The sequence below is a fragment of the Coregonus clupeaformis genome, chromosome 37 (genome assembly GCF_020615455.1).
Source record: "Coregonus clupeaformis isolate EN_2021a chromosome 37, ASM2061545v1, whole genome shotgun sequence".
NCBI classification, from domain to species: Eukaryota; Metazoa; Chordata; class Actinopteri; order Salmoniformes; family Salmonidae; genus Coregonus; species Coregonus clupeaformis.
The window spans coordinates 20,381,349-20,525,527 of record NC_059228.1 but is presented as its reverse complement, the minus strand read 5'-3'; the positions used below and the strand labels follow the sequence as shown (position 1 = coordinate 20,525,527).

Genomic DNA, 144,179 nt, shown 5'->3' with positions numbered 1-144,179 from the left:
AAATGCAGCGTTTACCGTAAATGCAGTCTCTGCTAACGGGAGAACATTGCCCTTAAATTTCAACGCTGTAATGCTGAACTTCCGCGATACGCATTGAATAGAGCTCCTAGTACGACTGCAAAGTTCTCACGGAGGAGTCACCATAGAGAGTGAGTACAGTCATTCTGTCATGTAAAGATAACCCTGGTTGTGACCCCATTTAGGGAGTGGTCGAAATTTACAAAATGGTTACCCCGTGGAAAATGGGGGATGGTCAGGCTTTTTCAATTTCAGTCAGGGAGGGTTTAGTATTTTTTTATTTAGTCCAGGGGAGGGTCATGTAATTTGTAATATTGCTCAGAGTTGCTTATTATAGCTCGATGTGTGCCCAATGCTATAGGCCAGGTGTATTCAACTCTTACCCTATGAGGTCTGGAGCCTAATGGTTTTCTGTTCTACCTGATAATTAATTGCACCCACCTGATGTCCCAGGTCCACAACCTTCTGGCTACTTTGCGATATAATGCTTAAAAAACAAAAATAGATTATAAAACTGCATATCTAATGCTCTGGTCTGTCCTAGGAGTGAGGGTAAACAGTAGGCATGTTCTCAGCTGTCCAGTTTATGTTTTAATTATTATTTTGGGTATAGGGGAGGGTCACTTTTTTTCAAGTGTTCAGGTGGGTCGGGTAAAAATATATTTTACTGAAGGGAGGGCCATCCATTATTATTTCAGAGCGGTCTTACATTCTCCAGGTATCCCTCATTATAAATAACGTACAGGCTCTTAGGCAATGATTCGATAGTGGAAGAATAGGGTTAGACACTTACCAGCACCCAGAAACAATACCCAACAGTTAGGCTTATTTGATAAGGTTTTGACTTTGGATTGATTTGTATGCACACAATAAAGACCTCCCAACACTGCTGTATGCAGATTACCCAGATTGTACAAATGGTCAAGTCTAAAATATGTTCACTGAATAAAAACACTGATTTCTTGTTTGTTTTCAATGAATGAAATAACGTAAAATACAAAAAACAATCTACCTGCATTGAAATAAAGAATATTAATACATTTCAATATAGAAAATAAAAATTCAACTGCCCACCATTCTAAGCTCAATTCAACCAGGCGTATTACAGTGCATTTGGAAAGTATTCAGTCCTATAGACTTCTTCCACATTTTGTTACGTTACAGCCTTATTCTAAAATTGATTACATTGTTTTTTTCTCTCATCAATCTACACACAATACCCCATAATGACAAAGCAAAAACAGGTTTTTAAATTTTTTGCCAGTGTATAAAATAAAACTGAAATATCCCATTTATATTAGTATTTAGCGATTACAGCCTCGTATCTTCTTGGATAGGACGCTACAAGCTTGCCCTCGCTTTCTGGCTTTGAGTTCACCACTAAGGACACACACACACACAAGTTGAGTTTCAAAAACAATTTTCACATATTATTGGAAACTAGGGCTGAAGGCCAGAAGTATTTCTGTTGAAGTCTTCAACAGGATTATTGTAGATATAAAGAATTGCATATTCTAAGTACATCCTCATTATGTTATGTGTGATGAGTGGATGGTCACGTATCCACTTCTAGCAAATTATTTCAAGTTGCGAATAATTCAGTAGATAGGGGTTGGTCTGAGAACAAGGGAGGCCGCAATGAACTCTTTAAAATATATCTTTACCCGACCCTACCTGAACGCTTGAAAAAAAAAAAGTGACCCTCCCCTATACCCAAAATAATTATTAAAACATAAACTGGACAGCTGAGAACATGCCTACTGTTTACCCTCACTCCTAGGACAGACCAGAGTTGTAGAAACATCTCAAGGATGATCAATGGAAACAGGATGCATCTGAGCTCAATTTCAAGTCTCATAGCAAAGGGTCTGAATACTTATATAAATAAGGTATTTCTGTTTCCATTGATCATCCTTGAGATGTTTCTACAACTTGATTGGAGTCCACCTCTGGTAAATTCAATTGATTGGACATGATTTGGAAAGGCACACACATGACTATATAAGGTCCCACAGTTGACAGTGCACAAGTTTCTAAAAACCTGTTTTCGCTTTGTCATTATGGTGTATTGTGTGTAGATTGAGGATTTCTTTTTATTTCATCCATTTTAGGATAAGGCTGTAACGTAACAAAATGTGGAAAAAGGGAAGGAGTCTGCATACCTTCCGAATGCACTGAATAATCACACCTTTGGAAAACAAAATTGGGTTGATTTTGTCAGCTGTGGACAGTTACACTTGGCTGCCTATCTTTACAAGCATACCCTTTGTTTTACTAACTCAAACAAGTTGTTTTCTATTTCACATGCCTTTGGGGGTAAACTTCTAAGCCATGGCTTTTTTGTTGTCAAAAGGGTAAAAACATTACAAAAAAGTTAAAATACTGTAGAAAATCAGCTGAGCTGAAGTTGAATATATGCTTGTGAATGTTAAACTGTTTCTGTCTCTCCTTCCCTTTACCCATGGAAATGTCAAGTCACATAATTAATTCCAGCATTGGAACTCACAAATCCTGTCCAATATTGAACTTGTGCATTGTATAAACGGTGTACTACGTAATGATACTTTCACAGTCTGTATTAACTTCCTCCAAAGCAGAGGCAGGAACCTTGTTTCTCTCCGACCTCCCCTCCCCATACTTCCTCTCCACCTCTACCCTACTACAATCAGGGATGTTGCTGCTGCATCTGGACCTGACTACAGGTCTGTAGTTCTGGCATATGACGGCCAGCCGGTAGAAGTTCAGAATGACCACCAGGAAGTTTTTAATGGCAAAGAACACCAACATCTGGTGGAAGACATCAAAGTAGGTCATGACGGTGAGCCGGACCACGAGGAAAGGGCCATCCTGGATGAACAGGCTCTCAATGATGCTCCATATGTCTGTGCTGTGCTTGGTCAGGAGGGAATCGCCTTGGCCCTCGCCCTCGCTTTCTGGCTTTGAGTTCACCACTAAGGACACACACACACACAAGTTGAGTTTCAAAAACAATTTTCACATATTATTGGAAACTAGGGCTGAAGGCCAGAAGTATTTCCGTTGAAGTCTTCAACAGGATTATTGTAGATATAAAGAATTGCATATTCTAAGTACATCTTCATTATGTTATGTGTGATGAGTGGATGGTCACGTATCCACTTCTAGCAAATGATTTCAAGTTGCGAATAATTCAGTAGATAGGGGTCGGTCTGAGAACAAGGGAGGCCGCAATGAACTCTTTATGATCCTCAACCCTGAATTGTTTAGCCACACGGCTATAATGGATTTCAGGAGGTCTGGGTTATTGGCAGTTTGCCTGACAATAGCCTACTCCATCAGCCAAGCAATGAAGAACCGAAGAAGAAGTGAGCCTTAACCTGTTTATAAAGCAGTCAGATCAAATCACTGTACGGTACGCAATATAAAAGGGAAATCCATATGTATTGCTGCATCTTCCTATTTTAGCCATACTGATGATAAAACTGCATTTCTGACTGTACTAAATAAAGTTTGCTTTTATCATATGGCGAGATCATTGTAGTTTGTGTGTAGGAAGTGAAAACGGTGATAGCAAACAAATCTGCACACCTGTTTATGTAGCAACATGGCTACGATAGAGCTGGTTTGCCTCCTTTCAAATGTTTAACCAAAGTCTAAACAGATCCCATTTGAGTATATGTAATGCTCCACTGACAAGTATTTTCTGGCCACAGTCATGCTACAAAGAGATAACTTGAGAAAGTAGGTGGGGTCATGGGGGGAGGCTCTCTGCAGTTCTATGTCTACAACAGATAAGGAAAGATTTGCCATCAAAGATGTGACATCCACAATGTTGTCTATGATATGGCTGTACCACTCAAATGAACCCTCAAACCCACCATGAAAGTCTTGGCATCAGCATATAAAATACATCAGATCTGTAATTCACCCTAAAGAATACGAGCCTCAACATTCAGACAGATCCCAATAGCCTTTGTCTGTTGGCCAAAAGTCAAGGATAGTTAAGTTCACTGCTGATATTAATAATATTATGAAATGTAGAGACCCACCGGCCAGATGGAGAGGAAACTGTAACATGCTCCAGGTCCACACCGCTAGGATGATGTACACCAGCTGAGGGCTGTTCTCCCTGGGAGGAATAAGGAACATACAGCTCAACAAGTCAATGCATGTCCACTGTTGTTACCGGTTTTAGTTTTTTAGGTCAATTCTAGGATTTTACATTGATGAATTCTCAGAGTGATTTTGAGTGAATTCCACCCCTGGTTGTTACATTATTTATACTATTTAGTAACTAGTAAGTTAAACGTTATATGCTTACTTAGTAGTAACTTAGTAAGTATGTAACTAGTAAATATTTAAGTAGCACTGCAGTATTGTGGTTCCTTGTGATACAAAAGTCTATATGGAGTCAGATGAGAAGTTGTAATCCAAAAACTCTTAACACACTACTAAAGGCACTTAGGTCAGCAGATTAATGTGAGAACACTGGGATCTAGTAAAGTCTGCTACAGGCTCTGAAAATCCTCTGAGAAGCTTTTAGTCTCAGTAAAGTAAATTGAAAGGTAGGACACTTACTTGACATCAGACAGTGTTTCACTGGTGAACTCCAAGATGTCAGCTGCCGTGCCAACGAAGATGAGCAGGAGCTGGGAGAGTTCCTCCCGTGTGACCCCGCCCCCCAGTGGGAGGAGCCACTTCCCTATGATCAGTAGGATTAGCAGGACCTGATGGAGGGCCAGGATCCAGTCGTTGGGACACACCGTGGACAAGAGTTGGTCAAGACCCTTGAATGTCAAGAGAAGGAACAGAGGGTCAAACCACAGATAATAAGCACTCGAAAATGTACTTTTGGAAAGGCTCAGGGTAGGGAAGAAGAGTCCGCTAATGACCCCTGAGAGCGATGTCACTGCAATAGAAATAACCTTATATGTTAATAATGAAAAGTATACTTAGATGTCACCCTCGTTGACTGTGTATTCCCAAATACATCTGTAAAGAAATCCTGACAAACACGGGGATTCCCCATTATACAGTCAGACTCTGGTCACCTGAGTCATGCTATGATGAAATGATCAGAATATACACTGTATATACAAAACTATGTGGACACCCCTTCAAATTAGTGAATTTGGCTATTTCAGCCACACCCGTTTCTGACATGTGTATAAAATCAAGCACACAGCCATGCAATCTCCATAGACAAACATTGGCAGTAGAATGGCCTTACTGAAGAGCTCAGTGACTTTCAACGTGGCACCGTCATAGGATGCCACCTTTCCAACAAGTCAGTTTCGTCAAATGTCTGCCCTGCTAGAGCTGCCCCGGTCAACTGTAAGTGCTGTTATTGTGAAGTGGAAACGTCTAGGAGTAACACCGGCTCAGCGGCGAAGTGGTAGGCCACACAAGCTCACAGAACGGGACCGCTGTCCTCAGTTGCAACACTCACTATCGAGTTCCAAACTGCCTCTGGCAGCAACGTCAGCACAATAACTGTTAGTCGGGAGCTTCATGAAATGGGTTTCCATGGCCTCGTTTGGAGGTTTGTTAACACAGTGTCCAATGAAGGGCCAGATGTATACAAAATGGTGTCGTCTGCGTAGAGGTGGATCTGAGAGTCACCAGCAGCAAGAGCGACATCATTGATGTACACAGAGAATAGAGTCGGGCCGAGAATTGAACCCTGTGGCACCCCCATAGAGACTGCCAGAGGTCCAGACAACAGGCCCTCCGATTTGACACATTGAACTCTATCTGAGAAGTAGTTGGTGAACCAGGTAAGGCAGTCATTTGAGAAACCAAGGCTATTTAGTCTGCCAATAAGAATGCGGTGATTGACAGAGTCAAAAGCCTTGGCCAGGTCGATGAAGACGGCTGCACAGTACTGTCTTTTATCGATCGCGGTTATTATATTGTTTAGGACCTTGAGCGTGGCTGAGGTGCACCCATGACCAGCTCGGAAACCAGATTGCATAGCGGAGAAGGTACGGTGGGATTCGAAATGGTCAGTGATCTGTTTGTTAAATTGGCTTTCAAATACTTTAGAAAGGCAGGGCAGGATGGATATAGGTCTGTAACAGTTTGGATCTAGAGTGTCACCCCCTTTGAAGAGGGGGATGACCGCGGCAGCTTTCCAATCTCTGGGGATCTCAGACGATATGAAAGAGAGATTGAACAGGCTAGTAATAGGGGTTGCGACAATTTTGGCAGCTAATTTTAGAAAGAAAGGGTCCAGATTGTCTAGCCCAGCTGATTTGTAGGGGTCCAGATTTAGCAGCTCTTTCAGGACATCAGCTATCTGAATTTGGGTGAAGGAGAAGCGTGGGGGGGGCATGGGCAAGTTGCAGCGGAGGGTGCAGAGCTGGTGGCTGGGGTAGGGGTAGCCAGGTGGAAAGCATGGCCAGCCGTAGCAAAATGCTTATTGAAATTCTCGATTATCGTAGATTTATCGGCGTGACAGTGTTTCCTAGCCTCAATGCAGTGGGTAGCTGGGAGGAGGTGCTCTTATTCTCCATGGACTTTACAGTGTTCCAAAACTTTTTGGAGTTAGTGCTACAGGATGCACATTTCTGTTTGAAAAAGCTAGCCTTTGCTTTTCTAACTGATTGTGTATATTGGTTCCTGACTTCCCTGAAAAGTTGCATATCGTGGGGGCTGTTCGATGCTAATGCAGTACGCCACAGGATGTTTTTGTGCTGGTCAAGGGCAGTCAAGTCTGGGGTGAAGCAGGGGCTATATCTGTTCTTAGTTCTGAATTTTTTGAATGGGGCATGCTTATTTAAGATGGAGAGGAAAGCACTTTTGAAGAACATCCAGGCATCCTCTACTGAGGGAATGAGGTCAATATCCATCCAGGATACCCGGGCCAGGTCAATTAGAAAGGCCTGCTCGCTGAAGTGTTTTAGGGAGAGTTTGACAGTGATGAGGGGTTGTCGTTTGACCGCGGACCCATTACGGACGCAGGCAATGAGGCAGTGATCGCTGAGATCCTGGTTGAAGACAGCGGAGGTGTATTTAGAGTGTAAATTAGTCAGGATGATATCTATGAGGGTGCCCATGTTTACTGATTTAGGGATGCCAGGAGAACGCTACCTCCCCGAATGCATAGTGACAACTGTAAAGTTTGGTGGAGGAGGAATAATGGTCTGGGGCTGTTTTTCATGGTTGGGGCTAGGACCCTTAGTTCCAGTGAAGGGAAATCTTAACGCTACAGCATATAATGACATGCTAGACAATTATGTGCTTCCAACTTTGTGGCAACAGTTTGGGGAAGGCCCTTTCCTGTTTCAGCATGACAATGCCCCCGTGCACAAAGCGAGGTCCATACAGAAATGGTTTGTCGAGATCGGTGTGGAAGAACTTGACTGTCCTGCACAGAGCCCTGACCCCAAACCCATCGAACACCTTTGGGATGAATTGGAACTCAGACTGCGAGCCAGGCCTAATCGCCCAACATCAGTGCCCGACCTCACTAATGCTCTTGTGGCTGAATGGAAGCAAGTCCCTTCAGCAATGTAACAACATTTAGTGGAAAGCTCGTACTTTTTGGAGAAATGTCCTCTGGTCTGATGAAACAAAAATATAACTGTTTGACCATTTTTATGTTTGGAGGAAAAATGGACAATGACCCCAAGCATACTTCCAAAGTTGTGGCAAAATGGCTTAAGGACAACAAAGTCAAGGTATTGGAGTGTCCATCACAAAGCCCTGACCTCAATCCTATAGAAAATGTGTGGGCAGAACTGAAAAAGCATGTGCGAGCAAAGAGGCCTACAAACCTGACTCAGTTACACCAGCTCTGTCAGGAGGAATGGGCCAAAATTCACCCAACTTATTGTGGGAAACTTGTGGAAGGCTACCCGAAACGTTTGACCCAAGTTAAACAATTTAAAGGCAATGCTACCAAATACTAATTGAGTGTATGTAAACTTCTGACCCACTGGGAATGTGAAAGAAATAAAAGCTGAAATAAATCATTCTCTGTACTATTATTCTGACATTTCACATTCTTTAAATAAAGTGGTGATCCTAACTGAATTTTTACTAGGATAAAATGTCAGGAATTGTGAAAAACTGAGTTTAAATGTATTTGGCTAAGGTGTATGTAAACTTCCGACTTCAACCGTATATATGAAAGGGTAAAAGGCAAAATAGTCAAGAAATTAAAAAGTTCCAGTATTTACCTTTAGATAGGTTTGAACCGTTAAATTCCCCACCGTTTCGTTCAGAGAAATCATGCTTCTCACATTTTCCCATGAATCCAGTTTCTTGCACTGAAATTAGATAAGTTAAATCAAATCAAATTTTATTTGTCACATACACGTTTAGCAGATGTTATTGCGGGTGTAGCGAAATGCTTGTGTTTCTAGCTCCAACAGTGTAGTATATCTAACAATTCAGTGCAGTATATCTAACATTTGTTGTAAGTAAATGTTTCATAACTGTCATGCATACATTGAACATGGAGCTGTGGGATGTCTCTCCTCTGTTTTCTGTACCTGGGGGTCACTAGATTTGTTACGCTGATGATGTAGTTCCAGAATCCAGATGGATGGAATGATACTGATCAGGAACAACAAGATGGCTGGAGAGAACCTCGGGTTGGAGGAGAAAATGAACTTTATTCATTAACTCTTTATTCCATTCACATACATTTTAGAGATTCACGCACCTATCCAAAGTTATCCACAAATGATGGTCCATTCCCTGTGATTATATATGTTTTATATCTTAAGCCCACAGAATAGCAATCCAGCACAAATGATACAGCAGTGGGAAAACAGAAGACAATACCATTTTTTTTTTTTTTTTACCCAAAGAATAGCCAAAAAACACAATGGTAAAACAAATAGCATCAAATAGAACCAACACATGCAATGATGAACCCAATTCTAACCACTTTATCCTCTTTATGACTTAATCATAACGTTTGACAAAACAATCACATATTATTTTGGGAGCACAGGAAGAGTGTTCTCTCAGAGGGAGACGTGTCAGACAGACATGTCATTCTTCAGTCTAGGGGTTCCACCCTATCCCACTTTGTCCCAGGCCATTTTATTTAGCACAATGGGATAAGCAGCACGATACGGACTCTCTATGGAGGGGGAATGGGGCTGTAGTCAGTTGTACAGTAAAAAGAAAAAGAAAAAAAGAAGCAATGCAAAATCATAATGGATTGGATTCTTCCCCAGAAAAACTTCATTTAGCACTTATCTTGTTAATTTGTTGTCTGTTATGTCTTTAGGATTAAAATAAGTGGATAGCCTGCACATTACAAATTACGCACAGTATGCTGATGTACAAAATAGCGTACGTAGCCTACTCAGAAGACATTAAAAAAATTACAACATCTTACCATTTATAATCTTTTCCCTTTCTTCTTTTCAAAGTTATGATCATTTCGACAACGAGAGGTAGAAAGAGGAACGTCAGAAACCAGTAGATATGGTCATCTTTAACCAATGTTACTCTCCAAACTCCGATGAGTGAGATAAGAATAAATAACAACCTAGTAACAATCGCACATGAAAATTTGACCACAAATGCCATGATACTTAACAGTAAAGATTCGAAAGCTAAAGTGTCCCGTTATTACTGAAGGTTCAAACTCCCACACACAGCCACTTGTACTCTGCCAGCAGCACAAACAATGACTTCATTTTTATATGGTAATGACGAAACCTTCTAAATAAAAGCCTGCATTTCAAAAAATTGCAATGTGGATAACGCATTCAAATTATATTGAATTTTTATCAATGCCCACTTTTATTGTGCCAACAAGAAATTGCTATAGGGAATTTATATATATTTTTTAATGGTTTATAAAAATAGACCAATAATGAAAAAATACAGTGTTGACACTGGTATGTTGAGAATATTGGGCTGTAGAGAGAACACTTGTCTACCTGTCTCAGCTAAAGTGGGGTGGAAATACTCAGTAGGGTCTCTACTAACCAAATATGTGTAGTTTTGGAGGGGGATTGTGTTGCACGGCCTGCTGCTGCCTTTTCACTCTGCCCCCTCTACAGCGCCCAATCCAATACTTAAAGTGGAGCTGACAGCGTTTTAACTACACTGAACCAAAATATAAACGCAACATGTAAAGTGTTGGTCCCATGTTTCATGAGCTGAAATAAAAGATCCCAGACATTTTCCATACGCACAAAAAGCTTATTTCTTTCAAATTATACGCACAAATTTGTTTACATCCCTATTAGTAAGCATTTCTCCTTTGCCAAGATAATACATCCACTTGACAGGTGTGGCATATCAAGAAGCTGATTAAACAGCATGATCATTACACAGGTGCACCTTGTGCTGGGGACAATAAAAGGCCACTCTAAAATGTGCAGTTTTGGAACACAATACAATGCCACAGATGTCTCAAGTTTTGAGGGAGCATGCAATTGGCATGCTGACTGCAGGAATGTCCACCAGAGCTGTTGCCAGATAATTTAATGTTAATTTCTCTACCATAAGCCACCTCCAACATTGTTTTAGAGAATTTGGCAGTACGTCCAACCGGCCTCACAACCGCAGACCACGTGTAACCATGCCAGCCCAGGACCTCCACATCCGGCTTCTTCACCTGCGGGATTGTCTGAGACCAGCCACCTGGGCAGCTGATGAAACTGTGGGTTTGCACAACTGTTTCAGGGAAGCTCATCTGCGTGCTTGTCGTCCTCACCATGGTCTTGACCTGACTGCAGTTTGGCATTGTAACCGACTTCAGTGGGCAAATGCTCACCTTCAATGGCCACTGGCACGCTGGAGAAGTGTGCTCTTCACGGATGAATCCCGGTTTCAACTGTACCGGGCAGATGGCGTCGTGTGGGGGAGCGGTTTGCTGATGTCAACATTGTGAATAGAGTGCCCCATGGTGGCGGTGGGGTTATGGTATGGGCAGGCATAAGCTACGGACAACGAATACAATTTCATTTTATCGATGGCAATTTGAATGCACAGAGATACCGTGACGAGATCCTGAGGCCCATTGTCCTCCACCATCACCTTGTTTCAACATGATAATGCATGGCCTCATGTTGCAAGGATCTGTACACAATTCCTGAAAGCTGAAAATGTCCCAGTTCTTCCTTGACCTGCATACTCACCAGACATGTCACCCATTGAGCATGTTTGGGATGCTCTGGATCAACAAGTACAACAGCGTGTTCCAGTTCCCGCCGATATCCAGCAACTTCACACAGCCATTGAAGAGGAGTGGGACAACATTCCACAGGCCTCAATCAACAGCCTGATCAACTCTATGCGAAGGAGTTGAGGCAAATGGTGGTCACACAAGATACTGACTGGTTTTCTGATCCACGTCCCTATTTTTTAAGGTATCTGTGAGCAACAGATCCATATCTGTACTCCCAGTCATGTGAAATCCATAGATTAGGGCCTAATGAATGTATTTCAATTGGTTGATTTCCTTATATGAACTGCAATTCAGTAAAATCGTAGAAATTGTTGCATGTTGTGTTTATATTTTTGTTCAGTGTACTTTGCAGATATGAAACAGACAATCATAATATCAGTCAAAAATATCAAATTCCCAGTTTATGCTACAAAACAAACTTTGGAAGAGGTTCTAAAAATAGGTTCTATTTTACTCAAAAGTCCATGACGTACAGCAAGTCATTGTTGGCAGAATAGATGGATGCAGTTCAATGCATGATTACTATAATTTACCAATTAATGTATTGGTAGTCTAACAAATATTGCTATCAGGTTGTAAATCGCAGCTGGTGTGGTACATTGTTTGCTTCCTCCAGCCATTCAGTATGCACTTTCAGTTTCACTCAATATTATAGACAAAAACTGACGAATGTAGCTAACTAAGGCTGCGAATGTCAATACAATCAAACTAGCAAGGGCAATGATCACATGTCAGTCATAAAGTGGCTAATATGCTAGCTTATCTATTTATGTAGCTATTTATTTAGCAAGCTAAAAACAGCCTAACATTAGCTGCTGGTACAGCCTGGTCTCATAGGTTAGACGTAACATAGTAAGTGTCAATCCGAGACACTCATATTAGTTAGATAATATGTTACGTTTGGGATGGTTACATAAGACAGATGGTTACTTAAAGCAAAAACGAAAGTAGGGTGGGCGGTAGGGGTGAATGGGTGAATGGGTGGGCGTATAACACAAATGTCTAGCAACCCGAAGGTTGCGAGTTCAAATCTCAAGACTTTAGCAACTTTTCAACTACTCAGCATGTTAGCTAACCCTAACCCTTTTAGCGAACCGTTCCCCTAATGTTAACTTTTTTAGCTAACCCTTCCCCTAACCCTAACCTTAAACCCTTTAACCTAACTGCTAAACTTAACCCTAACCCCTAACCCTAACCCCTAGCCTAGTTAACGTTAGCAAGCTAGCTAATGTTTGCCACCTAGCTAAAATTCATAACATATCATACGTTCAGCAAATTCGTAACAAATGGTATGTTTAGCAAGTTTGAAGCACACTTATGCAATCTTCCATAATCAAAATGACACAGTACACACACACACACTGGGGAGCCAGGCCCAGCCAGTCAGAATTAGTTTTTCCCCACAAAAGGGCTTTATTGCAGACAGAAATACATTTTAGTCATTTAGCAGACACTCTTATCCAGAGCAACTTACAGTTAGTGAGTGCATACATTTTCATACTGGCCCCCCGTGGGAATCAAACCCACAACCCTGGCGTTGCAAATGCTATGCTCTACCAACTGAGCTACAGAGGGCCTCAGTTACTTCTCAGTTTCATCGGCTGTCCAGATGGCTGGTCTCAGACGATCCTACAGGTGAAGAAGCCGAATGTGGAGGTCCTGGGCTGGCGTGGTTACACGTGGTCTGCGGTTGTGGGGCCAGTTGGAAGTACTGCCCCCAAAAAAATGATGTTGGAGGCGGCTTATGGTAGACAAATTAATATTAAATTCTCTGGCAATAGCTCTGGTGGACATTCCTGCAGTCAGCATGCCAATTGCACACTCCCTCAAAACTTGAGACATCTGTGGCATTGTGTTGTGTGACAAAACTGTACATTTTAGAGTGGCCTTTTATTGTCCCCAGCACAAGGTGCACTTGTGTAATGATCATGCTGTTTAATCAGCTTCTTGATATGCTACACCTGTCAGGTGGATGGATTATCTTGGCAAAGGAGAAATGCTTACTAATAGGGATGTAAACAAATGTGTGCGTATAATTTGAAAGAAATAAGCTTTTTGTGTGTATGGAAAATGTCTGGGATCTTTTATTTCAGCTCATGAAACATGGGACCAACACTTTACACAAAATTCTGGGATCTTTAATTTCAGCGTTTATATTTTTGTTCAGTATATATTACAGTGAAGTTTGAGGTAAAGTTATTCAATTTTAACACCGTAAAATTGGATGGTAAACATTTTCTCAAGTCCGCCTCTAGTACATCATTTACTCCATTGTCATTAACAATGCCAGCTTCAACATTGGAAAAACACTAGTTGCCCACAGGAGGCTGCTGAGGGGAGGACAGCTCATAATAATTGCTGGAATGGGGCGAATGGAATGGCATCAAACACATGTAAACCATGTGTTTGATGTATTTGATACCATTCCACTAATTCCGCTCCAGCCATTACCACGAGCTTGTCCTCCCCAATTAAGGTGCCACCAACCTCCTGTGTAGTTGACTGTATATTACAGTGAACTTTGAGGTAATTTAATTCCATTTGAACACAGTAAAAATGGATGGTAAACATTTTCTCACATGTCTGCCACTAGTAGATCACTAATCCATTGGCATTAACATTGCAAAGCATAACATGCCCATATTATGCCAGGTACAAGATAGGAAAAACCCTAGTTTACTGTATATTACAGTGAACTTTGAGTGATTTTAATTCCAATTGAATTTGGGGCTGTGTTATGCAGTATGTACACTGTATGTAGTTGGATGACTGATATGTGTTGTGTACATCACTATGACAAATGTGATGAAATTAGAATTATACATTATAACGCAAGTGTAATTTCGGAATCAATCTCAGTGTAGACAATATTGTGAAATGTTATTCATTTATTGATTTAAATCTCTTCAAACTATTTCACACACAAAGCTCTTGTGTTATAATCAAGAATAAAAGCATGAAGCTCAAAATGGTTTCATTAGGTGAAGGGAAGTGTGAGCTGAGACAAAGACAACATTTAATAGTTTAAACAACATCTTTAATCATATGGTTCAATTGCAACAGCCATTGTCCTACACTCGATCCCTCCGATGTCAACAACTACAGACCAGTATCCCTTCTTTCTTTTCTCTCCAAAACTCTTGAGCGTGCCGTCTTTAGCCAACTCTCTTGCTATCGCTCTCAGAATGACATTCTTGATCCAAACCAGTCAGGTTTCAAGACTGGTCATTCAACTGAGACTGCTCTTCTCTGTGTCACGGAGGCTCTCCGCACTGCTAAAGCTAACTCTCTCTCCTCTGCTCTCGTCCTTCTAGACCTATCTGCTGCCTTTGATACTGTGAACCATCAGATCCTCCTCTCCACCCTCTCCGAGTTGGGCATCTCCGGCGCGGCTCACTCTTGGATTGCGTCCTACCTGACAGGTCGCTCCTACCAGGTGGCGTGGCGAGAATCTGTCTCCGCACCACGTGCTCTCACCACTGGTGTCCCCCAGGGCTCAGTTCTAGGCCCTCTCCTATTCTCACTATACACCAAGTCACTTGGCTCTGTCATATCCTCACATGGCCTCTCCTATCATTGCTACGCAGACGACACACAATTCATCTTCTCCTTTCCCCCTTCTGATAACCAGGTGGCGAATCGCATCTCTGCATGTCTGGCAGACATATCAGTGTGGATGACGGATCACCACCTCAAGCTGAACCTCGGCAAGACAGAGCTGCTCTTCCTCCCGGGGAAGGACTGCCCGTTCCATGATCTCGCCATCACGGTTGACAACTCCGTTGTGTCCTCCTCCCAGAGTGCAAAGAGCCTTGGCGTGACCCCTGGACAACACCCTGTTGTTCTCCGCTAACATCAAGGCGGTGACCCGATCCTGTAGGTTCATGCTCTACAACATTCGCAGAGTACGACCCTGCCTTACACAGGAAGCGGCACAGGTCCTAATCCAGGCACTTGTCATCTCCCGTCTGGATTACTGCAACTCGCTGTTGGCTGGGCTCCCTGCCTGTGCCATTAAACCCCTACAACTCATCCAGAACGCCGCAGCCCGTCTGGTGTTCAACCTTCCCAAGTTCTCTCACGTCACCCCGCTCCTCCGCACACTCCACTGGCTTCCAGTTGAAGCTCGCATCTGCTACAAGACCATGGTGCTTGCCTACGGAGCTGTGAGGGGAACGGCACCTCCGTACCTTCAGGCTCTGATCAGTCCCTACACCCAAACGAGGGCATTGCGTTCATCCACCTCTGGCCTGCTGGCCCCCCTACCTCTGCGGAAGCACAGTTCCGCTCAGCACAGTCAAAACTGTTCGCTGCTCTGGCACCCCAATGGTGGAACAAGCTCCCTCACGACGCCAGGACAGCGGAGTCACTCACCACCTCCCGGAGACACTTGAAACCCCACCTCTTTAAGGAATACCTGGGATAGGATAAAGTAATTATTCTACCCCCCCCCCTTACCCCACCCCAAATAAAAAATATATATATTGTAAAGTGGTTGTCCCACTGGCTATCATAAGGTGAATGCACCAATTTGTAAGTCGCTCTGGATAAGAGCGTCTGCTAAACGACGAAAATGTGAAAATGTAAATGTAAATATTTACATTGTGGGAGGCAACTCGTTATTTCAAACCTAATTATAAACTGGGTGGTTTGAGCCCTGAACTGTCTGACAGCCATGGTATATCAGACCGTATACCATGGGTATGACAAAACATTTATTTTTACTGCTCTAATTAACTTGATAACCAGTTTATAATAGCAATAAGGCACCTCAGGGGGTTGTGTCATATGGCCAATATAACATGGCTAAGGTCTGTATCCAGGCACTCTGCATTGCGTTGCGCATAAGAACAGCCCTTAGCCGTAGTCCATTGGCCATATACCATACCCCCTCGGGCCTTATTGCTTAATATACAATGCTGTTTCTAAGTTGTTATGACTACTGAAAAGTCCAAGTTCAATCCCTCATTGGTCACCATAGCAGCACCCACCCGTAGTCTGCGCTCCAGCAGGTATATCTCACTGGTCATTCCCAAAGCCAACACCTCCTTTGGCCGCCATTCCTTCCAGTTCTCTGCTGCCAATGACTGGAACGAATTGCAAAAATCTCTGAAGCTGGAGACTCTTATCTCCCTCACTAACTTTAAGCATCAGTTGTCAGAGCACCTTACCGATCACTGCACCTGTACACAGCCCATCTGAAATTAGCCCACCCAACTACCTCATCCCTATATTGTTATTTATTTTGCTCTTTTGCACCCCAGTATCTCTATTTGCACATAATCTCTTGCACATCTAGCATTCCAGTGTTAATACTATTGTAATTATTTTGCACTATAGCCTATTTATTGCCTTACCTCCATAATTTGCTACATTTGCACACACTGTATATATATTTTCTGTTGTATTTTTGACTTTATGTTTTTTACCCCATATGTAACTCTGTGTTGTTTTTATCGCACTGCTTTGCTTTATCTTGGCCAGGTCGCAGTTGTAAATGAGAACTTGTTCTCAACTGGCTTACCTGGTTAAATAAAGGTGAAATAAAAATAATAAAAATAAATAAGCTAACCTTTAAAAAAAAAAAAATGAAATATTAAAAGCATTATCAATATTCAAATAAATTCTCAACACAGTAATAACGTTGGTAAATGGCTAGAAAAACAGACTGGTATAAATACATTGGTCCTTTTGATAGTGGTAAATTATTTGTAATACTAGTATTATTAACATAATATAACATTATATTATATAATTCCACCTTTCCAAATGATCGCCTACTACTCTACATATAACACCAGAATTGACATCCACTAGTGAAATAATACAGTAAATAGACTAACTGAATATGTCACTAGGGTGAGTATTGGCAAAGTGGGAGACTTTATGAAAATTGGCTTTCCGGAACTCCTTACAGCATCACACCATTGTCTTAACCCCCAACATTCTAAATAGCTTAAGAACTCTACTACAGTATACAAACAAAATGTAATGAATACTCGGACAGAGTGGTAAGATCCAATCGCAGAATAGCGATGCTTTATTAGAGTACAGACAAGGGAATAGCTTAATCGTAGTCGGGCGGGCTGTGGTCAAAACCGGGCCAGGCAGAGACAGGCAGAGGTACCAAGGGAGCGGGCGTAGTCGTAGTCGAGGGCACAGGCACAGGGTCAGAGTACGGTAATCACTGGGATAAACAAGCAGAGGATTAAGCAATTCGGGGAGTCAAACAACAAGGCACAGGTCGGATACACGGGTAATCAAAAACAACAAACTCTCTCTCTCTCTCTCTCGGAACAAAACGCTTAGCAAGTCACAATGGAACAATACCTCGCACCGACTGAGCTTCTGAGCACACCTTAAATCCTACACTAATTACTGACAGGTGTGCTCAGAACTCAGGTGAACCAGATCGAGTCTGATGACTCCCCCTCTCTGTAGATCGGGGAAGTGTCAGACTCTGTCTAGACCCAGCCAACCCCCGATCCCTTACAGTATCCCCCTCCCCAGGGCCGGCTCCTGACGGCCTTCTACCTCTACTGGGTGGTCTTCCTCTGGGTCGGGGTCCTGGATGATCTGGGTGTTCAGCGTGGAAGGTGGCCTTGAGAGCGGGGTCCAGTATGTCCTTAGCAGGGATCCAGGACCGTTCCTCAGGTCCATATCCCTCCCAGTCCACGAGATATTCGATGCCCCCTCGTCTCCGTCTTGACTCCAGTATCTCGTGGACTGTATAGGTGGTGTCCTGTTCATCCTCCAAAGGTGGTGTAGTAGGTTGTTGAGCAATTGGGGGATACATCGGGCTATAGTGGACAGCTTTCAACAGGGAGACGTGGAACGTAGGGTTTATCCTGTAGTGTCGAGGGAGTAACAGACGGTAGGTGACAGGGTTAATACGTCTCAGTACCTTGAAAGGCCCGATGTACCTGGGTTGGAGCTTCTTGCAGCTCCGTCGGAACCGCAGGTCTCGGGTAGACAGCCACACTCGTTGCCCGGGTTGATAAGTGGGAGTAGGTCTCCGGCGTCGGTCGGCGTAGGTCTTTTGCTGTTGTGAGGCCTGACTGAGATGTTGATGGGCCGTCTCCCAGACCTGCGCACTCCCGACGGAACCACTCGTCCACCGCCGGTACCATCCCGGGTGCGGTATCCCACGGGAACAGGGGTGGTTGATACCCTAGAACACACTGGAAGGGCGTTAGACGTAGGGAGGTGTGAATGAGTGAGTTCTGAGCATACTCTACCCAAGGAAGGAATCGGCTCCACTCTTGCGGCTGCCGCGAACATTGTTGCCGTAGATACTTCCCAATTTCCTGGTTGAGCCGTTCTGTCTGCCCATTGGCCTGGGGATGATATCCGGAGGTGAGGCTCACCGAGATGCCCAAGCGTTCGCAGAAGGCCTTCCATACCCGGGATACGAACTGGGGTCCCCGGGTCGGAAACAATATCCTCCGGAACACCAAACTGCCGGAACACCTGGTTAAACATAGTCTCAGCCATCTGAGTGGCGTTAGGTAAACGGGTCATGGGTACTAACCGGCACATCTTGGAGAATCGATCGATGACCACGAGAATTACAGTATGGCCCTCTGATTCTGGTAGATCGGTAACAAAGTCCATAGCAATGTGCGACCAGGGTCGTTGAGGAGTTGGCAATGGCATCAGCTTACCCTCCGGTAGTGCTCGAGGCACCTTGGACTGAGCACATACTGGGCAGGATAATACGTAGTCTCTGACGTCATCTGTGAGGGAATCCCACCAGTATTTACGACTGATGAGTCGTGTAGTTCGAGTGATTCCGGGATGACCAGATCCCAGCGACGTGTGGCACCATTCCATCAGTTGAGGTCGAAGCGGAGCTGGTACAAACACCTTAGACTCCGGGGTTTCTGGAGGGGCTGGTTCCGCTTGTAGGCTCTCCTGAATAGTGTCATCGATAGCCCACCTCACAGGACCAGCACGACAACTCATGGGGAGGATAGGTTCTGGTTCCATGGGTCTTTCCGCGCGCTCGAACCGTCGGGAAAGCGCGTCCGCCTTACAATTCTTGGACCCGGGAATATAAGAGACAGTGAATTGGAAACGGTTGAAGAATAAAGACCACCTTGCCTGTCGGGAGTTCAGTCGTTTAGCACTGTGAAGATACTCCAGATTGCGGTGGTCCGTGAGCACTTGGAACGGATGATCTGCTCCCTCCAGCCAATGTCTCCACTCCTCCAGTGCTAACTTCACCGCCAGTAATTCACGATTTCCCACGTCGTAGTTCTGCTCGGCCGGATTCAGCTTCTTAGAAAAAAAAGCACAGGGTCGTGATTTAGGCGGCTCACCTTGGTGCTGGGATAGCACGGCTCCAACTCCAACCTCCGAGGCGTCCACCTCCACGATAAACGGCAGGGTAGGATCCGGCTGACATAAAATGGGAGCGGTGGTAAAGCGTTGTTTCAATGTCTCAAAAGCCCGCACTGCCCCCTCCGTCCATTTCAGACCACGACCCTTGTAGCTGGTCATCGCCGACAGGGGAGCTGCGGTTGTGCTGAAATTACGCACGAACCGTCTATAGTAATTGGCAAACCCTAAGAATCTCTGGAGCTCTTTCACCGTCTGGGGTTGAGGCCAGTCTCGTACAGCTTGCACCTTGGATTCATCCAGTTTTACCCCGTCGGGAGTGAGTATGGCCCCAAGGAAGGAAATCGTAGTGACATGGAATTCACTCTTTTCGGCCTTCACGAACAGAGAGTGTTGTCGGAGTCGGTCCAGAACCTGTCGTACATGGGACACATGTTCACTCAGAGAGTTAGAGTAGATTAGGATGTCATCAATGTACACTATAACAAAGCGATCAATCAAGTCCCTGAAAATGTCATTCATGAACGCCTGGAACACAGAGGGCGCGTTAGTAAGTCCATAGGGCATGACACAATATTCATAATGTCCTCGATGGGTGATGAAGGCGGGCTTCCATTCATCCCCTTCTCTAATGCGCACCAGATTGTACGCACTCCTGAGGTCCAGTTTACTGTAGATGGAGGCCTGCCCCACCTGCTCGAGGGCTGCTGGAATCAAAGGAAGAGGGTAACGATTTTTAATGGTAATATCGTTCAAACCTCGATAGTCTATACAAGGACGCAGTCCGCCATCCTTTTTCTTAACAAAGAAAAACTGGATGCGGCGGGAGACGTAGATGGGCGAATGGCCCCTTGCTGTAGTGCCTCATCAATATACTTGCTCATAGATTCTCGTTCCGGCTGTGACAAAGGGTAGATTCTTCCGCGAGGAGGTGTAGCCCCGGATAGCAGATCAATTGCACAGTCCCAGGCCCGATGCGGTGGTAACACGGTAGCCCTCTCCTTGGAGAACACCTGCGCGTAATCCTGGTACTCTGTAGGAACAACAGTAGACACCGCACCCTGCGCATCCTCCACAGTAGACGTTTTGCAAGGTAAATTGAGGCACTCTGCCCTACATACCTCACTCCAAGCCGTGATATCGCCAGATCTCCAGGAGATCATGGGTAACGAGCCAGGGGTGGCCGAGGACTAGCGGCTCCCGTGGAGCGGAGATGACGAACAGAATGATGTTCTCATGGTGCAGGGAGCCCACTTGTAACTTTATTTCCTCGGTACGGTGCGTAATGAACCCAGTGCCCATGGGCTCACCGTCTAGCGCGTTGACTCGCAGGGGAGGTTGAATTGGGATAAGTTGAACTCCCAATTCCTCAGCGAGACCCACATCCATAAAACTGTCAGCCGCCCCGGAATCAATAAGACCTTCCAATCTGCGCACTCTCTCTCCAACAGATAAGGTAACTGGCACATACATTTGTTTAGATGTGATGTTGAAAACGTGAGTCTCACTCACCGGTTTGGCAGGTCCGAGGCGATATTCTGGGGTACGGTTTGGTCGTACCGGACATTGCCGAATGAAATGACCCGACTGACCACAATACAGGCATAGTCCGTCTTGCCGACGTTGTTGTCTCACCGAACCTTGTAGGGGTGACCGTCCCAGTTGCATAGGTTCCTCCTCAGATTCTCTCCTCCGCTCTGTCGATTGCTTAGGACCAGTGATCGAGGGTTCCCGGGCTGTGGATACCTTGTGTTGCACTATCAGATTATCAATAGAGATGGCTATGTTGATAAACTCATGTAGCGCAGTGATATCTCCTCGACAAGCCAACTCAGTCTGTACGTCTTTGCGCAGCCCTCTTCGGAAAACGGTGAGCAAAGCAGTCTCGCTCCATCCGCTACCGGCTGCTATAGTACGGAACTCTAAAGCGTAGTCGGCTACTGTGCGACGGCCCTGCTGAAGTTCGCATAGTTGGTCTCCCACACTACGCCCAGATACTGGGTGGTCGAACACCTCTTGGAACAGTCTTTTGAACTGAACTTCCGCATTCAACTCGGGGACCTCAGCTGCCCAAAGCGCAGTAGCCCAATCCAGTGCTCTTCCCGTTAGCAGAGAAATCATGAAATCCACCCTGCTACGGTCATCGGGAAACATAGTACGATTATACGACATATACAGGGATGTCTGGAGTAGAAACCCCTGACATTTGCCAGGTTCCCCGTCGTACCTTGTCGGTAGAGAAATCGGAGGTGCCTGACGAGGACTGACCGTACTCGGGGTGGTGCCTTCAGCCGCACCAGCGTTGAGTAGCTGCAGGAGTTCATCCATCCGTTTCTCCTGTATCTCCCATCGCCTCTGTAATTCCGCTGGATCCATGGTAATGGCGAGGTATTCTGTAATGAATACTCGGACAGAGTGGTAAGATCCAATCGCAGAATAGCGATGCTTTATTAGAGTACAGACAAGGGAATAGCTTAATCGTAGTCGGGCGGGCTGTGGTCAAAACCGGTTCAGGCAGAGACAGGCAGAGGTACCAAGGGAGCGGGCGTAGTCGTAGTCGAGGGCACAGGCACAGGGTCAGAGTACGGTAATCACTGGGATAAACAAGCAGAGGATTAAGCAATTCGGGGAGTCAAACAACAAGGCACAGGTCGGATACACGGGTAATCAAAAACAACAAACTCTCTCTCTCTCTCTCTCTCTCTCTCTCTCTCTCTCTCTCTCTCTCTCTCTCTCTCTCTCTCTCTCTCTCTCGGAACAAAACACTTAGCAAGTCACAATGGAACAATACCTCGCACCGACTGAGCTTCTGAGCACACCTTAAATCCTACACTAATTACTGACGGGTGTGCTCAGAACTCAGGTGAACCAGATCGAGTCTGATGACTCCCCCTCTCTGTAGATCGGGGAAGTGTCAGACTCTGTCTAGACCCAGCCAACCCCCGATCCCTTACACAAAACAATAAAGAAATATTAAACACAGGACTCTTCTTAAAACACAAATGGTTCTGAGACCAAAGTGGGACACTATTTATTTTAAAGAAGGATACATGTGCAAGTATATGAGTCATTTAAATATTTTACTGATAAACTTGAATTATTCATACAGATGAAATGTATTAAAACATTCTTTAGGTATTGTTGTGGAACATTATTCATGATCAGTTATTAAGATAAGATGTTATATTTTCACATACACCGGAGAGGTGCAGTGAACTGTGTTGTTTTATAAATAAAATAATAATTGTTTTACACAGTAAGCCATTGGTGTAAGGCAGCCCTGGAGCAAATTAGGGTTCTGTCTTGCTCAAGGGCACATTGTTTTTTCACCTTGTCAGCTCTGGTATTTCAATCATTTTTTAAAATGTCCTCATCAATTTACACACAATACTCCATAATGACAAAGCAAAAACAGCTTTTTATAAATTTTTACAACTTTATAAAATAATAATTAAAAAGATATAACATTTACATAAATATTCAGACCCTTTAATCAGCACTTTGTTGAAGAACCTTTGGCAGCGATTACAGCCTCGAGTCTTCTTGGGTATGACGCTACAAGCTTGGTCCACCTGTATTTGGGGAGTTTCTCCCGTTCGTCTCTGCAGATCCTCTCAAGCTCTGTCAGGATAGATGTGGAGCATCGCTGCACAGCTATTTTCAGGTCTCTCCGGAGATGTTCGATCGGGTCTCTCTGTACTTTGCTCCGTTCATCTTTCCCTCGATCCTGACTAGTCTCCCAGTCCCTGCAGCTGAAAAACATCCCGACAGCATGATGCTGCCACCACCATGGTTCACCGAAGAGATGGTATTGGCCAGGTGATAAGCTGCCTGGTTTTCTCCAGACGTGACGCTTTGCATTCAGGCCAAAGAGTTCAAACTTGGTTTCATCAGACCAGAGAATCTTGTTTCTCATGGTCTGAGAGTCCTTTAGGAGCCTTTTGGCAAACTCCAAGCGGGCTGTCATGTGCCTTTTACTGAGGAGTGGCTTCCATCTGGCCACTCTACCATAAAGGCCTGATTGGTGGAGTGCTGCAGAGATGGTTGTCCTCCTGGAAGTTTCTCCCATCTCCACAGAGGAACTCTGGAGCTCTGTCAGAGTGACCATCGGGTTTTTGGTTACCTCCCTGACCAAGGCCCTTCTCCCCCGATTGCTCAGTTTGGCCGGGCGGCCATTTCTAGGAGGAGTCTTGGTGTTTCCTAACTTCTTCCATTTAAGAATGATGGAGTCCATTGTGTTCTTGGGGACCTTCAATGCTGCAGACATTTTCTGGTACCCTTGACACAATCCTGTCTCAGAGCTCTACGGACAATTCCTTCGACCTCATGGCTTGGTTTTTGCTCTGACATGCACTGTCAACTGTGGGACCTTATATAGACAGGTGTGTGCCTTTCCAAATCATGTCCAATCAAATGAATTTTCCACAAGTGGACTCCAATGAAGTTGTAGAAACGTTTCAAGGATGATCAATGGAGACATGATGCACTTGAGCTCAATTTCGAGTCTCACAGCAAAGCGTCTGAATACTTATATAAATAAGATATTTCTGTTTTTTATTTTTAATACATTTGCAAAAATGTTTTTGCTTTGTCATTATGGTGTATTATTTGTAGATTGGGGATGATTTGTATTTATTTAATCCATTTTAGAATAAGGCTGTAACGTAACAATATGTGGAAAAAGTCAAGGGGTCTTGTCACGATCGTCTGAAGGAGCGGACCAATACGCAGCGCGTGGAGTGAACATGATGACTTTATTTAATTAAAGCAACCACGAAAAAACAACAAATGACGATACGTGAAGTCCTCTGTGACACCGACAGAACATACAACACTGGAACAATACCTTAACTTGGAACAATAACCCACCAAACAAAGGTGAAAACTGACAGTTTAAATATGGCTCCCAATCAGAGATAACGAGCCGACAGCTGACACTCGTTACCTCCGATTGGGAGTCATTGACTACAACATACAACCACCTAGAAAAACAACCCACAGACCTGCAAACATAGAAATACACCCGACAGAACTACCAACATAGAAAAACACCCAAATCCCCAACAAAACAACATACACTCTAGCTCACATACAAAAGTCCTAGAGCCAGAGTGTCACAGTACCCCCTAAAGGTGCGAACTCCGGGCGCACCAACATCAGGACTAGGGGAGGGTCTGGGTGGGCGTCTGTCCACGGTGGCGGCTCTGGCCCCGGTCGTGATCCCCACCCCACCACAGTCACAACCTGCTTCGGTAGCCTCCTCCCAATGACCACCCTCCAACTAACCCCACCTGGACTAAGGGGCAACACCGGACTAAGGGGCAGCATCGGCCTAAGGGGCAGCACCGGGATAAGGGGCAGCACCGGTATAAGGGGCAGCACCGGAACAAGGGGCAGCACCGGGCTAAGGGGCAGCACCGGACTACGGGGCAGCACCGGACTACGGGGCAGCACCGGACTACGGGGCAGTACCGGACTAAGGGGCAGCACCGGGCTAAGGGGCAGCACCGGACTAAGGGGCAGCACCGGACTACGGGGCAGTACCGGACTAAGGGGCAGTACCGGACTAAGGGGCAGTACCAGGCTAAGGGACAGCACCAGGATAAGGGACAGCACCAGGATAAGGAGCAACACCGAGCTAAGGGGCAGCACCTGACTAAATGGCGGATCCTGGCTGGCTGGCTCTGGCGGATCCTGGCTGGCTGGCGGATCCTGGCTGGACGGCTCTGGCGGATCCCGGCTGGACGGCTCTGGCGGATCCTGGCTGGACGGCTCATGGCTGGCTGACGGATCTGGCTGCTCATGGCTGACTGACGGATCTGGCTGCTCATGGCTGGCTGACGGATCTGGCTGCTCATGGCTGGCTGACGGATCTGGCTGCTCATGGCTGGCTGACGGATCTGGCTGCTCATGGCTGGCTGACGGATCTGGCTGCTCGCGGCTGGCTGACGGATCTGGCTGCTCATGGCTGGCTGACGGATCTGGCTGCTCGCGGCTGGCTGACGGATCTGGCTGCTCATGGCCGACTGACGGATCTGGCTGATCCTGTCTGGCGGAAGGCTCTGGCTGATCCTGTCTGGCAGAAGGCTCTGGCTGATCCTGTCTGGCAGAAGGCTCTGGCTGATCCTGTCTGGCAGAAGGCTCTGGCTGATCCTGTCTGGCAGAAGGCTCTGGCTGATCCTGTCTGGCGGAAGGCTCTGGCTGATCCTGTCTGACGGAAGGCTCCTAGCGGCTCCGGTCTGGCGGACGGCTCTGATGGCTCATGGCAGACGGGGCGGCTTTGCAGGCTTAGGGCAGACGGGCAGTTCAGGCCCCGTTGGGCAGATGGCAGACTCTGGCCGTCTGAGGCGCATCGTAGGCCTGGTGCATGGTGCCGGAACAGGAGGTACCGGGGCTGAGGACACGCATCTCAGGGCTAGTGCGGGGAGAAGCAACAGGGCATGCTGGACCCTGGGGACGCACCGTAGGCCTGATGCGTGGTGCCGGAACTGGAGGTACCGGGCTGAGGACACGCATCTCAGGGCTAGTGCGGGAAGCAGCAACAGGGCATGCTTGGCCCTGGGGACGCACCGTAGGCCTGATGCGTGGTGCCGGAACTGGAGGTACCGGGCTGAGGACACGCATCTCAGGGCTAGTGCGGGGAGTCGGAACAGGGCATGCTGGACCCTGGGGACTCCCATAACGCCTAGTGCGGGGAGCCGGAACAGGGCATGCTGGACCCTGGGGACTCACCTCACGCCTAGTGCGGAGAGCAGGAACAGGCCGGGCGGGGCTGGCGACGCGCACCGTATCCCTGGTGCGAGTGGCCGGAACAGGCCGGGCCGGGCTGGCGAAGCGCACCGTATCCCTGGTGCGTGGAGTAGGAACAGGCCGGGCTGGGCTGGCGAAGCGCACCGTATCCCTGGTGCGTGGAGTAGGAACAGGCCGGGCTGGGCTGGCGAAGCGCACCGTATCCCTGGTGCGTGGAGTAGGAACAGGCCGGGCTGAGCTGGCGACGCGCACCGCATACTTGGTGCGTATGGCAGGAACAGGCCGAACCGGGCTGGCGACGCGCACCTTACACTTAGTGCGAGGGACCGGAACAGGCCGTACCGCACGGGGAACACACACTACTGGCTGCACCTCGGGACTAGGAACGGGCCGGACCGAACTGGTTACACACCCCAGTACCTCACGCCGTGCCTCAACACCTTCCTTCCCTGCTTTACCCAGTAGCCCCCTTGACCTGGTAGCCCACTGAATCCGTCCCTTCTCTGCCTCCGTCAGCCCCCTTAACCTGGCAGCCCTCTGACTCTGCCTTGTGGCAGCCTCCCTGCTGCTCCGTCGCCCAAGCCATGTGCCCCCCCCAAAAATTTCTTGGGGTTGCCTCTCGTCCTTCCGACGTTGGCTCTGCCGACGCCGTTGCTCCTCTCTCCGTCGCCTCTCCTCTGTTTCGCTCCATGGACGGCGATCCATGCCGTCCAGGATTTCTTCCCACGTCCAGGACCCTTTACCGTCCAACAGTTCCTCCCATGTCCAGACCCTTTGCTCCTGGACGCGCTGCTTGGTCCTTTTTTGGTGGGTTATTCTGTCACGATCGTCTAAAGGAGCGGACCAATGCGCAGCGTTGCGAGTGAACATGATGACTTTATTTAATACAGCAACCACGAAAACAACAAATGACGATACGTGAAGTCCTCTGTGACACCGACAGAACATAGAACACTGGATCAATAACCCACAAAACAAAGGAGAAAACACACAGAATATATATGGCTCCCAATCAGAGATAACGAGCCGACAGCTGACACTCGTTACCTCCGATTGGGAGTCATAGACCAATCACCACTAGACACAAACAAAATGAAACTCACCCATCCCCAACACCACCAAATGAAATACACCCAAACCAATGACAATGAACAACCCTGGCTCAAATATCAAAGTCCATGGAGCCAGAGTGTCACAGGTCTGAATACTTTCCAAATGCACTGTATATGATGTAGCCTATATGTAATTGTATAGCCTACAAATAAAATAAAATGAACTACATTTAGGTCAGGGATGGGTAACTCCTCATGGGCCTGATTGGTGAACCAGCCCCAGCTAACACACCTGACTCCAATAATCAACTAATCATGATCTTCAGTTTAGAATGCAATTAGTTTAATCAGCTGTGTTTGCTAGGGATGGGGGAAAAGTGTGACACCACTCCGGCCCCCGAGGACTGGAGTTGCCCACCCCTGATCTAGATCTATCTGTTCATCATTCTCAACACTACACTCGAGTGGACATTTTGTAGAATGCAACCAGAAAGACCTCTCACCCCCCCCCCAACAATTTCAATTACTGTTTTATTGGCTCCAAAGTCAAATAGAGCAAAATAAAAATGTATAGTCATATACCTCTATGTTTATGAATTTACCTAGCTAGGGTTTTTAATGATGGTGAGGTAATATGTTTTTAATTAAAATGCAGCTGTGCTAGCTTTCGTTAACAAGCTACCTGATAGCAGATTTGTGGAAAATGAAATAGAAAATGTTATCCTATTTAGAAAATGTATTTATGTTCAGAAAACATGTATTTCATAATCACCCAAAATATTTGTTCTCCATTAAAATGAACTAGAGCAGTGTCCCAGTTTGACAGTAACAGGGTGTCCCAGTTTGACATTAGCCAATTGGTATACTGGGACACTGTCAACATGTCTACACTCACCTTCTAAGAAAGTGAGAGTAGTATGAAAACCAATTACAGTCATTTGATTCACAATTCCATCATATTACAAAATATGTTGTAATGACACACTGAATATCTTTATTATTTTTCTAACCTTAACATTATTTACCTAAAAACGCTATGCCATTTTACTTACCATTATGTATTTGGAGACGCATGCAATTATGGATATACTAACAAGATGCTTCTCTTCGCCTTAACAATGGGAGTCGTTATCCACAAAGCGGCACGGCGGGCTGTCAAGCTCCCGCCTATTCCTCTTTTTGGACTGGTGGATACATGTCATTATTATTATTAGATTTTTGTATTATTTGATGAGGGTTTTTGACGTCAACCGCTTGTATTCAATGGAGAGAGATGCTATGCTACTAGCCTCATGTCATGAATATGCATAGACATGTTGAGACAAATCCGATATTAAAACTAATTGATGGTTATGTTATTGTACACATTTAAAGACATCCATTACAAAGCTTAAGTGGCCCACTTTGCTACGTGTGTAGTGGAAGAATGAGAGAAGGTGACACTCGTGAATGGCAACTGGCTGGTGTGGGAGCACAGCGTGATGACTCAATCACGATTTATGACATTGTTTGGATGGCAGACCATCTGTGGGCTATCACAGGGGTCAAACACACCTTATCTGTGGCTTTCTCCAGGGAGGGACGTTCCTACAGAACCCTGGGAGCATGGACACCGTTGGAGGTGGGAAAAACAGATGAAAACGTGAAATCGAAGAAACTAATGTTACTGTGTAAATTAAATTGTCATGTTTGGATTGTTTCAAGAGTTCATGAAGAGCTACGAATGTTGATATGTTTTATTGTACTGTAAGTGCTATGGATGTATTGTTACAGGGAAACTGTGTTATGTTGTTAGTCGGACGGTGGATAGTTCAGAGGGAGCAACACAGGGGTGGACTCCTATCATTTACACTTAGTTGATTAGATTAGAATCTGGGTGTGTTTCCCTGTCTTTAGTTTTTACTAGCAAAGTGCAAAGCAATGCTAATTCAGGTTGGGGGTGAGTTTCTGCTTGAACTTGGTTAAAAGGGCAGTGAATTTGTTCATATTTTAAGAACTTGCTACAAAACTCCTGTGTATCACACATATAGTTTTTTTCTCTTAGAGATTATTCTGAACTACAAATGCTGACAGTATTTATAACTGATGTATTGGAAGCCACACACGGACACTGCGGTCCTTTCTTCTGTTTGGCACAAGCCTACTGCAAATTGTCGGATTTTGCACATGTTTGTTTCTACTCTGGGGTGAATAAACTATTTGAATTTGCATGTGGAAAGTTGATTTACCGTGACCTGCTCACCTTAGATACTGTCAATAGGCCAATAATACTGTAGTTCTGGAAACATAAAGATCCAAAGTTGAACTTTTTCCTATTTGAATTTGTGATGCGTTCCTTATTTTTAATATGAGCATAATATAATTTACAATGAGAGTACAAAACATTAAGGACACCTGCTCTTTCCATGACATAGACTGAATCCAGGTGAAAGCTATGAACCCTTATTGATGTCACTTGTTAAATCCACTTCAATAGATGAAGGGGAGGAGACAGGTTAAAGAAGGATTTTTAAGCCTCGAGACAATTGTGACATGGATTGTGTATTTGTGCCATTCAGAAGGTGAATGGGCAAGACAAAAGATTTACAGTTGAAGTCGGAAGTTTACATACACTTAGGTTGGAGTCATTAAAACTCGTTTTTCAACCACTCCACAAATTTCTTGTTAACAAACTATAGTTTTGGCAAGTCGGTTAGGACATCTACTTTGTGCATGACACAAGTCATTTTTCCAACAATTGTTTACCGACAGATTATTTCACTTATAATTCACTGTATCACAATTCCAGTGGGTTAGAAGTGTACATACACTAAGTTAATTGTGCCTTTAAACAGCTTGGAAAATTCCAGAAAATGATGTCATGGCTTTAGAAGCTTCTGATAGGCTAATTGACATAATTTGAGTCAATTGGAGGTGTACCTGTGGATGTATTTCAAGGCCTACCTTCAAACTCAGTGCCTCTTTGCTTGACATCATGGGAAAATCAAAAGAAATCAGCCAAGACCTCAGAATTTTTTTTGTAGACCTCCACAAGTCTGGTTCATCCTTGGGAGCAATTTCCAAACACCTGGACGTACCACGTTCATCTGTACAAACAATAGTACGCAAGTATAAACACCATGGGTCCACGCAGCCATCATACCGCTCAGGAAGGAGACGTGTTCTGTCTCATAGAGAAGAACGTACTTTGGTGCGAAAAGTGCAAATCAATCCCAGAACAACGGCAAAGGACATTGTGAAGATGCTGGAGGAAACAGGTACAAAAGTATCTATATCCACAGTAAAACGTGTGGAGCCACTGCTCCAAAACCGCCATAAAAAAGCCAGACTACGGTTTGCAATTGCACATGTGGACAAAGATCGTACTTTTTGGAGAAATGTCCTCTGGTCTGATGAAACAAAAATAGAACTGGTTGGTCATAATGACCATCGTAATGTTTGGAGGAAAAAGGGGGTTGCTTGCAAGCTGAAGACCACCATCCCAACCGAGAAGCTCGGGGGTGGCAGCATCATCCCTGTGGGGGTGCTTTTCTGCAGGAGGGACTGGTGCATTTCACAAAATAGATGGCATCATGAGGAAGGAAAAGTATGTGGATATATTGAAGCAACATCTCAAGACATCAGTCAGGAAGTTAAAGCTTGGTCGCAAATGGGTCTTCTAAATGGACAATGACCCCAAGCATACTTCCAAAGTTGTGGCAAAATGGCTTAAGGACAACAAAGTCAAGTATTGGAGTGGCCATCCCAAAGCCCTGACCTCAATCCTATAGAACATTTGTGGGCAGAACTGAAAAAGCGTGTGCGAGCAAGGACGCCTACAAACCTGACTCAGTTACACCAGCTCTGTCAGGAGGAATGGGCCAAAATTCACCCAACGTATTGTGGGAAGCTTGTGGAAGGCTACCCGAAACGTTTGACCCAAGTTAAACAATTTAAAGGCAATGCTACCAAATACTAATTGAGTCTATGTAAACTTCTGACCCACTGGGAATGTGATGAAAGAATAAAAAGCTGAAATAAATCATTCTCTCTACTATTATTCTAACATTTCACATTCTTCAAATAAAGTGGTGATCCTAACTGACCTAATACAGGGAATTTTTACTAGGATTAAATGTCAGGAATTGTGAAAAACTGAGTTTAAATGTCTTTGGCTAAGGTGTATGTAAACTTCTGACTTCAACTGTAGGTGCCTTAGAACAACGTATGGTAGTAGGCGCAGCAGTTTGAGTGTGTCAAGAACTGCAATGCTGCTGGGTTTTTCAAGCTCAACAGTTTCCTGTGTGTATCAGTAATGGTCCACCACCGACATCCAGCCAACTTGACACAACTGTGGGAAGCATTGGCGTCAACATGGGCCAGCATCCCTATGGAACGCTTTTGACACCTTGTAGAGTCCATGCCCTGACAAATTGAGGCTGTTCTGAGTGCATTCTTTTTGCTGCCAATCTAGGCAATAAACACACCCCTCAAGCCCCGTGAATATTCTATGAGGAGCCGTGTACTTCCAGGTATGAACAAAACAAAAAACAAAAATCTAAAAATTTAATATATTTTGTTATTTATTTTCTGTTATTACATGTCCAATTTTGACACAATAAATGAGAAAAAAGGTTGATTTCAGATTTTCTTTTTCAAATTCTGAAACAAAAACGAAAATCTAGCCTTTTTCCATTTTTTTCACGTCATCTTTTTAATCAAATAACCAATGAATGGACGAAACACAGACCGTCCATGATAATGACATTAATGCTTGATTTCGACTGGCTCAGAATAAGTTGTCTCGTCTCATCTGGGCACAATTCGCTCTACACTGAGTGTACAAAACATTAAGAACACCTTCCTAATATTGTATTGTGTCTATGTCAAACGTTTTTGCTATAGTTCAGTCTTCTGTGATGTATATAAAGTGTAATATTGGGATGCAAATGCAAAATTGAATACATTCCAACTCTATATCTGACATGGTACAGGTGTCTTCTTTTTTATGAGCCCATAACCATGTGTGTGAGGTGTATACTTTTGTTTCAAAGGAGATTTGTTTAAGACTACCAAGAAACACTATGTGTGACCCTGATTTAGCCAACTGCAGTAAAAGGTTAACCTGTCTCCTCCCCTTCTACACTGATTGAAGTGGATTTAACAATTGACATCAATAAGGGATCATCGTTTTCACCTGGATTCACCTGGTCAGTCTATGTCATGGAAAGAGCAGGTGTTCCTAAAGTTTTGTACACTCAGTATGGTACTACATAGATCGAAATTCAAAAGGGAAACATTCTTTCCGAGGTCAGACAGGCAGACAGCGAGGCTAATATTAACCCCAGCTGTAATAAAATGCTAGGCTGGAAGCAAGGGGAAATAATGTGCGAGTTGAGATAAATACAAGAGATGATTCGGACAGCAACATGAACATGATATTCTTATGGAGGCATGGTGATGATTTTCAGATGAAACTGTTAGCAGGCTGTGACGTCACGAGAGGCTACACAGCTTTCAGCGGGATTGCTCAAGTAGTGCAAGGAGACAAGGTTCAAACAACACAAGGATTTTATTATAGGTCTTGGGAAGTTAACGAAAATATAACAAAATTCTGTTCTCTTGTGGCTTTTTAAGGGTTAACAGTTCAGGGATGTCTCTTCCACATCCAAAATCATAATTCTCACTCGCTCAGATAACTTTTCCACAGCCTTACTGTAGTCCACGTTGCAGCTAGTGGCCAACCCAGCAAAAAGTCCTTCCAAATGTCTCTCCCGTATTTCCACAGGTGCATATATCCAAAGGTGAGCATTTCCCAAAGGTATCTCCAAATCCTTATATTCCTCATGGAAGTGGACGTGCAGCACTCTTGTCCTCCAGAGAGCCCAGGTTGGAGACTGTGTCTCTTCCCTTCCCAAACCTTCAGCTCATCAGCTCCTCATTTGTTCCAGCTGCGTGGGAAGATTGGCCATAGAGGGGTGGAGTTCCCGACCATACCAGCAGATGGAGCCATAGCTGTCTGGGTTTGCAGCCACCTCAGGGGGATGTAACGTCCCTCCAGGACACAGCCTCTCGTGACATCACACATCCCCCTCCTCGGGACCGACGTCCTCGTCGGGGTAAAGGCAGCGAAGAAGGCATCACGCCGGGAGAGGGCGTCCGCATTGCCGTGGTGCTTGCCAGACTGCTCTCTCTTCAACTCCTCCAACTCTAGGACCAGGGACTCCGCCTCCTGTTGTCTCTCCTTGAGTTTCTTACTGAACGCATCAGCCTTGGTTTTAGCAGAGTTTAGCTTCTGTTGAGCAGCTTTCAGTTCCTTCTCTCTCTCTGCCTCCGCATTCTTCATCTTGTTCTCCAACACCTTGTACTTCTCCTCTGCCTTCTTCTGGACCTCCTTACTACTGCGCAGGGTCTCCTCACACTCCTCGATGGTCCTGCGCAGCCTCTCCAGCTCCTCCTGTTGCTTAGGGAAGGAGCTCTGTTGGAGTTTAGCCTGGAGGATATCTAACTCTTCTGTCTTCATGTCTAACTGTTGCTTTAACAAACGATACCTCTCAGCGGTCCCCTTCAGACCAGACAGTTCTTTGTCCAGATTCTGTAGCTCCGTCTCTGTGTCGGTCTGGGCACCTGCCATCCCTATCAGAGCCCGGGCGGGAGTGAGTAACTCGGAGGATTGCACCGGAGCCTTCCCAGGATGAGTCTTGCCTCTCCGTTTCCGAGGTACTCGGGTTATCCTCTCCTGAGACTCTCTCCAGAGTGGGTAAAAGGCTGGGCAGTCTCGTCCAATTAGGACAGGGACGGGGAGGGAATCAACCACCCCCGCCGTCGTGTGTATGGTTCCCCGTGTGCTGGTCATTGTAAGTTCAGTAATGGGGTATTCTCTGGTGTCCCCATGGACACAGGAAACTGGGAGGACTTTCCCCGGGGTCAGACACGTTGGGCCCACCAAATCCTTACGCACCAGGGTGGCCCGGCTACCAGAATCCAGTAAGGCCTCCACATCATGGTGATTCACAGTTACCGGGCAGGTGGGGGTCGATCTGGGCCGCCATCTACGACTCCCAAGAGCGAGGCAAAACGGTGTGTGGGTGCTGAGCTGGAGGACTCCGCAGTGGGCATAGGTTCATCGGCTGGTTTCCCACACTGCCAGGAGATATGTCCCATCTCCCCACACCGGTAACACTGTCGAGTTTCCCCCTCCTGGTGTACTCTTCTTGGACCCGCCTGGTTTCTGGCTCCCCCTGGAGCCGGGATAAGTCCTGATGTGGCTGGGTTCGAGACCTTGGGGGTCCTTTGGACGGGTTCTTCCCATTTGTGGTGGGGCCGCCCTCCTGGGGTCTTTTCGGGAAGCATTCAGCATCTCCGCTGTGGCCTGGTACTTTTCCACAGCTTCCACGGTCAGATCAGCCGTGGTCAAGGCCTGTTGACTGATGAACCGTTTTGCCTCATAAGGCAGGGGCGCGTAGGTAACGATCCACCACAACGGCCTCCACCACCGCCGCTGCTGTATTCCTCTGCGGATCCAGCCATTTCCTTGCGATTCGGACAAGTTCATGCATCTGCGCCCGAGGAGGTTGGTCTGGTTGGAAGGTCCAGCTGTGAAAGCGCTGGGCCATACCAAACTTTGTGAGTCCATCTCTGCTGAGGATCTCAGACTTCAGGGCATCATAGTCAGTAACCTGGTCAGGGCCCAGGTCCCGGACAGCATTCAGCGATTCCCGGTTAGAAAGGGGGCTAACAGACCAACCCACTGTTGCTTGGGCCAGGCTTCCCTAGTGGCCGTGGCCTCAAATGCATGCAGGTATGCCTCAATGTCATCGGTAGCTCCCATCTTAGATATAAAGTCACTTGCCTTTATTGGGCGGGTATTTTGGACCACCCTCTGTCTCTGCAACTGCAATTCCTCTGCCTTCAGAAGGTTGGCTTTCTTTTGCTCCTCCAAGAGAGCCACGTTTGCTTGCATCTGGGCTTGCTGGCCAGCAACAAGGGCTTTCAATATGTCCTCCATTTCAGTCGGCGGGGAGCCTACGGCCAACTTGGAAAACTGGGTGATCAAACCTTCGGTATCCTCCTCTGACATGCACTATTAACGCTGAGCGTGCCCGTATTCACCACCATCTGTGACGTCACGAGAGGCTACACAGCTTTCAGCGGGATTGCTCAAGTAGTGCAAGGAGACAAGGTTCAAACAACACAAGGATTTTATTATAGGTCTTGGGAAGTTAACGAAAATATAACAAAATTCTGTTCTCTTGTGGCTTTTTAAGGGTTAACAGTTCAGGGATGTCTCTTCCACATCCAAAATCATAATTCTCACTCGCTCAGATAACTTTTCCACAGCCTTACTGTAGTCCACGTTGCAGCTAGTGGCCAACCCAGCAAAAAGTCCTTCCAAATGTCTCTCCCGTATTTCCACAGGTGCATATATCCAAAGGTGAGCATTTCCCAAAGGTAAGTATCTCCAAATCCTTATATTCCTCATGGAAGTGGACGTGCAGCACTCTTGTCCTCCAGAGAGCCCAGGTTGGAGACTGTGTCTCTTCCCTTCCCAAACCTTCAGCTCATCAGCTCCTCATTTGTTCCAGCTGCGTGGGAAGATTGGCCATAGAGGGGTGGAGTTCCCGACCATACCAGCAGATGGAGCCATAGCTGTCTGGGTTTGCAGCCACCTCAGGGGGATGTAACGTCCCTCCAGGACACAGCCTCTCGTGACATCACAAGGCATAGGCGTGTCTGTGACGGTCAATTGAGCCCCAGGGTGAATGCGTCATAATACCCATAAAACCTAGTGGTCAAACACGGAAATGGTTCCAATCGTTTTTTCCACCATTCATTTTATCCATTGTGGATTTTAGAAACACTTAAAATAAGGGCTGTGTTTTGTGTTGGCTTACCCTGGCGTGACTTTTTGATAACCATGTTAATCAATATTTGGTTCTATTTACTCTCAGATTTGGTATTTTGTCTCGTACAGAATATTATCCTAGTAGCAGTCAAATATTTATAATGTGCCATGAATACTACGCTAGTTTCTTTGTTGCAAAGAAGCTATATAGCTAGCTAGCTACCTACCGAGATGATATTAGCAACATACCCTTATTTTACCAGATCCTCTTCTCCTTCAGCCAGTGGAGGTCTTTATTGAATCCCTTAAAATGTCTGCTAACTTTATGAACAAGGTAAAATCTATTTCAATTCATGGCATCAGAATGCTCTGCTGTATTAAAGCAATTCAGAACTAACTTGTTGACATGTTCTGTTGCAGATTCAAAGCCAGATTCACTCATTGCAGAATGTACCCATAATCATGAATGAATAAGCATATTTATTTGACAAGAATGCACCTAGTCACCCATTAATCACGTCAAACACCTAAACTCCAACAATTATATTGTTTTAAATAAATCAAAATAGCAAACAATGCATACATATGCCTTTTATACATAACATAACATACACACTACCAGTCAAAAGTTTGGACACACCTACTCATACAGTGGGGGAAAAAAGTGTTTAGTCAGCCACCAATTGTGCAAGTTCTCCCACTTAAAAAGATGAGAGAGGCCTGTAATTTTCATCATAGGTACACGTCAACTATGACAGACAAATTGAGAAAAAAAAATCCAGAAAATCACATTGTAGGATTTTTAATGAATTTATTTGCAAATTATGGTGGAAAATAAGTATTTGGTCAATAACAAAAGTTTCTCAATACTTTGTTATATACCCTTTGTTAGCAATGACACAGGTCAAAGTTTTCTGTAAGTCTTCACAAGGTTTTCACACACTGTTGCTGGTATTTTGGCCCATTCCTCCATGCAGATCTCCTCTAGAGCAGTGATGTTTTGGGGCTGTCGCTGGGCAACACGGACTTTCAACTCCCTCCAAAGATTTTCTATGGGGTTGAGATCTGGAGACTGGCTAGGCCACTCCAGGACCTTGAAATGAAACTTCTTCTTTAAGAGGCTCCTCTGTCCTCCACTCGTTACCTGTATTAATGGCACCTGTTTTAACTTGTTATCAGTATAAAAGACACCTGTCCCCAACCTCAAACAGTCACACTCCAAACTCCACTATAGCCAAGACCAAAGAGCTGTCAAAGGACACCAGGAACAAAATTGTAGACCTGCACCAGGCTGGGAAGACTGAATCTGCAATAGGTAAGCAGCTTGGTTTGAAGAAATCAACTGTGGGAGCAATTATTAGGAAATGGAAGACATACAAGACCACTGATAATCTCCCTCGATCTGGGGCTCCACGCAAGATCTCACCCCGTGGGGTCAAAATGATCACAAGAACGGTGAGCAAAAATCCCAGAACCAGGACAAAGAATGCTGAGTTGCATCCAAAGAACACCATACCTACTGTGAAGCATGGGGGTGGAAACATCATGCTTTGGGGCTGTTTTTCTGCAAAGGGACCAGGACGACTGATCCGTGTAAAGGAAAGAATGAATGGGGCCATGTATCGTGAGATTTTGAGTGAAAACCTCCTTCCATCAGCAAGGGCATTGAAGATGAAACGTGGCTGGGTCTTTCAGCATGACAATGATCCCAAACACACCGCCCGGGCAACGAAGGAGTGGCTTCGTAAGAAGCATTTCAAGGTCCTGGAGTGGCCTAGCCAGTCTCCAGATCTCAACCCCATAGAAAATCTTTGGAGGGAGTTGAAAGTCCGTGTTGCCCAGCCAAAATACCAGCAACAGTGTGTGAAAACCTTGTGAAGACTTACAGAAAATGTTTGGCCTGTGTCATTGCCAACACAGGGTATATAACAAAGTATTGAGAAACTTTTGTTATTGACCAAATACTTATTTTCCACCATCATTTGCAAATAAATTCATTAAAAATCCTACATTGTGATTTTCTGGATCTTTTTTTTTCATTTTGTCTGTCATAGTTGACGTGTACCTATGATGAAAATTACAGGCCTCTCTCATCTTTTTAAGTGGGAGAACTTGCACAATTGGTGGCTGACTAAATACTTTTTTTCCCCACTGTACAAGGGTTTTTCTTTATTTTTACTATTTTTTTTACATTGTACAATAATAGTGAAGACATCAAAACAATGAAATAACACATATGGTATTATGTAGTAGCCAAAAAAGTGTTAAACAAATCAAAGTATATTTTCTATTTGAGAATCTTCAAATAGCCACCCTTTGCCTTGATGACAGCTTTGCACACTCTTGGCATTCTCTCAACCAGCTTCACCTGGAATGCTTTTCCAACAGTCTTGAAGGAGTTCTCACATATGCTGAGCACTTGTTGGCTGCTTTTCCTTCACTCTGCGGTCCGACTCATCCCAAACCATCTCAATTCGGTTGAGGTCGGGGGATTGTGGAGGCCAGGTCATCTGATGCAGCACTCCATCACTCTCCTTCTTGGTAAAATAGCCCTTACACAGCCTGGAGGTGTGTTGGGTCATTGTCCTGTTGAAAAACAAATGATAGTCCCACTAAGCCCAAACCAGATGGGATGGCGTATCGCTGCAGAATGCTGTGGTATCCATGGTGGTTAAGTGTTCTAAATAAGTCACAGACAGTGTCACCAGCAAAGCAACCCCACACCATAACACCTCCTCCTCCATGCTTTACGGTGGGAAATACACATGCGGAGATCATCCGTTCACCCACACCGCGTCTCACAAAGACACGGCGGTTGGAACCAAAAATCTTCAATTTGGACTCCAGACCAAAGGACAAATTTCCACCGGTCTAATGTCCATTGCTCGTGTTTCTTGGCCCAAGCAGGTCACTTCTTCTTATTGGTATCCTTTAGTAGTGGTTTCTTTGCAGCAATTCGACCATGAAGGCCTGATTCACACAGTCCCCTCTGAACAGTTGATGTTGAGATGTGTCTGTTACTTGAACTCTGTGAAGCATTTTTTTGGACTGCAATTTCTGAGGCTGGTAACTCTAATGAACTAATCCTCTGCAGCAGAGTTAACTCTGGGTCTTTCATTCCTGTGGCGGTCCTCATGAGAGCCAGTTTCATCATAGCCCTTGATGGTTTTTGCGACTGCACTTGAAGAAACTTTCAAAGTTCTTGAAATGTTCCGTATTGACTGACCTTCATGTCTTAAAGTTTCTCTTTGCTTATTTGAGCTGTTCTTGCCATAATATGGACTTGGTATTTTACCAAATAGGGCTATCTTCTGTATACCCCCCTACCTTGTCACAACACAACTGATTGGCTCAAACGCATTAAGAAGGAAATGAATTCCACAAATTAACTTTAAAGAAGGCACACCTGTTAATTGAAATGCATTCCAGGTGACAACCTCATGAAGCTGGTTGAGAGAATGCCAAGAGTGTGCAAAGCTGTCCTCAAGGCAAAGGGTGGCTATTTGAAGAATCTCAAATCTCAAATATATTTTGATTTGTTTAACACTTTTTTGGTTACTACATGATTCCATATGTGTTATTTCATAGTTTTGATGTCTTCCCTTTTATTCTACAATGTAGAAAATAGTAAAAATAAAGAAAAACCCTTGAATGAGTAGGTGTGTCCAAACTTTTGACTGGTACTGTACATCTGAATTTAAGTAAAGATTAAATTATTTATTCATCAATGCCACAAACCTGGGACAAAGAAGAGCACCATATGAACTATTATTACTATCCGAGAGCGCACAGATTCTTCTGCTTTTCCATTTTAGGAATTAGACCAGCACAAATAACACAGGAAAGAATGAAGCCTGTACAGAATAAAAAATATTCCAAAACATGCATCCTGTTTGCAATAAGGCGCTAAAGTAAAACTGCAACAAATGTTGCAAAGAAATGAACTTTATGTCTTGAATTCAAAGCATTATGTTTAGGGCAAATCCAACACAACACATCACTAAGTAGCACTCTTCATATTTTCAAGCATGGTGGTGGCTGCATCATGTTATAGGTATGTTTGTAATTGGCAATGGCTAGGGATTTTATTTTTAGGATCAAAAGAAACGGAATAGAGCCAAGCACAGACACATCCCTAGAGGAACACCTGGTTCAGTCTGCTTTCCAACAGACACTGGGAGACAAATTCACCTTTCAGCAGGACAATAACCTAAAACACAAGGACAAATATACACTGGAGTTGCTTACAAGACGACATTGAATGTTCCTGAGTGGCCTAGTTACAGTTTTGACTTAAATTGGTTTGACAATCATTGGCAAGACTTTAAAATAGCTGTCTAGCAATGATCAACAACCAACTTGACAGAACTTGAATAATTTTAAAAGAATGATGTGCAAATATTGTACAATCCATGAGCTGCAATCGCTGCTAAAGGTGACTCTAACATGTATTGACCCAGGGGTGTGAATACTTATGTACTGGAAATAAGATATTTCTGTATTTAATTTTTAATAAATTTGCCAACATTTCTAAAAACATGTTTTCACTTTGTCATTATGGGGTATTGTGTGTAGATGGATGAGAAAAAACTATATTTAATTAATTTTGAATTGTAACACAACAAAATGTGGAATAAGTCAAGGGGTATGAATACTTTCTGAAGGCACTGTACATGTTGAAATAACATGACATAAATATCTGAATCTGACTCACAGGACTGTACTTGCTCACTGATATCAGAGATTCTGTGAAAGCCCTCATTACATTATTCATAAAAACTCCTGCTGTGTCCTCAATGTTTGTAGATTCTATAGAGATGCGATGGTCATTAGCCCTGTATATGTACGACACAGTCCTCCTCCAAAACTAACGATATTTGGTTAGTAGAGACCCTACTGAGTATTTCCCACCCACTTCAGCTGAGACAGGTAGAAATGTAGACAAGTTTTCTCTCTACAAGCCAATAAGCATTGAAAGGAGTGGGTGGAGTAAGGAGTCACCAGTACTCTGTATTAAACCCGTTGCCCAGCACAAGATACCCATTTAAGTTTTGCAGATTCTATTGAGTATTTCCAATAACATATATTTGTATTTTATTAGTAGTATATTTCTTTAAATATAGCCCACACAATAGCTTTCAACATACCAGTATTTGTGTAAACTTACAGAATAAATGCTGGTATAAATAATACAATATTTTAACAAAAATACGTCAAATTATCCATTTATTTTTTCAAAGGTGGTTGCAGTGCTCTGAAAAACTAGAGTGCAATAAAATATCGATATTTCCTAAGTTTAGCATGTCTTTGAAGTGGGACTCTTATTTTGAGAAATAAATATCAGAGCACCTTACCGATCACTGCACCTGTACACAGCCCATCTGAAATTAGCCCACCCAACTACCTCATCCCTATATTGTTATTTATTTTGCTAATTTGCACCCCAGTATCTCTATTTGCACATAATCTCTTGCACATCTATCATTCCAGTGTTAATACTAATTGTAATTATTTTGCACTATAGCCTATTTATTGCCTTACCTCCATAACTTGCTACATTTGCACACACTGTATATATATTTTCTGTTGTATTTTTTGACTTTATGTTTTGTTTTACCCCATATGTAACTCTGTGTTGTTGTTTTTATCGCACTGCTTTGCTTTATCTTGGCCAGGTCGCAGTTGTAAATGAGAACTTGTTCTCAACTGGCTTACCTGGTTAAATAAAGGTGAAATAAAAATAAAAAATAAAAATGAAATATCCACAGTCGTGCTGCCAGCATAATATCCTGCTGCTAGGAGAACGGTAATCACACAGCCACCAAAATGTACGCTCCTCCCCAAATGTGGTCTCGTTTTTGATTGTCGGGAGTTGCATGACAATAGTGATGTCCAATGCAGCCAGACACGATTAGGTTTGATGTTGTGTACACAACCAAAAGGCTATTTATTTATTTTATCGAATGTTATTGACGTAAAGTGTCAGGGATTTAAATGTGCAACTTTGTACTGAAGAGGGCAGCATTGCAGGGCTTAAAATGTAAAATGCCTACTGTTATATATATATATATTTTTATTAGGCAATAAATTATTTAATTGTGATATATGTATTTCAATTAGGCTATACACAGGCTCAAAGGAAAATACAATAACGCAGAAGATATTCACAGGAATGGCTCATCAGATGATTTAGAAAATGTGCATGCAATAAACAAATAAAATAAAATAAAATCTATATTTACTTGTTTTACCACTTTATAGACATCATATTGAACGTTAATTAACCTTTGGCATCTAAGAGTTTAGTTAAAGATGGCCATGGTATCTGCTCTAGTGAGATAGCCTAGGTCTCCTCAAGGTGACTATGTCTGTGTATTTTGAAATACATTTATGGACAGAGGGAAGAGACGAAATTGAGAAAAACATAATAACCAAATTTAGTATTTATCTGATTACATCTGCAGTATGGTGTTCTTAAGAAATGATTAGGCCTATATTCCATATCTTAGTCACTGATACGTTCAACAATGAAATAGAGATATGCTGATTTCCTGTGACTTAGACTGTTATATAAAGGAAAAGGCATAGGACTACATTAAAGGACATGCTGTTCTGTGAGACATTTGCAATAATTTGATGCCTGAATATTTCTGGACCCTTGGGAGATTGAGGCAGACACATGCTATACACTGCACAGACAATTCAACCCACAAGTAATTGATTCTGGCAGTGAACGTAGGAAGTATTTTGGATATGACCATACATACACATTTTATTGTGCTTTAATACGAAGAATCTAATGAAGAATCTAAGAAGCCTTTTTAGCTCAGGTTGTGTGATTAAGCTTGCCTGTTCCGGTCACCGCCTTTATAAATGAAGATAATAACTGGCCTATTTACTGTCAAATTATGAATTGAAAGACTTAAATGACTGGATCTCGTTGTGACCATCAGTGTGTATTTGCAAGCTGCGCATACTATGTGAAAATAGGGCCCTAATCGACCGCTTATGTTGCTTATGCCTGTAGCCGGCCCAGCCCATGATGTGCAAGAATATTAATGTTTTTCCAGCCTTGAGGGCCTGAAATACAATCATTCATCAAAAGACAACATGCAAGACTGAGACATCCATAAATATATGCACCATACACAGACTTTTGATTCAAATCAACGGCTTGCAATCATTATTTTAAAGTGATGAAGTCCCTTTGGTCCTTTGCATTAATTCCATTTTTTTATGCATGAACATTCTGTATACGGCCTACATATTTAAACCACTTACAAGACAACAAATATACTCTTGGTTAGATGGGTTTTCCTCCAATAACAAAATATGGCTCTATCTGAACCTTTAATATTTTAAGCCAAATTTGAATAATATATACAAATTGATATTTCTGACTGTGATTATTATTTTATATATTCAAACACAAATTCAATATCGGTAGAGCTCCCAAGGGAATTATTCACCACTTTCAATTCAGCGGATGGTAAGACACACAGGATGCAATGTTCTCTTTGCCTATTTGGCTGCAGAGCTGATTCTAATTCAAATCAATTCCCTGCAAACGAAAGAGGAAACAGTAGGAAGGGTAGTGACCTTGGAAACGGGACAGACTTTTCCTGTCTTTGTTCCAAATGGTCTGTCTGCTTGAACTTCCATAATATGACATTACAATGATAATTGCAGCACCACGAGGATGGGCGCATGCAAACTACCCATCTGCTAATATTCTCAACATGGTTGAGAATAAACATTAAATGCTTTGTAAATTAAAATAAATAAATATTAAAGCTCCAATTTGTTTTGCATAAAGGACCTCAGCAGGATTATTTTTGGATTGTGAAATGTACTGTATGTTACAGTTTGGTGAACAAAATCCCCATCTAGCTCTAGTCCAAAGTGACATCCCACCCTGTCTGGTAGCTACTTAGCACTGGTATTTACTTTCCATTGGAATGGACTAGATAATTCATTGGGAGAGATCGTGAGCGGAGCAAGGAAACAAAACCCCTGATATGTAAACAGATATAGATTTCCCAGCTGCCACATTCCCGCCTGCAATAACAAGGCTTCCTCTGTGCTTCATTCAGTAATAATAATGACACTAATGAAGATTGTCATTTGCTGTGTCAGGGGGAAAAATGAATGATCTTGTGTAAAGGAGCAAAGGGCATCTACCTAACTAGTTTTGTGTGCAAGGGCTTTTGCCTCAAAGAGTAAATACTAGGAGATTGCACTTTATTGAGGTCTTGTGGGATACTGTGTGGTTTTAAAACTCTGGGGTATTAACCAGGGTAGTTCAGAAAAATATATTTATTGAGGTTTGAATTACAGTAGAATCTATCAATCTGCACAGATTCTTTTATATTTATGTTATAACTGTGTAACTGTTCAATTATTATATTTTGGTGTATTACAGGGAGAGTTCTGATTACAAATTCTCAATAGCATATCCAATTATAAATGGAGAATGTAACTACATAATTATTCATATAAATAATTGCATAAAATTCTCTTTGTTTTGTGTTTTATTTGTTGTACTTTTTTTAACCTATTTTTCATGATATCCAATTGGTAGTTACAGTCTTATCCCATCGCTGCAACTCCCGTACGGACTCGGGAGAGGCGAAGGTCGAGAGTAATGCATCCTCCGAAACACGACCCTGCCAAGCCGCACTGCTTCTTGATGCACCACTCGCTTAACCCGTAAGCCAGCCGCATCATTGTATCGGAGGAAACACCGTACAACTGGCAACCGAAGTCAGCGTGCATGCGCCAGGCCCGCCACAGGAGTCGCTAGAGTGCGATGGGACAAGGACATCCCAGCCGGCCAAACCCACCCCTAACCCGGATGACGCTGGGCCAATTGTGCGCCGCCTCATGGGTCTCCCGGTCGCGGCCGGCTGCGACACAGCCTGGAATCATACCCGGGTCTGTAGTGACACCTCTAGCACTGTGATGCAGTGCCTTAGACCGCTGCGCCACACGGGAGGCCCCAACTACATGCAATTCTGTTCTGAGTTGCAATTCGACTGTGATCCAACAGCTGGCAATGATTCCCTTGACTTTTAGGAAAGGGGTCTGCAAGGTCAAATCAAATAACAATTTATTTGTCACATGCTTCGTAAACAACAGGTGTAAACTAACAGTGAAATGCTTACGGGCCCTTCCCAATAATGCAGAGAGAAAGAAAATAGAGAAATAACAGAAAAGTAAAACACGTAATATTAAAAGCAATAATAAATACACAATGAGTAACGACAACTTGACTATATACACGGGGTACCAGTACCGTGTTGATGTGCAGAGGTACGAAGTAGATATGTACATATAACTAGGAATAAAGTGACTAGGCAACAGGATATATAATAAACAGTAGCAGCAGCGTATATGATGAGTCAAAAAAGTTTGTGTAAAAAGAGTCAATGCAGTTATGTACTGGGCTGTACGCACTACCCTCTGTAACGCCTTGCGGTCAGATGCCAAGCAGTTGCCATACCAAGCGGTGATGCAGCCAGTCAAGCTGCTCTCAATGGTGCAGCTGTAGAACTTTTCAAGGATCTGAGGGCCCATGCCAAATCTTTTTAGCCTCCTGAGGGGAAGAGGCGTTGTCGTGCCCTCTTCATGACTGTGTTGGTGTGTGTGGACCATGATAGATACTTAGTGATGTGGATACCGAGGAACTTGAAGCTCTTGACCCACTCCACTACAGCCCCATCGATGTGAATGGGGCGTGCTCTGCCTTCCGTTTCCTGTAGTCCACGATCAGCTCCTTGGTCTTGCTGACGTTGAGGGAGAGGTTGTTGTCCTGGCACCACACTGGTGGATGTGTTGTTGCCTACCCTCACCACCTGGGGGCGGCCCGTTAGGAAATCCAGGATCCAGTTGCAGAGGGAGGTGTTTAGTCCCAGGGTCCTTAGCTTAATGATGAGCTTTGAGGGCACTATGGTGTTGAACACTGAGCTGTAGTCAATGAACAGTATTCTCACATAGGTGTTCCTCTTGTCCAGGTGAGAAAGGGCAGTGTGGAGTGCAATAGAGATTGCGTCATCTGTGGATCTGTTGGGGCAGTATGCGAATTGGAGTGGGTCCAGTGTGTCTGAGATGATGGTGTTGATGTGAGCTATGACCAGCCTTTCAAAGCATTTCATGGCTACAGATGTGAGTGCTACAGGGCGATAGTCATTTAGGCAGTTTACCTTGGCGTTCTTGGGCTATGGTGGTCTGCTTGAAACATGTAGATATTGAGTGGTTGGTAAATGGGAGGTATTTCATTTAAATTCTATTGATTGTCATGTAATAGTCAGCAAAGCACTCCACAACACATTTGTCAGTTGGTTTGATGTGAATTACTTGTGCCAGCAATAGGCTCTCTGAGGACATATTTATGAACAACATCCGTTTCTCAGGGAAGTACATCTAGATTAGAGCACACGTTTGAAAAGGATAACAACCCGTAATAATAAATGCCATTTAGCAGACATTTTTATCCAAAGCAAATTACAGTCATGCATGCATTTTTACATAGGGGTGTTCCCAGGAATTGAACCCACAACCCTGGCATTACAAATGCCATGCTCTACCAACTGAGCCACAAAGGACCACATGAAACCTGTCATAATGATGATCCTTACAGTGAACCATATAGCTGTTTGTCTAGCTCTATATGAACTAGGTTCATGATAGATGTCCCGTAAAGATAATAGGCTGCTTCTATATTACCTTTCTTTAAACAGCAGGGTCAAGGGTGAGCAGGTGGCATTAATGGTTTGATTGCACTGGCCTTGATCTTCTGCCTAGTCACAGGGCTGTGTTTAAACGGTATAAAGTCACACATGTCAAGCATTTGCATGGGGGAAGTTGGACATAAATGGTTAACACATGACTCATTCGTCGAGCCCAACAGCTGCATTGGCACCAGAGTTATTGGACAAATATAATTTGCCTCAAAGCTACTCCTCAAAGCTTTTCAAATGTGGGATCTGAAATAAAGAGACAGAGAGGGGATTTGCTGTAAAGAATAGTGTTCCATGTACATTTTTCCTTTACTCCTTGTTGAATCATTATGAACTTGACAACTCTTATATTGTCAGCATTCAAAATCAAAACAAGGCTGAGGGTTGCTACTCGGCTCATATTTCCTCACAGTAAACAGCTCACAGATGTTTTACATTAATATTAACGATCTAAATTTGCCCTCTGTTGAAAAGCCGAAGCATAGCAGGGATTATGTTCTTCTCAACCAATTAGACAGCAGTACTACCATCTAATTTAGCTTGAGTGAAGTTTACAGTGAATGGTTTTTGCATAGGTCATTAGCTGTCTCAAAATACCCTGTCACCATAGCAACTTCAAGTGAGTCCTAAATTGCCATATAAAAATAGATAAATTATTAATGCTGAGCGGTTTGCTTATGTGCTTTGTTCTGAACACTGTTTTCCCCTTTCCTCTGCATTTGGACTACAGCTATTTTTCATAACTTGTTTCCTCATCACTGTCACTCCTTATGAAATGTACCACACCTTCATTAAACCTATTACAAAAGCCTTGATTGATTCTACATAAAGACTTCCTACAGAGGTGTGACATGACTATTGAAGTTGAGGAGGCCCCTCATTTTCATCTTAGTCATTTAGCAGACGCTCTTATCCAGAGCGATTAGGGTTAAGTGCCTTGCTCAAGGGCACATCGACAGATGTTTCACCTAGTCGGCTCGGGGATTAGAACCAGTGACCTTTCAGTTACTGGCACAACGCTCCTAACCACTAAGCTACCTGCCGCCACTCATCACTTGTACTTTATTGAACATATAATATACACTGAGTGTACAAAACATTAAGAACACCTTCCTAATATTCTTGCCCACAGAATAGCCTCAGTTTGTCGGGGCATGGACTCTACAAGGCCCATGTTGACTCCAATGCTTCCCACAGTTGTGTCAAGTTGGCTGGATGTCCTTTGGGTGGTGGACCATTCTTGATACACATGGGAAACTGTTGGGCGTGAAAAACCCAACAGTGTTACAGTTCTTGACACAAACCGGTGAGCCTGGCACCTACTACCATACCCCGTTCAAAGGCACTTAAATATTTTGTCTTGCCCATTCGCCCTCTGAATGGCACACATACACAATCCATGTCTCAATTGTCTCAAGGCTTAAAAATCCTCCTTTAACCTGTCTCCTCCCCTTCATCTACACTGATTGAAGTGGATTTAACAAGTCACATCAATAAGGGATCATAGCTTTCACCTAGATTCACCTGGTCAGTCTATGTCATGGAAAGAGCAAGTGTTCTTAATGTTTTGTACACTCTGTGTAGAATGGAAAAGACATTGAATCTCACCACCAGTGACCCCATTTAAAGTCAAATGCAAATCCCACAACCTCCCAGTTCACCAGACTTTGGTTCTACTACATTTAAATTTTAGCAGACGCTCTTATCCAGAGCGACTTACAGTTATGTGCATACATTTTTATACTGGCCCCCCGTGGTAAACGAACCCACAACCCTGGCGTTGCAAGCGCCATGCTCTACCAACTGAGCTCTACCAACTGAGGACTACTGACGATCTATACACAGTATACTGTATTGTACTAGCTGCCAGAGAGTAGTGAAAATGCAAAATATATACAACTAAGGCAACATTCAGAAATCAACTTTTATGGTTGTACTCCAGCTCCTTTTAATTATGTTTTCACAGTAGAGGTCTTTGAATCATCAGGGTCTTGTAAATTATCAATTTACCAGCAGCTGTAAATCAAGGCAACAACATTCTTCAATCATTCTCCTCTTCTAGAGTTATACACCAGATATTTGCATAATACATTACTCATTATTCCGCTAATCCCTATTTCAGATGGAGAGATGGTTGGGTAGTATTCTGTAGGTAGTTAGCAAGTTCAGATTTACACAGTGCTTTCATTCCTGATGTAATTTGCATTTGATATCGCTGCAATACATCTGCAGTGATGTTCTCTTATATTCACTTGAATATGTGTTTTGTGATGCATGATTATGTTCCTGTGATGCTTAATAAAATGACTCACTTTACATTATCAAACAATTCAGCTGTAATAAGGGTTGTAAATATGAAATTGCATTTTGCAGTCAATTAATTCATTATAATGGCAGCCGTTCAGACCACATTTTAGAATAATTTCCTCCAATGTTTGTGTTATAAATGATGATAAGTTTAATTCATGTAGACATACGACATTGACTACGGCACCTAATGGAGATGCAATGGCCTGTTCGAGACCTTGGGACTATAAGGTTCTATCTGACATTTTTGTCAAAAAAACACTTAGTCACATATAATTTGTCTTCATATGTCTGTGAAGTTAGATTTTTTTTAAAGTACATTTTAAGTAAAAAAATAAAACTAGAAAGTTCTATCTGCATAAACCCATTTGAAATTGGCGCTATAAGGTTCTATCTGCAATCCAATCACAATCCTGAACAAATACAGACGGACCAATCAGAACACGTCTTTGACATCTACCTCTTAAGTATGCACTTAAGCATGCACTCCCGAGTGGCGCAGTGGTCTAAGGCACTGCATCGCAGTGCTAGCTGTGCCACTAGAGATCCTGGTTCGAATCCAGGCTCTGTCGTAGCCGGCCGCGACCGGGAGACCCATGGGGCGGTGCACAATTGGCCCAGGGTAGGGGAGGGAATGGCCAGCAGGGGATGTAGCTCAGTTGGTAGAGCATGGTGTTTGCAACGCCAGGGTTGTGGGTTCGATAAAATAATGTATGTGCTAACTGTAAGTCGCTCTGGATAAGAGCGTCTGCTAAATGACTAAAATGTAAAGTATGGTCTAGGCTAGTCTAGCCAGCAATAACGGCACGCAAGCAAAAAAACAACACCGTCAGAAATCTTAAAGTAAATGATGTTGTCACATCACTGTTCAGTGATGACAGTAATTCATCTAATGATCATAATACATTTGATGATGTGTTCTGACTCTATCCTGGTAAAATAGTGTTATTATATCATTTATGTATTCAAATAGCTACAGTTTTCTTAAAAATGTAACATGTCTAATTCAGAAATGTCAGACAGAACCTTATGGCTGAACCCAAATGGCTCACATCAACAGCATAATCCCAGAAACCCTAGACCCACTCCAATTTGCATACCGCCCCAACAGATCCACAGATGATGCAATCTCTATCGCACTCCACACTGCCCTTTCCCACCTGGACAAGAGGAACACCTACGTGAGAATGCTATTCATTGACTACAGCTCAGCATTCAACACCATAGTGCCCTCTAAGCTCATCACTAAGCTAAGGATCCTGGGACTAAACACCTCCCTCTGCAACTGGATCCTGGACTTCCTGACGGGCCGCCCCCAGGTGGTAAGGGTAGGTAACAACACATCTGCCACACTGATCCTCAACACGGGGGCCCCTCAGGGGTGCGTGCTCAGTCCCCTCCTGTACTCTCTGTTCACCCATGACTGCATGGCCAGGCACGACTCCAACACCATCATTAAGTTTTCCGACGACACAACAGTGGTAGGCCTGATCACCGACAACGATGAGACAGCCTATAGGGAGGAGGTCAGAGATCTGTCCGTGTGGTGCCAGGACAACAACCTCTCCCTCAACGTGACCAAGACAAAGGAGATGATTGTGGACTACAGGAAAAAAAAGAGGACTGAGCACGCCCCCATTCTCATCGACGGGGCTGTAGTGGAACAGGTTGAGAGCTTCAAGTTCCTTGGTGTCCACATCACCAACGAACTATCATGGTCCAAACACACCAAGACAGTCGTGAAGAGGGCACGACAAAGCCTATTCCCCCTCAGGAGACTAAAAATATTTGGCATGGCTCCTCCGATCCTCAAAAAATTCTACAGCTGCACCATCGAGAGCATCCTGACTGGGTGCATCACCGCCTGGTATGGCAACTGCTTGGCCTCTGACCGCAAGGCACTACAGAGGGTAGTGCGTACGGCCCAGTACATCACTGGGGCAAAGCTTCCTGCCATCCAGGACCTCTATACCAGGCGGTGTCAGAGGAAGGCCCTCAAAATTGTCAAAGACTCCAGCCACCCTAGTCATAGACTGTTCTCTCTGCTACCGCACGGCAAGCGGTACCGGAGTGCCAAGTCTAGGTCCAAAAGACTTCTCAACAGCTTCTACCCCCAAGCCATAAGACTCCTGAACAGCTAATCATGGCTACCCGGACTATTTGCACTGCCCCCCACCCCATCCTTTTACGCTGCTGCTACTCTGTTAAGTATTTATGCATAGTCACTTTAACTCTACCCACATGTACATATTACCTCAACTACCTCAACTAGCCGGTGCCCCCGCACATTTACTCTGCAACGGTACCCCCTGTATATATAGCCTCCCTACTGTCACTTTATTTTACTTCTGCTCTTTTTTTCTCAACACTTTTTTGTTGTTGTTGTTTTATTCTTACTTTTTTTGTTTAAAATAAATGCACTGTTGGTTAAGGGCTGTAAGTAAGCATTTCACTGTAATGTCTGCACCTGTTGTATTCGGCGCATGTGACCAATAAAATTTGATTTGATTTGATTTGATTTGAAATAGACATGTCAGAGCCATAAGGTTCTTTCTGCGATTGCACCCCCCTAAAAAACTGATTTACAAATGTTCCAGGATTTTGATACTCTGCACTTAATGGGTTATAAAATAAGAATTCACTAAAGAACAATTCTGAGATCTGGGATGTGAAAACTTTGATTCTCAATATCTCAGGACTATGCTTTGCACAGATAGAACCTTATAGTCCCAAGGTCACATGTTGGTGAAATGTGTCTGGAGCGTGTCCACGTTGACTTCCAAGGCTGGATTTGAACAGAGAAATATAGTGAGCTGAATTTATATGATTAAGAAAAGGAAATGCATCCAGAAGTAGTGTATAATCTTATTGTTTAGGGATGGAAATGGTAGATTGAGTTGTTTAAATCTGTGCAGTGATGTAATGTCAACCAAGGTTAAACGCCTGTACAGGGAGCACAACCTATCTAAAATGGCAAAACATAATTCAACTTGATTGTGAGTGGGTTTGTGTTTGAGTGTTGAAGGACTTGGTAAAAATGGATAACACACTGATGTAGCAATGCACTTTGGTGGTGGATGAGACCATAGAAATATAACTAATTATATTTCTATGGATGAGACCCCCCCCCCATAGAAATATAATTAGTCATGCTGCCCCCAAAGCAAAGGATGGGGAATATGAGACTGTATGCACAAGTCTTATATGATCGAGTAAGAAATGCTAGACCACCTCATAATGAAGCTCTTATGTGCTAAACTTAGCCTGCAACGCCATTCAGGTCTCTTGTTATCTGTTCTGAATGCATCTTGCTGACCCATGCCATTGTCATTTAATTATGCAAGCACAAAGCCAAGTCTATGGTTACAGTTGAAACGTGTGTGGAGGAACAAATTTGCCTGATGGATTTCTAATGACAGTCCTAAACTAAAGCAGGCGCCCATTGTAAAGGGATATCTAATCAGCATTTCTGAATGAGGGAGATACTTAAACACCACACTCCAATACAAACCTATTCTCACAGAGGAGACCTGTCAAATGTTATAATTTGACATTCATCACAATGCATGTAAACACAATATTATCACTATCGAGATTGATGCAAATGTACTGTGTGTTATTTATGTGGTGCTTATTATTGGTATAATAGCAGCTACTAGCTGTCAATGACAAACAATTTAGTGTCATGGGCATGGCCCTAAACTACATCACACATTCATAACTCATGAATGCAAATGTCAGCTTATTCCAACACCCAGCACAGATATAGATGCAGTAGAAGTAGCAATAGCATACTTGCCGTTATTGACATAAGTGATTGTGAAGTTATATTCCGATTCTGTAGGGCCCTTGAATGAAAGAGTTGTTCAATCTAAAATCTATAGGTACTACAAAGACTATACAATAACTTTACAAATGTGTTATAAAGTAGGCTATCAAATCATGTGTCTTTATAAACCACTTATAACCCCCTGTAAACCATATATGTACGGTGCCATCTTATTGTAGTATTACATGATGAAGAAGGTACTGTGGGGTTCGGTAGCTCCCATACTCTATTCTAGAGAAGACATACAGTGCATTCAGAAAGTATTCAGACCCCTTGACTTATTCCACATTTTGTTATGTTACAGCCTTATTCTAAAATGGATTAAATAGTTTTTTCCCCTCATCAATCTACACACAATACCCCATAATGACAAAGCAAAAACAGGTTTCTAGAATCTTTTGCAAATTTATGAAAAATAAACAACTGAAATATCACATTTACATAAGTATTCAGACCCTTTACTCAGTACTTTGTTGAAGCACCTTTGGCAGCGATTTCAGCGTAGAGTCTTCTTGGGTATGACGCTACAAGCTTGGCACACCTGTATTTGGGGAGTTTCTCCCATTCTTCTCTGCAGATCCTATCAAGCTCTATCAGGTTGGATGGGGAGCGTCGCTGCACAGCTATTTTCAGGTCTCTCCAGAGATGTTCGATCGTGTTCAAGTCCGGGATCTGGCTGGGCCACTCAAGGACATTCAGAGACTTGTCCCGAAGCCACTCCTGCGTTGTCTTGGCTGTGTGCTTAGGGTCGGAAGGTGAACCTTCACCCCAGTCTGAGGACCTGAGTGCTCTGGAGCAGGTTTTCATCAAGGATCTCTCTGTATTTTGCTCCATTCATCTTTCCCTCGATACTGACTAGTCTCCCAGTCACTGCCGCTGAAAAACATCCCCACAGCATGATGCTGCCACCACCATGCTTCACTGTAGGGATGGTGCCAGGTTTCCTCCAGACGTGACTCTTGGCATTCAGGCCAAAGAGTTCAATCTTGGTTTCATCAGACTAGAGAATCTTATTTCTCATGGTCTGAGAGTCCTTTAGGTGCCTTTTGGCAAACTCCAAGCGGGCTGTCATGTGCCTTTTACTGAGGAGTGGCTTCCGTCTTGGCCACTCTACCATAAAGGCCTGATTGGTAGAGTGATTTAGAGATGGTTGTCCTTCTGGAAGGTTCTCCCATCTCCACAGAGGAAATCTAGCACTATGTCAGAGTGACCATTGGGTTCTTGGTCATCTCCCTGACCAAGGCCCTTCTCCCCCAATTGCTCAGTTTTGTTGGTACCCTTCCCCAGATTTGTGTCTCGATACAATCCTTTCTCAGAGCTCTACGGACAATTCCTTCGACCTCATGACTTGGACATGCACTGTCAACTGTGGGACCTTATATAGACAGGTGTGTGCCTTTCCAAATCATGTCCAATCAATTTAATTGACCACAGGTAGACTCCAATCAAGTTGTAGAAACATTTCAAGGATGATCAATGGAAACAGGATGCACCTGAGCTCAATTTCGAGTCTCATAGCAAAGGATCTGAATACTTACAGTGGGGAGAACAAGTATTTGATACACTGCCGATTTTGCAGGTTTTCCTACTTACAAACCATGTAGAGGTCTGTCATTTTTATCATAGGTACACTTCAACTGTGAGAGACGGAATCTAAAACAAAAATCCAGAAAATCACATTGTATGATTTTTAAGTAATTAATCTGCATTTTATTGCATGACATAAGTATTTGATCACCTACCAACCAGTAAGAATTCCAGCTCTCACAGACCTGTTAGTTTTTCTTTAAGAAGCCCTCCTGTTCTCCACTCATTACCTGTATTAACTGCATCTGTTTGAACTCATTACCTGTATAAAAGACACCTGTCCACACACTCAATCAAACAAACTCCAACCTCTCCACAATGGCCAAGACCAGTGAGCTGTGTAAGGACATCAGGGATAAAATTGTAGACCTGCACAAGGCTGGGATGGGCTACAGAACAATAGGCAAGCAGCTTGGTGAGAAGGCAACAACTGTTGGCGCAATTATTAGAAAATGGAAGAAGTTCAAGATGACGGTCAATCACCCTCGGTCTGGGGCTCCATGCAAGATCTCACCTTGTGGGGCATCAATGATCATGAGGAAGGTGAGGGATCAGCCCAGAACTACACGGCAGGACCTGGTCAATGACCTGAAGAGAGCTTGGACCACAGTCTCAAAGAAAACCATTAGTAACACACTATGCCGTCATGGATTAAAATCCTGCAGCGCACGCAAGGTCCCCCTGCTCAAGCCAGCGCATGTCCAGGCCCGTCTGAAGTTTGCCAATGACCATCTGGATGATCCAGAGGAGGAATGGGAGAAGGTCATGTGGTCTGATGAGACAAAAATATAGCTTTTTGGTCTAAACTCCACTCGCCGTGTTTGGAGGAAGAAGAAGGATGAGTACAACCCCAAGAACACCATCCCACCGTGAAGCATGGAGGTGGAAACATCATTCTTTGGGGATGCTTTTCTGCAAAGGGGACAGGACGACTGCACCGTATTGAGGGGAGGATGGATGGGACCATGTATCGCGAGATCTTGGCCAACAACCTCCTTTCCTCAGTAAGAGCATTGAAGATGGGTCATGGCTGGGTCTTCCAGCATGACAACGACCCGAAACACACAGCCAGGGCAACTAAGGAGTGGCTCCGTAAGAAACATCTCAAGGTCCTGGAGTGGCCTAGCCAGTCTCCAGACCTGAACCCAATAGAAAATCTTTGGAGGGAGCTGAAAGTCCGTATTGCCCAGCGACAGCCCCGAAACCTGAAGGATCTGGAGAAGGTCTGTATGGAGGAGTGGGCCAAAATCCCTGCTGCAGTGTGTGCAAACCTGGTCAAGGCCTACAGGAAACGTATGATCTCTGTAATTGCAAACAAAGGTTTCTGTACCAAATATTAAGTTCTGCTTTTCTGATGTATCAAATACTTATGTCATGCAATAAAATGCAAATTAATTACTTAAAAATCATACAATGTGATTTTCTGGATTTTTGTTTTAGATTCCGTCTCTCACAGTTGAAGTGTACCTATGATAAAAATGACAGACCTCTACATGGTTTGTAAGTAGGAAAACCTGCAAAATCGGCAGTGTATCAAATACTTGTTCTCCCCACTGTATGTAAATAAGGTATTTCAGTTTTTTATTTTTAATACATTTGCAAAAATTTCTATAAACCTGTTTTTGCTTTTGTCATTATGGGGTATTGTGTGTAGATTGATGAGGATTTTTATTTTATTTAATCCATTTTAGAATAAGGCTGTAACGTAACAAAATGTGGAAAAAGTCAAGGGGTCTGAATAGTTTTTGAATGCACTGTATATACTGTATGATTGCTATCATATGTTTTGCCAGCATGGTAGGAATGTCCCAAAATCAATGTCTCTAATGGTGACTCTAAAATTCAATTTGCCTCTATAACCATTAGTGTTATGTATTTTTTTTTTACATTTACATTAAGTCATTTAGCAGACACTCTTATCCAGAGCGACTTACAGGAGTAATTAGGGTTATGTGCCTTGCTCAAGGGCACATCGAAAGATTTTCCACCTAGTCGGCTCAGGGATTGTCTTAAACGCTAGGCTACCTGGCAACCCTGGGCAGTGTGATTACATTAAGGTTGGAATGTATCCTATTAGTAAGTGTTATAAGGCAGTGTTGTACCCTTCAATGTATCTTGCCTCTCAAGTCATTATTCATAACTACTGTGATTAAAGATTTACATTTATGACTAATTTCATTACAAAGCAAATCAAACTGGGAATTTGTCTTACACTGTGGTGATCACTGTTGTCATCTCTATTGACAACAGGCACATTCAATTACTAGATAAGGGGCAAAGTAGGCTCATTGATTGACCAGGAACTTCATTATGATTTTGTCATTTAAATGGGTTGGGGATTCAGGAAAGATAATAGTAAATAGTGAGACTTAGGGCAGGATTCAATCAAACCTGCACTGCAGTAAACACATACTGTAGAAAACTCACATTATGCCTTCCCGGAGAAGTTGCAACATTTCATTGAAATCAAAAGTAGTCATAAACATGTTTATTATTGTCTATAATAATATAATATGCCATTTAGCAGACGCTTTTATCCAAAGCGACTTACAGTCATGCGTGCATACATTTTTGTGTATGGGTGGTCCCGGGGATCGAACCCACTACCTTGGCGTTACAAGCGCCGTGCTCTACCAGCTGAGCTACAGAGGACTGATTAACAGCAACATCTCTTCCAGGACCTGTGTAAAGATAGCTGGTAACAGCAACACTTAAAAAATGTTTGTTTTTTTGTCACGGGAACAATGTAATTGTGGGTCAACAACAGTACAAGTAGGACTTCATACTGTATAATATCAGTCCTTCTATCTGTTGGTGTCTTTTTATCCACTCACTGACTAAAAGCTTTAAGTCACTTTCCCCAAATCAGTCAAATTCTGAAAAGAAAAAAAGTAATGCTGATAACTGGAATGGCATCAATATGCCCTGCCTCCATAATTTCAAAGAGTTTATTGCATAAAACTGCACTTAAAAATAGCCGTTGTCAGTCATATGTCGCTGTTGCTCTAATCTTATTCCCGGGGAAAGGGAGGGCAAAGGGTGGATAACGAATGAAAAAATAGCTGGCTGCTGGAGTCGATGAATGAATGACCTATTCAATCAGCAATAATCACTTCTCATGATCGTAATTCAAATCACCATTGACAATCGTGTTAATTAACAAACTGTTCTAGTATGAGTGCCTTTAGCTACATTTGTTTGAAGCTTGCACAAATCGAAGGAAATATCTACCTCAAACAGTGTAAAAGAGATGAATCCCAAAAATGGTTATCCCCGGTCTCTCCCCTACAGTTCTCGGTCTAAAGGTTCAACTGATTTTAAAAGCGTAGAAAAATATCAGGAATGTTTTACAAGTATCACATCTCAAACATTGTTCTCAGGCACTTTGACATTAATAGTCCTCCTAATCGATTATTGCATATCGGTCCTCAGCACAATTGAGAGTAGCCTATAGCCTATGCACAGCCTGTAACCTAATAATAGAGGCTATGCTTGTTATTTCAGTAGAATGGCATGCTTCATAAATGTCCGTAGGCTCTCGAGACGGTTGGATTTATCAACTCGGCCAAATTTGTCTTTGAACATTTGTCACTTATTATTTATAGGCTACTTCGTTCGAGAGCACAACCGAATGACTTTGTTCCCACATTAGACTACCTTTGAGAAAACGTTTGATAGCTTTTTTTAACTAGTTCAGAGTGTTTCTTGGAGGAATCCAGAGCGAGCACCCTTGTATCATTACTGTGAGAAATGTTCTTTCATACAAACTATCTTTACACAGGTCCTGGAAGAGATACATTTTCAAATAGATTTCTTTAAAATTATAAGGTAACACAATCTTTTTCCATTGCACATAACTTAAATACACTATTGAGGAATTATCAGACTGATGCACAGTGTTAATATCATAGTTATTTTTGTCGAATTCAAATGATAATAATGGGCATATGTGGTTTTCCTGATTGAAAAGGGACGATTGTATTGGCACAATATCATCTACTGTGGATTTTTATTAGCTTAATTGATGCACAGCAACAAAAGCTATGCATTTTGGTAATTTCGGAGGAACTAAATATTTTTGTAAGTGTTTAATATTAACCACAAAGAGCTTTTAAACTTAAAATAAATATAGGGTCCTTACAGGACCTTCGGCAATCCATTCAAGCCAACAAGTTTGGAGAGCGTGTTGAGTTTAATCAATTCAGAACGTCGAGATGGAGCCTAACTCACTAAAGGTAACATTATAATCATACACAAACATATTCTATTTTGGCGTGATATTAACAATTTGGAGACAAACCTTTGTGTTTGCAGATCATTTACAATCCTTTGATGTTTTTGTTGTTTTTACATCATATTAGAATAACTAAATATATAGTTACATGGTTCTAAATCAGTCCTAAAATCATATGCAGGTGGTATTTTGTGCGTAATTTAAGGATTTGTCATGCCATAGTCATTGCGAATGTCGTCCCATTCAATGTTTCCACATTTATTGAATATGAATAACTCATTTATTAAGTTGCTTATTGCTATTTTCTCCACAGTGGGTAGGCTCGTCTTGCGGTTTACACGGACCATACATATTCTACAAGGCTTTTAAATTTCACCGGGACGGTAAACCAAGGATTCTGTCCCTCGGAGACTTTTTCTTCGTAAGATGTAAACCCGGGGATTCAATTTGCATAGCGGAGCTACAGCTGTTGTGGGAGGAAAGAACTACTAAGCAACTTTTATCAAGCTCAAAACTTTATTTCTTACCCGAAGATACTCCCATGGGAAGGACAGTTAGCCATGGAGAGGTAATAACCTTCAAACATTCTGTGTTGATAAATCGATATGCCATTTTCTGCATTCTTTGGTCATTCATTGTATAACGTGCATGCATTATGTGATACCCACATTGATCCGTCGCAAACTGCATAATGTGTCTGTCTATTACCGTGTTATTGACTGCTTAGCCTATTTGTTCCTCATTGTGTCGACTGCTGAATGTGCAGTTCAATCTTATCCAGCTGTGCGTAATAACGCTCGTGCGGTGTATGAGGTTAATTGTATTAGGGGAAGAAAAATCCAGCGCGTAGGCTATGTCATTTTATTTCTTCATGATGCGTGTCAAAAGGTGATATTGGCAGAAATTGCGAAATGGTAAAGCATATGAGATCAAAACGCCTCGATTCAACAACACCATAAATATAGTATTTCATCATAGCATATGAATGGCTGCTGAATAAGCGCACACAACCTATTGAATACGAGTGCTAACACGTCTAAGTAGTTCATAATTTGCATAATTTCCATGAAATCATTCGCATTCCTAACGATATGATATTGTTGTCAGCTCAAATGTACTGCCCTCTTTTCCAGAGATTAGGACAGGTCGAAATGACAAAGCCTTACAAAAGGACATCTACTGTAGTCTGATATGTTGCCATTGGCAATATGATTAACTGAGGTATTTTGTTAAGTGGCTAAATATGACGCCTGTATCACATTTCATAACTGCATAGAGTGAAAAAGCTTGGTTTAGTTTTGTATATTAATTTATTGTGGGGTATATAAAACAATCAAATATTTGCTATATGCTACTGTAGCCTACCCAAATAGGCAATTCGACCGAAACACATTTCACTATGCTGTTACTTGATTTTGAGGTCACATGAAATATGCCAGCGGTTGCATTTGTCATTTAGGAAGGACAAAGCCTGGTTTGTATTTGATTAGCAATGCAAACAGAAAAACCGACTTTCCCCCTGCTGATGGTCCTCTTGTGTAATACAGTAGCTATCATATTTCCTTATAGTGGACACTGCTATGAATAAATGTCATTTAAACCTTTTTTATTTTCTTCACTAAACCAGGATCATTCAAATCCTTACTTTGCATTAGCCTTTAACACAATTTAATGACTTTGTAATTACTTTGAGTGCACGCACAGTCCATCATTTAGAAACACACTTGTGCAATAAGGGACAAGTCAGCCCCACCCCCTGAGAAGCCTGATTTGCATTGCAAAGTGGTAACATCACACACAATTGGATATCTGGACAATATTATTTGACTCCTTCCAAGATCAAAGGACAGAGTGACTCCAGAGTGTTGGCAGTGGGACATTGATAGTTATAGCAATAGCCTAGAGCACAGCTGAAGTAGAGTATGACACAACATAGGATGACATCTAAAACTGGGATGTTGATGCCGACGACCCCATTAAATGGGATTTCAAACTTGATGTTCTCAGCAAATTGCCCTATAAAGATTACATTGAATTTTACTAAACAAGTAACTGGCAGCAGTTATTACCAGTCAGTTAATGATCTTTACTTTATGGCTGCCCTAATATGCAAATCCGCTTAGCTCGAGACAGCTTTCAATTTGTAAGATATACGTGGTAGTTATAGCCTCTGACTAATGGGTACGTGTAAGACTACTTATCTACAGCACAAATGTGCACATGTCATGAGTACAATAACAAGTCATTTTCTCAGTGGGATAAAAGGAGGTTATAAATCTCTCTGCATATCCCTTCTTGAGTTCAATGCTCAACGTATTATGTCATTTCCCCTCTGGCCTGGGTATTTGTATGCTCTTTGCCCCTCCCAGTGTAGGCAGGGACAAGAGAAACCCATGTCCTACTGTGCTCATTTTGCTTTCGCTGACAACCCTTCTACTCCACCATAAAGACTGACTCCATGCTATGTATAAAGGCATTGTGTTGTGTGGCACACCCATTATGATACAACCTCTGTTTGCGTCTCTGCATTCTCTGGTCTGAGAACCGCTTCTTGCAAAGCAGTGACACAGTATTAAGTCTTGGCCTCAACGCCCCCCTCCGGTACATGTTGGCTCAATACACTGTCTTTTTTTGGCTCTTGTTTCAAGAGAGCTTTTTTAGATAACACTTACTGCTACAACCACTTCAATGCTGCTACAGCTAATTGCTTAGGCTTTATCTTTGTCCTGCTTAAGGTACCCCTCGTTGAAATAGAAAATTGGCAAGTAGTCTGGTATTTCCTGTTCATACGCTAATAATTAGTTATTATCTCTGATGTCACCTCTTGTTCTTTACTCTATTCCTGTAAATGACAAAGCAGTGAGGTAGGAGAGCAGTAGCTGCAGCAGTTGTATTGATTGCAGTGGAAAGAAATGGTGGCATCTGTCCAGAATCAGCTTTGGTTCATGGCAAAAATCCATGCTGGTGGTGTTTGAGTGCTGGGGACCTGTAAGTAGGGAAATCAGATTATATGTTGTTTATTTGCTTCTTCTGTGATTTTCCTGGATGGAATATGTTTGCAAAAGTAATTGTTTTTTTCAGGTATGTTATCCTTTGGTCCAGATATAGAACCAATATAATATTTTATGTAAGATTCATACTGTTCAGTGAGCATGATACCAAATCACCCTATTCACCCAACAATGGCAGGAATTTAGGCCGGGGGGGTGCAAACTATCCCTCCACTGCAGAACAAGCCATTAAGTCGGAAACGTTGCCCTCAAGTGAATTCCTTTAGCGTTTCAAAAATACATGTAAATTATTGTCAGGTTTTTAGGGCAGTACTGGGGATAATTTAAAATGTAATTTAAACTGAATGTCATGCACTTCAAAGTATAAAAAAAAACACATCATTTTGGTTTATGTTATTTCCATACACATAAATGTGTTCTTATATGCCGCTATTCTGTGATATATGTAATGATATACAGTGACTTTTCCCTCAACACGAGGAATTGGTGCTCTTTGGATTGGTTTACACCTTGTCATTGACAAACCACTTTAACATCAAACACATTTCCCATAATGCATGACTCTAAAGCCCCAAGCTATAGTGGATCATTATAACCTTAGAGGACTGAAACCACAGATGAGCTGTTTCCAGAGAATGTACTTAGCATATTTTTATTCTTTAGTGAATGCTCATAGCACTGCTTCAGCCTAATATTGTTTAGTCTGTGGTTATACACCCCATAGTCAAAATAAGTCAAATAGTATTAAGTTCTGTGTGTGTTTTAAGTATTTTTGAAATTGCACACTGTACAAAACAACATGGTAGCTGCTTATAGTTTATGGCAGACATCAGAATGCCAATATCTTGCAGGCATATATATTGTGACAACATATAACAACTATTTAACCAAGTTCTGTTTTAAAACAGTTTCAGTAGAGTACATCAGCCCCTAGCCTCTCCTGTGCTCATTTTTAGATAGTTGAGTTTGTTTTGAGACACTGTAGCCAAGGTTAGTGCTGAGGAGGAAAGATAATGAACTCATATTGCGTTTCACTCTCTCAGCCTAGGCACCAAAGAGCATTGTTCATGTCACCATGTCCATTACTCAATTACTAATCTCCTTTTGGCCCAAGGAATTCCTGGGTTGACCCCCTGAGCCACCAGACTGAAACCTTCTCAGCATGACAGGGGCTGCCTGTGAGACTCTGACTCTTAACTGAAAGGCCTGTCTAACCAATGTACCGCTTTGCCCTACAATGGTGACATTTAGGAATGTCCCTTACTGTTCAAATACTGTGGTGCTCTTTTCACGGAATGATATGGAATAATATGGATTTTATGGACCTTTAGAGATCATGAAATCATAGCACAATTGAATTTTAAGTCATAAAAGCACACCTTTCTTCCAATTACACAGTTGACGTTCCATACATGTTATATAAGCCCTCATGCATTATTTGTTGTAAAGTAAAAAAGGGGTAATATATCTGCTGTACTATTTATCATGAACCTTTGTAATAAATCACATTGTAATATTATTGCTCCATAAACCACTGAGGTTGTTGTAAGCCTAGTCACAATATCAACCTTTATTTGCAGTCTGCCTTTCATGCTCTTATGATAAAGAGCATGAAATTATATAACAACAACCTCTCTTGTGAATTGTTTTATTTGAAGTGTCATGTCTTCCCATTGGTAGCCTACAGAGACCTCTGACCTATATGCAGCTTGGTGGTTTTATCTTCCACTTCCTTCCACTATCAGTACCTTAACTCTTTATGGTAACTCAGTGTGGATGTTTTACTGCATTTAAATGTGTGTTCTGTTCGTGAACTCATAATATAATGGCATGACAGCTGTTGAATGACGGTCACCTGTTGCACACAAGCATTTCGCAACACCCGCAATAATATCTGCTAAATATGTGTATGTGACCAATAAAATTTGATTTGATTTAAAACACTTTACAAAACAGGATAGTTGGTTGCATGCTGACACCCACACGTCACATACAATTGAATGATGTTATGGAAACATGCAGTTTCAAGCTTTTCTTTCTGTGAGGAAACTATACAGCAGGGTTTCCCAAACTAGGGGTCGCCTGATTTGAAAATGGGGTCACGAGACAAAATGTGTGCTTGGTTCATAGAACCTGGGTTACGCCGGTAGCCGCTAGATGCGGTTGAAATAAACAGAGCGGTTTCTGTTTTCTTACTACACATGTGGCTCTATCTTTTGAATGGTTTAAGCTACAAAATATTTTGACCCCATCACTGAAAGATAAGACTCCCAGGAACACTGTTTCCCTCTGCTATGCCCACAAGCCGTTAGAACTGAGTGGACAAGACCAGGCACTAAATCAGACTTCTACACTGAAGATCATACAACATTATTGCCTGATGATCTTCTGAATTTCCCAATACCTTTCTGATGCATTTCAGTCACTTCAAACCAGACTGTCTTCATGTTGAAATACTGTCAAAAATACTGTTGGACTGATTTGTAATAGACTGTCATAGCCCAAAGTAAATATTGGCCATTGATTACATAACTTATTTTTACATGGTGGGGTTGCAGACTTTTTTTCATATCAAAATGGGGTCGCGGGCCAGAAAAGTTTGGGAACCCCAGCTACAGTGGGGAAAAAAAGTATTTAGTCAGCCACCAATTGTGCAAGTTCTCCCACTTAAAAAGATGAGAGAGGCCTGTAATTTTCATCATAGGTACACGTCAACTATGACAGAAAAATTGAGAATTTTTTTCCCAGAAAATCACATTGTAGGATTTTTAATGAATTTATTTGCAAATTATGGTGGAAAATAAGTATTTGGTCACCTACAAACAAGCAAGATTTCTGGCTCTCACAGACCTGTAACTTCTTCTTTAAGAGGCTCCTCTGTCCTCCACTGTTACCTGTATTAATGGCACCTGTTTGAACTTGTTATCAGTATAAAAGACACCTGTCCACAACCTCAAACAGTCACACTCCAAACTCCACTATGGCCAAGACCAAAGAGCTGTCAAAGGACACCAGAAACACAATTGTAGACCTGCACCAGGCTGGGAAGACTGAATCTGCAATAGGTAAGCAGCTTGGTTTGAAGAAATCAACTGTGGGAGCAATTATTAGGAAATGGAAGAAATACAAGACCACTGATAATCTCCCTCGATCTGGGGCTCCACGCAAGATCTCACCCGTGGGGTCAAAATGATCACAAGAACGGTGAGCAAAAATCCCAGAACCACACGGGGGGACCTAGTGAATGACCTGCAGAGAGCTGGGACCAAAGTAACAAAGCCTACCATCAGTAACACACTACGCCGCCAGGGACTCAAATCCTGCAGTGCCAGACGTGTCCCCCTGCTTAAGCCAGTACTTGTCCAGGCCCGTCTGAAGTTTGCTACAGTGCATTTGGATGATCCAGAAGAGGATTGGGAGAATGTCATATGGTCAGATGAAACCAAAATAGAACTTTTTGGTAAAAACTCAACTCGTCGTGTTTGGAGGACAAAGAATGCTGAGCTACTGTGAAGCATGGGGGTGGAAACATCATGCTTTGGGGCTGTTTTTTTGCAAAGGGACCAGGACGACTGATCCGTGTAAAGGAAAGAATGAATGGGGCCATGTATTGTGAGATTTTGAGTGAAAACCTCCTTCCATCAGCAAGGGCATTGAAGATGAAACGTGGCTGGGTCTTTCAGCATGACAATGATCCCAAACACACCGCCCGGGCAACGAAGGAGTGGCTTCGTAAGAAGCATTTCAAGGTCCTGGAGTGGCCTAGCCAGTCTCCAGATCTCAACCCCATAGAAAATCTTTGGAGGGGAGTTGAAAGTCCGTGTTGCCCAGCGACAGCCCCAAAACATCACTGCTCTAGAGGAGATCTGCATGGAGGAATGGGCCAAAATACCAGCAACAGTGTGTGAAAACCTTGTGAAGACTTACAGAAAACGTTTGACCTGTGTCATTGCCAACAAAGGGTATATAACAAAGTATTGAGAAACTTTTGTTATTGACCAAATACTTATTTTCCACCATAATTTGCAAATAAATTCATTAAAAATCCTACAATGTGATTTTCTGGATTTTTTTTCTCATTTTGTCTGTCATAGTTGACGTGTACCTATGATGAAAATTACAGGCCTCTCTCATCTTTTTAAGTGGGAGAACTTGCACAATTGGTGGCTGACTAAATACTTTTCCCCCCCACTGTATATGGTATGTTATGAAGACACTCACTCAACACCTAAGATGTTAACTGTAGAAAATCCATTGAGAAATCTTCTGAGTGACGTAGTATTAAATATAATGTATACTCTATGAGTTACCAGTTTAGTATGTTTATGTAGTCAACTGTATCAAAGCACAAGAAGAATTCCAGAGGATGTTTTTGGCTGCAGGCATCACTGCTTAACAATTTCAGTTGTCTGATGTTGATTGGTACTAAAATTGAGTTCTATGTTATTTAATTGTCTTCCTTTTAAAAAGAAGACAGTCATCATGCCAACCACATTTCAAACAGTTTCAACCACCACTAAAAAAAATAATGTTTGATGTTTGCGTTTACTAAGAAGACACAGATATAGGAAGCAAACCAATGCAGATTTTCTTATTTACAGCTTTGTTTTTTATTAACTCAGTTTTGTTAGCGGTGTGGAACTGGCATTGTGCAAATTTACACTGTATGAAACGTAATAAAGTCACTGTATGTGTGCGTGTGTGCGTGTGAATGCTTAAAGGGATACTTTGGGATTTTGGCAATGAGGCACATTATCTACTTCCCCAGAGTCAAATGAACTCGTGGATACCATTTTTATGTCTCTGCGTGTAGTTTGAATGAAGTTGCTAACTAGCGTTAGCGCAATTGCTAACAATCGTTAATGCAATGACAGGAAGTCTTTGGGATGTAGACTTCCAGTCATTGCGCTACAGCTAGTTATGAATGGCTTGCGAAACTGCCTCTAACTTCCTTCATACTGGACGCAGATACATAAAAATAGTATCCACAAGATTATCTGACTCTGGATAATTAGATAAAGGGATTCATTGCCAAAATCCTGAACTATCCCTTTAAAGGTTGCTTCAGGGGAGAGGTGTACAGACAGATGCAAGGTAAATGTTAAAAAGCGTGTTTCTCCAGATGGACACATCTGTCCTCCAGATTCTGCAGCTTAATAACAATCTCCTACCACTCCGGCCGGATAACAAGCACAGCGCCCATTACTCCTCAAAATGGAACCACATTTCAACATTTCTATGCCACAATTTTTCCATTGGAGTTGCAATTCCTCAAAAGGGAAAGATCAAAAAAGTTATTTTAGTTTGCCTCAAAGGGTTGAAAGAACCAGGAACACAACTTGTTCAAGGGTTGTAGACTCTCTCGAGTATTACATTTGAACAAAAGGTTGCTTAGAAAAGTTCACCCTGGTTACCATGGCAAGCTACAGATGTAGGAACTTAATTTGATCACAGGAGATGTAAAACTTGTAGTGTATTTGAGGTTTAAAAGGCTTTGTAATTTCCACTTTGAAAAATCAGACTTGATTTTCCCTTACGAAAAATGTATCAACCCCCACAAAAAAGTCAATTAATTATAATCCACATAATAATTCACATTTCCTGTTGCTGCAGGATTATTTTCCTGCTGTAGCAAACTGGCTCAAATTAAGATCCTACATCTGTATGACCACATCTCTAATAGTAACACATATAATAGTCTTAAGATGGTGTTAGGAGTTGACATATCCCTGTTATTTTTTCCCTTACTGACCTCACACTCCCTGCCCTCCTTCTCATGTCTCTCTTATAGCACGAGGTCATTGCTGTGTCAGAGAAGGTGATTGTTCGGTTGGAAGACCTGGTGAAGTGGACAGTCCCAGAGCTTTCGGGATGGTCCCACGGACTGCGGGCAGCGCCTCTGAAGCCCTCTGTCCTGAGGGAGCTGGGCGCCAACGGGCGCAGAGAGGCCCTCCACAGATACAGGGAGAGCACCTTCACCAGTGGCCTCAACTTCAGAGACATCCAGAGGGAGAGGGCTCAATTGGGTGAGGACAACTGCTTTCCTGTCTCTCAAGCTATTTTGTTTGTGTATGTGTAGTGGGAATAAGCACTATAATTCTGACTATAACATTTCAGTTATGACTTGATTTACATTATTTATACATGGAATTATAACTATTTGTTAATACTTATAAGCCTCTTACAGATGGAGGCTTTGTATAAAATAGTTACCCGTTTGGATTACACATCACTGTAAGAACCACGTAAATGCACTAACACATTTATGGCCAATCCAAAAATTGTTTCATTATGCATTTATTTTTGCTCATGTTATAGTTGTAATTTCATGTACATTCCTGTATAATTGCCTCAGACCTCTGGCATCCTTCATTTGTACCATTAATGTCGTTGAGGTATTTGATAGCTGCATTGTGGTATTTCACTGCTGCAGTGAAAAGAACATGAATCACAAGATATGAAGGAGGCTGATGAGTCATGCTAATCCTTGCAGATATTAAAACATTTTTGGTTTATTTAACAGAAGAAATGTGAAGGACTTAATATTCCCTTTGAAGAACTGTATGTTTTTCCCCCTTCAGATGATAGTGAAGCAGCATAATTGTCGTTGAATGTTAATGACACATTCAGCATTCTCTTCATATTTTTTCTATTTGGGTTTCTCTTTTTATTCATAGTTAACTGAATCCTGAATCACACATAGTTGTATCAATTTGGGATTGGGCCCAACATCATCACCATATTCCTGGCACTTTCTAGAGATACTGCTGTAATGCTTTGCCAAAAAAAAATCCCATTACCAAAAAATCATTTGACTAGAGAATGACTGAAACAAGAAACTAAATAGAGAAAAGGCCCCTTCAGAATGTGTTATTGATAGTTGTTATTGTTTTGGGGTTGTGGATGATTCATAAATCCTTTAGTAGCTGGAGAGCTTGCTTGTTTTTGCCTTTGAGTGTTATATTGCCCTTGAATACACTCTATATCGTTAGATTCTCAAGAGAAAGTGGATTGGAGAATCAATAATGGCCGCTTTGTCGTTCTACAACATGAGGAATCAATAGTGTGTGTGCGAGTGTGTCAGTGTGTGCGTATGTATGCATGTGTGTCAGTGCTTCTCTATGTGTGTGTGTGTAGTGATTTTGTATGAGTCATAACAGGAAATAACAGGGATAAAAACAGTTGTATAGATTTATTTGATGTCAGTCAGTCTCGTCACCTTCTAATATTCTCTGTGGCTGTGTGATGCTAATGAGTGATGTGGCCGTTAATGACTCCATCAGGCTGTGTGTAAATGCACTTGTCCCTCCAGTGGAGTATCTCCCTGGCTGCCTGCTGAATGTGCCGGGTCAGCAGAACTCCCCTGGCAGGGCACCAGCAGCCCTAGCTCTGTGGCATGTGTTCCCTCTCCTGCCAGCTTGCCGTTGTCTCTCTAACGATAAGAGAGGGATCATTCAACAAGGACATGCTATTCCAATGAGCTTCGGGTTTGGATAGCAATATGGCTGTGATGAACTGATGATTGAAATGAAATATGAATTAAAGAGATATTGCAAGCATTCCTCGAGTGTCCTGCTGCTGTTTTGTTAGAGCTTCTGAATCATTATTCGATTTTTGGGGAAATTATCATTTATAACCCAATGAGATTCTTATTGTCGGAAATAGCGTTTCTGCCTGCTCAGTTCTACTCATAACATGAATGATCTATTAGCTAATTGTTGTTATAAATACGAGGATGTCCTCTCTGGATCTTGAATATCTGAGCCATTTATTCATTTAAAAAAACAGGATACTGCCAGAGATTACATAGAAATCAATTGTGCACTAAAGGGTAGTACAGTGTGCTATTGTTATTAAGGGAAGCATTTTTTATGTGAGTGTATCCTAATATTTCCTGGCAGACAGCCAATGAGAAGTACAGTGCATGGAAAGCATAAAAAATGCTCTCTACAAATGTGTCATGAATAGCAGGATCACAGTGCTATTGTTCTTTATGTGAATTATATGATGTGATATTATAGCAACCAAGCTACGTGCTTTGTTCGCAATGGATAGGGAAACAGAGGTCTCCACTGTCATTAATTAGAGAAAGAGTGCCCTTGCCTTGCCTGCTAGCTATAGCACCGCATCGACCAGTGATTTTTAACAGTCTGAAGCAAGTGGAGATTGCTGTTATAATTCAAGTGCCATCTTGAGGAAGAATGAACTGTTTTCAAGGCTCTCCACATACTAGAGTGCTGAGCAATATTACACTTATCTGGACCTGCAGCTGTAAATAAACCAATTCCACCATGCTGCTTTAGCAGGGAAAGTTTACATTTATTTCCATCCATCCCCAAGAGAACTGTCCCAATTTTTGGCCTGTTGAAATTCGTTGTTCTATTCTAGTGAAATGGACAGGAAACTGAGAGATGTTGTGTAATACAGTGAGGAATACAGAGATTGTAAGAATATAATCTGGTGTTGAACGGACTACCTGTGTTCTATGTGATCAAGATCTATTTTCTATAGAAGATAGACATAGGAGCAACCTCAATGTGTTGTTTTAAGAATAATATGATATGGGATCTCTACCGTACAGGACATCTGGCAAAAGACATACAGCTTTAGATGTTGTCTTTTTACATACAGTATACAACATCAATATCTGCATCTACTGTAAGGGAAAGGGGGATATCTAGTCGGTTGTACAACTGTCTTCCACATTTAATCCAACCCCTCTGAATCAAAGAGGTGCCTAAACTGTCAAGCACAGCGTCCAGGGAACAGTGGGTTAACTGCCTTGCACAGGGGCAGAACGACACATTTTTACCTTGTCAGCTCCGGGATTCGATCCAGCAACCTTTCGGTTACGGGCCCAACGCTCCTACCCGCCAGGCTACCTGTATGTTTCCACCATTAAATATGCTCTATGCAGAAATTGCTCCACCATTTCCTGGTTGAAAAAATGATAATAGATCACCTAATTTCAGTTTATGTGACAAATCAAGCAAGTATAGTATAGAGAATCATTGTACCATCTAAACCGCTGTGAAATATATTTTCCATAACCAAAAATATTGTATTTTCAGCTGGTGTACAAAACCGAAAGTAAAAGATGCAAAGATGAAACTAAAGAATGAGAAGCATAGAACTATAGCACACAGAATAGCTCTACCGCTTTTTAGACTTGCTTTCAATGAGAATGACAGATCTATAACTATAACTTCTATGCAGCTTTAAGAAAATACATGATATTGAGGAAGGAAATTAGGGTTAAGAGAGAGAAAGAGAGCAGGAGAGAGAGAGAGAGAACAAGAATAAAGCGAGAACATGTGTGGCTCATTAGTCATGATTCATCCTTCACAAATGCCGCTCCTTCACCCAGCAAGATTTGTGCTGTGACATGATGACAGGGATTGTGCAAGGTCACATTTTTGACTCTATCTCTCTACCCCACTCTCTTGCTTCTCACCTAGCTGGAGGTTGATGATGAAATGATTTACAGGAAGCAAATTAAACCAGGCTGCTTTCTAGTTAACAACACTGTGCCAACATGTACATTCCTACTAGAATGAATATGGTATGTTTCACAGGTGCTCCATAGAAATATAATTAATCCAGTGCATAGCGCATGATACATTATTTATGTCTGTCCAGATGCAGCCACTGGCAATCTTCAGAAAATGTTTCAGTTGGAATATTTTAAATTGACGCAGTCGATGGATTATAACCTTCGCAGCATCTTTCAGAGTTCACCAAATATTTATGCTGACACAGACCCGCAGAATGATAAAGAGAATAGAAAACAGATTTATTTCACTGGGTTGAATTATCCTGGTAATATACATATTATTGTAGTTGATGTTGCTTTTCTATTATACTATGGGAGAAAACGGACCATGAAAAATTATTGTGATCCGATAGACAAAGGCATGGATTTGAAATGAAAGAATGTCTTGTTGTAAAGCATATTCTTCATTCAACTGTGTATTAATCAGATAGCTGCCATACGCTCCCTTTGTCATCTTCTCTCCCCTATGCAATTTCCTCAAACTAATTCTTGGAACTATCCAAAGCTTTTGAAGCAATTCAATGGAGTGTTCTATTGATTGTGTGACTCTGATAGCAGTGGGTTTTGGTTTATGGGCATGTTCTCTTCATTATACTCAGACCTGTTGGAGAGAGAATCACAAGCTGTTTTTCCCTCACTGATCTGCTCATATCATTAATTCCCTTGACTGAAGTTTGGCCGGAAGCCAAAGAATTCTAAACGTGTAAGCAGTAAATTGTGTGGCGGGGTGGAAAAATCTATTAGATGTGGGGAGCGTTTGAGCATGCCTGGAATTTGAATGGGCCAGAAAAACACGTCCTAGCAGGCATGTGCTTTGTAATCAAATTTGGATTCCGATGGCAAAAACAGTTTAGTAATTTAGTTCTTTCAAAATGTCAGATAATATTTGTGTAATTTCCAGCTGTTTTTTGCCTGTGTGCTCCAGGGGGTGAGAGGCTTTGCTGGTGGATTGTTAAACAATGAGTTTGGATCCCAGGGGTGACCTCACAGAGGAAGTGAAGGGTTTTGTCTGTCCATTAACCACAACAGACCTGTTATTGATGTGACCTCTCCTAGAACATAAAAGGCATCCCAAACAGCCAGTATAACACTCACACGCTATGCTAGTGACATAGAGGGAGCGTTATTCCATTCAAATATTCCCAAATCTGGTTGCCTTTATTGGATTAGTTTTGTTGAAGTTGAGCAGAAGAAAACTATAAAAATAGACATCAACATGCACGCACAGACAGACCCAAACACTCACAGACACACACACACACCCTTCTCTTAAAGCCGTCATAGTGACATTATTAATTTCAACCTGAGGGCATTCACTTTGCTTGTGAATAAACAATGTGGCTTTTATTACATAGGTTGCCAAGGCTTGTAGAGTCAGTATGCCTTACCCTTTAGTTTCTATTGCCAGCCAATCATCCCACCATAATGTCCTTGAATATTTCATGAGAACATATATTAGTCCATCTGTGTTATGAATGCATTTCAAGCTGCTCAAGTTGCAGTCTTTTTGTGCACATTACAGTTACAGGCTGGAATTCAATCAGATCTGCACTGCGGTAAACCCACATTGCAAAAAAAAACACACTGCAAAAACAGCTTTACCATTCATATTCACTGCATAGGAACAATGTAGTTGTTGTCAGTGGGGGGTTGTTAGGGCTGTCAAACTCAGGTTAAATTATTGCCTTTCCACTGACATTGTTTAAGAAAAGTTGCAACATAAATCGCAAGTTGCAGTATTCGGAAATCGTCTTGAATAATGTGCATGTTTTAAATGTCACGGTTAGTTTGCCCATACAAGTGGTACGTTGCGTGAGGAAAATATCTGCCAATTCGGGAAGTATCTTAGGACAGTTTGAGACATTTTCTGTTGTTTCTTAAAAAGTGTGATACTTCACCCCGGGAGAACAAAGAAAGACATAGACCTAGTTCATAGACTGTTTTCCATCCTGTTGTCCTGGCAGTTATTTCATTTCCGTCCTTTGTGTGTTGGCCACTTGGTAAGTCCGTATTATTCAGCGGCTGTGTTACTCTCCACCATTTACCCCAGTCATTGTTGTGAAAACTAATTAAAAAGAAGGAGAGTGAACAGTTTCTTTGAGGAATAGATAGTGGATTTTTGGAGGAAGTTTATGTCAGTGTTATTTGTGTGTTGTGTTACACATTAATATGAACAGATGGGCTAATATGATATTCTTTAATGTAACGCTTCAAGTTTTTTGGGGAAAAACCTTTGTTTCATCAATATGGCACTAATGTAATTATTCCGTTAGTAGAAATAAATGTTCCAGTAGTTGTTCTTACATTAATCCATGTAAATTGTTCATTGTACTGGATGTAATTATTTAAATAGTTCCAGTTGGCTTAGCCTATTTACTGTTTATTTTAAGCTTCCCTGTACAGATCTGCTGACATGAGAGGTTCTTACATAATGACAGGAATTCACAATGGGCTCTGTTGAGTGACAGCCCCCCACCCCCTCCTCTCTCATTATAGTCCTTAGAATGGGAAACATGCATGTCCTGAATAGCCTGTTGTATTCTCCTCTTTCCTTTCTGTCTTTAACTGAAACATATTAAATAATGTTCCTTTCTATACTCTGTATGCCCTCAGTGGTCTGCCATGATTTACAATGGGGGGCTTTGAGGAAATATACACAGCAAGTTTCATCAGGAATGACATGTAATTCCCTCTGACCCAATTCCCAATCTTCAGATGAATAGTTTTCTACCCTTCTCGTGTAAACCTCGACTAAAGTGGGAACTCTGTGTCCCATTAAAGGTACATTTAAAGGAAACATCACATCCATTTTATTCCAGAATGCACGGAAAATGTACAGGCCAGGAACTCCGTCACAATCTTTATGATCCAAGATCACAGCTGCTCAATTGAGTTTGTGTCGAACAATGCCACGTGACAAATGGAAAGGTCGGCCCATCAGAAGAGATTGTATATTATCATCTGGGAGAAAAAGGCTTTAGATTTAGACATAGAAATAGTGGAATTAAATGCCTCAGATTTCCCATGACCTTCTTTTCATCCTCAGAACTAGTCGTTTACACTGATAATATCCTTTGGGCAAGGTTTTCTATGTAACAGCCTGGCCACTGTTAATAATTTGTGAATGAGGAGTAGCGCTACAGTGCAGTATCTAGATTGGAAAAGGCAAACAGAGCCATTAATCTAACTGGATGAATAAGACAAACACCAAGGTGCAATGTTGGGGCCTGTTTACCACAGACAATATATATTGACTGTCAGTTCTGTAAAATCTCTGTTTCTGCTTGTCTAAGTCGACTTTCTTGTTCCTACCAGTAATTCCTCGCTGGTATAGGCAATTATGAGTCTCATGTTTGGAGTATGATTGTGGTGATGCAGGGTTGAAGCTATAATTTGGTTCAGGCTTAAAAGACCTCTGGAACATTGGGATGCTGCCTTGTTTGTAACCGCCATAGTCTTTGATAGTCAAAGGAACCAATTTGGCTCAAGGAGCCACATTTTATCATGTATTACAGAGCCTATTAAATGCAAACTTTTCAATCTAGCAATCAATAACGCAGACAGCTTACACTGGCCCCATGCCAACGACATTAGAGCTGCTAGCGCTTGTTGCTAGGGAGCAGAGCCCGCTTAGGGGAAGGAATGTTTAATGTAATAGAATCACATAAATCAACTCAGGGAAAGTGCTCTTGTTTTTTTTCTAAACCATTTGAAATGGGAGTATGTTTTTGAAAATGTCGTTTATTGCAATTTTTCAATGTGAACTGTGAGAACATCTGGAACCAAATTAAGAACAGTGTTCAGAGCAATTGTGCTGCGTTTTATTCCGGTATGCATATAGCTGGCCTGAATTATTGCGCAGAACACTTGAATAAATTGAGGTGAAAATTATATAAACGTTTATTTTTTGTTTTTCGGGACACCCTCTCCTCCCTCCAATCCCCGCAAAAAATAGAACAGAAAGAGGCACTTTAGTGCCATTAGATAATTAAGAACAGGAACCAACTTGCAGAGAGAGCAGCCCTCTGCTGTCCTTCCTTCATACAGTTTTAATAGAACATTTCCTCTGGGCGTTTGTGCCCTTTTGTGAGAATACCATTCCCTTTGAAGGCTTTACAGATACTGTATGCCTTGTGAATATAACGGCGACTAATAGTTATCTTGGTGCTGATCTAAACCAGGAAATGTTTTGATGCAGCTGATATTATGGGTTGTTGCAAAGAGGCGAGTCAATACTTGAGTGTAATGCAGCAGTGGTGATTGGAGCCCATTGAATCATGGTGGCTACATTATGCATCATGAATATGAAGGGATAAAAAAAAAAAATCTCCCTAGGGAGGAGAAGCTAGTCATTACTGAAATATGATTGTCTTTTTGCATTCCGTCCAATATTTATTGCTGGCAGATGCCGTGATTTTTTGGTTCAATAAAGACAAACAGCTTGAGAGCCAGCCTGCATATAGCTCTCTGTGTCACGTCCTTTATATTGAAAACCGTAGATGCTGCAGGAGAGAGAGGCGGATGAATCAGAGAGGTGTTATACATTATGAAAGGAGTCTTGGGTAAATGGAAACAGGGCAACCTCTGAAATCAATACAGAGCTGAACAGCAAAAAGGTAGTGGATGGGGAAAGAATACAAAATAGTCTCCTTGTCCAGTTTCCCTAGTTTATTCCCTCTATTTTGATAAGCTTTACATTTTGTTTTGATATCCGTGCGGTACCTACTGTAAGAACAGATATCAATGTGTCGCTATTGGCTCATAACACTAGGCTCCAGTAAATTCCTTGTCTGGTTAGATGATGTGGAAATGTTGACAACAGCAAATTTCAGCTGAGTGAGGGATTTAGGACTTAGTGACTGAACGATAGTATGAGAATAATGGTTTTCAGCATTTTTGCCTCAGTGAACAGAACTTCACTCACAGTGTTTGAAAGATCTTGTCCGTTTTTTTCCCCTGGTGTAACGATTTTAAGCTTGTTTGAAATGTAAGCCATACAGTTTACAACACCATTTTTGTTATTACATTGGGCTGTTACCTAGCATAAAACAGTTTTTTGGAGTCTGCGTTTGAAAATAGATTTACCTTTACTCTTCACCATGTAATCTCTATTGAAGGAAACCCAAAAGTAGGTTTGAAAGGGTTGCTAGCGTTGACCGGAGAAGTGGAAAGCAAAAAAGCTCTCATTGCCTATGGTTGTTCAGAGTAATGGTGATGCAGGAAGCAGCAGTATTATAAATAGTAGGCCTATATCCCAGAATCATCGACCTTGACCTTGAGTTGCCTTGGAATTGGAGTTCTGCACTTGCTTATGCAGGCACTATAATCCATCTGCTGTATAGTTACGGTTGAATAGCATATTTTGTAATACACTCTTAAATGTCCTTGGTTATGAATAGTGATGACCTGTCCTGAATGGTTATGATGACATCCTGTCACATTGTGTTTATGCTGATGATACAGACCCTGTTGTGTTTGTTAGCTTTGAGATGACTTGACGATGCATTAAAAAAATATATATGTTACATGGTAGTTTAATCATTACAGAAGTGCCTCTAGGTCCTACACTAAAGAATGCTTGTCAAAACCAGCTGCTTTGGTCCAAAGTAGTAAAGAGAGAGAAAGATAAACGGCATAATGTTCTTTCTCTCCATCTTTCAACTCTCTAGTGACAGAGCTAAGGCCCCAACCAATTCACATTTGTATGTAAAGATCCTTTATTTGAAAAGGTCAGACTTTATGAACAAAGGGACATTAAGTGTGTACATACCATTACATTACATTCTATACCATTACATTACATTCTATACCATTACATTATATACCATTACATTACATTATATACCATTACATTACACACACGCACTCTCTCACACACATGCACGTTTTGTTCTTCTATCCTTGTCGGTACCTAAAATGAATTTCCTTTCAAAATCCTATTTTCCCCTAAACATAACCCTTACCCTAACCTTAACCCATAACCCAAACCCTAAACATAATTCCTAATCCTAACCACTAACTCCTTATCCTAACCCTAAAGCTTAAAATAGCTTGTGGGGACTTTTGGGGATTTTAGTTCCCCACAAGGTTAGAACAACCAACCAACCAACCAACCAACCAACCAACACACACACACACACACACACACACACACACACACACACACACACACACACACACACACACACACACACACACACACACACACACACACACACACACACTTAGTCCTACTATACAGTAAATCCCCCATGGCTTCTTCCCCAAATTGAATCTAATCAAAAGAATGCTGGGAGGGCCCTCAGGAGATTGCCAGGTTCCAGGTTTGGCTAGTTCAAATAGAATCCTTGACATTTGGAAACAAACCATGTGCCACCAAGCAGTAATTGCATACGACCACAGAAACACACATCTGTGGTTTGTGTGTTTGAGGAGGGAGCTTTCATTCCCTGCCTTTTGAAGTATTAGTAATGTGTAGTTATCTGGCTCTGTTGTCTGTGAAGGGTACCTGTATTGGACTATGGTACCTAATAGGGCTGGGTTGTCTACACCAAATTGGAGCAAATGGTGTCAAATGAAGGTGTGCCCCCAAACCCTGTTCAATAGAAATGCAAATGTTATATTCAGATCATATTCCATATAAATTATTATAATCAACACTGTCAATAATATTTATATTAATTATGCTCCAGATCGCCCAGAACCTAGTACAGGCACCTCATATTAAAAGTCCCATTGTTATGTTGTGGAATGTTTGAGTAGGTGCTACTATAGAATGCCTACATTCAAAACCTCATTATGGATAATACCTCTGGCTGGATATGTGCGAAGAAATGCCACCCAGGGATTGTTCAACATACTCAGTATATACTTATACTGTATGCAGAGTGAAAGAGAGTGAAAGAGAGGAGTAGGGAGAGAGAGGGAAGGGAAAATGAGTGTTTCATTTATACACTACCAGTCAAAAGTTTGGACACACCTACTCATTCAAGGGTTTTTCTTTATTTTTTTAACACATATGGAATCATGTAGTAACCAAAAAAGTGTTAAACAAATGTAAATATATTTTATATTTGAGATTCTTCAAATAGGCACCATTTGCCTTGATGACAGCTTTGCACACTCTTGGCATTCTCTCAACCAGCTTCATGAGGTAGTCACCTGGAATGCATTTCAATTAACAGGTGTGCCTGGTTACAAGTTAATTTGTGGAATTTCTCTCATTCTTAATGCGTTTGAACCCATCAGTTGTTTTGTGACAAGGTTGGGGGGGGTATAGAGAAGATAGCCCTATTTGGTAAAATACCAAGTCCATATTATGTCAAGAACAGCTCAAATAAGCAAACAGAAACAACAGTCCATCATTACTTTAAGACATGAAGCTCAGTCAATACGGAACATTTCAAGAACTTTTAAAGTTTCTTCAAGTGTAGTCGCATAAACCATCAAGCGCTGTGATGAAACTGGCTCTCATGAGGACCAACACAGGAATGGAAGACCCAGTTACCTCTGCTGCAGAAGATACGTTCATTAGAGTTACCAGCCTCAGAAATTGCAGCCCAAATAAATGCTTCACAGAGTTCAAGTAACAGACACATCTCAACATCAACTGTTCAGAGGGGACTGTGTGAATCAGGCCTTCATGGTCGAATTGCTGCAAAGAAACCACTACTAAAGGACACCAATAAGAAGAAGAGACCTGCTTGGGACAAGAAACACGAGCAATGGACATTAGACCGGTGGAAATGTGTCCTTTGGTCTGGAATCCAAATTGGAGATTTTTGGTTCAAACCGCCGTGTCTTTGTGAGACGCGTGTGGGTGAACGGATGATCTCAGCATGTGTAGTTCCCACCGTAAAGCATGGAGGAGGAGGTGTTATGGTGTGGGGGAGCTTTGCTGGTGACACTGTCTGTGATTTATTTAGAATTCAAGGCACACTTAACCAGCATGGCTACCACAGCATTCTGCAGCGATACGCCATCCCATCTGGTTTGGGCTTAGTGGGACTATCATTTGTTTTTCAACAGGACAATGACCCAACACACCTCCAGGCTGTGTAAGGGCCATTTCACCAAGAAGGAGAGTGATGGAGTGCTGCATCAGATGACCTGGCCTCCACAATCCCCCGACCTCATCCCAATTGAGATGGTTTGGGATGAGTCGGACGGCAGAGTGAAGGAAAAGCAGCCAACAAGTGCTCAGCATATGTGGGAACTCCTTCAAGACTGTTGGAAAAGCATTCCAGGTGAAGCTGGTTGAGAGAATGCCAAGAGTGTGCAAAGCTGTCATCAAGGCAAAGGGTGGCTATTTGAAGAATTTGTTTAACACTTTTTTGGTTACTATAAATGACTAAAATGTAAATGTAAATATGATTCCATATGTGTTATTTCATAGTTTTGATGTCTTCACTATTATTCTACAATGTAGAAAATAGTAAAAATAAAGAAAAACCCTTGAATGAGTAGGTGTGTCTAAACTTTTGACTGGTACTGTATATGTGTTAGGTTTCCATTGTCCTGGTCCACCAGTTTGGCCAACTCAACCTTACTTTTCTGTACGAGGATTGCATACAAGGTGGATTTTTATGCTTAGATGGACCAAGGTGTATATATTATTCTTTCACGGCTAACAGTACTTGTTTGGCCTCAATGCTAGTATATTTCACCACTGAAAGGTATATTGTTTTTCCTGTCACACAATCGCATGATATGCGTAGCGATATCAGCTCATAGATTTGGATGGATTGTCTGGGGTTTTCTCTAACAAGGTTAACACATTTTCTACCTAAACTGCCTGTTTCTGAAAGACAAGACTGCCTTAAGGGGCATTTCTTACATGCTTGTTTTCCTAAAGTGAGCAATCCGGGGAAAACTGCTGCTTGAATTTACCTATATGTTGCTTGTTAACACCTGCCAATCTAGATGTGAAGATATTTTAGTTGCCTCTGCTATTATCAGTATATGTCATACATAAAGTCTTACTCATTCCCCTATTCAAGTGAAATGTGTCATTATCAGGGGGTGGGGATGGGTTTAACCTATAATTGTTTGGAACTAGGGCTGACTGTTTGTTTGAACATTTGTTTTGCTCCAGGTCAGGAAGATGACGGCAGGAAGGTTCTGGTGCTGAGCTATCCCCAGTACTGCCGTTACCGCTCGGTCCTGGCCCGGCTCAGAGAGCAGCCGTCGGCCCTGCTGACGGACCACACCGTGCTGGCTCTGGGCGGCATCGCCTCCCTACACAGCACAACACGCATCCTCTACTGCAGGGACACCTTCGAACACCCCACCCTGCTGCAGAACGAGAGTGTCTGCGACGAGTTCGGTAAGTCCCAAAACGCTAGGGTGCAGGTAGCACCTGCTCCGCTTCAAAAGGTCTTCTCCAATTTTGCGCCGACTGAACACCACACAGGGTTGAGGTCACTTCCACTTTGATTCAAGTCACTTCAAGGGATGGGTTGAATTGAAATTCCCTATGTGGACTTGAGATGATTCAGTTCGCTTCCTAAATTGACTGAATTTAAATGGAACTGACCCCAACACTGCAAAACACACCAGCAAAACACACCAGGCTGGTGAGTATCATCTGTCCTTAAGATAGTCTTTGTTTAAAGGCCCATTGCAGCCCAGTGATTTTCCTGTGTTTTAGATATATTTCTACACTATGAGGTTGGAATAATCCTGTGAAATTGTGAAAATTATGATAATGCCCTTTTAGTGTGAGAGCGGTTTGAAAAGGCTGTATGAAATTTCAGCCTGTTTTGGTGGGATGGAGTTTTGGCCTGCCTGGTGACACTTAATAGGTCGTTATTAATAATTTTTAAGGGATTGTTAAATAAATGTTAACTATTTGGTTGTAATATCATCAGTTCTTGAAGAGCATAGTCAGAGCTACACATTTCTGATTATTCAAGGCATAAAATATGCGCACATTTAGCTCTATCATCTCTCAATATTGGCCACCATTAATTGGATATTTTAGTGATATAAATTAAAAGTGAACTATACCTGCCATGTATGAGTGGTTTAGGTTAATTTCCTATCCTTTGCGGGATCTGTCTGTCAAGCAGCAGAAGGGCGCATTTGCCGATGTACTGTCAGATGATAATGTTTACTTTGCAAGCTACCGGTAGAAACTTTGTACAGTTGGCTAAACATAGTGGTAAGTAGACCTAATGTATTTTCTTCTCCAACCAACGTAGGCCTACCTAGTGAAGTTAGCTAACATTATCCCCTTTTCAACATTGTTTTTAATCACGATTGCTGCTGACAGACATGATAGGCTACATTGATTGATGGACCACATCAAATTGGCTAGCTAGCTAATAACAGATCACGTCAATATGGCTAGTTAACAAGCTAACTTTCAGGGAATAAACTAGATGGCTATATCCAAATATTGTTTGATTTACTTGCCATCTATATTGGTGATGACAGTAGTTACTTGCAGTATAACTCTGATGATAGAGCTAAGTGTGGAATCATCTGAAATGTGTAGTTCTGACTATGCTCTTCATCAGGTGATGATATTAAAACCAAATACACTATATATACACAAGTATGTCGACACCCCTTCAAATTAGTGGATTAGGCTATTTCAGCCACACCCATTGCTGACAGGTGTATAAAATCAAGCACACAGCCATGCAATCTCCATAAACAAACATTGGCAGTAGAATGGCCTTACTGAAGAGCTCAGTGACTTTCAACGTGGCACTGTCATAGGATGCCACCTTTCCAGCAAGTCTGTTCGTCAAATTTCTGCCCAGCTAGAGCTGCCTGGTCAACTGTAAGTGCTGTTATTGTGAAGTGGAAATGTCTAGGAGCAACAACGGCTCAGCCGCGAAGTGGTAGGCCACACAAGCTCAGAGAACGGGACCGCCGAGTGCTGAAGCGTGTAGCTCGTAAAAATAATCTGTCCTCAGTTGCAACACACACTATCGAGTTCCAAACTGCCTCTGGAAGCAACATCAGCACAAGCACTGTTCGTCTGGAGCTTCATGAAATGGGTTTCCATGTAAAGCCTGCCGCCATTGGACTCTGGAGCAGTGGAAATGCTTTCTCTAGAGTGATGAACCATGCTTCACCATCTGAAAGTCCGACAGACGAATCTGGTCAATGCATAGTGCCAACTGGAAAGTTTGGTGGAGGAGGTATAATAGTCTGGGGCTGTTTTTCATGGTTCGGGCTAAGTCCCCTAGTTCCAGTGAAGAGAAATCTTAACGCTACAGCATACAATGACATTCTAGAGGATTATGTGCTTCCAACTTTGTGGCAACAGTTTGGGGAAGGCCCTTTTCTGTTTCAATGCCCCCGTGCACAAAGCGAGGTCCATACAGAAATGGTTTGTCGAGATCGGTGTGGAAGAACTTGACTGGCCTGCACAGAGCCATGACCTCAACCCCATCGAACACCTTTAGGATGAATTGGAACGCCAACTGCGAGCCAGGCCTAATCGCCCAACATCAGTGCCCGACCTCACTAATGCTCTTGTGGTTGAATGGAAGCATGTCCCCGCAGCAACGTTCCAACATCTAGTGGAAAGCCTTCCCAGAATAATGGAGGCTGTTATAGCAGCAAAGGGGGGACCAACTCCATATTAAGACCCAATGGTTTTGGAATGAGATGTTTCGAAGAGCAGGTGTCCACATACTTCTGGTCATGTAGTGTAGTTATAACACTTATTTAACAATCCCTTGAAAATGGCACGTAGTTGTCAATGGATTTAGTGAAGCTGGGAGTCTCCTTGCCCCCCAGCAGCCACATCTAACGCTCTGCACCATATTGTGACGTTTTATTGATAACAACCTATAGACCAATAAGAAAGAGAGTTCCAAACCTCTCTGCCAATAACAGCTAGTTTTCAGGTTTCCCTTCCCCACTCAGACCACTCCCAGACAGTCCTAGCAACATTCTTGCTTGAGAAATTGCTCTTTGCTAAAAAGCTGTGTTTGTTTCTTTTTGACCATTTTGATTGAAAACAATCACAGTAAGGTACTTAATTGATTTGATATTGAGATAAAAAAACATCTGCATTGGACCTTTAACTCTTTTGTTTTATAGCTTAACTCATTGGACCTTTTGATTTATAGCTTAACTCACCGTAATTGTGGAACAGGTCAAAAGATTTGGAGAGACTGTCTGTGTGGGTAATTGAAATTTAAAAGAGAAGTGAGGAGGTGAGGGGAAACTGTTTTATGCGTAGGAAAATCTGGTATGAATTAATAGCAAGCTCACATCCTCCTGCTGCTCATAGTGTTGGCTCATTGTGCCAGCGCCTGGAAGTGTCACACCACATTCAGGCATAAGTCTTTTTCACTCTCTGACTGAAGTGTCATTAGGTAAACACTACTTCTTTCAGTACGCCACATTACTGTGTGTTTCATTCGTGTTAGGAAACATTAAATTCACCCATGTTTATTTCAGATTTGTATTAGGTCAAGTGCCAGGGGCAGTGAATAATGGGCCGTTGTTAAAGCTAGAAGTGACTGGAAACTATTGTATTTATGCTTTTCCAATGCTAATCATGACCTTTAACATTGGCCAAGTCTTTTTCTTGCCCCTTTAACAGACTTTATTTTTTTATTCAAGTGAATTGACAGCCACCTCACGGTGTGTGGACAGAATGTCATTTGTATCACTGCAGAACTACTGGAACTGCTAATAATTAAAATGCTGTTATCTAGAGAGGACCAAGGAGTGCCACTGTCATTTAGAGAAACTTAAGGCTTTATTTTGGTTTGGTTACTCAAGGCCCGTGTAATAGCAGGACAGCTTGACATGATGTCACTTAGTATCAAGGACTTACTTCCTATTTCCATATTCATGTGTCCTCATTTCTACCAAACTGTGAGAGGATGATGACAATGTGATTATTGCATATGATTATCATATTGTTTGTGAACATACTCTTCTGTACAACCGCACAGATATGATGGAACAAAAATGATTAATTACATAACATAGTCTACAAAGAAAGGTTTGAAGTAATAGCGTTCCAAGGTATTTCCTCTGAGAGATAGTTAGAGGCAGTAAGATTAACTTTGCTCTGTGGTAATCATATTAGAATTGTAATTCTGTGGTTGGAATATGCTGTGAGAGAACATGTCTTGAACATTGGTATAATTACATGCCTGGCAACAGTGGAACCATGCGTTGAGAATATTGTGAGGCAAGTTCTTCTTATTTTCCTGCAACAAAGTAATAATGTTGCTTACCCTCCCTGCCCCCACCTCTGAGAAACATAATACCCATTGCTTAAATATACTGTGTTTTGAAAGCTGGTGAGGCACTCATGTTTGACGTGAAACTACAGGCTCATTCCTTAATTTAGTATTTTATTCTAACTGCTATGTCTGGAAAGGAGATAAAATCGATTTTTGTGCAAAAATGGTTGTTATTGTTTGCCTGTTTGAAATGTTTCCGCTCAGATTTTTTGGTTTTATGTTTATTAAAGAGGGAACATTTCTGGAATACATCTGAATCCTTTTAGTAATCCTCGGGGGAAAATATTTATTACTGGATATTAATACTACCCAGATGCATAGATCCTAAAGAGATTCTATTTTTATCGTATTGTGAAATGAAGGGCACTGTGTAAATGTTCCTGTAAAAGCACTGTAGCATGGCCAGGATGAGAGCAGAATATAAACACACTGATAAAGGAGTGATTTCCTTTGTGTGCCTGTGTCACTCCCCTCCACTGAATCCCAGTAGAGCTGGAGATTGCCTAAGACAGGCCCATTTTTATCCTGCTAAACTGTTAACATGTGCTCCCCTATAGATTGGAAGAATTCCTGCTCTGAAACCTTTCTTCCAAAGCTAAAATCAGGCTATATAGCTGGCACTGTTTTAATATATTTGGGTAATCAGAGAGATTTCATTTTCTTATATTTCTCAGCGTCCCATCTCTTCGGAATTGTGTTAACCATGGTTATGTATTTTTTATCATCCATATGCCATATCATTGAAACATTAGATTAAGGAAATAAGCATGTGAAAAAATGTTTTTCATGCTAGCAAGAACCTCACATTGGTACTGAACTAAAAGCATGTTCAGTCCACTGATAGCATGATTGTGTGGTGAAGCATAATATCCCTTATTTTGTATCCTAATCAGAAACATAGAGGACAAGCTGCCCAGATGCACACTATTACAGGCCTTTCGTCTGTACAGTAAACAGCCTGGAGAGGTATGATTTATCTGGACATAGAGAGGAGGGAGAGGACTTTCACAGGCTCTTAAAGTTGCTTATTGTATAGAGGTTGTGGAGCAGCATGCTGGGGCCTGGAGTCAATGAGTCATGAGGGATGATATTACATACCCTTGAAGTTTGGATTTTAAATGGGAAGTTCATCAATTTGAGTGAAAATAAGGCCACATGCAAAAATTGATGAACTTCCCCTTTAAGGACATTGTGTGGGCACTCTTTTGCTCCTCTTATATTTGCAGGTAGGGGAATGTTGGTATTGTTGGACATCATTTATGAGTATCGTAAATAGCATCAATCTTACTAACACTACTTCCTCATCACAGTACAATAAAGAAGGAAAGCATCTGCGTTATTCAGCGAGGGAAACATCTCACTATCTCTCAGAGGAATAAATTACCCTACAAATAGACAATAGGTAGTGGAAAAGTATGCCCTGACCTATTTGAAATGAATATACATTTATTATTTATCACCGCCACAGTTTAATGCTCAAAGATTTTACATTACAAAGTTGTAACAATAGCTCTTTGGTTAACTCAATCCCATCAAATGGAACTGGAGCGTAATCTATTGGAATGTATTATGGTTTATTGATGTATGGGTGCGTTTATTCGTGCATTCATTTATTTATAGGTCGCTGTGATTTCTCCTTTCTCGGTAATGAATAGCATAAGTCTTGAGCTCCTCCACTGCTTAGTAGTTTATATGAAACAGATTGCTTGATTTTTAAAAGCCCCAGCCAGACCCATTTCGTTTTTGTTTCACTCTGTCAATATCAATAATCTGGAAACGTTTGAAGGTTAGCCCGTTTTTAGCAAATCCCACATTACGTAATTTTGTCTGTTTTACATTCGCGCTCACAGAAAGACATGCCGTATTTGGGACAGCCCCTCTGTGTGTTGTTAGGCTTGACTTTCATCCTTAAAAGGGATTTTCTTCTCTCTAAACAATAGCCATTAAGTGACACTGCCAACTCATAGGCACTAGGCAAATCTTAACTCTACTGTACGTAAACTGCACAGAGATATATTTTTAGATCACGACACTATTAATGTATCTGTTTGATATTTTCCTTCTTTTTGACAGCAGAGCAGCACTTGTATCTTTCTTAATGGGACAGGGCAGAGGAGATGTATGGTGGGGTGGGGGCAGAGCGTTTGGTGTATTAAAATCACACACTGTGACTGAATCTAAATGGAGCACGGGGATGTTGTCAAGTTTTTTCGAGGTCAGAGTTCAGATCATTCCTTACTCTGCTTGTCAGCTTGGTTGTGGTTTAAAGCTGGCTGAGTTTGGAGAATGATGTCTGTTAATGAGTCCCAGTGACACGCTGCAAAGATCACGAGTGTGTCACATGAGGAGGGAAAAGAAAGGCAGAGGGAGAGATTTAGAGTGTGTTTAAGTTAAAATTCTGATTTACATATGCATGATTTTAAAAGAGTAGGATTAAAGAATGCTTGTTAAACTGTATGTTTAAATTAAATGTATGGTATTGTACATGTGAGAATGGTATAAGGGCAATTCAATGCTTGAGTGTACTTTTATATTAGTGTATACTCAAGCACTGCTACTTTATGAGTTTGCTCAGCACAATCACACACATTCACACCCTCAAACACACTCCATCCAATGAAAATGATTTCATAATCCTCACCATAATAAACGTCTTTGAACAGTTTAATTGGCTCTTCCTGGAATCACTCCGTTTCACTTCATTTGATCTGATGAAAGAGTAATGTTCCCTTCCCAAGGGGTGCATACACAACACTGCACAAATAAAGCTGCAGTGGCAAATGACTGCAATAATAAACAAGGCAAATTCACACGCACTTCTGATAATTTTAGCTCAAATTGCTTTTGTTTATTCGCTAATCATGTTAATTAGCGGATCTTGTTTTAAGTGAATTTCATATTTATTCCAGGAGGATGAAAGAGCATGGTTATTTGGTATAAGTGATGTATCAGAGGGTTGTTGTGTAAGACGTGACACAAATATTCTCTTCACAAATGACATACAGTAGACACTGTGCTATCTAAGCTGGTATTTTGAGCCTTTGAGACATGGAATGTAGTTCTACACGAAGACATTTATTATATGTAGAACTGAAACAGAGGGACAGAGACATAAACAACAAAAAAGAGTATTGGTCTTTGCTGGGGAACATAATAAACCTTATGGCCATTATTAAACAACATCCATATATTACAGACATGTGTCTTTAGCTGCATCAGGAGTTTGCAGGGCTGTTAACTTTAACTCTGTGGTTAAATAAAATAAAGATGTTTTATTGTCACATACACTGGATGGGTGCAGTGAAATGTGTGGTTTTACAGGGTATCCCAACCAGATGGAATAGTAGTGGACATAAAGGAAGTGTGTATGCCCACTTAAAGGAAAGATCCACCCATTTTGCATGTTCTATCATTTTTGGGCATCTCTGAGCGATGTTCTACACTCTTAGAAAGAAAGGTGCTATCTAGAACCTAAAATGGTACTTCGGCTGCCCTCCTAGGAGAACCCTTTGAAAAAACACTTTTGGTTCAAGGTAGAACCCTTCTGGGTTCCATGAAGATCCCTTTCTACAGAGGGTTCTACATGGAACCCAAAAGGGTTCTCCTATGGGGACAGCCGAAGAACCCTTTTGGAGCTATTTTTTCTAAGAGTGTATCGATTCCTGGGGTCAACTATGTTTTCATATGTATCTGAGCTCTTGCTGTTCACGCAGGCAGAAATACAGTCGGTATGACATAGCATTGTGAAAAAGCCGCTCTAACTAAACTGGAAGTTAATAGGAAGATTACTTTTAGATCACAAAAACGTCTATCATACATGTCAGATTTCAAAACTGGCCGATGTCATAATGCGGGAGGTTTTCTTCTGTCGAATGAGCCATTGATTATATTTCTGAGATATTACTACGTCGAGAAATGTGTAATTTACAGTGAGGGAAAAAAGTATTTGATCCCCTGCTGATTTTGTACGTTTGCCCACTGACAAAGAAATGATCAGTCTATAATTTTAATGGTAGGTTTTTTTGAACAGTGAGAGACAGAATAACAACAACAAAATCCAGAAAAACACATGTCAAAAATGTTATAAATTGATTTGCATTTTAATGAGGGAAATAAGTATTTGACCCCCTCTAAATCAGAAAGATTTCTGGCTCCCAGGTGTATTTTATACAGGTAATGAGCTGAGATTAGGAGCACACTGAAGCAATCAATCAATCAGATTCCAAACTCTCCACCATGGCCAAGACCAAAGAGCTCTCCAAGGATGTCAGGGACAAGATTGTAGACCTACACAAGGCTGGAATGGGCTACAAGACCATCGCCAAGCAGCTTGGTGAGAAGGTGACAACAGTTGGTGCGATTATTCACAAATGGAAGAAACACAAAATAAATGTAAATCTCCCTCGGCCTGGGTCTCCATGCAAGATCTCACCTCGTGGAGTTGCAATGATCATGAGAACGGTGAGGAATCAGCCCAGAACTACACGGGAGGATCTTGACAATGATATCAAGGCAGCTGGGACCATAGTCACCAATAAAACGATTGGTAACACACTACGCCGTGAAGGACTGAAATCCTGAAGCGCCCGCAAGGTCCCCTGCTCAAGAAAGCACATATACAAGCCCGTCTGAAGTTTGCCAATGAACATCTGAATGATTCAGAGGAGAACTGGGTGAAAGTGTTGTGGTCAGATGAGACCAAAATCGAGCTCTTTGGCATCAACTCAACATACCGTGTTTGGAGGAGGAGGAATGCTGCCTATGACCCCAAGAACACCATCCCCACCGTCAAACATGGAGGTGGAAACATTATGCTTCGGGGGTGTTTTTCTGCTAAGGGGACAGGACAACTTCACCGCATCAAAGGGACGATGGACGGGGCCATGTACCGTCAAATCTTGGGTGAGAACCTCCTTCCCTCAGCCAGGGCATTGAAAATGGGTCGTGGATGGGTATTCCACAATGACAATGACCCAAAACACACGGCCAAGTCAACAAAGGAGTGGCTCAAGAAGAAGCACATGAAGGTCCTGGAGTGGCCTAGCCTGTCTCCTTAATCCCATAGAAAATCTGTGGAGGGAGCTGAAGGTTCGAGTTGCCAAACGTCAGCCTCGAAACCTTAATGACTTGGAGAAGATCTGCAAAGAGGAGTGGGACAAAATCCCTCCTGAGATGTGTGCAAACCTGGTGGCCAACTACAAGAAACGTCTGACCTCTGTGATTGCCAACAAGGGTTTTGCCACCAAGTACTAAGTCATGTTTTGCAGAGGGGTCAAATACTTATTTCCCTCATTAAAATGCAAATCAATTTATAACATTTTTGACATGCGTTTTTCTGGATTTTTTTGTTGTTATTCTGTCGCTCATTGTTCAAATAAACCTACCATTAAAATTATAGACTGATCATGTCTTTGTCAGTGGGCAAACGTACAAAATCAGCATCAAATACTTTTTTCCCTCACTGTAACAGAGGGTGAACCACATTTGTCCTATTTCTCTGCCTCTTCAGTCCAGGGTGCATTTCATGGTGCTGTTGCGAACGTCATACTCCACTGAGAAGCACACGATCTGCAGGTTGAACATGGTGAGATTGTAGACTCTTAAATTGATAGTGCAGTTTGTTTAGGCGATTTTACAGCTAACTAGCTACTTCACATGCTGATATTGACTTTGGTATTATTGTGTGTAGCTACATTTGCTAGCCAGCTAGCCAGCCAACCCCATACTCCCAGTCGATATTAGATAGAAAGTCACGGCTCAGCCCGCCTGTGGTGAAAACAACATTTGGTTACCTAGGTTACCCCCTTGGCTCACAGCAAAAACGTTACCTTTTTCAAACGCAATTGTCTTGTTGTCTGCTTGTTTTAGTCAATTACAAAACTACATTGAAGAAAAGTACAACATGTCTAAAGATTACTTTTCAACATTGCCTGCTCCCAAGTGTTCTCACTACTTAGAAAAACGTTATATTGTAGGGCTTCCCTCATGCCCCTTTTCATGACGGTGCTTGCAGCCACGTGAGTGAGTGATAGCTAGCTACCGACCGGAACAATAAGCTAGCCAAGACCAACAACACAAACAAACAGACTATACAGTTACAAGTAGTGAATGGAGTTACACACGGACTATAGTAAACAAGTTAAATACCTTATCAGTGATGAAATGTTTTCCACACACATAGAGTTATAGTTACCTGAAGCCTACTTGGACACCGGCTCCCCTCAATTTCCCACACACCCACGCCAAATAGCCTGAAGCCACAGGGCTCTTCTTGCAGGCTCTATTTCCCTACGTGGGAGCATTGCGAACCGTAGGTCGGATTTCTGACCTGGTTACATGTACATCGAACAACACAGCAGCTTTTTGGCATGTTTTGTTATTTCTGTATGACAAAAAATTTACACTGGGGGTGAATGGGAAAGAATGTTTGTTTTCCCCAATTTGTGGGCGCGGTCAAGGGGAATTCCTTTTTATACATGAATATCGACTTGGAGTATAGAATTAGGAATTAGAATACTAGAATGGACATGAACCTTCGTATGATGGGATAAAGGTCAGCCATTTTGGTAAGGGAGTTGGTCAACCATGGTTTGCCAGTGCTGTGATAAGATATTGTGTAAAATAATGAATATGGAGAATTTATCAGCAATGTATGTTTGTTAGTTTGCTAGCGAGACAGTATTTCTTTTTTTTATTAACTGCCAATATACCAACATTCCATTCAAACAATGCAGTCAATCAACAGCCATACACTGGCTGAAATCAGTTGATGATAGGACTTAGACAAGTTGTAAACAACTACTATATTGTGTCATATAATATCACTCACAGCTTTCCAAGAAATGTATTAACTTTTATTTATTCAGAGTAGCCCAATTGAGAGCAGGGTCTCATTCCCAATGGTGCCCTGAGTACAAAATTACGCTGCCATTTTCCCCCCATTCTGGAACTTTGAGGGTTTATGACAGGGTTCCCTAACTGGCGGCCTTTATTCGGTTTTATTTGCCTCCCCCCAAGTTTTCTGAGCAAAAACAATAATATAAGCAAGGTTGGAAATTATTATGTTTTAGTCAAATATTAGATCTGTTTGGGATTCTTGCCGTGAATTTGTAGTCTGCAAATTATTTGCAATTATATTCTGGCCTTCCGACCATCCGCTCAAGAAAAAAATTACCTGCGGCTGAATCGAATTGATGATCCCTGGTTTATGACATAGCCCCTCTAGTAATTGAATAGGTCGTTATCAATAAAATGTCACAATATGATGCATAGTGTTCAATTTGGCTGCCGGGAGGCAAGGAGACACCAGCTCCACCAAAACCATTGACAAGGGATTGTTAAATAAATGTTATAACTATTTGGTTTTAATATCATCACCTCTTGAAGAGCATAGTCAGAACTACACATTTTCGATTATTCCACATTTAAAAGCTCGATCATCAGAGTTACACAGCAAGTAACTGCATGCTTTTCATGATCAGTAAACATTAATTAATCATGTAATTTCAGATACTTGAGGGTAGCCTATCCATTTGGCATGTAGCTAGCTAGATAGCTAGCTAAGCAAACAATATGTGTTATTTAGCTTGCTTCATCAGAGATTATGTTTTTGGAAAGAGCTTGACATCGTTAAAGTTGTCAAACAATATTTTGATATATCCCCTGAAAGTTAGCTTGTTGTTATTGTTATTGACATATGTTATTAGCTAGCTAGCCAATTTGATATGGTCCATCAATCAATGTAGCCTATCATGTCTGTCAGCAGCAATCGTGATTAAAAACAATGTTGAAAAGGGGATAATGTTAGCTAACTTCACTAGGTAGGCCTACGTTGGTTGGAGAAGAAAATACATTAGGTCTACTTACCACTATGTTTAGCCAACTGTACAAAGTTTCTACCGGTAGCTTGCAAAGTAAACATTATCATCTGACAGTACATCGGCAAATGCGCCCTTCTGCTGCTTGACAGACAGATCCCGCAAAGGATAGGAAATTAACCTAAACCACTCATACTTGTATAGTTCACTTTTATTTTATATCACTCAAATATCCAATTAATGGTGGCCAACATTGAGAGATATCGTGAAGCTATCCTCACGTATCTGAAATGACATGATCAATTTATGTTTACTGATCGATGTTTACTTTGGTGCATGCAGTTACTTGCTGTATAACTCTGATGATAGAGCTAAATGTGCGCAAATGTTTTTTATGGAATAATCCGAAATTTGTAGTTCTGACTATGCTCTTCAAGATCGAGGTGATGATATTACAACCAAATAGTTACCATTTATTTGACAATCCCTTGAAAACGGCACCTAGTTGTCAATGGTTTTAGCGAAGCTGGGGGTCTCCTTGCCCCCCAGCAGGCAAATCGAACACTTATTGTGACATTTTATTAATAACAACCTATAGGATCTCTGTGGCCAGAGCATAGAGAGAGCATTGCATTGTGGGTTTTGTAGTCGACTTGAGCTGCAACAGATTTCCACAAAGATTTTCACATGTTGCTACCAACCTTATTATAATGCCAAAATTAAACATTTGTTCACAAAAAATATTGTTCTCACATATTAGTGTACATTATAGGAATTAGTGGTTTTGGGTGGATTTTTCCTTTAAGGACAATGTAGTTAAATGCTGGCAGTTAAATGCTGCGTTCACCTGTGAGGTAGGGAAGAAAGAGGCTGAACTGAAAAGGGACTATCTCATTTCCTGTAAACATACATGCTGCGATGTGGGCCTGTTGCCATGGGGACTGGGTTCCAGGCAGCCTGCTGTTTTGACTGGATTTTGATGATGATTGATAATTACTACCTGGCATTTGGTCCCCATCTTCATAAACATATGGCTAGATTTGCCCTCCGCGATATATCTGGCAAATTGTTCCCTTTGATAATAGGTTTTTAATGTTCCACGGTTGACGTTTGTTGGGCATAGCAATCATTTTCTCATGTAATTATATTTGCTGCGTGCGGTTATACAAGTCCCAGAAATAGAATCGATTTCACATTGAATTTATGTGACCTATCCAGGATGGTGGCAGAATTTAATTTACAATTCTTGCAACAAACAAAAGGTTAGAGGGTGTTATGTCGGTAGTCGCATATTGAAATTTGAGCATTTGAAAATGGCTATTGCAGAAAGACTTCAAGACATTCATTTTTTTTACATTTTTAGTCATTTAGCAGACGCTCTTATCCAGAGCGACTTACAGTTAGTGAGTGCATACATTATTTTTTTATACTGGTCCCCCGTGGGAATCAAACCCACAACCCTGGCATTGCAAACGCCATGCTCTACCAACTGAGCTACACCCCTGCCGGCCATTCCCTCCCCTACCCTGGGCCAATTGTGCGCCGCCCCATTGGTCTCCCGGTCGCGGCCGGTTACGACAGAGCCTGGATTCGAACCAGGATCTCTAGTGACACAGCTTACACTGCGCTGCAGTGCCTTAGACCATTGCGCCACTCGGGGACCCTGTGGCTTGTGTAAAATTTCCATCATAAGAACATTGCATTATGATACTTGTTAGCTTACATAAACACAGGCAATTGGAAGCCATCTCAGTATACAGTATTCAGCTCTGAAGGCATAACAAGCTGTCACGTTATTTAACTACCTAAACGACCCACTGCGTACTTACTAGCATACTACTGTACTTGTCACACTATATTTCAAATTTCTGAGCTCCTGCAGTATAAGTAAACCACAGAGATGAAAGGAAATCCAGTCAAAGCTCTATATGAGTTACAAAGACTATAGGAATGCAAAAAAGCCCAGGTTCTGTTAGAGAGATAATGATCACTCATCCTCCCCTGTCAGTCAGCGTACTGAAGGAATCGTCTTTGAGGAAAATGAAAAGGATAATACACAATTTGTGTAGGAAATTAGGAGGTTGGCTGTGGAATAACATGTGAAACATATGCCAGAGGATGAGAGAAGATCAAATAAAGATAAAATACATTTTAATAAAATCACAATGCTGCCTCCATCTCCCTTATTCCTCGCCTCTCTGTGTTACCCTCACTGTGTGACATTTCTAAATGAGGATAAAAGGCAACCTACATACACTGAGTGTGCAAACCATTAAGAACACCTTCCTAATATTGAGTTGCACCCCCCCTCAATTCGTCGGGGCATGGACTCTACTAGGTGCTGGCCCATGTTCACTACAATGCTTCCCACAGTTGTGTCAAGTTGGCTGGATGTCCTTTGGGTGGTGGACCATTCTTGATACACACAGGAAGCCGTTGAGCCTGAAAACCGCAGCAGAGTTGCAGTTCTTGACACACTCAAACCTATGCACCTGGCACCTACTACCATACCCTGTTCAAAGGCACTTACATCTTTTGTCTTGCCCATTCACCCTCTGAATGGCACACATACACAATCCATGTCTCAATTGTCTCAAGGCTTAAAAATCCTTCTTTAACCTGTCTTCTCCCGTTCATCTACACAGATTGAAGTGGATTTAACAAGTGACATCAATAAGGGATCATACTGTAGCTTTCACTTGGATTCACTTGGTCAGTCTATGTCATGGAAAGAGCAGGTATCCTTAATGTTTTGTACACTCAGGTGGGAGAGAGAGATAGACTTGTGTAAACATTAGGTTAAGACCTTAAGGCTGGGTGGGTTACACCTTAGGCTGTTGTTCACGGGGGATTTAGCTCATTTGTAGAAGTCTGCTTAATCCTAGAGTACATGTAATACCGTGTCCTGACCTGTGTCAGGAGTAGTGAGCTGCCCTCTGTTAGAGCCCCCTTTCAAACACATCAGACTCAGTGACTGTGAAAATGTCACATCAATGGAGCTACCCAGCAGGAAAAACCTACACAATCAGAAAGTTTGCTTCCAGTAGGGATTTTATGTGCTGTTATTTTTTTTCAGTAATTTTTGGTTTGTTAGAAGGTTGTTTGCTGTAGAGTTGTACATATTCTTGTGTTTGCTTCATATTCTGTAATATTTTATTGGGCTACAGAAATCATGAATAATTGGTTTTCACTAAAAGATAATGGAAATGAAAAAGGGAAAATATGTATGCAAATCCTCTTTCTTTCAACCACCTCTCGCTTCCTCCATCTTACTCTCTTTCTGTCTCTCTGGTTAGTGAGCAGGTAGAACAGTAATTACTAACAAGTGATTGCATGTTTGGTATTATGTGTTGTGTTTCAACATCCCCAGTGTTCACTGAGAATAAGCAAACCACATTCTTCATTAAATTTGGAATAGCTCTCAGCAACTAAATTATGTATTGTGCTGTGGTTGCATTTATATTCTACATGGCCTCTTCACTAACAAATACATTTTTCTGGAATACCTTACCTATATTCGAGTATACACGACTATCATGCAATGTCTACGTATAGGGTGAAATACATTTAAAAAAAACGTACATTCATATAAGATTATAATAATAAATCAACCCTGTATACTGTTTATTTTGAAAACGTTGTCATCTGTAACAATTTCTATTATTTTGTAAATAGAATGTATCGTTTCAATTTTGAGGCATCTGAAATTGTGATGTTCTGAAAATTATGTATTTACCATTTCACAGTCACCATTTTCTCTAAATGACTAAGCATGGAAATAAACCTGAGGCTACACGAGGGGCATAGCTCACCTGTCAAATGCCAGAGTTAAAATGATTAGCATGTCAGACAAGTCAGACGCTGGCTGCTGTTCATAACTTAATAACATAGATCAAATGTGCAGCTCACCACATACTAATGTCCTCTCTGAAAAATAAGTTGACTTTATGTGGACATTAGACTTGTTTTGTTGTTCTAATAATACCCCACACTTTAAACAATACTGGTGGTCAGAGGGGATTTTCAACCTGGATAAAACATGAAGTTGTTCTGCAACCAAAAGGCTTTCTCACTGTGCCTCCCTTCTCTGTGTATGAACTTTGGCCTCATTTGGGTCACAGGGTTGTAGTGAAACCATTGCTCCCTTTTGCTGGGAAGATGTCGGACTCTCAAAAGCATATTTGGACGTCAATGAAATATAAGCCCTCTCCTGATTTAGTTTCAGAGTCATGTGGGAATAAAAACAGAGAAGTTGCTATTTTGAACCAAAAAAGTCAAAGTGGCACTTGCGTCAGCATTGCTTCAGTAAAGAGGGCAACTAATTTGTATGTGGTTGTGGATTTATTTCACTGAGTACAGCAGCATTTCACAAGATGTTGTTGCAGCAGCACTATTTTAGCGAGGAAGCATTTTAGTGTTATATTGCGCCATCACTCTACAGTAAATACCAGTGCCAGCTCAGATTTAAATAGTGTAGTTTAAAACAGGATCGTACAGTATGTGTATGAAATCTATCATTTCAAGTTATCAAGACATAATCATGGTAGTATTTAGATTTAATGTTATTCATCACGTTTCTACAGTGTTCTTTTTATTAATTGCTGCATAATCCCAGGGAATCTGTCAGATGAACGTCCACTGCTGACAAGTTCTTCAGATCCCGTGGCAGCGCTGTCTATGTGGAACGTCAGAAACCATTCGGAGGTGTCTAATGGCTTTTTCAAACGTGCCGTCCATGGAATGATAATGAAGTGCTAGCCCTTAATTGAATTGGAGAAATTAGACAAGGTACTGTCAGACGTTAAGAGGAGCGTTGGACTGCATCAAAAGATCAAGTTGTCAGCTTGCATCGCTGCTGAATTCCTTGTGACTTTCATGCCTCGGGGGTGCTGTTCAATGACAGAAATGATGGATTTGCCCCAGGGGGTTATTTTATGTCTGCCAATGCCAAGAGAGCAAGCTATTATCCAAGGTAACTTATGCATTCGACCTGCACTCTAAATCTCTGCCACTTTTTACAGCTGGCCATTTAAACAGATGTGTATTCCTCCAGGGGTTTAAACCAGCAACCTTCATATTCAACCTTAAGTCAGGTCAGTGACCCAAAAAAGGCCAGAGCAGACCTAATGCGTGTGTTATTGTGAGGATGGTTCCTTATGTAACTGCCATCAGGGAACATGATCAGTGGCATCCAGGCCCAGAATAATAAAAGGATTCTGCACATTCCTCCACTTGACCTTGAGGCTCATTTGAAGTCGATATCCTGAAAGTCTGAGGGGGGCTTTGTGATGTTTTTTTAAACTAGCACAGATGTCCGCAGATCCATGTCAAACCTATGGCATCAGCTCAAAGACAAATATCTGACGTAGTCAGAGGAGTTAACACACACGATTAGTTCTGCCCCAGAAAAATAGTTTGCACTATAACCAAATCACACGTTATAAATTGTGAGTGAATTGCATTATCAGTTTCTAAATCACGTGTCAACACCCTCCATCCTGGATACACTGCTGTGCAAACCAAAAACACTTCTAAAAGCACTATCTGGAAATCTGTGACTCTCACCCATAGTCATCGTAAAGGGCATGTAACGTTTGTCTCCCAGTCTTCACATCTGCAGCATTTGACCTGTGAAATGTGCACCGCACATAAAGTGTTTTTACGCAATACGCTCTGCGTTACATGCTCAATGTCATGAGTTTACGGATTGTTTTTTTTTAAAAAGGCCCACATCGAGAGTATTATTTAGTGACGTCCCACTGGGCAAAAACTGGTTGATTCAACATTGTTTCCATGTAATTTCAATTTTTAAAAAAAATGTGATGACGTTGAATCAACGTGCAAAAAGTAATGAACCTAAAGGCATTTCAAGAAAATGTCACCTAACTTTGAACCTAAATCCAATTACATGGTGATATTTTTTGTTGATTTCACGTTGAATTCACAATAGTTAACTCAACCAAATGTAAATGAAAACTATAGAGGTTGAACCGACATCTGTGCCCAGTGGGTTATACGTACTTAGGCCTGTTGTAGATATGAAATCTCTTGTTTAAATTGATGTTACATGGTGAAAAACTAATCTCAATTAGGTAGAGCTCAGGTCAGAGAGATTGAAGTGGCGCCAGAGAAGATGGCTGCCGTTTTACAGCCCTCTAACCAATTGTACTATTATGTGTGTTTTTTCGCATTATTTGTAATTTATTCTGTACGTAATGTTTCTGCCACCATCTCTTATGACCAAAAAGAGCTTCTGGATATCAGGACAGCGATTACTCACCTCGTATTGGCCGAAGATTTTTTTTTCAATGAGCCGGACGCGAAGGATATCCTACAGACACCCGACAAGGCCCAAATCCCCGTCATTCGCATGAGAAAGAGATATTGTGGACGTAGGTCGGGGTGCCTTGTAAGGATCCGACGGCGAGCGAGTAAACTGCCTCTTCCATTAGCCAATGTTCAATCATTTGAGAACAAATCGGACGACCTAAGATTACGATTATCCTACCAACTGGATATTAAAAACTGTAATATGTTATGTTTCACCGAGTCGTGGCTGAACGACGACATGGACAACATACAGCTGACGGGATATATACGCTACATCGGCAGGATAGAACGGCTGACTCCGGTAAGACAAGGGGTGGCGGTCTGTGTATATTTGTAAACAACAGCTGGTGCACAAAATCTAATACTAAGGAAGTCTCGAGGTTTTGCTCGCCTGAGGTAGAGTATCTCATGATAAGCTGTAGACCACACTATTTACCAAGAGACTTTTCATCTATATTTTTCATAGCTGTCTATCTACCACCACAAACCGATGCTGGCATTAAGATTGCACTCAATGGGCTGTATAAGGTCATAAGCAAACAGGAAAACGCTCATCCAGAGGCAGCGCTCGTAGCGGCCGGGGACTTTAATGCAGGGAAACTTAAATCCGTTCTACCTAATTTCTATGTTAAATGTGCAACCAGAGGAAAAAAAACTCTAGACCACCTTTACTCCACACACAGAGACGCATACAAAGCTCTCCCTCGCCCTCCATTTGGCAAATCTGACCATAACTCAATCCTCCTGATTCCTGCTTATAAGCAAAAACTAAAGCAGGAAGCACCAGTGACTCGGTTAATAAAAAAGTGGTCAGATGATGCAGATGCTAAGCTACAGGACTGTTTTGCTAGCACAGACTGGAATATGTTCCGGGATTCTTCAGATAGCATTGAGGAGTACACCACATCAGTCACTGGCTTCATCAATAAGTGCATCGATGACGTCATCCCCACAGTGACCGTACGTACATACCCCAACCAGAAGCCTTGGATTACAGGCAACATCCGCACTGAGCTAAAGGGTAGAGCTGCCGGTTTCAAGGAGCGGGACTCTAACCCGGACGCTTATAAGAAATCCCGCTATGCCCTCCGACGAACCATCAAACAGGCAAAGAGTCAATACCGGACTAAGATTGAATCGTACTACACCGGCTCTGACACTCGTCGGATGTGGCAGGGCTTGAGAACTATTACAGACTACAAAAGGAAGCACAGCCGCGAGCTGCCCAGTGACACAAGCCTACCAGACAAGCTAAATTACTTCTATGCTCGCTTTGAGGCAAGCAACACTGAAGCATGCATGAGAGCACCAGCTGTTCCGGATGACTATGTGATCACGCTCTCCGTAACCGATGTGAATAAGACTTTTAAGCAGGTCAACATTCACAAGACCGCAGGGCCAGACGGATTACCAGGACGTGTACTCCGAGCATGTGCTGACCAACTGGCAAGTGACTTCACTGACATTTTCAACATGTCCCTGACTGAGTCTGTAATACCAACATGTTTCAAGCAGACCACCATAGTCCCTGTGCCCAAGGACACTAAGATAACCTGCCTAAATTACTACCGACCCGTAGCACTCACGTCTGTAGCCATGAAGTGCTTTGAAAGGCTGGTCATGGCTCACATCAACACCATTATCCCAGAAACCCTAGACCAACTCCAATTTGCATACCTCCCCAACAGATCCACAGATGATGCAATCTCTATTGCACTCCACACTGTCCTTTCCCACCTGGACAAGAGGAACACCTACGTGAGAATGCTGTTCATTGACTACAGCTCAGCGTTCAACACCATAGTGCCCTCAAAGCTCATCACTAAGCTAAGGATCCTGGGACTAAACACCTCCCTCTGCAACTGGATCCTGGACTTCCTGACGGGCCGCCCCCAGGTGGTAAGGGTAGGTAACAACATATCGGCCACGCTGATCCTCAACACGGGGGCCCCTCAGGGGTGCGTGCTCAGTCCCCTCCTGTACACCCTGTTCACCCATGACTGCATGGCCAGGCACGACTCCAACACCATCATTAAGTTTGCTGACGACACAACAGTGGTAGGCCTGATCACCGACAACGATGAGACAGCCTATAGGGAGGAGGTCCGAGACCTGGCCGTGTGGTGCCAGGATAACAACCTCTCCCTCAACATGATCAAGACAAAAGAGATGATTTTGGACTACAGGAAAAAAAAGAGGACTGAGCACGCCCCCATTCTCATCGACGGGGCTGTAGTGGAGCAGGTTGAGAGCTTCAAGTTCCTTGGTGTCCACATCACCAAAGGACTATCATGGTCCAAACACACCAAGACAGTCGTGAAGAGGGCATGACAAAGCCTATTCCCCCTCAGGAGACTGAAAAGATTTGGCATGGGTCCTTAAATCCTCAAAAAAGTTATACAGCTGCACCATCGAGAGCATCCTGACTGGTTGCATCACCGCCTGGTATGGCAACTGCTCGGCCTACGACCGCAAGGCACTACAGAGGGTAGTGCGTACGGCCCAGTACATCACTGGGGCCAAGCTTCCTGCCATCATGGACCTCTATACCAGGCGGTGTCAGAGGAAGGCCCTCAAAATTGTCAAAGACTCCAGCCACCCTAGTCATAAACTGTTCTCTCTGCTACCGCACGGCAAGCGGTACCGGAGCACCAAGTCTAGGTCCAAAAGCCTTCTCAACAGCTTCTCCTGAACAGCTAATCATTGCTATCCGGACTATTTGCACTGCCCCCCACCCCTCTTTTACGCTGCTGCTACTCTGTCTATTATTTATGCATAGTCACTTTAACTCTACCTGCATAGAGAGAGAGAGAGAGAGAGAGAGAGAAAGAAATACAGTGCACTGTGCTGTATTACAGCAAAGCCAAGTATCCTGAAAACTAGCAGTTACCAAGCTGATTACAGATCTTGGTGTAATTTTTCTTGCCTTTTTACCTGGCTGTTTTGGAGAGAATGTGAAGTAAAAGGTCATTGAGTCACAATAGCGTTCACCTCCTGTAATTACTTCCTCCTCGATTTCATTGGGCTTTGTTTTGCTTAAGTTTTTTTTCCTTCAAACCTTGATGAGAATTTGATCTGGCAAAAAAAATATTCCCCTCGGCTGCCTCTAACCTTGGACATGATTTAATTGTAATTGCACACGAAATGCCTCTTTGAACTACTTGACTGAACCTGGCTTGAATCGAGTGCTTCCTCTCTCCTTCGAGCTTATCATTGTTTTTGTTAATGGGGAAGGCAGTCTGCCAAGATGTTACAATACATTTGTTGGTCAATGTAAAATGTGGGCGTACAAATTCTTTGGAGGTTTTAAATACTTTATGGTGTATGTAATGTGTATTGTGGAATTATCTGCCTACCTCTCTAACAAAGAAGTCCAATCAAACATGTTTATGGGTTGTTAGCAATGTTGAAGGTCTCAAATCAGCAAGTTACAAGGAAACTAAGAATGGAAATAATGATTAGATCAGTGCATGTGTTGTGCAACAACATGACCTAATGTTCTCATGGATTTAACTTTTGAGGATTGGAATTGTTATTCTGTTTACCTAGTTTTAATGCTACACTCCTGCGACATAGAAAGGAAATGTTTATTTGTTAAGTGCTTATTACACAAACGATCCAGAAGAATCAGCTTGCTTGTCTTCCTCCCCTAGGCCCTCTAGGTTTCTTCCTAGGTTCCTGCCTTTCTAGGGAGTTTTTCCTAGCCACTGTACTTCTACATCTGCATTGCTTGCTGTTTGGGGTTTTAGGCTGGGTTTCTGTATAGCACTTTGTGACATCTGCTAACCAGCGTGTGTTTTGTCCCAATCTTCTCAGCCCCTAACCTGAAGGGTCGGCCACGGAAGAAGAAGATGTCAGTGTCCCAGCGAAGGGACTCCCAGGGCCACAGTCAGGGGCCTCAGGGACCCCAAGAACCCAGCACCCCAGAGAACAAGTCTCCCACCAAGGTATACCACTCACCTAACATTTGATTCAATAGCGGACATGAATAAAGATGGCGGCCACCATGTACGTTCCACAAATGCTTCATTTGCTAAGTTCGTCGTATTATACAGTGCTCTCCATTACACTATTTTTGTATCTGCATTAGCACAGTAAACAATTCTAGCGCCAAGTCAGCTGCAATAAATAAATAAATACAGTGGGGAAAAAAAGTATTTAGTCAGCCACCAATTGTGCAAGTTCTCCCACTTAAAAAGATGAGAGAGGCCTGTAATTTTCATCATAGGTACACGTCAACTAGGACAGACAAAATGAGAAAAAACATTCAAGAAAATCACATTGTAGGATTTTTAATGAATTTATTTGCAAATTATGGTGGAAAATTGTTAGGCCTACTGCTGCTAGGTAGCTCTCTCTCTGCTCTCTCCCTCCCCTCTGTCTGTCCTTGATTGCAGGAGTGAAGTCTGGTGTGCGGGAGTCAGGGTTCCAGCTGCAGCTCATTCACCATAATCACCTCAGCCTTTAAGACCCGGTCAAACTTACCACTCATCGTCAGATCATAGTCAAGACGACCATATATTTGGAACCTGACTCCTGCCTCCGCTTCACTCCTGCCACCACCATCCTGCTCTCCACTACCGGACCTCTCTTTTGGACTCACCACGGACACTAGGACATTACGGTACCACACCTGCCCTGACCTGGATCTGTTACCCTCCCTGTAACCTGGACTTGCTCTTCCCCTATTATTGGAAACCTGGACTATTGAACATTTTAAATAAACCTGTTAAACCTTCTCTGGCTTGGTGTACTTGTCTGCATTTGGGTTCTAATACTGGTAAATCATAACAGTATGATCTGACCATCATGAACCCAGCAGACAGTAGCTTGGATACCACCCCAGAGTGCACTCAAATTTGGACTGCCATAGCCAATCAGGGCATTTTACTTGGCCAACATGATACCCTGTTTAAGACGATTGCTGAGGACAGTCAGGTGCTGCTTAATCAGGTTCAATTACTCACCAATCAAGTGTCTGCCCTTACTACCCCTTCAGCCCAGATCAGAGAGCCTTTTGTTCCTGCTCCAGAGCGCTATGACGGGAACATGGGAACCTGTGGCGATTTTTTGACTCAATGCTCGTTAGTGTTTGAACAACAGCCCCTCACCTACGCCTCAGAAAGAGCCCGTATTGCCTACCTTATCAACTCTACTAGCGGTTCCGCTCGTGCCTGGGGATCCGCGGTCTGGGAGAGTCAGTCGGACATTTGCAACGCTTACGTTGCCTTCACCACTGAGATGAGGAAGGTTTTTGACCACCCCGTACGAGGCAAGGAGGCTGCGAAACGGTTGTTTTCTCTTCGGCAGGGGGCTCGCAGTGTGGCGGAGATGGCAGTGGAGTTTCGGACTTTAGCAGCAGTGAGTGGTTGGAATGACGAGGCATTACAAGGAGTGTTCATCAATGCTTTGTCTGAGACTTTAAAAGATGCATTGGTGTCATATGATGAATCGCCTACGCTGGATAATCTTATTTCACTCACCATCAGGTTGGATAATCGGATTCGGGAGCGCCGCCGGGAGAGGAGTGTTAGTTCCAAGCAACCTGTCTGTCATCAACAAACTCCTCCCCGCATCTTCCCTACGGAGAAAGCCGTGTCTTCCCGAGTCGACACGAGGAGCACTGAACCCGAAGCCATGGAGGTGGGTCGGTGCACGGTTGTCCTCAGAGGAGCGTGCACGTCGCATTCAGGCTCGGGTCTGCCTGTATTGTGGAGAAGCTGGTCATTTCGTTCCTTCCTGCCCAGTTCGTCCGGGAAAAGGGCCGGCTCATCATTAATGGGAGAAGTTTTGGTGAGCCGAGCAGCGGATTCTTCCTCTTCTCCCCGCATTCTGCTCCAGGCATCCCTCCAGTGGCAGTTCCAGAATCTCTCTGTTAGTGCGCTGATTGACTCTGGTGCAGACGAAAGCTTTTGGATAGAGAGTGGGCTCAACAAATGGATTTGGAGACTGTTCTTATGGACTGTCCGCTGCAGGCTAAGGGTCTGAATGGACAATTGTTGACCCATATTACCCATCAGACTGTTCCTGTTTGTCTTAGAGTGTCGGGAAATCATCAGGAGAACATTCAATTCCATATTATCGACTGCCCACAGACCCCTCTGGTCCTTGGTATCCCCTGGCTCATAAGACACAATCCACACATTGATTGGGTGACAGGTAGAATTGTTTCATGGAGCACATTTTGTCATGTGAATTGTTTGTGTTCTGCTCTGACTCCTGCCAGTACTGTGCCTCGACCTCCACTGGAGTCCATGGATCTTTCTAATGTTCCTGACGTGTATCATGACCTGGCATCCGTTTTCTGCAAACACAGAGCTACTTCTCTTCCTCCTCACCGGCCTTATGACTGTGCCATTGACCTCCAGCCAGGAGCCCCGCTCCCCAGCAGTCGCCTGTACAATCTCTCCCGGCCGGAGACGGAGGCTATGGAGAACTACATTCGGGACTCCTTGGCGGCAGGTATTATGCGTCCTTCCTCGTCACCTGTAGGAGCGGGATTCTTTTTGTTGCTAAGAAGGATAAGACCCTCAGACCCTGTATTGATTACCGTGGACTTAACAACATCACCATTAAGAACAAGTATTCTCTGCCTTTGATTAATTCTGCTTTTCCCCTCCTTCATGGTGCTACCATCTTTACGAAACTGGATCTACGAAATGCGTATCACCTGGTGCGCATTCGTAAAGGTGATGAATGGAAGACTGCCTTCAACACACCCTTGGGACATTTTGAGTATCTGGTTATGCCTTTTGGGTTGTCTAATGCCCCTGCTGTTTTTCAGGCACTAGTCAATGATGTCCTTCGGGACATGTTGAATCGGTTTGTTTTTGTCTATCTGGATGATATCTTGATTTTCTCAGAGTCCTCCCAGGAACATGAACTGCATGTGCGCCAGGTGTTGCAAAGGTTGTTGGAGAACAAACTGTTTGTGAAGATGGAGAAATGTGAATTTCATGTGTCTGAGACCTCTTTTTGGGTTACATCATCGCTCAGGGGGAGTTGCGGATGGACCCAGCTAAGATCTCTGCTGTCACGGACTGGCCAGCCCCTCTACCCGCAAACAACTTCAACGATTTCTGGGGTTTGCTAACTTCTATAGGAGGTTCATCAAGGACTACAGCCGCATTGCGGCGCCACTCACCGCTCTCACCTCCATCTCACGACCGTTCGCTTGGAATGAAGGGGGCCGAATCAGCGTTCGAAGAACTGAAACATCGCTTCGCCTCGGCTCCCATTCTGATGCAGCCGGACCCCGACCGCCAGTTTGTCGTGGAGGTGGATGCATCCGACACTGGGGTAGGTGCGGTGTTGTCACAGCGTTCTCCTGAAGATAACAAACTGCATCCCTGTGCTTTTCTCTCAAGGAAACTTTCTCAGGCAGAGAGGAATTATGATGTTGGCAATCGTGAACTGCTCGCCGTTAAGCTGGCTCTCGAGGAGTGGCGACATTGGTTGGAGGGGGCGGAACAACCCTTCATCGTTTGGACGGATCATAAGAATCTGGCTTACCTCCAGTCAGCGAAGCAGCTCAACCCCCGTCAAGCCAGGTGGGCACTATTTTTTGGGAGATTCAATTTTTCTCTGTCTTACCGTCCTGGGTCACGCAACGTCAAGCCTGACGCCCTGTCTCGTGTTCATTCGGCTGTTGATACTGGTAGTAACCCTGAACCCATTTTGCCTCCTACCTGCAGTATTGCGGTCGTCACATGTGACATCGAGGGGATTGTTAGACAGGCTCAACATCATCAAGCTGACCCTGGGAGGGGTCCTCCTAACCGGATGTTTGTCCCTGAGTCTGCTCGCTCCCAGGTACTTCAGTGGGCTCACTCGTCTCCCCTTACCTGTCACCCTGGAGTTTCGCGGACCCTTGACTTTGTGCGACGGAAGTTCTGGTGGGCCACGATGGAGGCGGACACTCGAGCCTTCATTGCTGCTTGTACGGTATGTGCACGAAGTAAGAACTCCACCCAGGCCAGCGCTGGTCATCTACGACCTCTACCTATACCCAGCCGGCCCTGGTCGCATATCGCTATGGATTTTGTCACTGGACTTCCCCCTCGTCTGGAAAGACTGTAATTCTTACGGTGATTGATCGTTTTTCTAAGTTCGCTCATTTTTGGCCCTACCTAAACTGCCCACTGCCAGAGAGACGGCTGATATTTTGGTTGAACATGTGTTCCGCTCTCATGGTCTACCCACGGATATTGTCTCTGACAGGGGTCCCCAGTTTGTCTCCCAGGTGTGGAAAGCTTTCTGTAAAGCTTTGGGCATTACATCCAGCCTGTCCTCTGGATATCACCCCCAGACCAACGGGCAAGCCGAGAGAGCGAACCAGGAGATGGAGACCGCTCTTCGCTGTGTCACAGGGTCTAACCCTGGGTCATGGAGCTCCATGCTCCCCTGGGTGGAATATGCTCATAACACCTTGACTAACGCTTCCTCTGGTTTGTCTCCTTTTCTGTGTGCTCTGGGTTATCAACCTCCCCTGTTCCCTTCTCAAGAGAGGGAACTGGCGGTACCCTCGGTGCAGTCCCACATGCGCCGCTGTTTCAAGGTCTGGAGGAAGGCCAGGGTAGCTCTGTCCCGAGCTTCGGCGTACATGCAGAGGCAAGCCAACCGTCACCGGTCCCAGGCTCCCGGTTACTCTCCTGGTCAAGAGGTATGGCTGAAGTCACGGGACCTTCCATTGAAGGTGGAGTCTAAGAAGATGGCGCCTCGTTTTATAGGACCGTTCAAGATACTGTCTATTGTTAACCCCTGCGCGGTTAAGCTACAGCTTCCTGCCTCCCTACGGGTTCATTCCACCTTTCATGTTTCCCAGATTAAGCCTGTGTCGGTTAGCCCTCTGTGCCCGCCCTCTCGTCCCCCTCCTCCGCCCAGGATCGTGGGTGGGGTCCGGTCTACACTGTCCGGCGACTTCTGGATGTTCGCCGCCGGGGTCGTGGTTTCCAGTACCTGGTGGATTGGGAGGGTTATGGTCCTGAGGAACGTTCCTGGGTGCCCAGGAGCTTCATTGTGGATCCTGCTCTGGTCCGAGAGTTTCATAGGTTACATCCCGATAAACCCCGTCGGCCGCCAGGTGGCGTCCGTAGAGGGGGGGTACTGTTAGGCCTACTGCTGCTAGGTAGCTCTCTCTCTGCTCTCTCCCTCCCCTCTGTCTGTCCTTGATTGCAGGAGTGAAGTCTGGTGTGCGGGAGTCAGGGTTCCAGCTGCAGCTCATTCACCATAATCACCTCAGCCTTTAAGACCCGGTCAAACTTACCACTCATCGTCAGATCATAGTCAAGACGACCATATATTTGGAACCTGACTCCTGCCTCCGCTTCACTCCTGCCACCACCATCCTGCTCTCCACTACCGGACCTCTCTTTTGGACTCACCACGGACACTAGGACATTACGGTACCACACCTGCCCTGACCTGGATCTGTTACCCTCCCTGTAACCTGGACTTGCTCTTCCCCTATTATTGGAAACCTGGACTATTGAACATTTTAAATAAACCTGTTAAACCTTCTCTGGCTTGGTGTACTTGTCTGCATTTGGGTTCTAATACTGGTAAATCATAACAAAAATAAGTATTTGGTCAATAACAAAAGTTTCTCAATACTTTGTTATATACCCTTTGTTGGCAATGACACAGGTCAAACGTTTTCTGTAAGTCTTCACAAGGTTTTCACACACTGTTGCTGGTATTTTGGCCCATTCCTCCATGCAGATCTCCTCTAGAGCAGTGATGTTTTGGGGCTGTCGCTGTGCAACATAGACTTTCAACTCCCTCCAAAGATTTTCTATGGGGTTGAGATCTGGAGACTGGCTAGGCCACTCCAGGACCTTGAAATGCTTCTTACGAAGCCACTCCTTCGTTGCCCGGGCGGTGTGTTTGGGATCATTGTCATGCTGAAAGACCCAGCCACGTTTCATCTTCAATGCCCTTGCTGATGGAAGGAGGTTTTCACTCAAAATCTCACGATACATGGCCCCATTCATTCTTTCCTTTTCACGGATCAGTCGTCCTGGTCCATTTGCAGAAAAACAGCCCCAAAGCATGATGTTTCCATCCCCATGCTTCACAGTAGGTATGGTGTTCTTTGGATGCAACTCAGCATTCTTTGTCCTCCAAACACGACGAGTTGAGTTTTTACCAAAAAGTTCTATTTTGGTTTCATCTGACCGTATGACATTCTCCCAATCCTCTTCTGGATCATCCAAATGCACTCTAGCAAACTTCAGACGGGCCTGGACATGTACTGGCTTAAGCAGGGGGGACACGTCTGGCACTGCAGGATTTGAGTCCCTGGCGGCGTAGTGTGTTACTGATGTTAGGCTTTGTTACTTTGGTCCCAGTTCTCTACAGGTCTTTCACTAGGTCCCCCGCGTGTGGTTCTGGGATTTTTGCTCACCGTTCTTGTGATCATTTTGACCCCACGGGGTGAGATCTTGCGTGGAGCCCCAGATCGAGGGAGATTATCAGTGGTCTTGTATGTCTTCCATTTCCTAATAATTGCTCCCACAGTTGATTTCTTCAAACCAAGCTGCTTACCTATTGCAGATTCAGTCTTCCCAGCCTGGTGCAGGTCTACAATTTTGTTTCTGGTGTCCTTTGACAGCTCTTTGGTCTTGGCCATAGTGGAGTTTGGAGTGTGACTGTTTGAGGTTGTGGACAGGTGTCTTTTATACTGATAACAAGTTCAAACAGGTGCCATTAATACAGGTAACGAGTGGAGGACAGAGGAGCCTCTTAAAGAAGAAGTTACAGGTCTGTGAGAGCCAGAAATCCTGCTTGTTTGTAGGTGACCAAATACTTATTTTCCACCATAATTTGCAAATAAATTCATTAAAAATCCTACAATGTGATTTTCTGGATTTTTCTTTCTCAATTTGTCTGTCATAGTTGACGTGTACCTATGATGAAAATGACAGGCCTCTCTCATCTTTTTAAGTGGGAGAACTTGCACAATTGGTGGCTGACTAAATACTTTTTTTCCCCACTGTAAATGAAAAAGTAGGTTGTGCTGATTTATTGGTGCATTGGAACATGTCGCGCACCGTAGTTTAAAAACTCTGTGGGTAGTGCTAAAACAAAGACGTCATATCTGAATTCCTCCTCCTTTATGCACCTTCGCCATTCACTTCACTTTACTTCAGTTTGGTTGAATTCAAATTTTAAAGGTTGTGATTTATATGGATGACAATCTTTTTTTCTGCGGTGATATGATAATTATTTTGACAGAATCATTCAATAGCCACCCACTTCACGTTGAGTGTAAGCCCTTCAACTTCCACTCTTTTATTTCCTACAGGTACAACCTAACTGCAAGGTAACGGCTCCTACCAGCAAGGGCACAACCGCCAAACCCAGGATCTGTAAAAAGGCATCTGTGGAGGAGAAGGTAGAGAGGGAGGAGAAGGTGGAGAGGAAGGAGAAGCAGGAGAAGGTGGAGAGGGAGAAGTTGGAGAGGAAAGAGAAGCATGAGAAGGTGGAGAGGGAGGAGAAGGTAGAGAGGGAGGGGAAGGTGAAGAGGGAGGAGGAGAAAGAAGAACCAGAAGAGAACCAATCAGAAGAGAGTGGTGCAGACGAGCAGGCCTTCCTAGTAGCCCTATACAAGTACATGAAAGAGAGGGACACACCTATCGAGAGGATCCCCTTCCTGGGGTTTAAGCAGAGTGAGTGAAATACATTTATTTTATGTTCATATAAGCTTTGAATATAGGATACAGTTGAAGTCGGAAGTTTACATACACCTTAGCCAAATACAATTAAACTCATTTTTTTCACAATTCCTGACATTTAATCCTAGTACAAATTCCCTGTCTTAGGTCAGTTAGTATCACCACTTTATTTTAAGAATATAAAATGTCAGAATAATAGTAGAGAGAATGATTTATTTCAGCTTTTATTTATTTCATCACATTCCCAGTGGGTCAGAAGTTTACATACACTCAATTAGTATTTGGTAGCATTGCCTTTAAATTGTTTAACTTGGGTCAAACGTTTCGGGTAGCCTTCCACAAGCTTCCCACAATAAGTTGGGTGAATTTTGGCCCATTCCTCCTGACAGAGCTGGTGTAACTGAGTCAGGTTTGTAGGCCTCCTTGCTCGCACACGCTTTTTCAGTTCTGCCCACAAGAAACAACCTTTTTCCTCCAAACATAACGATGGTCATTATGGCCAAACAGTTCTATTTTTGTTTCATCAGACCAGAGGACATTTCTCCAAAAAGTACGATCTTTGTCCCCATGTGCAGTTGCAAACCGTAGTCTGGCTTTTTTATGGCCGTTTTGGAGCAGTGGCTTCTTCCTTGCTGAGTGGCCTTTCAGGTTATGTCGATATAGGACTCGTTTTACTGTGGATATAGATACTTTTGTACCTGTTTCCTCCAGCATCTTCACAAGGTCCTTTGCCGTTGTTCTGGGATTGATTTGCACTTTTCGCACCAAAGTACATTCATCTCTAGGAGATAGAACGCGTCTCCTTCCTGAGCGGTATGACGGCTGCGTGGTCCCAGGGTGTTTATACTTGCGTACTATGGTTTGTACAGATGAACGTGGTACCTTCAGGCGTTTGGAAATTGCTCCCAAGGATGAACCAGACTTGTGGAGGTCTACAATTGTTTTTCTGAGGTCTTGGCTGATTTCTTTTGATTTTCCCATGATGTCAAGCAAAGAGGCACTGAGTTTGAAGGTAGGCCTTGAAATACATCCATAGGTACACCTCCAATTGACTAAAATTATGTAAATTAGCCTATCAGAAGCTTCTAAAGCCATTACATCATTTTCTGGAATTTCCCAAGCTGTTTAAAGGCACAGTCAACTTAGTGTATGTAAACTTCTGACCCACTGGATACAGTGAATTATAAGTGAAATAATCTGTCTGTAAACAATTGTTGGAAAAAGTACTTGTGTCATGCACTAATTTGATGTCCTAACCGACTTGCCAAAACTATAGTTTGTTAACAAGAAATGTGTGGAGTGGTTGAAAAACGAGTTTTAATGACTCCGACCTAAGTGTATGTAAACTTCCGTCTTCAACTGTATATGATCTTCACACACCTGTCAAAACCATAATATGTGGGTCCATAAGTGTTCTTCTCACACTGTCAGAGCGTTGCATGCATGGGAAACACATCTCGTTCAGATGTTTCACTTCACAACAATGAGGCTTCACATGCTAGGGAAGAAGATATCTTATATAGAGAACCATAAAAGAACGGTCATTCAATATTATTTTCTTGGCACAGCCATGCGTCATTGTGGTGCATTCACTCTATACGAAAAGACGCGATTTGTTTTGTACGTCATTCTCTCTATACAAGTTTTACATAAATGTAAGCTGTGGTTCACAAAAAAAACCCATGTATATATTTAGAAATAGATGTCGTCTTCACACCAAAGGTGCAGTTCTTAAGTAGGTCATTGTGGTTGAGATGATATGAGAGTGGCTCAGTATGCATGCATACGGTAGTTACTGAGTCTGCAGCATTGCATAATTTGTATCGAGGCGTAACGCCAACTGTTTTACATACAGTACATGTTCTGAATTACAAACCAAGCAACATCATAATGCATTTCTCATTAAAGCCCCCAATAATGCAGTTTAAACTCGTCCTTGGCAACATGACAGTTTAAGAAAAACATAACTAGTTCAAAATATGCTCAGACGCAATCAGCTTTCATTATTCCTTTCAACCACTGCAATAGCCTCATTTATCGAAGCAAAACTTGCCTATTATGGAAATTGTGTTTCTGGTATTTTCTTTCATGAGTGGTTTATAATTAAGATAACGACTGTTTAAAAGCACTGGATTGTTGAACGGTATACACATGTATTTCTGTCCTCTTTTGATGTGCCTCCTACACGCTTTGTGTGATTGTTAACAGAAGCCATTCAATTACATCTTCCTCTCTAAGCCATTGGCTCTGAAATGCACACAGAGCTACCAATTCCACTTCCTCTAAAGCACAATGTAGGGCAGACAGCGCAGCGCAGATAGAGGCAAAATACTGTAAATGAATCGTTCAATCTATCCCCTTTTATTTGAATGGCATATTCTACACAGTGCAAGGCTATAGCTCTGGCTCAAAGTTTCTTATCTGTTCCACCAGAAAGGAAGCTTCTTTTCTTTTATTTAGCTTTAGCAGTTTGCCTGGTTGCTGCACAGGACGTAAGATAAATGGACTTCAGAGGAAGAAAAGGTCACATGACAAAAAGAGGTTTCATTATCTTACATTCAGTTGGGTAAACAGCTATTCCCAGCGTTGGTACCACATTCAGAATGTGCGATGAAAGTGAGTGTGAGGAAAAAATGGGACAGGGAGGGGGCTGGGAGTGTGTGTCAAGGTTGGTACAGTTTGACATCACATTGCACATTTTGAATGGCCTTGGTCGCAAATTGGAGAGTGGGGAGTTAGGGAATTGGTGTGCGTGTTGTTGGGTGGGGCGGCGGGGGAGGTGATGCGCATTATTTCAGGCTGCCTTTAGAGAGGTTCTTAATGCCTTGTTTCTAATTTGCCTGTTTGAACGTCTGTTTTAGTCTACATTGTGTTTAGTCTGTTTTGTCATCCTTATCTCTGTGATAATGCCCCGTTGAATAGAGTGAATTAGAGAAAAAACAGGCAGCAAGTCATCTAAGAAAGAACTATTCTCTCATTTTCTTTCTCTTTTCTGTCCTTCCTAATTCTGCTCGCTGTTGTGGTAATTACAGTCGAAGCATAACAACCCCATTAATAAGCCATAGCTGCTATCCAGTTGCAAAACACAATGCCACTCTCTGCAGTTCAAATAGAACCCACCAGCTTCCTTTGTTATTCTCCCTGTGCATTGACAACAGACACGGAAGAGCAGGGAGGAAAAATCAATGCTGTCAAATGCGGAGATAGGAAAATGCCATTTTGACAAATGCAAGCCTTTGTGTACGCAGAGATTGAATTCTGATGGATTTCTCCCCAGGCGAGCCTTCCTTATTTATAGGTCTTCAAATAAAAATGTTAAACAATGATGTTACAGAAAGAAGATACCAATGTCATTGTTTGGAAAATCTTACAATAACCTGGGTTAATTGTTTGCGGGGAAATATACTGTCAAAGATTTTGTACGGCTTCATCTGAAGTAGTCTTTGTTGTATTTTGATTATAATCACTATGTTGCACAATACCTATAATCCATGTGATATCGTCTGTCATTGGATCTTTGCATGTAAAATTCTATGCAAAATTGCATTTGTATTTGTGCCAACATTGTTAATGAGTGCTAACATGTTAAGTATTACTCGATGCTCATACTGGTCTTTATTCAAATCCCCTTCAGCTGAAGTGTTACAAGAGCTAGCTAGGTGTCAGGCTGTATCTACCTGTAGTTTATGTAGCTATGTGACAGTATCTTTGTATGTGATGATCTGGCTGAATACCATTGATCTCCCCGTTTGTTGTCCCTCTAACAGTAAACCTTTGGACTATGTTTCAAGCTGCTCAGAAACTCGGAGGATATGAGTTGGTAAGTGTTTACATATGTCCTGTTCCATACTTAACTTTTATTTTCTTTAGGCTGCCTCAGTCGTGTTTTTCCCAGGAAATCTTGGTCAGGCCCACATTTCGCAAAATGATGCCGTTGTTTTAAACCCCCTCTAAGTGGAAAACACATGTTACTCTCCCATGTCAAGGAAATTGGTGAAGTCTGTCATTTTTTCCCATGTTCAGACTCTAAAATAAAGTGCACTATTATACACAGTGAGACTGCAGAGCAGGGACATTTCACTTGGCAGCCTACCCCACATTTGTTCAGTACTAATGTGGGAAGTGTTTCCAACATTTTTACGTCTTTTGATGTGAAGAGTAAACGCATTGCGAATGCCGGTTAGTTCATTTGCCACATATAGTCATACAGAGAGACGAGCCGCAAACTATAAACAGGAAACTAGTCATGTAATCTGGATGTTTTTCCTTTTAAAGCCTTTTTATCTGCGGATGATTATCAGTCTTTCATGCCTGCTGCTGTCTTTGTGAGCAGGAAGTTGTGTGGTTGGTTTGAGTACAGTTACAGTATATATTTAATGGTGTAACTCGTCACTCTGGCATCTTAATGCATATATACCACTGTACTGTACTTTTCCCTCTTGCCCTTGCTGTGGTAGAGACGGTGGTTGCCAGCTACAGCTGGTAGCATGTTAAGGAGATGGCTTTGCATTAGTGTTATAGTCTCTGTAGCAAACTGAATAACTTTGTTAGTGTTATCCACTCACGTCGGGGAATATAACGATGTTGTAACAGCATTTTGTTATGTTATATGCTACAGTGTTATAAAAATCTGTTTCTCTCTCTCAGATTACAGTTCGCAGACAGTGGAAAAATGTATATGATGAGTTGGGTGGTAACCCAGGAAGCACAAGTGCCGCCACATGCACACGAAGGCACTACGAGAGGTGAGTTATTAACAAAGCCCTGTCCCATTTTCCTAATGCAGTGGAGGAAGAGGAATGCTACGCTCAGCCTCAGTATCAGGTGCATGTCAACTTTGCTTAGGGAAGTAAGGCTTCCTTCCTATCTCGACATGATGGCCTAAGCCGTGTCCACAGACTCTCGCAAACCCTGCTGCTCCATGCATACTAACAGAAAGCACAGCTATATTCACCAAACCAGTCACACTTCTCTCTCTAACCAGCCCTTATTATTGAGAGGGTCCCTGAACCAAAGCAAACAGCAAACAGCAAACAGATATGATCCTGGGGGAGACTTGAGGATATTATGCATGCACATACACATTCTCAAGGTTAAACAAATGCTGTGTGCTTAATACAATATAACCTCTCTTTCATAAAGCTTTCCTCTTACGGCTAGTCGTCTCTGAACCCCCCCCAGGCTGATATTTTCATGCCTCCGCAATGCTATGGAACAGATTTACCTGTCAAAAGAGGGGCATGCAGAGCAATATCACGCATGTACAGTGAAGGAAAAAAGTATTTGATCCCCTGCTGATTTTGTATGTTTGCCCACTGACAAAGAAATGATCAGTCTATAATTTGAATGGTAGGTTTATTTGAACAGTGAGAGACAGAATAACAACAAAAAAATCCAGAAAAACGCATGTCAAAAATGTTATAAATTGATTTGCATTTTAATGAGGAAATAAGTATTTGACCCCTCTGCAAAACATGACTTAGTACTTGGTGGCAAAACCCTTGTTGGCAATCACAGAGGTCAGACGTTTCTTGTAGTTGGCCACCAGGTTTGCACACATCTCAGGAGGGATTTTGTCCCACTCCTCTTTGCAGATCTTCTCCAAGTCATTAAGGTTTCGAGGCTGACGTTTGGCAACTCGAACCTTCAGCTCCCTCCACAGATTTTCTATGGGATTAAGGTCTGGAGACTGGCTAGGCCACTCCAGGACCTTAATGTGCTTCTTCTTGAGCCACTCCTTTGTTGCCTTGGCCGTGTGTTTTGGGTCATTGTCATGCTGGAATACCCATCCACGACCCATTTTCAATGCCCTGGCTGAGGGAAGGAGGTTCTCACCCAAGATTTGACGGTACATGGTCCCGTCCATCGTCCCTTTGATGCGGTGAAGTTGTCCTGTCCCCTTAGCAGAAAAACACCCCCAAAGCATAATGTTTCCACCTCTATGTTTGACGGTGGGGATGGTGTTCTTGGGGTCATAGGCATTATTCCTCCTCCTCCAAACACGGCGAGTTGAGTTGATGCCAAAGAGCTCCATTTTGGTCTCATCTGACCACAACACTTTCACCCAGTTCTCCTCTGAATCATTCAGATGTTCATTGGCAAACTTCAGACGGGCATGTATATGTGCTTTCTTGAGCAGGGGGACCTTGCGAGCGCTGCAAGATTTCAGTCCTTCACGGCGTAGTGTGTTATCAATTGTTTTCTTGGTGACTATGAGCTGCCTTGAGATCATTGACAAGATCCTCCCGTGTAGTTCTGGGCTGATTCCTCACCGTTCTCATGATCATTGCAACTCCACGAGGTGAGATCTTGCATGGAGTCCCAGGCCGAGGGAGATTGACAGTTCTTTTGTGTTTCTTCCATTTGCGAATAATCGCACCAACTGTTGTCACCTTCTCACCAAGCTGATTGGCGATGGTCTTGTAGCCCATTCCAGCCTTGTGTAGGTCTACAATCTTGTCCCTGACATCCTTGGAGAGCTCTTTGGTCTTGGCCATGGTGGAGAGTTTGGAATCTGATTGATTGATTGCTTCTGTGGACAGGTGTCTTTTATACAGGTAACAAACTGAGATTAGGAGCACTCCCTTTAAGAGTGTGCTCCTAATCTCAGCTCGTTACCTGTATAAAAGACACCTGGGAGCCAGAAATCTTTCTGATTGAGAGGGGGTCAAATACTTATTTCCCTCAATAAAATGCAAATCAATTTATAACATTTTTGACATGCATTTTTCTGGATTTCTTTGTTGTTATTCTGTCTCACACTGTTCAAATAAACCTACCATTAAAATTATAGACTGATCATTTCTTTGTCAGTGGGCAAACGTACAAAATCAGCAGGGGATCAAATACTTTTTTCCCTCACTGTATATGGGTGCGTATGTGTATAGATCTAGGCAAATGACAAACACAGTCAGGCTGAATTGCTCAGTCAATATGTGTAGGTTTATCTATGCTCTATGTACGAGTGCATAAGAAATGGGATACAAGTATTTGAATTATACCAAATAGCACTACAGCTTTAAACCTCCTGCGCAGCCAGAAGGGACTGTTTTTGCTCTGCCATTAAAAGCCCTTTCACAGCCCTGCATGGTTAGGAGGACTGGTATAGACAGTGTCAGCACAGCACACAGTACAGGGGGCTGGGGGGGACCAGTGAGGTGTGACTGCTGGCCTTTCTCAATACAGCAACAGAAAGCTGGGAAATTGTGCTGAATCAATACAAACCAATAATATCTCCACTGCAGTGAATATCACCCTGTCAGAAAGAGAGCGGGAAATCTCAGCTGAACCCAGACAGACCATGGGATGAGAATTTTAGCTGAGGCTCACTATTCCAGTAGCTAGGAGGGCAATTAGCTTCATTGTATTAGCTCAGCAAACAAAGCTATTCTCTCTCCCTTGGAAGTGTATGATAAATGACCCTGTTTGTGGGTTTGGTGAAGTATATGTTTGGTCCCTGGTGGCGTCTTTGTTTTCTCTTAATGATTACTCAGCGTTGAAAACACAATGAGGAATTTAAACTAGAGCGTGTAGCATTTCTCCCAATGTCTTTTGATTTGGCCATTACAAAGTCACAAGTATTGGAACATTTTGGTTGTAATTGCACTAGATTAACTGAACGTGCTCATCTTGGTCTTTTGTTTGGGACTTTGAATGTCCCCAAGCGCTGACTCTAATTTGAAATGATCCACATTATCAATTTTCCTCTTCAATGGAAGTCATCTGAAACGGTTGCCTTGGAGACATTATTTTGAATGATAAAGATGGAAATAATGACTGTATTTATGGTGTTGAGCAGCGGGCAGTAGAGAACATAAAATGAACAGAACACAAGATAACCTGAGGTACTTGTCATTTGGAAAGTTGCTCTTGCAGCCATTCTACTGTTCATTAGCTTAAAGGGAAAAATCAATATTTAACATCCAACCCAAGGTCTAAAGCTCCAGCTGGGAAAGCTTTAATGATATTTATTTAAACCGTTTCCCAAGATTAGCTGTCAGAGCTTAGCTCCCTGAATTAAAAATGAGGTCATGAAAAGATGGCATCAATAACCTTGAAATAGACTGCTGCATTCTCTCCCTGCATGTCGCTTCATGCTAATTCTTTGATTATACAGGTCAATGCCTTTTAGCTGCCGTTAGTTATTTAAGCTCTCACTTTCTATGTGAGCTGCTGCTGCTGCTACAGAAACAGTACATTTATACCGTACATGTTGTTACTCTAATAGCTCCTGTGTTAATGCAGATTTAATGCCTGCCGTGCATAGGCATTTTTATGTAATTGCAGGGGGGAAATATCCATGGCAACAGTGGAGGCAATTGAGAATAATTTTCTCAGAGGTTGTACAGAGTATAACAAAGAACAAGGAATTCCACTCATTTGTTTTTAATATACCAGCTAATGTCAGTTATTAACTGATGAATACCAGATGTACACACTAGATTGTAAATATTTATTTGGTTTGGATGCAGGGTTGGTTTCTTTTGGATACATTGCAGACGATATTATTGATTCTTGTATGTATTCCTCGTGGTATTGGTGTGCCTCTGCACTCACTCAAGCTGCACCTCAGATTGAAAATATATCCCTTAGTGTATAAGCTCATGACAAATTGGAAAAACTTGGCCAGTCGCCACCCCATGGATCATGTTAGAGTAGACTCAATCCTAAACACAGCCCTTACTCAGCGTTGCATCTTGTTCCTCTATGCAACACACTGGTCTCTTTGGCTGTGCCATGGTGTTCATATTATTTAGTTATGAATCTAACAACATAACAGCCTGATTAAATGACTGGCTATAGGAAAAACCTACTGGACAGATTACAGCTGTGATAGCACTCAGATGAATGACGTTTGATTGCTCTCCCTCATCCACCTACCATAACAAAGAAATAACTTACCCACATGAAATATACTAGGCTTTTAAACCTCGTGCTTTTTGCAATTAGGTGCTTGCAAATGGTGCCATACTCGCACAGTTAGACATTCAGAAATACTGATAACAAGTCAGAGGATTTTTTGTTGTTGTTGCATTCTTGCCTTTGGCTTAGGAACAGTTAATTATATATTTCTTGATATAGGGCTTAATGATGAACAGACTTTTCACCATATTATAAATCTGGTCCTAATGTTGAGATTGGCTCAGAGAACATAATGTTCTACATAGTGAACAGCAGACATGAGACAGTATCTAGCAGTTAATCCAAACACTTACCAGTCCATTGCTCAACACCTGTCATGATTAAGGTTCGCTGTGTACAGTTTAATGTGGTTTAGCCTTAGGGGAATGGTAAAGGTCACTTTTAGATCTGGTATTTCTAGACTGGACAAAAGGCCCTAGTTTAGTATTCCTTCACTGCCCTGTTTAACAAGTGTGAATCAGGATCACTTGAAGTGACAAAAGAGAGGCTTTGGAGCCAAATCTTTCCCGAGCTGAGGGAACAATGACCGTTTATCCCGCTCTGACTCGGCTCTGAAGATCGATATTTGCATTTGTACAGACAGGAGTTATTGTTTTGCAAGTTCTTTGAAGCAGCCTAATCATAACACATGGTGATGATGAATATGGATTAGATTTTTTTTGCTTCTTCTTCTCTTCCTGAGGTTGTAATACAAATCTTTCTTTCCTGTAAATTGTTAGGCAGCCTATGGGCCTGTCCATCAGCTCTCAAGATATGATTCCTTTAACGAATTAAATCTCAATATAAAATTATGTCTTGGTACCAATGAAGTACCTTACTGTGATTGTTTTTAATGAAAATTGTCAAAAATAAACAAAAATAGTGTCATAGCAAAGAGCAATTTCTCAAGCAAGAATTTAGCTTGGACTGAGTGGGGAAGGGAAACCTGAAAACTTGCTGTTATTGGCAGAGAGGTTTGGAACTCTCTTTCTTATTGGTCTATTAACTAATTTACCGCCTGGTGACATCACAAGGCAGGCCAAAACTCCATCCCACCAAAACAGGCTGAAATGTCAGGCGGTCTTTTCAAACTGCTCTTACACTAAAAGGGCATCGTCATATTTTTCACAATTTGTTTGGGTATTATTCTAACCTCATAGTGTCCAAATATATGTGGACACTCCTTCAAATTAGTGGATTCGGCTATTTCAGCCACACTCCTTGCTGACAGGTGTATAAAATCGAGCACACAGCCATGCAATCTCCATAGACAAACATTGGCAATAGAATGGCCTTACTGAAGAGCTCAGTGACTTTCAACGTGGCACCGCCATAGGATGCCACCTTTCCAACAAGTCAGTTTGTCAAATTTCTTCCCTGTTAGAGATGCCCCGGTCAACTGTAAGTGCTGTTATTGTGAAGTGGAAACGTCTAGGAGCAACAACTGCTCAGCCGCGAAGTGGTAGGCCACACAAGCTCACAGAACGGGACCGCCAAGTGCTGAAGTGTGTAGCGCGTAAAAATAATCTGTCCTCGGTTGCAACACTCGCTGCCGAGTTCCAAACTGCCTCTGGAAGCAACGTCAGCACAATAACTGTTCATTGGGAGCTTCATGGCCGAGCAGCCATGCCTAAGATCATCATGCGCAATGCCAAGCGTCGGCTGGAGTGGTGTAAAGCTCGCCGCCATTGGAATCTGGAGCAGTGGAAATGCGTTCTCTGGAGTGATGAATCACGCTTCACCATCTGGCAGTCCGACGGACCAATCTGTGTTTGGCGGATGCCAGAAGAACGCTACCTGCCCGAATGCAAAGTGCCAACTATAATGTTTGGTTTGTCTCTTAGTTCCTATGAAGGGAAATCTTAACGCTAGGGCATACAATTACATTCTAGTAGATTTTGTGCTTCCAACTTTGTGGCAACAGTTTGGGGAAGGCCCTTTCCTGTTTCAGCATGACAATGCCCATGTGCACAAAGCGAGATCCATACAGAAATGGTTTGTCGAGATTGGTGTGGAAGAACTTGACTGGCCTGCACAGAGCCCTGACCTCAACCCCATCGAACACCTTTTGGGATGAATTGGAACGCCGACTGCGAGCCAGGCCTAATCGCCCAACACCCAACATAATCGCTCTAATCGCCCAACACCTTGCTAATGCTCTTGTGGCTGAATGGAAGCAAGTCCCCGCAGCGATGTTCCAACATCTAGTGGAAAGCCTTCCCATAAGAGTGGAGGCTGTTATATCAGCAAAGGGGGGACCAACTCCATATTAATGCCCATGATTTTGGAATGAGATGTTCGACGAGCAGGTGTCCACATACTTTAGTTGCCATGGTAACCAAACAGACTAGTTTAGCTAACCAAAATATTACGAAAATCGAATTCAGCAAATGCAATACTGTTTTCAATTCGACTTTTGCTTTCAAAAGCAGCTCAAACAAAACTTGTAAAAATTAACTATAGCCATTGAAATCTACCATGCAAATCTATTGTGCGTTATAGGGAAATAATGCACGCTCTAGAATGCCCTTCAAGCCAATCAGAAAGGAGTATTCAACAATGCCATGGTATAATTAAGCAATAAGGCACGAGGGGGTGTGGTATATGGCCAATATACCACGGCTAAGGGCTGTTCTTATGCTCGACGCAACGCGGAGTGCCTGGATACAACCCTTAGCCGTGGTATATTGGCCATATACCACAAACCCCCGAGGTGCCTTATTGCTATTATAAACTGGTTACCAACGTAATTAGAGCAGTAACAATAATGTTTTGTCATACCCGTGGTATACAGTCTGATATACCACGGCTGTCAGCCAATCAGCATGCAGGGCTCGAACCACCCAGTTTATAAATATATTTCACAGTTGTGTCAAGTTGGCTGGATGTCCTTTGGGTGGTGGACCATTCTTGATACACACGGGAAACTGTTGAGCATGAAAATCTCAGCAGTGTTGCAGTTCTTGACACCAACCGGTGCGCCTGGCACCTACTACCATACCCTGTTCAAAGGCACATATTTTGTCTTGCCCATTCACCCTCTGAATGGCACACATACACAATCCATGTCTCCAATTTTCTCAAGGCATAAAAATCATTCTTTAACCTGTCTCCTCCCCTTCATCTACACTGATTGAAGTGGATTTAACAGGTGACATCAATAAGGGATCATAGCTTTCACCTGGTCAGACTATGTCATGGAAAGAGCGTTCTTAATGTTTTGTATACTCAGTGTATATATATACAGTTATATATATATATATATAATATATATATTCATATATATATTAAACACATATATAAAATCATGTTTTTGGCTGCTCTGGGCCTTTAAGAAAGCCTCTGAACTAAACAGAACGCCAGCTCAAATTAATTTCAGCACCAGGAATAGTGCTGAATGGAATAGCCTGCAGGGGTTTTCCACCGCTTTGGTGACTTGGGCTTTTCTTGGATTCCACAAACCAATCCCCCTTTAACTCAGATTAAAGACCAGCTTATTGTTAGTAAAAACACAATGTTATTGCTTAGTTGCTTGTTTGGCATGTAAATCCATTATTTTATTGGGACGGACATGCTTAATTGACTTTGTCACTGAATTACAATTGTATTGATTTCCAAAGTATCTTACAATAAAAGGCCTACATTATATTAAGAAATGTATTTGTAGCCTAATTATATTCCAATATGAAAGAGAAAGACCTGTCTGTCTCTTTTGCCTATTTAACTGTTTTATTTTTTATTACTGGTTAGGTTACATACTGGAATGTACTATGAACATCATGGAAAATGGCTGCTCTTATAAAGAAAGGCTCAATAGCCACAACCGGAAGTTAAGTATTTATTGACCTCGCCAAAATGTAAGCTCTTGTTCCCTCATTGAGTTATTCCCTCATTGATTTTTCCATGTCTGTCATGGTGTGCTCCTTCTGCCCTCTAGTGTGCAGGAGAATTTGATTAGGATATTTTGATATTGTGTGTCATATTCATTACTAGAAGTGTTCCTCTGAGATGCATTTTCTGCTTTGAACTCCACCAAGGATTTATATAAGAGAAAGCCCTATATTTACATAAATGTAACCTATTACTGTCCAAAGAGCCTTCATAGGGGACTGAATTCCTTTCATGGCCTCTCGATTGCAGACCCTCCCTGGCCCCCTGCTTTCAGGAAATTACATAAGTAATATTGTGTTACCATTACTGTATTACATGATCAGGAGAATGTTATAGGCTCTCCCTGTACTTATTCTTTCAGTGAGTCTTTTACAGAGCGGGTGCTATTTATAGTGACTTTTCATAGTTAACTGTTCAGCAACAGAGAAGCAGAAAAAAATCAAGCACCCTGTCGTGCTAAAATAACATTGTTACTTTTTATTCATTTCCGAATCAAATTTAAATTACATGACACTGTGTCTGGAATATTGAGTTTAACAATTTGTGTGATGTAACATGGATTTTAGGAGAATGTTCCACCGATGTGTGACAACTACACCAGTATGGACGGTACCTTCACCTCTCAATGGCATTCTTGAGAATTGATATAGGGAAAAGCAGTCATGTTCTTACCCAGATATAATACTATGGGTCTTCATCTCCTAAAGCTCAATGCAGGATTATGTCATTCTCATCCATGTCTGCCGATAGATGCTGATTTATAATTGGTATTGCTAGGTGCCAAACTTAGCATGGCATGGTATTCAATCTTACAGCAGATGGTATCCTCACAGATTGGGAACGTGAGAGCAGCTCGACAGTGTGTATATGAAATTACTCAATATTTTCCTCACCCTATGTATATAGTAAGTCACGTCGAGTTCACCACATTATTTCTCAATGTTGCAGAGGTTTATGGTGAATAATTTTTTCACTCCATTAACATCTGTCTTTCTTCTCTCTCTTATCCCTCTCCCTCTTTTAAATAAGTCACATTTAATCTTATATTTCCTTTCTTGGCCTGGGGCCTGGTGCCAGCTGTATGAAATGTAGTTTTACTGCCTCTGCTGCCAGCAGTTTGGTTCGGAGAAAAAATAACACAATTCCCACTGAGCCACTTCAACTCTTAAAGGCATTTCTCTTTGTGAAGAAGAAGCAAACCACTCATGCATGATTCCTTGTTTGTTCTACCACAATGTCCCTTAAAGAGGAAATTGAGCAACAACTTTATGTGCACACATGAGAATAATTCTATGCCTATGGTTTGAGAAGTTATTTCCAAATAGCCTTTGGATTGCTATCATAAAAGCTGGCCTCAAAGTTGTGGGCGAGGCTTTCCAAAATAATATTGAACATTCCATCACTGGTTGCTAGTACCTCTTTTTAATATTTGATACGCTAATGTTTTGTGGTGTTCCACCTATAGAGTATTACTCAACATGTTTTTCTCAGTATTTGGTCAGTCCATATTTGTTTCACACATTTGATAAGTTCTTGGTAATAATAACCCCCATCATGTCACAATCCACCCTGTAATTAGTCTCATCAACAGCACAGCTCAGTCAGAATGGACTCTAGTCTAGCAGCTGTAGTGTGTTAACCGTTTCCCCGGTAATGTGATGTAAAGATTAACAAGCCCTGACTGGGGGCCTCTGCCTCATCTGCTGGCTCAGTGCCAGGTGTCATTTGGCTCCCCCTGTTTTCTCAGCACATACCAACTCTGTGTTGCAGCATGCTCTCTAGTCTATGCTAACTGACTCAAGTCCACCACCACTGTGTTCTCTGGTCAGTCAAGTGTCAAAATGAAGGTTGAAGTTAAAGTTATGTGTCTTTGTCTACGCCACAGTTATAGGCCTAGCATCTCTGGTTAAGGGATACTTCGGGATTTTGGCAATGAGGCCCTTTATCTACTTCCCCGGAGTCAGATGAACTCACTCATGGATACCATTTTTATGTCTCTGTCCAGTATAAAGTTAGAGGTAGTTTCGCAAGCCAATGCTAACTGCCGTTAGTGCAATGACTGGAAGTCTATGGGTATCTGCTAGCATGCTAGCAGATACCATAGACTTCCAGTCATTATGCTAACACTAGTTAGCAATTGCGCTAGCTCTAGTTAGCAACTCCCTTCAAACTGCACGCAGAGACATATAAATCGTATCCACGAGTTCATCTGACTCTGGGGAAATAGATAAAGGGCCTCATTGACAAAATCCCGAAGTGTCCCTTTAATCTTAATATAACTTCCTAGAGCGAATGTCCTCTTCCAATATAAGTTGGAGCTTTTCATTACTGTGTGGGGGAGTTATCTTATCAATTGATAGAATTTTGCATGTAAACATTAATCTTTAGCCTCCCGAGTGGTGCAGTGGTCTAAGGCACTGCATCGCAGTGTTGCGGCATCACTACTTTTATATTGTATTTTTTATTTTACCTTTATTTAACTAGGCAAATCAGTTAAGAACAAATTCTTATTTACAATGATCGAACCCCAGGCTGTGTCATTACCAGCCGTGACCGGGTGTTCCATAGGTTGGCGCACAATTGGCCCAGCGTCGTCCGGGTTAGGGGAGGGTTTGGACGGGGGGCTTTACTTGGCTCATCGCACTCTAGCGACTCCTTGTGACGGGCCGGGCACCTGCAGTCTGACTTCGGTCGTCAGTTGAACGGTGTTTCCTCCGACACATTGGTGCAGCTGGCTTCCGTGTTAGGCGAGCGGGTGTTAAGAAGTGCGGTTTGGCGGGTCATGTTTCGAAGGACGCGTGACTCGACCTTCACCTCTCCGAGCTCGTTGGGGAGTTGCAGCGATGAGATAAGATCGTAATCATGAAATTGGGGAGAAAAAGGGGGTAAAGAAAATATACACTACCAGTAAAAAGTTTTAGAACACCTACTCATTCAAGGGTTTTTCTTTATTTTTACTATTTTGTACATTGTAGAATAATAGTGAAGACATCAAAACTATGAAATAACACATATGGAATCATGTAGTAACCAAAAAAGTGTTAAACCAATCAAAATATGTTTTATATTTGAAATTCTTCAAATAGCCACAATTTGCCTTGATGACAGCTTTGCACGCTCTTGGCATTCTCTCAACCAGCTTCATGAGGTAGTCACCTGGAATGCATTTCAATTAACAGGTGTGCCTTCTTAAAAGTTAATTTGTGGAATATATTTCCCTCTTAATGTGTTTGAGCCATCAGTTGTGTTGTGACAAGGTAGGGGGAGATAGCCCTATTTGGTAAAAGACCAAATCCATATTATGGCAAGAACAGCTCAAATAAGCAAAGAGAAATTACTTTAAGACATGAAGGTCAGTCAATATGGAACATTTCAAGAACTTTGAACGTTTTTTCAAGTGCAGTTGCAAAAACTGTCACGGTTCAGACAGACGACCAGAGGACCACAATTGCGTCACACCAGAAAGTTTATTAAACTTAAGGGAAAAGGGAAGTAGGGAGTGAATGAAGGCTCCAGGGGTAACAGGGATCCCGTCCAATGCGCTGGGTCTGTGCCCCCCCCAGTGGCAGCGATGCGTCCTATGAAGCCGGTGGTGGGTGGTCCAGAAGTCCTGGGGGGGGGAGACACAGACACAACAGGGCGGAATGAAACCAGGCAGCAGTACAGTTCAAGGGAAATCCAAAATACGTAGTAGCAAGGCAGAAGGCTGGTCAGAGTTACCGGGATAGAAGAGTAGTCAGGAGTCGTAATGGCAGAAGCAGGTCTGGATCTCCTGAGGCAGAAGAGTATCCAAAAAACAGGCAGGTCCGGGGGTCACAAAACCAGGGTGAGCCAGAAGCGCGAGCAAACAGGTTCCGGGTGTGAGCTTTGCAGACGATCTGACACCGGAGAGCTGAAAGACAGGGCCTTAAATACTGGGAGAGGTAGTGGGTAATGCAGCGCAGCTGGCAGAGTAATTAGAGCAGAGCAGAGCAGGGACAGGTGGAGCTAGTTAGGCTGAGTAGAGAGAGTGGTGAGCAGAGTGGAAGAAAATTAAGGTGGTAACCCGGTGGAGTGAGAGGCCCATGACAGAACCCCCCAAGGGACGGCCCCAGAAGTCCCAAGAGCAACACCACGCCGGGCGGGAGGAGGGGAGCCGGAGGAGGGCTAGAACTCCTCCGAACGGTCCGAGTGAACGTCCTCATCCTCGGAGGAAGCCGGAGGGCCGTGGTCGGGAGATGGGACAGGTCCCGAGACAGGATCAGGCACAGGACAGGAAGCCGAGCGGGCCGGACGGTTAGGGACCCCTCTGGGGCGGCCCCTACGGATTGCAGGTTGATCAGGATGCCGTTGGTGGAAAGCGGTGATGAGAGTCCTATCCACAATCCGACTAGCTGGCACCCAGGTCCTTTCCTCAGGTCCATAGCCCTCCCAGTCAATGAGGTACTGGAGACCCCTACCCCTCCGTCTGGACCGAAGCAGGCGGCGGACGGTGTAAACCAGACCACCATCGACTGAGCCGTGGAGGAGGAGGACCAGGCGCAGCAGGGACCAGCGGACTCTCATGGATGGGCTTAATCTTGGACACATGGAAAGTGGGGTGCACCCTCAGGGAATTAGGCAGTTGGAGCCGGACAGCAGTTGGGCTAATCACTCTTATGATAGGGAATGGGCCAATGAACCGAGGTGCCAGCTTCTGCGACTCCACCCTGAGTGGCAGGTTCTTCGATGATAACCACACCCTTTGACCAACATGGTAGGTGGGAGCAGGAATTCTCCGACGGTTGGCCCCGGTAGTGTAGCTGGCAACGGACCTGAGGAGTGTGGCTCGGGCTTGTGACCAGGTGCGGCGACATCGACGGGCAAAAGCAAGTGCAGATGGGCAAGTAACCTCCTCCTCCTGGCTGGCAAATAGAGGAGGCTGGTATCCATAAACACATTGGAAAGGGGACATACCGATGGCAGAGCAGGTCAGAGAATTGTGTGCGTACTCCACCCATGTCAATTGCTGCGACCAGGAGTGGGGGTTGCGTGAAGTCATGCATCGCAGTGCCTTCTCGAGCTCCTGATTAGCCCGCTCTGACTGCCCATTGGATTGGGGATGGAATCCGGAAGTCAGACTGACTGTGGCTCCCAGCAGGTGACAGAACTCCTTCCAAAAAGCGGAGGAGAATTGTGGACCACGGTCAGAAACTACATCCTTAGGCAGTCCGTGGATCCGGAAGACGTGTTCCAGGACCACCTGGGCGGTCTCCTTGGCGGTTGGGAGCTTGGGGAGGGGGAATGAAGTGTGCCATCTTGCTGAAACGGTCAACGATGGTGAGAATGACGGTCATGCCACTTGAAGGGGGCAGCCCCGTGACAAAGTCAAGGGCGATGTGAGACCAGGGACGTCTGGGCACAGGCAGGGGCTGCAGCAATCCGGCTGGGGGCTGGCAGGACGACTTGTGTTGGTTGCAGATGGGGCAGGCTTGGACGAATTCCCGTACATCCTTCCTCAGAGAGGGCCACCAGAACCTCTGGGCGAGCAGGTTGTAAGTGCGGGTGGAGCCAGGGTGACAAGCTAGGCGGGAGTCATGTCCCCACTGAATGACCTGGGACCTCAGGTCTTCGGGGACAAAAAGGCGGTCAGCTGGGCAAGTGCTGGGACCTGGCTGGTTACGGAGAGCCTCCAGCACCTGTTCCTCAACAGCCCAGGTCAGAGCTGCAACGATGCAGGGACTTGGCAGAATCGACACAGGGTCCTTGGAGGGGGTGTCATCCTTCTGGAATTGACGGGAGAGGGCGTCTGGCTTGGTGTTGCGTGATCCAGGCCGGTATGACAGAGTGAAATTAAACCTGGTGAAGAACAGGGCCCAGCGGGACTGCCTGGAGTTCAACCGTTTGGCCGCGCGATGTACTCCAAGTTCTTATGATCGGTCCAAACGAGAAATGGAATGGTGGACCCCTCCAGCCAGTGACGCCACTCCTCCAAGGCAAGCTTCACAGCCAGCAGCTCACGGTTCCCTATGTCGTAATTGCACTCAGAGGGGGACAACCGACGTGAGAAAAAGGCACAGGGATGGAGCTTCCTATCCTCCGCAGCCCACTGAGAAATCACAGCACCAACTCCCACATCCGAGGCGTCCACCTCCACAATGAATTGCCGGTCCACATCAGGCATCTGGAGGATGGGAGCGGAGGTGAACCTCACCTTGAGGGTACTGAAGGCTTTGTCGGCTGCTGGGGTCCAGGTGAAGGGTTGCTTGGTGCTGGTTAGAGCAGTGAGAGGGGCAGCAACGGTACTGTAGTTCCGGATAAACTTCCTATAGAAGTTAGCAAACCCCAGAAACTGTTGCAGCTTCTTTCTGTTCTCCGGAACTGGCCATGAAGTGACTGCTGATACTTTGGCAGGATCCATTTGGATACTTCCCTCTGCCACTATGTACCCCAGGAAGGCCACTGTCTTGACGTGAAACTCACATTTCTCTGCCTTGGCGTAGAGGGAATTCTCCAGAAGACGATGAAGGACTTGCTGGACATGGCGGGTGTGTTCAGACAGGTTTCTGGAGTAAATTAAGATGTCATCCAGGTAAACGAAGACAAACTTGTTTAACATGTCCCGCAGTACATCATTCACTAGAGCCTGGAACACAGCAGGAGCATTGGTGAGGCCAAAAGGCATAACCAGATACTCGTAGTGGCCTGTTGGTGTATTGAATGCGGTTTTCCATTCATCTCCCTCCCGGATCCGCACTAGGTGGTAAGCGTTTCTGAGATCCAACTTGGTAAAAACAGTGGCTCCCTGGAGCAACTCAAAAGCAGAGGTGAGCAGAGGCAGAGGGTAACGGTTTTTCACTGTGATGTCGTTGAGTCCCCTGTAGTCGATGCAGGGGCGAAGAGATCCGTCCTTCTTCCCCACAAAGAAGAAGCCAGCACCAGCAGGAGATGAAGATGAACGGATTAATCCTGCGGACAGAGAGCCATTGATGTAGTCCTCCATGGACTTTCTTTCAGGAGCAGACAACGAATAAAGACGACCCCTTGGAGGAGCTGTTCCAGGGAGGAGGTCGATGGCACAGTCGTACGGTCGGGTGAGGGGGGCAGAGATGTGGCTCTTGCTTTGTTAAACACCTCTCTGAGACCATGGTAGCATTCTGGGACATTGGAGAGGTCAGGAGCGGAGTTAGTAGGTACTGGCCGAGGGGGTAGTGCGGCAGCAAGCAGGCAGGTTCGGTGGCAGTCCTCTCCCCACTCCCTGATCACCCCGGTCACCCAGTCGAGCTGAGGGTTGTGCCGGGCGGAGCCATGGGTAACCCAGGATGAGGGGTTGGCCTGGAGAGGGGAGCAGGTGAAACTGGATAGTTTCTTGATGGTTTCCGGACAGACCCATCGAGACCGGGGCCGTGACATGAGTGACCGATCCGAGTAAGTGTCCGTCCAGTGCCCGGGCAGGAATAGGAGGTGTCAAACGGAGGTTCTCCAGTCCCAGTTGGCGTGCCAGCTTGATGTCCATTATGTTGGCTTCGGCGCCAGAATCCACCAGAGCAGCCAGGGTGTGAGTAGAGTCAGAGAGGCGGAGGTGAACTTGCAGCAGGGGTTTGCGGTCGGAGGACTGGATGGTCATTGAACTCAACCGGACTCCCCCTACGCCCGGTGAGCTTCGGCCCTTTAAAGGGCAGGTTACCACACGATGTCCATCACCTCCACAATAGAGGCAGAGGTTTGAGGTGAAGCGGCGCTGGCGCTCTGCAGGAGTGAGGGAGGCTCGCCCAATCTCCATAGGCTCAGACTGATCAAGCTGACCTGGGTGAGTGGCAGTAGATGACAGGAGCCCAGTCGGATCTCTCCGAATGCCGGTAGTAGGTGGACCTTGGCGCCCCCTCTCACGACGACGGGTCTGTATCCCTCTGTCGATCCTGACAGTCAGTGCGATGGCTTCATCAAGAGTGGAAGGCAGTTCATGGGAGACCAACTCGTCCTTGATATAGTCAGCCAAACTATGGAAGAACGCGTCCACCAACGATGGTGTGTTCCAAGAACTTCGTCTAGCCAGGGTTCGGAAGTCGATGGAATGGTCTGCGACTGTACGTCTGCCTTGTCGAATACTGAACAGTTCACGAGACGCCTCTGCGGTGGGTGAATCCAGGTCAAACACCTTCAGCATCTCCTCAGCAAACAGGTCGAAGGTTGCACATGCGGGGGTTTGACGTTCGAACTCTGCTGTTCCCCAGAGTCGAGCTCGGCCCGTCAGGTGAGTGATGGCATACCCAACTTTAGCCCCCTCCGTGGCGAAGGTCCTTGGCTGCAAGGAGAACTGAAGTCGGCAGCTAGTCAGGAATGGCCGGACCTGGGTTGAATCGCCGTTGAACCGCTCGGGGTTTCCAATCTTGGGTTCGGAGCAGCGGCTGCAATGACCGGGGCAGGTAACTCGGGGGCTGGGCTGGTGGGCAGACTGGCTGGGGTAAGGTTGGTGAGGAGTTGAATGATCATGGCGAGTTGTTGTTGCTGCTGCTGGAACTGCTGCTCATGCTCATCGGTTTCCATGTCGGGAAAGTGTGCGCTGAGTCCATAATGGTCAGATCGTACTGTCACGGTTCAGACAGACGACCAGAGGACCACAATTGCGTCACACCAGAAAGTTTATTAAACTTAAGGGAAAAGGGAAGTAGGGGAGTGAATGAAGGCTCCAGGGGTAACAGGGATCCCGTCCAATGCGCTGGGTCTGTGCCCCCCAGTGGCAGCGATGCGTCCTATGAAGCCGGTGGTGGGTGGTCCAGAAGTCCTGGGGGGGGACACAGACACAACAGGGCGGAATGAAACCAGGCAGCAGTACAGTTCAAGGGAAATCCAAAATACGTAGTAGCAAGGCAGAAGGCTGGTCAGAGTTACCGGGATAGAAGAGTAGTCAGGAGTCGTAATGGCAGAAGCAGGTCTGGATCTCCTGAGGCAGAAGAGTATCCAAAAAACAGGCAGGTCCGGGGTCACAAAACCAGGGTGAGCCAGAAGCGCGAGCAAACAGGTTCCGGGTGTGAGCTTTGCAGACGATCTGACACCGGAGAGCTGAAAGACAGGGCCTTAAATACTGGGAGAGGTAGTGGGTAATGCAGCGCAGCTGGCAGAGTAATTAGAGCAGAGCAGAGCAGGGACAGGTGGAGCTAGTTAGGCTGAGTAGAGAGAGTGGTGAGCAGAGTGGAAGAAAATTAAGGTGGTAACCCGGTGGAGTGAGAGGCCCATGACAAAAAACCATCAAGCGCTATGATGAAACTGGCTCTCATGAGGACCGCCACAGGAATGAAAGACCCAGAGTTACCTCTGCTGCAGAGGAAAAGTTCATTAGAGTTACCAGCCTCAGAAATTGCAGCCCAAATAAATGCTTCACAGAGTTCAGGTCACAGACACATCTCAACATCAACTGTTCAGAGGGGACTGTGTGAATCAGGCCTTCATGGTCTAATTGCTGCAAAGAAACCACTACTAAAGGACACCAATAATAAGAAGAGACCTGATTGGACCAAGAAAAACGAGCAATGGACATTAGACCGGTGGAAATCTGTCCTTTGGTCTGGAGTCCAAATTTGAGATTTTTGGTTTCAACCGCCGTGTCTTTGTGAGACGCGGTGTGGGTGAACGGATGATCTCCGCATCTGTAGTTCCCACCGTAAAGCAAGGAGGAGGAGGTGTTATGGTGTCGGGGTGCTTTGCTGGTGACACTGTCTGTGATTTATTTAGAATTCAAGGCACACTTAACCAGCATGGCTACCACAGCATTCTGCAGCGATACGCCATCCCATCTGGTTTGGGCTTAGTGGGACTATCATTTGTTTTTCAACAGGACAATGACCCAACACACCTCCAGGCTGTGTAAGGGCTATTTTACCAAGAAAAAGAGTGATGGAGTGCTACATCAGATGACCTGGCCTCCACAATCCCCCGACCTCAACCCAATTGGGGTTGCTATTTGAAGAATCTCAAATATAAAATATATTTTGATTTGTTTAACACTTTGTTGTTTACTACATGATTCCATATGTGTTATTTCATAGTTTTGATGTCTTCACTATTATTCTACAATGTAGAAAATAGTAAAAATAAAGAAAAACCCTTGAATGAGTAGGAGTGTCCAAACTTTTGACTGGTATTGTATATCTATAAAAATAAATACAAATAATAATAATAATCTTTAAAGACATTAATTCTTAGACATGTTTCATTGCAGCTACATGGGCAGGGTATACAACAGCATTCCTAAGTTGATAAATCCATATTAACTTCGTGTCAGATTTAGGTTAACTCAGTCTCTTCCCCTCTGACCTTTCCAGGCTCCTCCTACCTTACGAGAGGCACACCAAAGGAGAGGAAGACAAACCCCTCCCCTCAGCAAAACCCCCAAAACAGGAGCATGGGGCCCAAGAGGGGGGTGCCAAACACAAAGGGGTCACAGCGAAACGACCTAAAGGTGGACTACACCAAAGGCAGGGGGCCAGGAAGAAGAGAGAGAGAGGGGACACTGCAAAAAGACAGGAGCTCTCACAGGTCAGCAATACTCATTTTCTGTCCGTCTGTCTCAGGGTCTCACAAACACTGGTTCACACACACTCTTTCTTAGAAAAGATAACAAATGCCAACATCACACACACGTCATGTCTATGTATCGAATAACAGTATGGAGGCCTGCCGAGTGGCTCAGCGTTCTAAGGCACTGCATCACTACAGCCCTGGGTTCGATCCCAGGCTGTGTCACAGCCGGCCGTGACCGGGAGACCCATGAGGTGGCGCACAATTGGCCCAGCGTCGTCCGGGTTAGGGGAGGGTTTGGCCGGCTGAGATTTCCTTGTCCCACTGGGGCTCCCGAGTGGCGCAGCGGTCTAAGGCACTGCATCTCAGTGCTTGAGGCGTCACTACAGACCCCCTGGTTCGATTCCAGGCTGTATCACAACCGGTCGTGATGGGAGTCCCATAGGGCGGCGCACAATTGGCCCAGCGTCGTCCGGGTTTGGCCGGTGTAGGCCATCATTGTAAATAAGAATTTGTTCTTAACTGACTTGCCTAGTAAAATAAAAAATTAAATACAATTGCACTCTAGCGACTCCTTGTGGCGGGCCGGGCGCCTGCAAGCTGACTTCAGTCGCCAGTTGTACGGGTGTTTCCTCCGGCTGACTTCCTGGGTTAAGCGAGCAGTGTGTCAAGGTCGTGTTTCGGGGGAAGCATGGCTCTCGACCTTCGCCTCTCCCGAGTCCGTACGGGAGTTGCAGCGATGGGACAAGACTGTAACTACCAATTTAAAATAATAACAGTATGGCGTGTGTTTTCCCACTAAGGTATCTGAGAAGAAAGGGGACAACCAGGTGCCTGCAGCCATGAAGCAGGATCCTCTGCCCAGAGAGGAGCCTGAAGAGGAGGAGTTACAACTCACCCTGAAGAAAGAGGAGACATTGAGCGAGAAGGAACCATCGCGCCTGAATGCCCCCAACACAGACTGCCACAGAGCCACACCTGTCCTCCACAGTGAACTGTGTCCACAGTCCGAGTGGAGACATCCCAACCAGCCACAGTCAGACAAACTCAACGCTGAGCAAAGGGACCAAGCTGATGGAACCCTGTCTAAGACCCCATATCCATACCACTGGGACAACAACAACAGTAAGCCTGGGTATAGCAGTCTACCTGACCCAAGCACACCTGTCATTCCGGTAGCTAAAGACACAGACAGTCACGGTTATGGACATGGTGGGAGGGTGGGGAAGGTGCTGCCCATGTGTAAGCAGAGCCCACCCCCACTGCAGCAGTACTCCACAGAGCCAATCACAGACAAACAGGACTCCCCCAGTAAAAACAAAGAGATAAATCAGTGTCACATGCCCATGCCAACAGCGTATTCTAAGGACAACCTGGGGGTCATGTCCCCACTAGCCAAGAAGAAGCTCCTCTCCCAAGTCTGTGAGACAAATAATTACTCGTTCAGTTCCCCTCCTCTTCCTCCTCCCACTCCGTCAGCCAGCGTGGGTGATGTGAGCGACAGTTGTGTTGAAGAGGTGGTGAAACTGAGGCAGGACTCCCTGCAGGATAGCCCAGAGATGGCACCCATCTTCAGGCCGTCTGTCATCCAGCACGCCCAGAGCGTCAAACCCCAGCAAGAGAGGAGTCCTCTGGGGGATTTGTCTGAGCCCTTCACTTGCAGAGTGAGCCACTTCCAGCCCCAGCTCCACCCCCCCTGGCACCCCTACCTCCACAGGACTGAGACCCAGGATGGAGAGGAGAACGCAGGGGAGACACGGATGCAGCAGCCTAGTCAGGCACCACCAGGCTACGCAGGTGACTGCTACTCCTCCCCTCACTTGCACAACCTCTACCGGCAGACAGAGAACTGTCTGAGTCAAGAGCGAATGGACAGTTATCCCAACAGAGACAAACAGGAACATTTTATCAGGGAACGTCAGAGCAGCGAGGTATTCACCTCAAACAATTCTGACAGAGAATGTTTGGCTTACAGAGCTCCCCACTTCTCTGAGAGGACACAAACACATGGGGATAGACCAATGGATGAGGAACCTCAAGATTTCAGTATTTCCAAGCCTGTCTCTCAAAGGATGTCTTTCACAAAGCCCTCTTTCTGTGGCCTCCCGTATCCCATGATGCACCAGAGTTTAGACTGTCACCCCAAAGCATGCAGAGTCCCCCCCATGACTATATCTACGACCAAACACCTGGACCCCCTTCAGCCCTTCTTCAACCCTAAAAGCCATGCTGAGACTGTCGGTGCCTCCAGACCCAGTAAGAGAACCCTGGGGGAACTAGAGAACGAGGGGGTGCCAGACCGCAAGGTGCGAGTGGTGACCCCAATGCACCCCGCCGGCTCTGTCCGCCGAGGCGACCCACAGGGGGAGGAGCTCAAACCAGCCGAACCGGCGCACGCCGTCCACTTCCACCTCCACAGCCACATTCCCGAGGGCCACACCTACCCTCCCCAGGTGCCCTTCTACCCAGGGATGTACCCCGGGGTGCAGGACGCCCTCCATCACAACCTCCAGTACCTGAAGAGCCAGACAGCCGTGTCCCCCCTGGTCCCTCCGCTAGCCTTCCACTCCATGATGCTACAGAGGCAGCTGATGGCCTCCCAGCCCAGCCCCCACCACTTCTACAGGCACCCTGGGGGGGCAGCCCTGTACGGGGACCTCCTGCACCACCTGTACCCCCTGTCCACCCTCACCCACCCACAGCTGTCCTCCATGCACCCTAGCACCAGACTCTAACAGACGGACCCACATGGAGCTTAACTGTCTCTCCCTGGGACAGTGGATCTAGTATTCTATTCTTCAGTAAGCATGACAACACTGATTAACTGTAGATGGTGGATTAACTCTTTAGTCAGGCACACAGTTCCATTTTTGTGTATTTTTTGTTTTTTTGCACTGTATCACCACTTAGTTACTTTGGATAAATTTGCACTCTATGTAGTGTTTGTGTTCACCAACCAGGTTGTTTCTCTCACTCAACAGTCAGGTTCTTATTATCTTTGAGTGTGAAGGGAGACAGAGAAAAGCCATTGGCATGCATGTCGGGGGGATAATCATATTTGCTGGGTCTCCAAAGGATTGGATTCCAAATCACTGCAATGCAACAACTTCATCCTCCAAATGTGTTCTGGGGATTTTATCAGGTTGAAACACTTAAAAACATGAGGGGACTATCTAAAATAAACTATTTTCGCAAGATTTACCATCGGAAAAGTTAATGCAACTGTTAAGCATTCGGCTACTCCACCTTCAATCAATGTTCTGGATCTGTTTACAGCTCTCTAGCGTGGTGCTGTGGCCTGTTTGTGTTCATGTATTAGACCACTACACGTCTTAGAAATGACTGTGTTAAACCAAGGTGCTGTACAAAACCACAAGTTCCTGGGGTATTGCATGTAGATAACAGCTCATTTTCATCAGAACACCCAAGCTGTGAAGATACCACATTTGACGTTTTTCATCCGTTTTTTTAAGGCAAGTCAGATCGTTTGTCAGGAACATTCTCTCAAAATGTTTTGTTGACCCTTGAGAGGTGGGAAAGTGACCCAGATACATTAATATATTGAACAGAAAGTATTTGTACTGCGCTTAACATGAGTCACTGATGCTGCCTACTGTGACATCTGACAGCTCAGATCTTGACATAGCTCTGAAACATCACTGGTCTAAGGCTGTTTACTGCGCCTCCTTCATTCAACAGCATAATGCATGATAAATACGAATGTGTCTTTTAGATGATTGCTTTGTGAATATCTGTGCCTTTCTTAATCTTCGATTAGGGGTTGCAGCACTACAGTTTTCTATCATGACTGACTTTCAGGAGACTGTTGTAGGCTTGGCCTACAGTATGTGCAGCCCAACGGAGTTGGATGTGACCTGGACGCGCCAGCCTCAGTTGAAGACCATTGTCCAGCCCAAGAACTGCATGTACATTCATTTTTGTTTTTAAGCATATTTGAGGTTATCTGTATAATGGAAAGCGCTATATAAAAGAAATATATTATTATTACGGTTATAAGGTTCCATTCTATCATCACATTGCAGTGCAAACTCATTGGACTGTAATTGTATAGTACCATAGTTACTGTTTAGCACAGGGATAGTTAAGCGCTGGTGTAGAGAATGGCTACTAGGATAGATTTATGTGCCACTGCCAGACACAGTGATCAAAAGGCAGCTTGTAGCACCCGAGGAATAATAGCACCTGGTCTGTTTTAACAACCATCATAACTGCTTTTAATGGGTATTTGGGACATGTGAAATATAGGTAACACATTTGCTGTTTAAATTAGTTGTAAAGCCAATCCACAGAGATTTAACAGACAATTAAAGGAAAACTCCACCCAAAAACTATATTTTGGTATTTGTTTCATTAGTCCAATGTTTTGCATGTCAGCAAGTTTTCAAGATATACAACTTTCAAGATACAGAAATACAGCCGTTATGATGCATTTCGCATCATATGATGCTGCGTATTTCTGTATGTTTAATGTTACATCTTGAAAACTTGATTGCAGACATGCAAAACATTTTGGGACTATATCAACAATGGACTAATGAAACAAATACCAAAATATAGTTTTTGGGTGGAATTTTCCTTTAAGATAAACATTCATTCACAATTACATGCTCTGAATGTCATGTTTTCCTAAGCAGCTTAAATAACTGATGTTTAGGTTCCTTAACATTCAAATCCATTCTCTGGTATCTTTTTCTGTCTGACGTCTAATAATGTAAATACTGTTGACTTCTCTCTGTTATGTGTAATATGTTATAATCTGTAAATAGTATAAATGCATACAGCTGGTTACACAATCTAGATGTGTCACAGGTCACCTTACTATTAGATCTGAACACTAAAGTTAGGACATATTTTTTATTTGCTTGTTTTGTGTTCTTGTTTTTGTGTTTTTCTTTAAAGTGTTTTTGATACTATGTGCCATCTGTTTACCAATCATTCAGCTGGCAAACAATAAGAAAAACATTTTGTATTATATGATCCTCTGTATATTTAATTAAAATATTTTACTATCTACGAATGTCTTTCTCCCCTTAATTGTGGTGGTACTATATATACCACAGATGGGTGGGGTTGGGAAATGGAACTAATTTCCTAAGAAGATTAATGGTGAAATTTTGAAACATTATGTAGACCCAACTACAAATCTATTTCAAGGCATTTTACCAGTGTTGGGTCATACTCTAGACCTCCTGTAGTTCAGTTGGTAGAGCATGGCACTTGCAATGCCAGGGTTGTGGGTTCGATTCCCACGGGGGCCAGTATGAAAAATGTATGCACTCACTAACTCTAAATCGCTCTGGATAAGAGCGTCTGCTAAAATGTAAATGTAATACTCATGTCTTAACCACTGTGCAATTTGCTGACAGTATGTCTGGAACGGAAGGTTGCTAATAATTAAAAGAAAGGTTTTGTGTTCCCATTTATAGTGGCTGTATGCGGACTGGTAATACGTTTTCAGTTGAAAGGTCTGATTAGGGAGTGATGAAGTGTCCATATATTAGAATGGTCTTGGCTGATATTGGGTGTTATCATCAAATTCTGTTATCTAGGACAAGCAGTATTATTCACATTAAAAATGACTGCAGTGGTCATTTATATCAGATAGTTATATGCAATGTTACATCAGTGAGTCTGCCCTTTCTAAAAGTGATTTGAGTCACGTTACCCACAAATGATTATACAGTGTTTGCTGCAGTATGTGGCTATGCTTAGCCTGCTTAAGGTATTGTCGCCACCTCCTGGTACAACTGCACTATGTTGGAGGATATTTTGGTTACTAGTTTTTACATTTACAAATGGCACAATACCTTCAGCAGTCTAAAGTAAAAGCTCACATAAAGCATTAGTTGGACCAAATCAACAAAGAAAGTTACAAAAATGTAGTAGAAATGGGTTTTAATCCAGAGCATGAAAGACCTTTAGATATCTTACAGTATATGAGTGGAGGGAAACAACATAATCTAATACATTAGGGCTACACAAAACATCAATACACATTTTCAACAATAACAAATCAGAAATGTCTAGTACAACCATTAGCTTCAAACATATTCCACCGAATATTGTTAACAAATACTTCAATTGAATTAAAAATGAGAAACGGCATGGTGCTTTGAATTCCTGTGTATTTTAGCAAGTCTAACTACAAAAAAAAAAGTGCAAATGATTTGGTACAATAATGATACATCTACAATTCAAAAACATTTCCTTAAAACCAATTATTGTCATTGTATTGTAAAAAGAGAAAGTGATAACTGGCTCAGGCCACGGTGTACTGTGCATTAGTTTGGTCCACTAGAAAGTGTCATGTCCCATTTCAATCATCAGGCCACTGCTTATATTGAGTGCAGTGCAAACCTGAACTTCTTTCTCCTCCTCTACTGGCCTATAACATCATTTCATGCAATGCTTACATTAGATCCACCATTCGCTGTGTCTCTGATAAGTGTTCAATATATATCGTTTCAGTGATATGTTCTGGTTAGAAAGGCCTCCAATGCATTAAGGACTATTATCATAGTCTATTATCGTAGTGGTTAGGTACACCCTGTCAAAAGAACCACGAGAACGTTATTCATCCCAAAGGTCCCACATTCAGACATTCACAAGTGTATTTGCAGTCCATACATGCTAAGATTCCTACAGTGAGTATTTGGACACTTGGGCATAAATTCGATTAAGACAGTTTCATTAAGGACGGTCGCTTAGTCATTAAGAAATTCCCCTAAAACACCTGAATAGGTCCTATTAGTAAAAGTTAGAGGCATATTTGGGCCACTGGCGACCCTGTCTTCAGTCCTTAGTCCCAGGTAAGGTCCCTTGTTCAGTCAGTCACCAGGCTTTAGGGTTCATCTTCTCCCTTAAGGACTTCCTCAGTTTGTTGCGTGGAGCAGGGACGGGGGCAGGCCTGGGGGGGACATCAGGAGTCTGGGGGTACTCCAGCTCCAGCTGGGGAGGCTCCATCTGGCCCAGGGGGGCGTTCTTTCTGGACAGGCCACCAGGGTTCCTCTGCAGCTGCTGGATGATGGCAGAGAACTTGGCGTCCAGCGAGGGCCGTCCTGTCTTGGTTCCTGTCTTGGTTCGCGCCCCAGCCCCAACGTTGTCCTTCTCCTGATACGGAGGAGGGGGTCTGGCTGGAGGGAAGCCGTAAGGCTGCTTGTCAGCAGGTGGGGGCGGGGCACGCCTCTTCTTGTTGCCATTGGAGACAGAGCTGGAGCTGGGAGTGGGGCTGGGACAGGGACTCTCTTTGCCCGGAGACAGAACACTCTTCTGCACCACCATGGGGAGGGACCCGTCAAACAGAGTGGACCATTTAGGAGGCTCCCTTGCCTCCTCCTCACCAATGAGGAAGCGGCCCCCTGTTTCCTCGATTTTGTTGTGGATGATGTCGGTGATACTCTCAAACTTTCCAGGAGAATTTATACCTTTAGAACAAATGGGGAAAACTGACTAAATTAATCATATAGTATATAAATAGTGTATGACACTGGTTTCTGTAAGGCAGTTTTACAGAAACTTAGTGACCTCTTCACAGAAGAGTTCACATGATCTGATTGATTAATATTAGATTTATTTATTTTGATTGATTGCATTTTATATTTAATTTGTGTGTATTGCAGGGCTCATTTAAAAAATAAGTAAGTTGTATTTTCTCACCCAAAACTGCATATCAGCTAAATCTAAGACAATACAATATGTAGTCAAAGATTTTTAGGGCACTGGACTTACTCAGGTCATTGTAGACAGAGTCGGCCTGTTTGGTGAGGAAGAGTGGGGGTTTCTTTGGCGACGTAACCTCAATCTTCATCAGCTCACTACAGCAGTGCTGCCACTGACCTGGGAGAGACAGAAAACAAATCAGATCAGAGCGTTGGGTGGCGAAATATGAATTTGATTAAATCTCTGAAAGAAAGAGCATGAGATAAGGGTTTTTGCTAACTCTTCCAAACACTCACTCTGGTCGTAGAAGTGCTGCCAGAATGCCTCCATCCAGTCCTCCAGCTCCTCCCTGCTGTCAGTTGTGAAGACGTTGGTCAGAGCACCCCCCACCACTGGGTTGGTGATGGTCAGACTGTTGGACCTCTTCTGAGGGCCCTTATCCACCACACGGATCCTAGTGTCCTGGACAGAGAAACAGCAGAGGAGAGCCCAGGGATGACAAACTGAAAACTAACAGTTACGTGCTGTTCTATCACAATCACCAGGGTCGGTTACCATGGCAACATCTACCTTGTTGATGGGTATGATGAGGCTGGGCTCCACCTTGGCAGTGATCTCCTCAGGGGTGTAGTAGCAGAACAGAGTCCCAGCCCTGAGCACACAGTACAGGCTGCAGCACCGGGACAGCCCCTCCACACTTTGCTGGAATAGAAGACAATTATTATTTATTATGGGTATTATGTAGTGAGCTATGGTAAGACATTGGTTTACTTTTCTACGCCACAGAATGGTATGTTATGTTATATGACTAAAGAAGGTTTTAGCTCTGCTTATCAGGGCTTGACTGGCAGGGTCAGATATGGTACTATAGTTTGTCAGGGAGCAGTCAGAGGGTTGATAACAGTTAGCTCACCTGCTGAATCAGATAGCCATTCATCATGTCCTGGGTCATACAGATGGGCTGGGCAACTAGACGACAGCAGAGGTTCCCATAGAGAGGCAGCCAGGAGGACGACTCAGCTAAAGAGAAAACAGTCCAAACAAGGCATGTAAGGCATATTGTGACAATCCTTTATGAAGCCAAAAACAGGCAATGAAATGTATCTGTAACGCAAAGCAATATATAAAAGAATGGACAATGAAGTATTGCTCTGACCATCCTGGAGGACTATGAGAGAATGGGACTGGAAGCCCCCATCGGCCCAGGCCAAGCCCAGAGAGGTGTACGCCAGCAGGCTGTACCTTGCCCCCCTAGGAAGGACAGACAGAGACCCAACGTGATTTAACATACAAGATTAACCAGATGACTGACTAGGCAAAAGGCAACAACTGCCTAACCAAAAGGGGTGACTACAGTACATTATAGCTGGCACTATAGGTCAGGAAAGAATCTGGGCCCTACCCATTACATATAATCAGCACCCAACGTTGTTCCTGACCATGAGACCTGACCAGGGAAAACTCTGGGCCTTAACTACAGCTCACATACAGGGGTATTGGGTTGGACTGCAGGAAAGCGTCGGGGTCTCCAGCTTCAAGCAGGGGGCAGAGTTTCCTCCCAGATGCCCTGCCGAATGAACTGCGGAACTTCTTGGCCAGTTTCTTTGGGGTGTTGACCAGGGTGGTCTCCTCCTCTATGGCACAGCTATAGAGCTCCACCTTCAGCTCGAAGGCAGGCCCAACATCGTTACTGTCAATCAGGAGGGAAATGTAAGACTCAGAACACTTATAGATGCATTCTCAAACTTTTGTATAATTTCAGCCAGTAGTTTTGAAAGTGGTGCTCACAAGCCAAAAGTGGTCCCCATTTTTTGTGTACTATGTCATCCATTTCGTGTGATATGTTACGAATTCTGCAATTTGTATGATGATATACGAATTTCGTAATTGGTTTGATATGTTACGAATCCAATTTGTGCCATATGTTACAAATTTGGATAACGGAGTGCATCTTTAACAAAAGACTGGAAAGAACATGATAGGGTCCTGTAGACATAGAACCAAGGTATCCCATTTCAACAATATGAGTTTGTATTTGTGGGGAATACTTACAAAACCGTTACACCCTCAAAACAAACATCCGTCATAGATCTGTCCACAACCACCATCTCAGTGTCAAAAACTTCTGATCCAATTCTCATCAGGCAGAAGATGGCAACCCGCCGCGAGCCTAAAACCAGGATTCACAATCATAACTACATCCAGACTCAGAATACATAAATAATAATAAATAATATGCCATTTAGCAGACGCTTTTATCCAAAGCGACTTACAGTCATGTGTGCATATATTTTTACGCATGGGTGGTCCCGGGGATCGAACACACTACCCTGGCATTACAAGCGCCATGCTCTACCAATTGAGCTACAAAAGACCACACATATTTTGAATATTGGCAAGGACATGGCTTGTATATGAGAATTGCTTTAGTTATTAGGTTGTCTCAATGAACTGAACTGAATTTCCAGAGCTTCGGTTTTTCCTCTGTAGCTTTCCTTTCCCTTCACTGAAAACAATAAATGACATAAGTTACTCACTCCCTTTGTTATTAAAGTGGTCTGAGTCTTTCCACATCAACGGTATCCGCAGCCCTACAGTGGAGGACAAAGACAAACCTGTCAGTAAATGAAAGAATCCCAGTATACTTTCCAACAACGGTGATAAGACAAGCGGCTCGGCTCAATATCTAATGATCTTCATGAAATATGAAAGGAAACATATGATACAGGACAGTCATTGTTCCCTTCTGACAAAAAAGAAGGATCTTACCAGACAATGCCACTTTTCCTCTGCAGG

The 144,179-nt window shown here is 43.3% G+C and overlaps 3 protein-coding genes across 5 annotated transcripts in view; 1 reads left to right on the top strand and 2 right to left on the bottom strand.

The window, feature by feature from the left end:
- Positions 1–2,125: 2,125 nt before the first annotated feature.
- Positions 2,126–9,628, bottom strand: LOC121553580 (transmembrane protein 26-like). 2 transcript variants are annotated; one of them, XM_041866809.1, is made up of 6 exons: positions 9,356–9,628; positions 8,496–8,592; positions 8,181–8,270; positions 4,576–4,784; positions 4,047–4,126; positions 2,126–2,969 (listed from the first exon to the last, which is right to left on the bottom strand). In XM_041866809.1, exons 1-6 carry the CDS (start codon positions 9,547–9,549, stop codon positions 2,569–2,571), a joined length of 1,071 nt encoding a protein of 356 aa, XP_041722743.1. In that variant the 5' UTR covers positions 9,550–9,628; the 3' UTR covers positions 2,126–2,568. The 2 variants fall into 2 exon arrangements, with proteins under 2 accessions (XP_041722743.1, XP_045067511.1); XM_045211576.1 differs by having other exon boundaries at positions 8,452–8,581; positions 9,356–9,440.
- Positions 9,629–58,761: 49,133 nt separating this feature from the next.
- On the top strand, positions 58,762–138,104 carry LOC121553257 (AT-rich interactive domain-containing protein 5B). Its single transcript, XM_041866278.1, has 11 exons — positions 58,762–58,824; positions 59,137–59,391; positions 67,626–67,860; positions 80,482–80,712; positions 102,577–102,707; positions 110,066–110,221; positions 110,255–110,429; positions 114,203–114,255; positions 115,083–115,180; positions 133,508–133,721; positions 134,507–138,104. Exons 1-11 carry the CDS (start codon positions 58,804–58,806, stop codon positions 136,436–136,438), a joined length of 3,501 nt encoding a protein of 1,166 aa, XP_041722212.1. The 5' UTR covers positions 58,762–58,803; the 3' UTR covers positions 136,439–138,104.
- Positions 138,105–139,604: 1,500 nt separating this feature from the next.
- The window catches only part of rtkn2 (rhotekin 2), a 6,965-nt gene continuing 2,390 nt past the window's right edge, over positions 139,605–144,179 (bottom strand). For both annotated transcript variants that reach the window (XM_041866806.2, XM_041866807.2), the window contains exons 3-12: positions 144,153–144,179; positions 143,921–143,974; positions 143,436–143,553; positions 142,873–143,073; positions 142,540–142,634; positions 142,297–142,403; positions 141,954–142,085; positions 141,680–141,845; positions 141,453–141,560; positions 139,605–141,148 (exon numbers count right to left, since the gene is read on the bottom strand). The exon at positions 144,153–144,179 is cut by the window's right edge and continues 32 nt beyond it. In XM_041866806.2, coding sequence (XP_041722740.1) covers positions 140,556–141,148; positions 141,453–141,560; positions 141,680–141,845; positions 141,954–142,085; positions 142,297–142,403; positions 142,540–142,634; positions 142,873–143,073; positions 143,436–143,553; positions 143,921–143,974; positions 144,153–144,179 — 1,601 coding nt within the window. In that variant the 3' untranslated portion in view covers positions 139,605–140,555. The remainder of the gene's footprint in view (positions 141,149–141,452; positions 141,561–141,679; positions 141,846–141,953; positions 142,086–142,296; positions 142,404–142,539; positions 142,635–142,872; positions 143,074–143,435; positions 143,554–143,920; positions 143,975–144,152) is intronic.

Bases quoted from the DNA above. Each gene is read 5' to 3' on its own strand.
- LOC121553257 (XM_041866278.1), top strand. From the start codon at position 58,804: ATGGAGCCTAACTCACTAAAG. The intron at 102,708-110,065 runs GTATACCACTCA...TATTTCCTACAG, and splicing joins AGAACAAGTCTCCCACCAAG to GTACAACCTAACTGCAAGGT. The intron at 133,722-134,506 runs GTCAGCAATACT...TTTCCCACTAAG, and splicing joins AAAGACAGGAGCTCTCACAG to GTATCTGAGAAGAAAGGGGA.
- LOC121553580 (XM_041866809.1), bottom strand. From the start codon at position 9,549: ATGGCATTTGTGGTCAAATTTTCATGTGCGATTGTTACTAGGTTGTTA. The intron at 4,127-4,575 runs GTAAGTGTCCTA...TATTCCTCCCAG, and splicing joins GAAACACTGTCTGATGTCAA to GGAGAACAGCCCTCAGCTGG. The intron at 2,970-4,046 runs GTGGGTCTCTAC...GTGTGTCCTTAG, and splicing joins GTTTCCTCTCCATCTGGCCG to TGGTGAACTCAAAGCCAGAA.